The 143,227-nt window shown below is 50.0% G+C and overlaps 2 long non-coding RNA genes and 5 other non-coding genes across 10 annotated transcripts; 5 read left to right on the top strand and 2 right to left on the bottom strand.

The window, feature by feature from the left end:
* Positions 1-33,848: 33,848 nt before the first annotated feature.
* Positions 33,849-42,154, top strand: LOC115642841. The gene is made up of 3 exons (XR_003998250.1): positions 33,849-33,934; positions 38,957-41,453; positions 41,799-42,154. It is a non-coding gene; the product is annotated as an uncharacterized LOC115642841 (long non-coding RNA).
* A 3,935-nt stretch (positions 42,155-46,089) lies between these two features.
* On the top strand, positions 46,090-46,161 carry TRNAG-UCC. Its single transcript has one exon. It is a non-coding gene; the product is annotated as a tRNA-Gly (tRNA).
* A 1,281-nt stretch (positions 46,162-47,442) lies between these two features.
* On the bottom strand, positions 47,443-47,515 carry TRNAV-AAC. The gene has a single exon. It is a non-coding gene; the product is annotated as a tRNA-Val (tRNA).
* A 12,568-nt stretch (positions 47,516-60,083) lies between these two features.
* TRNAT-UGU lies at positions 60,084-60,157 on the top strand. The gene has a single exon. It is a non-coding gene; the product is annotated as a tRNA-Thr (tRNA).
* Positions 60,158-66,506: 6,349 nt separating this feature from the next.
* On the bottom strand, positions 66,507-117,354 carry LOC115642840. Of its 4 annotated transcripts, XR_003998247.1 has the most exons (6): positions 117,267-117,354; positions 115,876-116,020; positions 89,435-89,517; positions 77,041-77,157; positions 75,890-76,667; positions 66,507-66,545 (listed from the first exon to the last, which is right to left on the bottom strand). It is a non-coding gene; the product is annotated as an uncharacterized LOC115642840 (long non-coding RNA). The 4 variants fall into 4 exon arrangements; XR_003998246.1 differs by lacking the exon at positions 66,507-66,545 and having other exon boundaries at positions 74,261-76,667; XR_003998248.1 differs by lacking the exon at positions 66,507-66,545 and having other exon boundaries at positions 74,261-76,667; positions 77,041-77,154.
* On the top strand, positions 73,361-73,432 carry TRNAC-GCA. The gene has a single exon. It is a non-coding gene; the product is annotated as a tRNA-Cys (tRNA).
* A 17,127-nt stretch (positions 117,355-134,481) lies between the features above and the next one.
* Positions 134,482-134,563, top strand: TRNAS-GCU. The gene has a single exon. It is a non-coding gene; the product is annotated as a tRNA-Ser (tRNA).
* The last annotated feature ends 8,664 nt before the right edge of the window (positions 134,564-143,227 follow it).

The raw sequence follows: 143,227 nt of genomic DNA, 5'->3' as shown, positions 1-143,227 counted from the left end.
CCTGGGACCCCCAGTGACTCTCTGCCAGCCAGTAAAACAGAAGGTTTATTGGACAACAGGAACACAGGTTACAGCAGAGCTTGCAGGCACAGTCAGGACCCCTCCATTGAGTCCTTCTGGGCTTTCAGGGTGCTTGGATCCTAGCTAGGATACCCTGAATTCCGCCCACACAGCCCCAAGCCCAAACTCAAATTGCTTCCCTCCTGCCACTCCCTTCCTTTGTTCCCCTTCCTGGGCAAAGGTGTTGACCTTTCCCCTCCCTTACCTAGCTCAGGTTACAGGCTCCGGTATCGTCCATCCCCTAAAGTCCTCCCCTGCTTTCCCATTCCCCACACAGACAGCCCCTACTCCATCCACAGAGCAAGTTTTTGCTGTGACACTGGGCAGACTTTTAAAACATAGCAGGGTTTATTAGTCAACCGAAACACAGCATTGGAAAGTCCTTAGATTAGCACAGAGAAGACAATATAGTCCATACTGACCAATGCCCTTGAGCCAGGCTGCTGAAGAAAACGCTTTGGTTTCCTTTCACTGTGCCTGTCCATTTGTCTTCGCTCTGGTCAGAGCAGACTTTAGGATTTATGGTGCCCTAGGCGGGATTATTAATCTGGTGCCCCTGTGCCTGTCTTGCTCTTAGCAACACAAATATAAGCTTACACTATTGGAAAACTTGCTACAAGCATGTTATTAAAACCAGTTTAATGTTGTTAAGCACACTGTAATGCTGAGGAATCAGCACTAAAGAAGCAGCACTATAGAAAAAATTCTGATTTGACAGAATGATGCAAATAATATAATTTTTTTAATTTGTCAACATTTCATTGGAAATTTATATGAAGAGGTATTGAAACAAGGATTTGTTTCTAATTAAAAGCAATCTTTCTGGCTTTTTTGGCTGCAAAATCAGGAATAATGTCATCATATGACAAAGACAAAGTGATGTCTTATTCGATTGCAAGAATAGCAAGACTAGTCAAGTGTTCCTGACTTCTTGTAGAGCGGAGATAGTTTTTAATGAGTTTTAGTTTTGAGAAACTCCATTCTCCTGATGCTACTGTTATAGGAATTGTCAGTAGAATATGAGTGGCAATGTACACATTAGGATATATGTCAACAAGTTTGCTGGTATGAGTAAACTGTACAATGCCCATCATCGATTTTGCATGTGGCAACACTGATGACAGTGTACTCAATACTTCATACAGTTCAAGTCCATTTAAATCAAAACGATAACCGTGCTTCAGGAGGCTTTCTAGGTCAGGGGTCCCCAACGAGGTGCCCGTGGCTGCCATGGCGCCCGCAGGGGCTTCTCAGTGCACCTGCATACTGGCTGGCGGACAAACATCTGCTGAAATGCCAGCGAAATTCGGCGGCATTTCGGCGGCGATGCCTCTTGATGATGCCACTTGCTGCCGATAAGCAGCGTCATCCAGAGGCGTCGCCGCTGAAATGCCGCCAAATTTCGGTGGCATTTTGGCAGATGCTCATCCACTGCCACGGTCCTTTGTCTGGTGGGCGCCAGACGAAAAAGGTTGGGGATCACTGCTCTAGGTTCTTGCACTTTGCACTTTTTCCTATTTCGTTGAATTTAGTCCTGCTCAGCCCGCTACCAGCTGAGTGAATGGAACTCCAGGCTGACAGCGGGTTGAGTGGCTCGGCCAGGGTCTCAGCTGCCGGCCTTCTTGGCCCGCTTCCAGCTTGGGGTTCCTTGGGGGTCCCCAAGCCAGCAGTGGGTGCTGAGTGCCACCAGCAGCCAGGACCCCTGGTGGCAATGTGGCAGCCACCAGAACCCCAGAGCAGTGGTGGGCTAAGCCGCTCAGCCTGCCGCTGTATGCCATCAAAAATCAGCTCGCGTGCCACCTTTGGCACATGTGCTGTAGGTGGCCGACCCCTTCTCTATACATTAGTTAGGAGATGAGCATATTTACAGCTGCTGGAGGGCTCTATTTAGCAGTAACAGGGCTATAGGAAAGTCAGTCAACATTTTTTGTTCCTCTGATGAAAACTGGCCCACTCCCTTCCCCATGCCAAACTTGTTACAAATAATTGTCAACTTATTTTTCTGGTTTTGGCTAAGATATTGATTTTAAAAAAATATTGAAATTGAATTCAGGATTGTTAGCAAGCATTTTTGGGGACCAAATTTGTTAAATGACAATCTAAATGGAAACACAGTACTGCTTTCATGCTTGGCTCACCCCTCAGCCTGCTGGTCCAACAGCTGCAGTAGAGGAGGAGATAGCTGGAAAACTGCAGGACCCCAAAATCCACCTCTTGGGGTGCAGAGTGGCAACAGCAGCAGCAAACCCTCAGGTCCAATCACATGCCAATGGGCACCACCACCAGCTCAACTGACCATGGTGAAATTAGGACAGCATCTGATCTCAGGGACGGAGCACCTATGAAGCCACAGCAGCTCATCCTGCCCTGTGCAGCTCCCCCCGAATGAGATGGATCAGTGCCAGCTCGGGGGAGAGACATGCTTTCCAGCTAGGGTGTCCAGATCCAGATGTCCTGATTTTATAGGGCCAGTCCCAATATTTAGCTTGCCTGCATATATACACCTGCCCCTGGAAATTTCCACTACACGCATCTGAAGAAGTGGGTATTCACCCACGAAAGCTCATGCTCCAAAACGTCTGTTAGTCTATAAGGTGCCACAGGACTCTTTGCTGCTTTTACAGATCCAGACTAACACGGCTACCCCTCTGATACTTGACATCATCAACAATGTGCCCATTTGTGCCTGGGTAGTGGCCCTGCTGTGGGAGGGAGGATGCAGCAAGGACTCTGGATTGGTGGCCGGGGTGGCTGTGCATAGAGATGGGGAGATTATACAGGGAGGGCGTAATGAGTGGGAGAGGGAGGTCAAGAGTTAAAATAATAATATTTGGGGAAAACATGTATAGAAGTGAAACTGAACAGAAAGAAAACTGGAGTGTAGGCTCTAAAACAACAAGGCTTGGGTAGGGATTGGGGGTTAAAGGTCTGGGATCCCCCACTGCTCTAGGTCCCCAAACCTCTCCTCCCTCCCCCTGACCCACCCAGGCCACTTCCTGGGTGCCTTCCCCCACACTTCCCTCCCCTTCTTCCCTCTACTCTCAGCTGTTACCACCTCCTGGCGCCTTGAGAGCATCTTCTGTTCGTCCTCGTCTCTCACAATCTCATCCCTCCTTGCTCCATTTTACCTCTAATCCTGCACATACCCTCCCCATGTCCAGGCACTCCAGAATTATCTACTCCACCCACCCCTTCTCCTCGTCTCACATGGCTCTATTCTCCTTTCACCTTTGGGCTCCTGAATGACAACATTATCCTCTCTTCTGTCAAAAGAGGAGCTCATCTGACTGTCACACAAGCCATGCGTCAGTCACACACCTATTTACTCAGTTTAGAATTCTACAGGCAGCATATGCAGCATATTTTCCTCTTAAAATGAGAAAACAGCATGAAAGCTACAGTTATTAATGTAGCCAATAAGGATACATTAAAAGCAATTTCAAAATGACTGATGACAAATGTCTAAAAATGATTCTACTGAGTGGGAGATAAGGCAAAAAAGGGGGGCAAGAAACTTGGATGATGAATAAAGGAATAAAGTTATTACTGCTCAGGTTCTTCAGAGACCCCACAGCTTCTAATAACACAGGGAACAGGAATCCTTACCCAGCAAGGTCACTGTCTCATAGTTCTCCTGCATGACATCCCAGTAGAGGGCTCTCTGAGCGGGGTCCAGCAGAGCCCACTCTTCCCTGGTGAAATACACAGCCACCTCCTCGAAGGTCACCGGCCCCTGAAAGAGCAAGAGTCCAACACTCAGGACCTGCTGCCCCACTCACAGCCCCACACTCATGGGGGAGAGGAGCCAATCAAATGGAAGCTCTGGGTGGCTCACAGTCAAAGTCCCACCCCACCCCACTCAGAGCAGCCAGGAAACGTCAGGGTGAGGGGACAAAGCGAGAGCCCCTTGTCTCTCCCAGCAGATCCATCACCTCCCTACTAGCCACGGACGGATACAGGAGATGGAGGCCCTAGCAGGGTGCAGGGAGAGCTCGCTGGCAGGGAGCCCAAGTCTGTTCTCATTGTGAGGAACTGGACAGGGCCAGACTTAGTGGGGGGCAGACTATATGACGGTCCGGGGGGGCCTTGCTGAGGGGATTCCTCCAGCAGGGGTGTCCTGTCTCTTCTCTCCCCACTTCTCTTCAGCTGTCTGCCCCTGCAGCTCTTCCTGAAGCCCTGCCCCCTCCCCACACTTGGAGCTGCCCCTGCCAAGCTGCTCCCAGGAGCCTCCTGTGTGCTGTGCAGGGGAAGTTGCTGATGTCAGGGTGACCCCACCCTACTGCCTCTGTGCCCAGTGTCTGCTGAGCAGAGCTGGGGGGACAAGATTCTGTGCTGCTGCCTCTGGGTCAGGAGTGGGAGCTGCTGGCCCCTGCTGCTGTGTGAACGAGCCTTTGGACTAGTGAGTGCTGCTGTGCTGGAAATGACAGCGGGCTGAGTCTCACACTCCCCCAACACACACACACACACACACACCCCCCACAACAGACACTTCAATTACTGTTATTACTTCTTTTTACTTACTGTCAAAATGCGCAAAGTACATATAATCCCTGTAATTTTATTCTTTCCCATTCGGTCAGGATGACAGTGCTGTTATTTTAGCTTTTTAACTGGTCTGTGCATTTCATCATTTTATTTCTGTCTTATGCTTAAATTCAGTCCTTTGAGTAATGAGTTCTAAAATGCCTCACCTCTCCTGGCTGCAGTAATTATCATTATTACTGTTATTACAGTATTGTGCTTTGTCATTCATTATTTCAAATGGTACTAGCAAATAATAGAATGTACATTTTGCTTGTACTTACCTTAGCAAGGCTTGTTTGAAAAATTAACTAAACTCAAACTTCAGACACTGCGCAGATGAAGATCACTCATCATCAGATTGTATTTTTAGTCTGTGATGAAGCAGGGAGTGGGGAGGATTGACCTGGGGATGTTGCGAGGGAGTTTTACTGGGACAGTCTGCATTGGGGATGGGATATCAGGGTGTGACTTCACTTGAGGGACAATAGCTGAGCATGTAACCTGAGCCGAAGGGCGGGGATGAGGCCAGGTGACACCTTCTGCCCTGGAAACCGGACAAAGGCTGGAGGAGGAGCCGGGGAGTGTGGCTGGAGGAGATGGCTGGAGCGGGGTTCAGTTTGGGTCTGGCTGGGGAACCGGGTCTGGCTCCCTACCCCCGCAAGATGGACCTCACCAAGGGGTTCTATTATTTGTACCTACAAGCTCTGTTTTGGACTGTGTTCCTGTCATCTAATAAACCTTCTGTTTTACTGGCTGGCTGAGAGTCAGAGTGAATGGCAGGAAGTGGGGGAGGTGCAGGGCCCTGACTCCCCCAAACTTCATGGTACAGTTAAATCTGGAAAATAACTTAAAATTTATATGAAAATAAATGCAGTTCCAAGTACGATACTAATAGCAAAGATGGAGTCAAATGTTAGTGAGCCACATACATGATTGTGATCAGTAAACATAAATGCCAAAATAACTAGAAAATAAATTCGCTTTCTTAATAAAAGAGAAAAAAACCTTAATTACGTATGTAAATTAAGTAAATACGTTGTCAGTGAAGTGAAAAACAATTGACTAAAATAGAGGAGATGGTGGCAGTAACACAGAGCATGTCTGTTAAGTAAAATCTGCTTCCTTTCTCTATATTTATTTATCTCTGCTAAAGAGAGGGTGCAAAGTATCAAACTTGTGTTTCTGATACCTGCAGCAAAGCTCCAGAACTGATACCTCAAGGCTTGGGAATTGGGAATATCTTGCTGTGTTATCTCCTGATTGTTCTAAATTTACTTTTAAAATTTACTACGTGGCTGTAATTGGAGTCAGTATATATTTGTCTCTCTTTATATAACAATTAGATACACTGCTCATCAGTGAATTTCTAAGTTATTTTCTGCAAAAAGCCCTACAGTTTTCAGGGCGTCAGTAGCCCCTGGAGTCACAGTTAAAGTTGCCCCCCTCCCCAAAATCTGAAATGTCCCCTGGTGAGCCAGGGACAGCCACAGAGCTGCAGGGTATCTGGGGGTCTAGCAAGATGCAGCCCCCGTGTGAGAGCCCGTCTTGAGCTGCAGGCAGAGCGCTGGGCACCACAAGCCACAGCAGCAGTGTAGGAGTAAGGGTGGGAACGGCAGCCAGTGATTTTACTGTTCATTTACTCTGTGGTGTCAGTTGTCAGAGGGGTAGCCTTGTTAGTCTGGATCTGTAAAAGCAGCAAAGAATCCTGTGGCACCTTATAGACTAACAGACGTATTGGAGCATGAGCTTTCGTGGGTGAATACCCTCTTCGTCAGATGCATGTAGTGGAAATTTCCAGGGGCAGGTATATATATGCAGTCAAGCTAGAGATAATGAGTTTAGTTCAATCAGGAAGGATTTTATCCTCACACACAACTATTTCAAATTTGATGACAATATATATTTCCAGATCAGTAGCATTGCTATGAGCACCCGCATAGCCCCACAATATGCCAATATTTTTATGGCAGACCTGGAACAACGCTTCCTCAGCTCTCGTCCACTCACGCTCCTTCTCTACCTACGCTACATTGATGACATCTTCATCATCTGGACCCATGGGAAGGAGACTCTGGAAAAATTCCACCACGATTTCAACAGCTTCCACCCCACCATCAACCTCAGCCTGGACCAATCTACACGGGAGGTCCACTTCCTAGACACCACAGTGCAAATAAGTGATGGTGACATTACCACCACCCTATATCGAAAACCTACCGACCGCTATGCCTACCTTCATGCTTCCAGCTTCCATCCCGGGCACATCATACGATCCATTGTCTACAGCCAAGCACTGAGGTACAACCGCATCTGCTCTAACCCCTCAGACAGAGACCAACACCTACAAAATCTCCACCAAGCATTCTCAAAACTACAATACCCGCACGAGGAAATAAGGAAACAGATCAACAGAGCCAGACGTGTACCCAGAAGCCTCCTACTGCAAGACAAACCCAAGAAAGAAACCAACAGGACTCCACTGGCCATCACATACAGTCCCCAGCTAAAACCCCTCCAATGCATCATCCAGGATCTACAACCCACCCTGGACAACGATCCCACACTTTCACAGGCATATGTTTCAGGTTGGCAGGCCAGTCCTCGCCCACAGGCAACCTGCCAACCTGAAACATATTCTCACCAGTAACTGAACACCGCACCATAGTAACTCTAGCTCAGGAACCAATCCATGCAACAAACCTCGATGCCAACTCTGCCCACATATCTACACCAGCGACACCATCACAGGACCTAACCAGATCAGCCACACCATCACTGGTTCATTCACCTGCACATCCACCAATGTAATATACGCTATCATATGCCAGCAATGCCCTTCTGCTATGTACATCGGCCAAACTGGACAGTCGCTACGGAAAAGGATAAATGGACACAAATCAAATATTAGGAATGGCAATATACAAAAACCTGTAGGAGAACACTTCAACCTCCCTGGCCACACTATAGCAGACCTTAAGGTGACCATCCTGCAGCAAAAAAACTTCAAGACCAGACTTCAAAGAGAAAGTGCTGAGCTTCAGTTCATCTGCAAATTTGACATCATCAGCTCAGGATTAAACAAAGACTGTGAATGGCTTGCCAACTGCAAAACCAGTTTCTCCTCCCTTGGTTTTCACACCTCAACTGCTAGAACAGGGCCTCATCCTCCCTGATTGAACTAACCTCATTATCTCTAGCTTGTCTGCATATATATACCTGCCCCTGGAAATTTCCACTACATGCATCTGACGAAGTGGGTATTCACCACGAAAGCTCATGCTCCAAAACGTCTGTTAGTCTATAAGGTGCCACAGGATTCTTTGCTGCTTTTACTGTGTGGTGTTATAAATAACTAAGACGTTATGTCATATAGAATCACTGTATGCTAAATAGGGAATAGATTTATCAGTATGTATCGAGAATAATCATGTATTAGGTATCTAAGTAAATAGGGTTGAAATGCAAGGCCTGTAGGCTGAGACCTGCAAGATTTTAGCTTCGCTATTTTAGGGGCTTGGAGCTAAAAAACGCTGACAGAAGCAAATGGCCGAGGAGTAACCCGATGCCCTAAGATGATGGGAGGAGAGGTATACAGGGTGAAAATCAGCCAGAAGATTAATTTAAATAAAAAATATTCTGGAAGGCACTTCTGTTTCCAAATGTGCCTTAACCACAGGATACAGGTTGTGCATCAATGCTAATGAGGTATAATCAGAATCACATTATAAAAAGGGGGGGCCCAGAGCAGGAAAATTGAGCTTCCTACGGAACCATCCCTCCACTGGTGATCATTCCACGAGAGACTCATCAGACACCAACACTATTGTTCAGGTGTGAGTAGAACTAGAGTTGTAACTTTTGCACAAGTCTTTAGAGAATGTCTGTATGCCTGAGTCATCATAACCTTAACTGTAACTTCAATAAAACTTGTAAAACCAACCAGACCTTGTGCTGGTGAATGTCTGTGTGGTCACTACCCTTGCACTGTGTGTGCTCCTAGAGACTGTACATTTGAAGCAAGTAGCAGAGACGACTTTCACTCTGTTAAGCTTGACACTGTCACCACCAGAGCCGACCCCGCGGCGGTGTAATGCCGCATTACAAACTGCACTTTACATACAATAAAAGGCTCCACAATACACCACACACCAGGACACCCTCACTTCTGCGATGCTGCTGGCGGTGGCATTGCCTTCAGAGCTGGGCGCTCGGCCAGCAGCTGCTGCTGGGAGGTCGCCCTGCCAGTGCTGAATTTGTGCCAGGGCTGAGCTCTGGAGCCTCTTTCAATACAGATTAAGCACTAGAGAGAGGCATCGGGGTCTGGACATGATGGTGGGGAGCCTGTGAGGGCCAGGGGGGATGGGAGACACCAAAATACAAGTTCACCCAAGGCGCCATTTTCTCTAAGGCCAGCCCTGGAGCTGGGTATGGGGCAGGGGCACATCCCCTAAGGCCGTGGTTCTCAGCTGGGGTCCCTGGACTCCTGCAGGGCTGTGAGCAGGTTTCAGGGGGTCCTCCAAGCAGGCCCCGTGTTAGACTCACTTGGGCCCACGGCAGAAAGCCCAAAACTCACTGCCTGGGGCTGAAGCCTGGGGACATGAGCCCTGCCACCAGGGCTGAAGCCAAAGTTTGAGCAATTAGCTTTGCGGGGGGCCTGTCACATGGGGCCCCAGGCAATTGCCCTGGTTGCCACCACTAATGCCAGCCCTGGCTTTTATATGCAGAGAACCAGGCATACGCAGGGCCGTGGAGTTTTTATAGCACGCTGGGGGACGTAGAAAGAAAAAGGTTAAGAACTCCCCTCCCCCAAGCCTCACTGGTGGGTGCCCCCTCACATCTCACAGCAGCCGCTGGTTAATCAGGTCGGGCTTCAGCCCTGGGAGTCTGGTCTGTTTTCCTAGCCCCACCTAGGTGGGTTGTTTCCTGTCCCACAAATTAGAGCATTTCCACCTTCTAACCTCATGGGTCTGTTCCTAGAATGGAAACCGCATATTAAACCAGTCCCAAGAGGTTTGCTACACTCTGGCCTCCCCCCATTCTCCACCCTGGGAATTTTTTGGAAAACTCCAACCTCCAATCCAGACTGCCCAAGCCTCCCACCTCCTGTGTATTTGCTGTCCCTCCCCTCCAGCAGGAACCCACCAGCCCCCTCCACCGATAATCCCTACCTGAACTGGCTCCTCCGCAGCCGTTTCCCTTCCCTGTCCCATGGGAGGATGGGATGAGCTGGAACGAAATATGGACGACATCCTGCAGCCTGGCAGGCCGAGAAGGGCAGTTGTGGAGGTCTCAGAACAGGCTTTAGTTCATGTCACATCACGATTCCCCCAGGATCTTTCCCTGCACAGACACAGCCTAGATTCTGCCATGTTGGGAACATGCTCCATCTCTTTATTGCAGGGGAGACCTGCCCCTCCTGCCAGGCTAAGCCCACAGGGAGATTTTTCAGCCTCCCCAGTAAGAAAGTCTCTGAACAAAATGCTAGAAAGGAGAAGAACCAAAGGGGCTGGGCAGGCTCCATAGGGACACCGGCTCCTCCCTTCCCCTCCTGTGCGGCCATGTTCTGTTTCTGGCAGAGATCAGCCACACCATCTCCCCCCCAGAGGCAGCCGTGTCTGCGGGCTCCCACAACCAGCACTTACTAACCACCACCCACGCTGAGGGAATGACACAAGACAGCAAATTCCCACCTACCCAAGGACACATTGCTACAGATAAAACGGGCTGGGTTCACATCCCAAAGCTGAGGAGAATTTAAGAATTATGGAGAAAATAAGAGACTAGAGAGTCAATAATTGTAGGGAAAACGAGGGAATCTCCTTGGATTTTCTAGCCACATATAGGGAGGGGGAAGAAGGTGAAGAACTAGAGAGAATTGTTATTAGGTGTTGAGATGGAAAGAAATGGCACAAACAGGAAAAGGATGCAAGTAGCTCACCCCCGTGACCATAGGCGGGTGCAGCACATTTCATTAGGGTGGGCACCCAGGGAGCCCCACCCCATCCACTGGGTCTCCCTTCCTGCCCCCTGGCTGCCCCCCTCAGAACTGCCCCTGCTCCTTGTCCCCTGACTTCCCCCTCCTGAGACCCCCCCCACTGTAACCGCCTCCCTAGGACTCTGCCCCCTACCTGTCCCCCTGACCCTTATCCACACCCCCACCCCCAGACAGAGCCCCGAGAATCCCACTCCTATCCAACCGCTCCCTGCCCCATCCAACTCCCTCTGCTCCCTGCCTGACCCAACCCCACTCCACCCCCCGACAAGCATCTCTCATACCCTCAACCCATCCAACTCTCCTGCTCCTTGTCCCCTGACCGCCCCCTCCAGAGACCCCCCCGACCCACTAATCACCCCCCTCAACTATCCAACCTCACCCACCTCCTGGCAGCTCTGTCCAGTGGCTGCTCCCACCCGCACACTCAAAGTGGCAGAGGAGGCTCCCTCTCTTTTGGTGGGAAGGTTGCCTTGTGGTTAAGGCACAGGACTCAGGCTCAAGTGTTCTGGGTTTGAGTCTCTGCTCTGCCACAGACTCCCTGCTTAGCCTTGGGAAAGTCACTGCACCTCTTTGTGCCCTAGAGCCCACCTGCCAAATGGAGCCAATGCTGATCCTGCCTCCTGGGCTAAATCCATTCATGGCTGGGTGACGGTGGGGGAAATGGAGATACCAACATGAAGAGATTGGGGCTGAATTTCTCCACAGCCGGAGAGTGGGAGCCAGCTCCACAGGGGGGATGGGAGCGAGAGGGGATCAGGGCAGCTGCGAACAGAGTGGGGTCAGGGCTTCAGCCCTGCAACTTCTGCCACTAAGGTGGCTGTGGCTCCCGAGCCGGGGACTTCAGCCCCACATCTTCTGCCAGGGTCCAGGGCTTCTACTCCGTGCCCCAGGGTGGCTCCTCTCCCCCTTCACCCCCCCTCCAGTGCAGCTCCTGCTGGGGTCCGGGCTTCTCCCCCCCTCACCTCCCAACTCTGCGTGGCTTCTCCTCCCCTGCCCCAGCTTAGCGCTTCTCCCCCCCACTGCAGCTCCTGCAGGGGCCCGGGGCTTCTCCTCCCCCCCGCCCCCTCCCCAGCGTGTCTCCAGCCCAGTCCAGGGCTTCTCCTCCCCCACTCCAGCTCGGCTCCTCTCCCCCACCACCGGTATCTGGAGCTTCTCCTCCCCCTAACCTCCCACTGCCCCCAGCCCCAGCCTAGCCGGGCTCCCTGGGACACCCGATGCTGCTGTGGCTGGAGCCGAGCCTGGCGGGCAAGGAGCAGCGATTCACGTGGAGGCCATGGCAGAGCCATCAGCCCGAGAGGCGAGGGGCAGCCCCAGGAAGCGGGGCGGGCTCTGCTGCTGCTGGACCCGCACCCCCGCCCACCCTGACCCCTGAGGCTGTTTGGGGGGGGGGACTCACTCAGCCCCCGCAGAAGCAGGGAGAGGGGAGCAGTTGAGCGGAGCCTGCCCAGCAAACAGCTGATCGCAGCTGCGCGCAGGCTGCCCCCAGGGAAAAGCTCAGCTGGATGTAGATATCTGTGCCCCCATGAACCGCTAAGCTCTCCAGGGACCCCTCCAGCCTTGACATAGGTATCTGTGTCCCCCACAACCCCTTAAGCCCCCCAGGGACCTGTACAGCCTGGAAGTTGTCATCTGTGCACCCCATAAACCTCCTAATCCCCCCGGGACCAGTCTAGTCTGCATGGAGGTATCTGTGACCTCCAGAAACCCCCTAAGGCCCCCAAGATCCCTACAGCCTGGATGTAGGTATCTCTGACCCGCACGAACTCCCTGAGGACTCCTTCAACCGAGATGTAGGTATCTTTACCCCCACAGCCCCCTAAGCCCCCCAAGGGACCCCTACAGGCTGGACATATGTATCTGCGCCCCCCCCACCTCCTAGGCACCCCTGGGACTCCTATAGCCTGAAGTTAGGTATCTGTGCCCCCAATGATCCCCTAAGGCCCCCCGGGACCCCTACAGCCTGGATGTAGGTATCTGTGACCCCCACAAATGCACTAAACCCCCAGGGAGCCCTCCAGTTTGGACGTAGGTATCTCGGTCCCCCATAAATCCTAAGCCCTCCGGGACCCCTACAGTCTGCACGTAGGTATCTGTGACCCCCAGAAACCCCCTAACGCCCCAGGAACCCCTACAGCCTGGACGTAGGTATCTGTGACTCAAACGAACCTCCTAAACCACCCAGGACCCCTCCAGCTAGGACGTAGGCATCTGTTACCCCCTCAACCCCCAAACCCCTCAGGACCCCTAGACTCTGGACTTAGGTATCTGTGTCCGCCTTGATCCCCTAAGCACCATCATTACACCTTTAGCCTGGAGGTAGGTATCTGTGCTCCCACAACCCCCCTAAACGCCCCAGTGACCCCTTCAGCCTGGACGTAACTATCTGTGACCCCCACGAACCCCCTAAGCCCCCAGGGATCCCTACAGCCTGGACACAGGTGTCTGAGCACCCCACGAACCCCCTAAGCTCCTCGGGACACATCCAGCCTGGATGTATCTGAGCCCCCAGTGAACCGCCTAATCTCCCTGGGACACCGACAGCCTGGACCTAGGTATCTGTGCCCCCCACAAACCCCCTATACCCCCAGGACCCCTCCAGCCTAGATGTAGGTATCTGTACCCCCACAGCCCCCCTGGGACTCCTACAGCCTGGAGGTTCGTATCTGTGCCCCCTACGAAACCTCAACCCCCGCGGGACCCCTCCAGCCTGGACATAAGTATCTGTGCACCCCACGAACCCATAAGCACCTGTAGGGACGCCTACAGCATGGACTTAGGTATCTGGGGCCCCCCAAAACCCCCTAAGCCCACCAGGGACCCCTACAGCCTAGAGATAAGTATCTGTACCCTCCCGAACCCCATAAGACCCCCCTGGACCCCTCCAGCCTGGACTTAGGTATCTGTGCCCCCCACAAACCCACTAAGCCCCCAGGGACCCTCCAGCCTGGACGGAGGTATCTGTGCCCACCAGAAACCCCCTTAGCCCCCCAAGGACCCCTCCAGCCTGGATGCAGGTATCTGTGCCCCTCACAAACTGCCTATGCCCGCCCCCCGGTAACCCTCCAGCCTGGACCTAGGTATCTGTGCCCCCCCAACACACTAATTCCCCCTGGAAGCCCTATTGCCTGCACGTAGGTATCTCTGCCCCCCACAAACCCCCTAAGCCTCCCAGGGATCCCTACAGCCTAGACGTATGTATCTGTGCCCCCCAGAAAACCCATAAACCACCCCAGGAACCCCTACAGCATGGACCTAGGTATCTGTGCCCCCCAGGAACCCCCTAAACCCCACAGGAACGACTCCAACCTGGACATAGATATCTGTGCCTACCCAAAAAAACCCTAAGCCCCCCAGGGACCCCTAGAGCCTGGAGATAGGTATCTCTGCCATCTGCAAAACCCCCTAATCCTCCCCAGAACCTCTCCAGCCTGGACATACATAGCTGTGCCCCCCACAAACCCCCTAAGTCCCCCAGGACCCCTCCATCCTGGATGTAGATATCTGTGCCCCTCCAGTGCCCTAAGCCCCCCCAGAATCCCTATAGCCTGGACGTAGGTATCTGTGTCCCCTACAATACCACTAAGCCCCCCAGGGACCCCTCCAGGACATACATAGCTATCTGTGCCCTTCACCAAGTCCCTAAACCCCCAGGGACCACTGTGCTCACCACAACCTCCTAAGCCGTCCAGGGACCCCTCCAGCCCGGACATAGGTATTGGTGTCCTCCACGAATCCCCTAATCCCCACCAGGACCTCTACAGCCTGGACACAAGTACCTATGCCCCCCACAACCCCCCTAGCTCTCCCAGGGTCCCGACCATCCTGGACGTAGGTATCTGTGACCCTACGAACCCCCTTAAGCCCTCCGGAATGCCTCCAGCCTGGACGTAGCTATCTGTACCTCCCATGACCCCTAAGCCCCCCAGGGATCTCTACAGCCTCTACGTAGGTGTGATGCTCTGTGCATTACCCTGCGTGGCCACACGGTGTCACTGTTGCTCCATGCGGGAAATGCTCTGTGCATTACCCTGCGTGGCCACACGGTGTCACTGTTGCTCCATGCGGGAAATGCTCTGGGCATTACTGTGATGGAGTAGGGACTGTCTGTGTGGGGGATGGGAGAGCAGGGGGTGACTTTAGGTGAGGGACAGGACCTAAGCCTGTAACTCGAGCTAGGCAGGGGGAGGGGGTCAGCACCTTTGCCCGGGAAGCTGGACACAGGAAGGGGCTGGCTGGAGGGAGTTAGTTCAGTTTTGGTTTGGAGCTGGGTTGTTGGAATTCAGGGAATCCCAAACTGGGAACTAAGCTTCCTGAACCCCCAGAAGGACTCGACTGAGGGGTCCTGGTTGTGCCCAAAAGCTCTGCTGTATCCTTCATTCCTGTTGGCCAAAAAAACCTTCTGTTTTACTGGCTGGCTGAGTTACTGTGTGTCCCAGGAAGAGGGGTGCAGGGCCGGATTCCACCACACTCTGTGACACCCCCTAAGCCCCTTCCGGGACCCCTGCAGCCTGGATGTAGGTATCTGTGCCCCCACCAAACCCCTGACCCCTCCCAGGGACCCTTACAGCCTGGACCTAAATATCTGTGCCCCCCACGAACCCCCTAAGCCCCCCAGGGACCCCTACAGCCTGGACATAGGTGGAACCCTTCTGCCAGGCTGAATTGATAGCAGCAAGGACTGGGTTCAATACACAGGGATCCCTTCCCTACAACGTAATGCAAACCAGCTCGAGCCCTCACCCAGTGACATGGGAAAATTTTACATACGCACCCCTAAGTGCCTCAAAGAGGCAATACTTCCCCTCTCACAAGCACAGAGTCTGGGTGTAGCAGAAAATGTTTAATAACGTGAGATAAACAACATAGCATTAAATTGGGAAAACACTTCAACTAGGCCGTGTCCTTTTCCCTGGGCTCTTGAGTCTAGCAATCCCAAATCACCCCAGGACTCCAAAGTCCAATACCTCAAATGTTTCAAGAGTCCAGCAACCCCAAAATCACCCACAGTCCCGCAGCCCCAGAGTTCAAGAGTCTATCTGCAGGGCTTTTCCCCCTGCCAGCCTGGGTAGAAAGGGGCACCTTACGTAGTCCACTGCCCTGCCTCTCCGTGGGATTCTGCTTCCGCCTTCCCCATGAACTGCTCAGCTCAGTCCACCATCTGCTCTGCTCCACCAGCCGACCTGTGATCTGCTCCAGCTGTCTCCAAAAACTGCTAGGCTCACCTCACTCCATGGGCTACTCCAACCGTCCCACAAACTGCTCCTCTCCATCAGCTGCTCTGCTCCGCAATATAGCTTCAGAGTCCCCTACTGGCTAGCACAGCTCTTTAGTCATTTCAGCTCAGGAACCTAGAACTTCAATTGTTAAAAGAATCAAATTTCAGCTTTACTCTTCAACTGCTAAAAGAGAAGAAAGTGCAATTCATGTTTTTGGTTCACCCAAGGAGCTCACTCCCTTGTCTAGCGAGTGCCACTCAATTGATGGTGAGAATCCCTGTCTCAAAGCAGTTTCACAGTTCCTCATCCACACAATCAGGGTGACAACACTCCACATCTCATGCCCCAACAACAAATAAACCGGGGATACCACAGCTGCCAAAGCAGCCATCCCAGGCTGTCGTTGCCGTGTCAGGAGGGGTGGGTGTGCCTATGCAAACACGATCAGCCCCTGAAATTCTTTTCTACACTCTCCATAATTCACCACCAGATGTCAAGGTAGAGTTCATCCTGCTTCTGCTTACATAGGTATCTGTGCTCCCCACAACCCCCTAATCCCACCGGGACCCATCTAGCCTGGATAAAGGTATCTGTGCTCCCCACAAACCTCTAAGCCCCCCAGGGAACCCACAAGCCCAGATGTAGGCATCTGTATGCCCCCCACACCTCCTAAGACCTACAGGATCCCTCCAGCCTGTAGGTAGGTATCTGTGACCCCCAGAGCCCCACAAAGACCCTTGGGACCCCTACAGCATGGATGTTTGTATCTGTGACCCCCACAAACCGCCTAAGCTACCCAGGGCTCCCTACAATCAGGACACAGGTATCTGTTCCCCCCCAACACACCTAATCTCCCCCGGGACCCCTCCAGCCTAGACGTAGGAATCTCTGACCCCACGAACCCCCTAAGCCACGACAGGACCGCTTCAGCATGGACATAGGTATCTGTGCCCCCACAACTCTCCTAAGACCCCCAAAACCCCTTCAGCCTAGATGCAGGTATCTGTGCCCCCCACAAACCCTTTAGACCATGATGGGACCCCTCCAGCCTCGACATAGTTATCTGAGCTCCCCACAACCCCCCTAAGCCCCCCGGAACCCCTCCAGCCTAGACTCAGGTATGTGTGCCGAACACGAACCCCCTAAGGCCTCCAGGACCCATCTTGCCTGAATGAAAGTATCTGTGCCCCCTATAAATCCCTAAGCCTTCCTAGGTTCCCTATAGCCTGGACGTAGGTATCTGTGCACCCTCACGAACTCACAGATCCTCCCAGCGACCCCTACAGCATGGACATAGGTATCTGTACCCCAAAATGCCCCAAAGCAACCCCGGGACCCCTACAGCCTCGAAATAGGTATCTATGCCCCCCCACAACTCCCTAATATCGCCAGAACCCCTCCAGCCTGGATGTAGATATTTGTGACCTCCAGTAAACCCCTAAGCCCTCCCCAGGACCTCTCCAGCCTGGACATAGGTATCTCTGCCCCCCACAAACCCCCTAAGACCCATAGGGCCCCCACCAGCCTGGTTGTAGGTGTGTGTATGCCACACAACCTCCCTAAGCTCCCCAGGTCCCCTTCCAACCGGGACATAGGTATCTGCGCAACCACAACCCCTAAAATCCCCCAGGGACCACTCCAGACCATACATAGGTTTCTGTGCCCCTCACCAACTCCCTTAACCCCTAGGGACCACTACAGCCTGGACGTATGTGTCTGTGCTCACCACAACCCCCTAAGCCGTCCAAGGAGTTCTCCAGCCTGTATGTAGATATTTGTGTCCCCCATGAAGCCCCTAATGCCCACTGGAACCCTCCAGCCTGGATGTAGCTATCTGTGCCCCCCCATGACCCCTAAGCCCCCCAGGGATCTCTACAGCCTCTACATAGGCGTGATGCTCTGTGCATTACCCTTGTGGCCACACGGTGTCACTGTTGCTACATGCTGGAAATGCTCTGTGCATTACCCTGGGTGGCCACACGGTGTCACAGTTGCTCCATGCAGGAAATGCTCTGGGCATTACTGTGATGGAGTAGGGACTGTCTGTGTGGGGGATGGGAGAGCAGCGGGTGACTTTAGGACCGGACACGTGCTCAGCCTGTAACCTGAGCTAGGCAGGGGGGAGGGGGTCAGCACCTTTGCCCAGGAAGCTGGACACAGGAAGGGGCCGGCTGGAGGGAGTTGGGTTAGTTTAGTTTCCGTTTTGGGCTGGGTGGTTGGAATTCAGGGAATCCCAAACTGGGAACTAAGTTTCCTGAACCCCCAGAAGGACTCGATTGAGGGGTCCTGCTTGTGCCTCCAAGCTCTGCTGTATCCTTTGCTCCTGTTGTCCAATAAACCTTCTGTTTTACTGGCTGGCTGAGAGTCACTGTGAGTCCCAGGAAGAGGGGTGCAGGACCGGACTCCCCCACACTCCGTGACAGACCCTAAGCCCCTCCGGGACCCCTGCAGCCTGGACGTAGGTATCTGTGCCCCCCCATCAAACACCTAAGACCCCTGGAGACCCTCCAGCCTGAACTTAGGTATCTGTGCCCCCTACAAGCCCCCTAAGCCCCCCAGGGACCTATACAGCCAGGACATTGGTATCTGTGCCCCATATAGACTCCATAAGCCCCCCAGGACACTCCAGTGTGCACGTAGGTATATGTGCCCCTCAGAAACCCCCTAACTCCCCAGGAACTCCTGCAGCCTGGATGTAGGTACTTGTACCCCCACAACCCTCCTAACCACTCCAGGACATCTACAATCTGGACGTAGATATCTGTGCCCCTCACGAAACCTCTAACCCCCCCTGGGACCGATACAGCCTGGACATACGTATCTGTGCCCACTCTAACTCCTAAGACCCCCTGCTACCCCTACAGCCTGGACATAGGTATCTTGGGCCCCCACAAATCCCCTAAGACTCCCAGGATGCCTCCAGCCTGGGCATAGGTATTTATGCCCCCCACTAATCCCCTAAGCCCCACTGATACCATTACATCCTGGATGTAGGAATATGTGCCCCCCACGAACCCCCTAAGCCCCCCTGTGACCCCTAGAGCCTGGAGATTGGTATCTGTGTCTCCCCCAAACTCTCTAAGCCCCCCAGGGACCCCTACGGCCTGGACATAGGTATCTGTGCACCCCAAGGCCCCTAAGATCCCCCAGACCCCTACAGCCTGGATCTAGGTGTGACGGTGCTCCCCGTGGGAGCCAGCTGAAGTCACTCAATCAGGGTGAACTGCAAACAAAACAGGGCAGACAAATCCCAAATGCTGGTGGTTATTTCAATACTTAGATTTACCAAGCCAGCACAAAACAGCTTCTGTAGTACCTCACTGGTTACTTAGAAGTTTAAGCCACGCAGTTCCCTTAAAGTACCCAGCCTCAGGCCTCCGTCCAGACACACCTGTCAGATATGATGATGATTCCTGAAAATCTTACTTCATCATATAAAAGAAAAGATTCTTCCAATCCCAAAGGATCAGCCACATACCCAGATTCAATTATAACTTAGATCTTACCTAAAATACATGCTATAGCCAATTCTTATTAAGTAAGCTAAAATGTATTAGAAAAGAAAAGAGAGAGAGTGTTGGTTAAAAGATTAATAGACATATAGACTTGAATTCAATTCTTGAGGTTCAGATACATAGTAGAGGTGAGCTTGTAGTTGCCAAAAGTCCTTTTAGAAATAGTCCATAGGTTATAGTCCAATTTCCATATTCAGGGTGGCTCCAGTCAATGACTGGGGATCTCAATCCTTGTGGCTTAAGGTTCCCCCTCTTGAAACCCAAAGCAGATCTGAGATGAAGAAGGATCGTGTCCCAGGCTTCTTATACATTTCCAGCAGCCTTTCGGCCTGAGAAAACAATAGGCTTAACTCTCCTTCCAAACATCCTGGCAATTAGTACAGGGTAATTTATTCATCAAACAGTTCAAATACAGGTTACCACAACCTTCAAAGAGACACATAGACAATAATACTATTTCACTCAAGTATCATCATAAATGTTAATATTCCTTTTTTGCTCTTTGAATTAAAACTATAGCAACAGACAAGACTTGTTTGCTTACATCACAAGACCTGAGCAAACATCTCCCCTTCTACTTCTAACAATGCAGACTTGCATTTCAAAGCTCTGTTCATTTACATATCTTGCTAACCAGTTCTTAAGGTTCACCCACGGGTCAGGTCAGTCGGTGAGGTGAGTTAATTAACTCTTTCTGGCCCTGTCACCTTTCAATGAGATATTAGATTATACTTATAATGTCACAGTCGCGGTGAGTCGACTGCTGCAGCTCCCCGTAGACTCTGCCTGCATCTCTCACCGAGCTGGAGTACAGCAGTCGAGGGGAGAGCACTCGATGTGTTGCATCTACACTAGACGCGATATATCGACCCCGCTGGATCGATCGCTGCCCACCGATTCGGCAGGTGGTATAGACATACCCCGAGTATCTGGTGATCGGAGCTGGACCCCGGAGGGGGACACATTGAAGGAACTCAGGGGTTAAGGTGCCTCTATTGTCAACTGTCAGGGCTGCTGTGGCTCAGAGGAGGGTGCTTGACTGCCTGGCAGGCTTAGGTGCCGCAAGCCTGGGAGGCAGGAGAAGTGAAGCGGCCACGGTGTGCTCGGGGTGCTCGTGCTCGGAGCAGGGGTGAGCTGGGGCGAGGGGTGACACAGGGCAGAGCGGGGGAGTTGCCACAAGAGGGACGCCTCAGGGTCCAGGGGGGGAGTTGCCACGGGTGGGGCGCCTCAGGGTGGGGGCACGGGGGAGGAGGGCGCAAGGTGGAAGTTTCGCCTAGGGCATGAAACATCCTTGCACTGGCCCTGCCCCATGCCCTGCCTGCAGCCAGCCCTGCACCCCCTGCCCTGCCCTGCCCGCAGCCATCCTCTGTCTCCAGCCAGCCCTGCACCTTCTGCCCTGCCCGCACCAGCCGCATCCTCCCTGCCCTGCCTGCAGCCAGCCCTGCAGCCAGCCCCTGACACACCCCCTGCCCTGTCTCCAGCCAACTCCTGCTGCACCCCCCTTGTGGCCCTGCCCAAAGCCAGCCAGCCCCCACACACCCCCAGCCTGCACCAGCCCTGCACCCCCTGTCTGCAGCCAGCCCCGCACCCCCTGCCTGTCTCCAGCCAACCCCTGATGCACCCCCCTGCCTGAAGACAGCCAGCCAGCCCCGCACCCCTTGCCCTGCCTGCAGCCAGACCCTACCTCCAGCCAACTCCATGTCCACTGGTGCCCTGCAGTTCCCAGGGCAGTAACCATGCACATCTGCTTCAATGAGAGGGACAGGGAGCAGCTGGGACCCACACATGTGCACACCCTAGGGTGACCAGACAGCAAATATGAAAAATAGGGATGGGGGTGGGAGGTAATAGGATCCTAGATAAGAAAAAGACCCCAAAATTTGGACTGTCCCTATAAAATCGGAACATCTGGTCACCCTAGCACACCCCCAGGACTCCTGAGTTCCATTGCTGGGTTTCCTATTGGTTCCACTGCTGGTTGTTTTCCTTTTCCTGGGGGACTTTGGGCAAGTTGCTCCCCACTCTAGGGCTCTGTCCCCAGCAGTCAAATGGGGATTTCATACTTTCCCGCTATTGGAAAGTGCTGGGAGAATCTCCCAGCCAAAGCTGCTCTGACAGTGCTAAGCAGCATCTGACCATTCAAGGGAGGAGCTAACTGCCCAGGAGGAGTGTTTGGCTCTGGGGTTTCACTTCAGCCCAGTCTAGAGAGAGGGGCCCAGCCATGGAGTTTGGCTCAAGAAGACCAAGTCTCCAATTTGTTAAGGGCGTTTTGAATTCCAATCCTGTGCTCCTAAGTGCTTGATGTCAGCTACAAATTTTAGAAGCATGGTCTCCACTGCATTTTCCAAATCATTCATGAAAATATTGAATAGTACCGGACCGTGGACTGATCCCTGCCGGACCCACTAGGTAAACCCTCTCCGTTGGACAGCCAAATCTGGAGAAGGGCTCCTGGAGTCTGGGCTTTCAACCAGCTCTGCACCCACATTACACTGATTGCAGCTGGACTGCATTTCCCTCGTTCGCTTGTGAGAATGTCCTGCGGGACTGTGTGAAAAGCCTTAGTAACCCCAAGCTAGATCCCATCTACTGTTTACCCACCTCCACCAGGCCTGGAACCCTGCCAAAGAAGGAAAGAGGATTGGTTTGGAATGATTTGTTCTTGACAAATCCATGCTCACTAGTCCTAAGAACCAAATGATCCTGTAGGTGCTGCTGACAAACTGAGTGTTTAAGAATGTATTGCAGGATCTCTCCAGCTGTGGCAGTGAGGCTAGCTAGTCTGTAAGTCCCAGGGGTCTCTTAGTTCCCCTTTTAGAGAAAGGTCCTGTCTTGTTTATGGATGGGAAGATGTTCTTTTTCAGGGATCTCAGACGAGAACTGGGGCACAACACCTGGTTTGTTAAGGCCACAAAAATGGAGGCAGGAACCTCTTCTCTCCTACTGGCAAAGAACCCCAGGTACCTAAAAGACAGGGACTCACATCCCTGAATGGGCTTTAAAAAAGGCACTGGTTAAAGATTGGCCCTGACCATTTCTTGTTTCCACAGACTAGACATTTTAGCAAACTTTAGAATTCCTTGGTGCTAAACATTGTAAAACTCCCCTTTCTCCTTCACAGAGGGCTTTAACGCCCCTTCTCTCACTCAGGCTCACAACTGCCCAGAGTTCGAGAACTGTCCCTGTTCCCATTGGGAAGATGGGAGGAGCCTGAGGTCCAGAGAAGGGAAGTGACCTACCCAAGCGCCTACACAGCAAGGCTGGTGGCAGAGCCAGAAAGAGAAGCCACCAGTCCCTGACTCCTGTTCTAACAGACAGTAAACCACTCCCGAGGCAGGGATAGAGCCCAGGAATCGAGATGGTGGAGAAATTTCATTGAAACCATTTCTGTCAGAAAATCCCATTCAGGACTAATCCAGTTTGTTTCTCGAAGTCATAACAAGTGGGATGAAAGTTCTTTGCAAAAATATTGTGTTGCAAAACAAAAGCATCTCCTGTTTGTTACAGTGTGTTAAATTGTCTCCTCGCACACAATGAGGAGACACTTAGATCTCAAACATTAGATAAGATGCTTCAGTCTGAGCTAAGTCGTTGCTGCTCTTAACAATTTCAAAATAAAAAAATACAAATAAAATAGACTATTTCAGCTATTCTATTATGTGTTAATCTGCTCTGAGTAAACGTGATAGGACACCTCATATTATGCCCTACTCCTAGTGACACTCTCCAATAGATCCCCATCCTCCACCCACCGTGAGGTAGGTAAGAGCGGATCATTATTATCCCTACTTGAAAGAGGGAGAAGCTAAGGCTGAGAAAGGAGAATTGACTTGTCTTAGGTCACACAGCCAGTCAGTGGCAGAGTTGGGAATAGGACCCAAGAGCCCTGATTTTCAAACTAACCATCGGATCTTGAATTTCAGACATTGAATGACCTGAATAAAGTGCTCTCAGATGAGCTCCAGACCAACAACAGTGACAGTAATTATTCAGCAAGTATTTCAGGAGAACTGCAATGTTAGAGAGAATCATGAACTGCTCAGAGACCATTAATGCAGAGAAGCAGCAAAATTCATCAAACATAGAACTGGTTCTGACTTATTACCTTGGTCTTAAAAGAGAACAACAAGGACCTGAGTCTCCTTCCCTGTCAATAACCCCTGCTCAGCCAATCAGGGTAGAGACTGAGGCTGAAGGTTCTCATCAGAATCCCAAAGGATGGCCCATGTCACTGCTGGGGATCACTGCCTGAGCACTATTTCAGCCCCACATTTTTGGGTGGACCTCTCACAGTGGGAGCTGAAAAGCACTCGCCCGCAAGACACACACACACACCCACACCCATAAACACCCCTCCTTCCTGGTGTTGGGAGGGGAACAGGAGAAAGGACAAAAGAAACAAGAGACGAAGAGACAGGAGGGAGGGAGGGATGGAGGAAAAGGTGAAACCCGAATGTCCCCATGATTCTAAGGGACAAAATCCCAGGTGCGCAAAAAAATTCTGCCTCCTTAACACGTGTTTTCCATGCCTAGAATTCAACTGTCACCAGATGGATCAGACTGAACAGGTTTCAAACCTCCAGGAGGCTCTTACCTTCTAAACAGGGACGGCTGTTTTCTAGTAAAATCACTAAAAGGGAAGGAGAAAACTCAAAAGAGGTTCCTCCTGGCACTCACGTCCGTGAACCCGAATACTCTCTCATTCCTCAAAGAGAGACCTGGAGAAGGAGACTTGCTGAAGCAAAGCCACAGGGGTCTCTGAGGTTTCCCTGGCCCCTCACCCCTGTCCTGCCTGGCTGATGTCAGCATCTCTCTGTGAGGTCACCACCCTCCCACCACCTTGGACCAATAGTCTGAGGTCCTGCAAAAGGCCTTTGTGATGTCACTGCCAAACTCCTCCCTTGCTGTGCCAATGTCCTGCCCCTGGCCAGACACTTTGGAAGTTTGAGCTACTCCCTGTGGATTACCCTACTCAAGGAGCGTTCGTTCTAGGCAGCAAGCTGGCTAGACAGGAAAACATCAGACGCTGCTCCCAATGCTACACTCAGTTTTTCAGAAATTAGTCGACTTTATGGCCAGAAGAGACCATTAGAGCATCTGATTGGATCCCCTGCATATCACAGGCCTCCTGTATGACACAAGAGCTACTTTGGGGGCAAACACATTCCAGAAAGGCATCTAGTCTTCATTACATGACAGCAGCAGATGGCGAATCCAGCACTTCCCCTGGTAGCTTGTTCCTGTGGTGAATCATCCTCACTGTTGACTATTTGTGCCTTAGTTGTAATATGAATTTGTCTCTTTTCACTTTCCAGCCATTGGGTCTTTTTATGCCTTTCTCTGCTCGATTAAAGAGCCCTTTAATACTCAATTTTTCTCTCCATTAAGGCACTTCAACACTTCAATGAACTCACTCTTTCAATAGCTCACTAGAAGGCATTTTTCTCCAGCCATCAGAACATTTGGTGGCTCTTTGCTGCCCCAGCTCCAATTTCACAACATCTTTTTCAAATGAGGACACCAAAACTGGAGGCAGTATAAAGGTTGTATAAAGGTAAAATTAAATAGGTTGCAGAGGAGTTTTTTTTAAAATTAAGGCTTTTGTTGCTAAAAATTTTGTCACTCAGGTGAGAAAAAAACACTCCCCGAATGCCAAAATTTGAGCCATGCAAAGCAGCAGTGTGAACAGCGCTTCATTGTTGGAGCTGTGCTCCTGGTGACGACGCTCCTGCCCCTCGTTGTAGTGGTTTGGTTTTGTTGCCGGGGAAGCTCTCTCCCAATGATAAGGATGGCCACACAGCGCAGCATACAACAGCACGGTTAGAGTGGCACAGCTGCACCGTGGTAAGGTGCGCAGTGTAGACACAGCCTCAGAGCTGGGGGAAAGCCGACAGGCGCTGAGGAGCACAGGGTTCAGACAGAGACATCCGTTAGGAGAGGAACTATTCACAGGGATTCTCTATAGCCTAGTAAGGAGGAGAGGATGGAAGATGATAATGTACAGGTAGGTTCTGATGAGAAACAGTGAAATGAAAGAGTCTCTCTCAATTACATCACGTAATAGCAGACAGCTAAAATGGGACACATTTTATAAGTGCTTAAATACAAATGCTTGATGTCTAAGTACTAAGACGGGTGAATTTGAGTGCCTGGTATTAAGTGACGGTATTGATAGAACAGGCATCACAGAAAATCCTGCACTCTCTCCTGCACCCACGTGGGGACACTGATCTGTGTGCATGGAGCAGCTGGCATTGCTGCCCCCCGCTCCTCCCTGGAACGCTGCTCCTCTGGGCACCCCTAGGGGCTGTGGGGTGTGGGGGCAAGAAGCAACATCATCCGAGTTCCCTGCATCCAGGTCACTTTCCTCAGCCAGGCTGCATAAGGGGAGGGCAGAGAGCAGCAGCTTCCGATGCTCCCCTCACAGCACAGCCCAGGTGGGCCATGGAGGAGCATTGGGGGAGGGGAGAACAGTGAGCACCTTTGCACTGCCATATGGTGCTCTTTGACCCCATGGAGCCCTGGGCAGCTGCCGGGGGGCCCCACCCCTAAGGCCAGCCAGGTTCCCCAGCACGAAGAGCAGAGAACACAGAGAGACTGGCCACACACTGAGCAGCGGTAGCCTGGGAGGCTCGTAATGGAGGCTCGGGGGAGGGGGGACTCAGCCTCCCCAAACCTTGCCTTGCCAAGGGAACAGTGGGGCCCAGGTCCAGGGGCCCTGGCCAAATTAGGTCCCCCTGGAAAAGTCTCCCCCATGTCAGCCTCAGGGCTGGAGGAGCTCCCACTCCCTGCTATGGCCCGGGGGCTGCAGCAGGGGCACAGAGCTTCTCTGATCTTGGGGCCACAGCAGGGCAGAGGTAAAGGAGTGTCAGGGTGGGGGCTAGTGGGGGAAGGGGTGGAACAGAGGTGACAGTGGATGGGGCAGTGGGTGGAAGGTGTGGAAGGGGGCGGAGCCACAGACAGAAGGTGGGGGCCATGGTTCCAGTGCTGGGGCCCCCACACTTGTTCTCCCTTTCCCTGGGTTTGGCATCACTAGCCCCTGCTTAGCGAGTAGGGTTCAGTGGTCCCCATAATGTGGGGTGTGACTCCTAGGGAGACACAGAGGAAGATTGATGGGGGCACCTCAGGGCCTGAGCCAGCCCCCATGGAGGGCAGGGAGGGAGCACCACTCAGCACCACTCTGTTCCAGCTCTTCCCCAACCCCACGCTCAGCCTGGGCCTCTGGCTTCCAGCTGGCCTCGACCCCCTTACCCCTGTCTGCATCCCACTGCCCAGCAAGCAACAGCCCCACTCCCAGTCCCGGTTCTTGACCGTGGCTTCCGAGGGGCCACAGCCATGGCTAAGAGGGCACAGTGTGAAATGTTTGGGGATCACTGGTTTAGGGTGACGTCCTCAATCACTTCTCTGCAGTCCAATAAAAGCTATTCCTCACCCACTTACCCCTCCATCAGGATGGACTAGGTCTGTTCTGCTGCCCTTCACTCATACAGGAAGGAGAATAACATTTCATTCCACTCAATCCTAAAGTGATTTGTAACCCAAGACCATCCCAAACTGGTCATTTTGAGGAAGTGGCCCCATCATGCTGCATAGCTAGGCAGAGTAGGTGTGTCTATGCAAACACGGTCTGTTCCTGAAGTCTTTCCCCAGCTCCTCACTAGGTGAGAGAGGGGAGCTCATTCAGACCCTGCTTACGCTTAGTATTTAAAAACTCCTTCGTGTCCCTATCTCTGCCGGCCTTAGATTTCTCCTCCTGTGCCTTTTCTGACAGCTCAGGTGAGGTAGCCAAATGGTTAAGCTGATGGACTGTTACTCCATTGTGCTTTGCAGACATGGGTTCAATTCCCATCCTCCTTGGATGCATTTAGTCTTCACCCTCCTTTATAGACAACCCTTTCCCCCTTTGGTACAATAACAGATCAAACAATGTTGTTTCTGTTACCCAAAATTGGGTCAGTTAGTAAGCTTAGAGAGGACTAATAATGCCCCTCCCCCCCAGAGTTTGGCAGAAAGCAGCACATTTATTAGCTTGATAGCTAAGCTCAAAGAAGGGATGGGGGAGGGTGTCACACTCATACTCACGCTCCCAGGACAGGCCTGGCAGTGGAGATGTCAGGATCCTTTAAGGTAAGTGTCCCACAGCGCAGCGATGGACGGTGCGATGAAGATCAGTCTCCCTGAGGTGCAATAGAATGTAACACAGCGAACCACTGGCCAGATGGGCCGGGTGAAGGGCATTCACTGGAGGTACAAAGGAGAGTGGGAAAGCCACTTCACAGGCATTCAAAGAGGGAAAGGACACAAGCTGGGGGAGTTTAACAGACCTTTTGAGCATACAGGTTATACAGAGCATACAGATCACTGCTGCTCCTACAACATGATAAGTTCTCAAGCAGCATGTTTCTTACTTTGCCCATCTGTCAATTTTGATGATTATTGATGGAAATATTTTGCCATTGGGTTGTGTGTTTACACAGAAATTGACATTTACCAACAAATATGCAATTCTTCCAAGCCTGCCTAGTCTGCAGTTGATGGGTTTAGAGGGACACATTCACTCTTCCAGGTCCCCATGCCAGGCCTGTGCTCTCCAGGCTGTCAACTTCCCGCACTGCTGGGATCCTTCCCTCATCTCCCCCAGACCACTGCCCCACCCCCACTTCTGGGGTCCCCTCCCCACACTGTCTAACTCCACTGCTGGCAGGATCCCTTCCTGTTCCTTTCATTTCCTGCCTCCACTCTGGGCAAAAGCTCTGCACTCTTCCCACACCAGAAGTTGAACCCAGGCCACCTGGGTGAAAACCAGGAATCCTGACCACTAGCCCATATGGGACTATTGTTGCATCTGACGAAGTGGGTATTCACCCACGACAGCTCATGCTCCAATACGTCTGTTAGTCTATAAGGTGCCACCGGATTCTTGGCTGCTATTATTACTACAACTCAGGCCTTGGCTACACTGGAGAGTTACAGTGCAGGTGGTGGCTTTACAGCGCTGTAACTTACTCCCCGTCCACACTGGCAAGGCACATACAGCGCTGTATCTCCCTGGCTACAGTGCTGCATGTGCTCCACCTCGACGAGAGGAATAAAGAGAACAGAGCTGGTGCTGCAGCGCTGGGGTGCCAGTGTAAACAGTGATTAATCTTACTACGCTGTCACTGACCTCCGGAACCTTCCCATAATGCTTTTAAGTAGAGATAACGCTCTTTGTTTTGGTGTGATGCCTCTGTTTGTTTTGTTGTGAGCTCGGGGCTCCCGGAGCTGCTTATCTAAAAACCAAACACAGTTACTGTTTGCAGTGAATGAGCAGAGGCAGGGGGATCCCTTTGGAACGCCCACAGCTGGTGTTTGCTTGAGGAGAGAAGCAGCCGGGTGGGCACGAGGGGGGGCGGGGTCTGTTTTGGAGCAGCTGCTTATCTGGTCTGTGAGGAAAAAAACAAAGGCGGCTATTTGCATTTAGTGAATGAGAGAGGGGTGGGGAGGAGGCTTGAACTTGCCAGGCAGGGAGCTGACACAGTGTCAGCTCCAAAAATCCACTCGCTCTGTCTCCCCCACGCTCCGTGTCACACTCCACCCCATCCTCCTCTTTTGAAAAGCACATTGCAGCCACTTGAATGCTGGGATAGCTGCCCATAATGCACCACTCCCAACAGCGCTGCAAATGTGGCCATGACAGAGTGCTGGTAGCTGTCAGTGTGTCCACACTGCAGCGCTTTCCCTAAACAGCTGTAGGAAGACAGCTTTAACTCCCAGCGCTGGACAGCTGCAAGTGTAGCCAAACCCTCTCTAAGCCGACCCCTTATGAGAACAGCAGGGACTAGCATGACTAGATGTCCCGATTTTGGGGTCTTTTTCTTATATAGGTGCTTATTAGCCCCACCCCATCTGAGTTTTTCACATTTGCTGTCGGATCACCCTAGCAGGGGTTGCACACAGGGCTGCATTAACCTTCAGGTGCTGAGGTTTCCCTCTCTCCATTCCCAGAGCCTGTGATCAGGAAACAGACATCAGGGCTCCCAGGTGCTGCACAGACCATGACTGAGATCAGACCCCCATATTATGCAAGGTGCTGTACAAACCCTGGGCAACACTGAGACCCCAGGAGGTTCCCCTCAATTTCCCTGAGCCTCTGCTGCCCAACTTCTTCTGAATCCCTCTGGCTCACCCCCCCAAAAAAAACCACCTTTCCAAACGTCCTTCGTTCCTTGCCCACTGATTCTGGTTTCACACCCTGGGACCATGCTCCTCTCTTTGTCTCTCCCCCTCCAGGTGAAGCAGAGCTGCGGGCAACTTCAGCCACGGAGTCAGCCTCAGCGAGCCTTGCAGCCGGCCCCGCGGGCAGAGGGGGTGTTGTTGCAGACACAGGAAGGGAGCAGGGGGTGATGGAAAGCGGGCGGGCAGGAGAACAAAGCGCAGAGGACCCAACATGGGGAAAATTCCAGGGGGCGGGGCTCTTGACACATCCCAGGTGTCGGGCAGCTCCTGGGGGCTTGGGCTCTGGGCTCCGCCCGGGGGCGGGGCAGCTCCTGGGGGTGGGGCTCTGGCTCAGCTCGGGGGCGGGGCAGCTCCTGGGGGCGGAGCTCTGGCTCAGCTCGGGGGCGGGGCAGCTCCTGGGGGCGGGGCTCTGGCACAGCTCGGGGGAGGGGCAGCTCCTGGAGGCGGGGTTCTGGCACAGCCCGGGGGTGTGGCAGCTCCTGGGGGCGGGGCTCTGGCACAGCCCGGGGGTGGGGCAGCTCCTGGGGGCGGGGCTCTGGCACATTGTGATGCGCAGCCCGGGCTGAACAGCTGCTCCCTGGTTCTCCACGCGCTGTCAGCAGCGCTGGAGCCGCCCGAGCCGGAGCGGAGCCGCTGTTCTCAGCTGCAGCCAGGACCTGCCCCCGGCCCCGCTGGGATCCAGGCGGGGACAGAGACTGGGGCCTGGGGGTTCCTCTTGGTGTGGCTGGCGGGGGCGGGAGGGGAGGGGAGAAGCCAAAGCTGCAGGCGGGGGAAGGGCGGGGGGACATTGTGACTTGGAGCCCCCTAGTGAGTGAGAGACCCCTGGGGGGCGGGAAAATGACTCTGCCCCGGAGAGCCTGGGAGAAGCAGCGGAGCCGCCTCGGCCCCAGTGGAGCTGCAGCAGGATCCGCCCGGCCAGCTGGGATGGGGGGAGGGCAGAGACTGGGACCCGGCCGGCCGGGTGGAGCGGAGCCCGGGGCCCGGCAGGGGGGCTGAGGGGGAGCCTGGGGCCAGGCGGGGGGGGGCGGTGTTTTAAATCACTCCCCATAGCAATGTGCTACCCCCGGGGCACTGCGCATGCCCAGTAACAGCTGCTGAAGCTGCTGCCATTCCCCCCGGGGTAGAACTGTCTCTGTGCAGCCAGGACATTCCCGGGGTGGGGGGAGGAGGTGAGTTAACTGGATCCTGTCCCTGTTTTTGCCACTTCCTCCCTCACACACATTCTCTCAAGATTTCCCCTTTTCTCTCTCATTATCACACGGGGCTATAAAATCCAGGGAGATTCTCCTCCCCCCCAATGATCAGCTCTCTAATTGCCTCTGATTTTCCCTTTTCTCTCCATACTTCTCAAATGTCAATTTAAAATCTCTCCGATGAGGGGTCGATTTTCCCACCCATTTTATCTGCAGCAATTTGTCCTTGTTCGGGTGGGAAATGGTTGCCCTGAGTCATTCCCCAGAACATGGCTACCCCTGGAGGGGGGATGGGATGAGATGCCCGTTCTCTGCCAGGGCAGAGAAGGGAGGAGCACGTGTCCCCCATGGAGACTCCCCAGACCCCATTTCCCAATTCTCCTGCTGCCCGCTTCCTTTGTCCAGGAAGCCTTCCAGCTCCCCCCCCCCCGCCCTCTTAAAGCAGCTCCTCAAAGGTCTCTGAGCTGCTCATGTGAATGGTGGCCCTGGGGGTGGGGGACCATCACATTCTGTTTATGTATTGGACAGTCATATAAAATCCAGTCCAACAGTCCCCCTTTTCCACTAGTTATTTAATAGCAACATCAAATCCCCTCCGATCTTGGTGGTTTTCTCTCATGTTATCAAATGTCGTTTGTGACAGGTTCTCTCTGCATGTCTCAAAGATTGATATAAAATACTCCAAACATTTGCCCCACTTCTCTCTAGTTGTTTTATTTCTAATTGAATATGATGGGTTGTTTCCCAATGTGCTAAGATGCAGCCACCTCTGAGGTGGATCCATGGTGGCCATTATTTGCTAGTGACAGACCATGGACATTTCTTACCTATTTTGTCCCTCCAGGGCTTCCATTGTCCTGTTAAAGAGGCATCCCCCAGGGCTCCCTCTGCCTGTGTGACTGGCCAGCAGGGGGCGGTGATAACTTTCTATCCATTTATCACACTCTGTGAGGTAACACTGTTGCAGGGGCGGGGAAGGTGTCTGTGTGGGGAGATTGCAGCTGAAGGGGCATTGTGGTAGGGGGAGGCCTCTGGGTGGCTGGGCAGGGGGTACCCTAGTCAGGTTGGTGGGTTGTGGAGATTTGGGGTTTTGGGGTGTGGTGTTTGTGATGTGCCCATCCCTGAGGCTATGGGTCCTGGAGGTGGGTATCGCTGGGGGTCTGGTGGCTGCAGAACAGTGGGGGTGGGTGTCTCTTGGGGGGGGCGGGACAGGGGGTTAGAAGGAGCCTAGTTCTGTGCCAGGGGCTCCGTCTGAGCTTCCCCCGCTGGCTCCTGGGATCGTTGCAATGCCCAGTGCACAGAGCTCAGGGAGGGGATCCCTGGCACTAGGTCAGGGAATGCCAGGCAACCAGAGTGAGGGGTCCCCCTGTAAAACATCAGGGGGTCCCACTGGGCAGAGGAGGGGGTCCCAGGCAAATGTCAGGGCAGATCCTGCTGGAGGGTGGGGGAGTTCCTAAGCAGTCAGTGAGGGACTGAATTCCCAGTGGGGGGGGGTCATGTGGGGGGGTCGCTTGGGGAGGTCCCTGGCTGGTGGGGGCTCTTGGCGGTGGGAACCCTTTGGGATTCTCAACCTGGCATTCATGGTCTGTTGGGGGTTCTTTGGCCAGTGGGGCTTTGAGGGGTATCTGGGGTCCCTGGCCAGGGACTCTGGGGGCTGCATCCCAGGGAATATCTGATGGGATCCTGGCTGGGGGGTGTCTGGGGCCCCTGGCTGGGGAGTCTGGGCTCTGGGTACTAGGGGGTGTCTGGGGGCTGCTGCTAACCATGATCCTTCTCTCTGGTCAACTTGTACCAGAGTCCTGGCTCCTAGTCACCAGGTCACCAAGTCCATTCCCCAGTCACGTGCCCTGTCACTGTGATAACTTTCTGTCCACTTAGCAAACACTGTTAGTGTGAAATCACAGAATTTACTTTTCTCCTCTTTTGAAAACTGCAGGAACTTTCGGTTCCGTTTGGAAAATTTTTGCCCCCAGTCCTTGTCCTAGATCTGCGGGGGTGAGGGAGGTGGGAAGGGAGTCAGCACTGCCACACGATGGTCTTTTCCACAGCGTTCTGAACTCATTCTTTCTGAAATCCGGTGTCATTGAGACCGTTGTTAATCCAGAGTCACTGTATGGAAAGACAAGGAGTGATTCCAGATGGACAGTGGGTCAAATGAGATCAGCCATTCTCCCTGTGAGGAGGGGCTCCCATTAGCTGCTCTCCCCAGAGAGCTAAAGGAGGGAAGCTGCTCATACACTCTGTCCCTCTCTGCTCAGGATATTGGGGTTCAGCTTCCTGGGTCAGATGCTGCAGCCTCCATTGTGATCTGGGAGACCAGGCTTGGCAGCTGCTGCTCCCCCAGTGGGGCTCTGTGCTGGGAAGTGACCTTAATTAAAGCTTCTTCTCTGCCCGGCCCAGGGGATGACTTTCTGCAGCTGGTCCTAGCCCCCTAGGGCAGCCCTGGGCCCTGTTACTACTAAATTCTGAGCCAGAGTCTCCAGGTAACTGAAAGACCTCAGGGAATGTCCTAGGGTCTGGCAAGAAAGTGACTCTGCACAAACAACCCCACCTCATTTCTCCTCCCATTAGCGGTTGCCAGGAGGAAATCCAGCCATGGGAGAGCAAAGCCCCCAGAGGGGCAGGGAGAGAGGACAGGGGAAGGAGAGACTGAAAGGGGAAGTGGGAGAAATGAAGGGGGGGAGAGATTTCCAGCTCTCTAGTCCACCCAGACACATGTATTGCTGCATCTCTGGGCAGAACCACTTTCCAGTGAACAAAACAAGGATCAGAGAGAGGAAAAGCCAGTTCCTGACTCCATATTCCTCCTGCTGGGGTGTGGCTGCCATGGGGTCAGTGTCCGAGGGAATCCCCCACAGTGACTCCTTTGGTTCTGCTCTTTTCTAGACTTGTGTTCAGAGACTTTGTTAGGGGGTCAGGGGACGGAGAAGGGAGGTTAAAAATGTATCTGGGCTTAGCCTGGCAGGAGGGGCCAGGTCTACACTGTAATAAACAGATTGAGCATTTCCCAGCATGGCAGGATCTAGGGTGTCTGTCTGCAGGGAAAGGGCCTGGGGGAACTGTGATGTGAAATTAACTAAAACCGGTTCTGAAAAGCCCACAACTGCCCTTCTCCCCCAGACAGGCTGGAGAATGACGTCCATGTTTTGCTCCAGCTCATCCCAGCGTGGCGTGGGACAGGGAAGAGAAATGGCTGCAGTGGAGTCAGTCCAGGTAGGGATTATCGGGGGGTTGCTGGTGGGTTCCTGCTGGAGGAGAGGGAGAGCAAATACACCGGAGATGGGAAGATTTGCACAGTCTGGTTTGGAGGTTGGAGCAGGGCAGGAAATTCTCAGCGTGGGGAAAGGAGGAGGCCAGGGTGTGGCAAACTTGTTGGGAGTTATTTAATAAGTGGCCTAGATTCTAGGAACAGACCCAGGAGGTTTGGAGGTGGAAATGCCCTAATTTGTGAAGAAAGAAAATAGCCCATCTACATGGAGCACGTCAAACTGACCAGACTCCTAGTGCTGGAGCCTGACCTCACTAAACAGCAGCTGCTGTGAGATATGGAGGGGGCACCCATGAGTCAGGCTTATTGGAGCTGCCTCTCCCTTCATATCCCGCTCCTCACAATGAGGAGGGTGTTGGGCGTCCTACCAGCGAGCTCTCCCTGGACCCTGCTAGGGGCTCCATCTCCTGTATCAGTCGGTGGCTAGTAGGGGGGTGATGGATCTGCTGGGAGAGACAAGGGGCTCTCTCTTCATCCCCTCACCCTGGCATTTGCTGGATACTCTGAGCCAGGTCGAGGTGGGACTCTCCTGACTACGATCCACCCAGAGCTTCCATTTGATTCACTCCTCTCTGCCACAAATAGTGGGGCTGTGAGTGGGGCAGCAAGTTCTTAGTGTTACACTCTTGCTATTTCAGGGGCCGGTGACCTTCGAGGAGGTGGCTGTGTATTTCACCAGGGAAGAGTGGGCTCTGCTGGACCCCACTCAGAGAGCCCTCTACTGGGATGTCATGAAGGAGAACTATGAGACTGTGACCTCGCTGGGTAAGGGTTCCTGTCCCCTTGGTTCTTGGAAGGGGAAATGAAGAGATATGGTTCACGCCAGCCACACAAAACCACCTCTACTCTGTCCTGTTTCAGCATCACCCCAATAGGCCAGTGACACACATAATACCAGAGACCCTCCTCTGCTGCAGAACACTTTGGGAACAGAGCACAGGAGCAGCATCACACAATGTCAAATATCTCCTGTTTGCTCAAGTGAAACTGGGGGTTAGGTCTGGCATAACTGTCCCATACCCCTAATCATTTTTGTTGCCCTTTCCTGAACCTTTTCCAATTCCAATATATCTATTTTTGAGATGGAGTGAGAACATCTGCATGCAGTATTCAAGATGTGGGTGTATCATGGATTTATTTGCTGTTTTTACAAATATGATCTATGATATATTCTGTCATATCTATCCCTTTCTTAATTATTTCCTACATTGTTCACTTTTTTCACTGCTGCTGCACATTGAGTGGATGTTTTCAGAGAACTATCCACAGTGACTCCAAGATCCATCTCTTGAGTGGAAACAACTAATTTAGACCCCATCATTTTGTATGTATAGTTGGGATTGTGTTTTCCAATAGGCTGCACTATGTGCTATCCTGTCATCTAGTACTGCTGAGATCCTGCATTCAGTAATATCCCTGCCCTTCCTGTTCCCTTTCTCCACCGAACCCCGCCAGCCCATGCTTCCTGTTGCCAGCTTCCCCAGGACTCTCGCACTGTCTCTGAACCTCTCTGTCAGCAAGAAGCAGTGCCAGGGACACTTGCCCTCTGTCTGGAGTCTTCGATTTCTGGGACATGGATTTACTTTCTCTGTGTTGTAAGAGGCTCTGTCATAATGAGTGTCTGTGATGTTACCCAGAGTACAATCTGGACTGTTAAATAGCTGTCCCCTCAGTTCTCCAGCATGGGGTGCCTTTTCCACTGTTTTCCCGCGAGAACAGCCCCTCTTGGCCAATTAACACACAGTCTCCAGCATGTAACTCACTCCCAGCTACACAGTATTGAGTGCTGCTAGACAGCCACTCATGAATTACACCTCAGGAGAAAACCAGCAAATTCTCAAGTGCCCAACTTTCCCCCAGAAATGTGCATCTTGCACTGTCCAGCACGCTACTGAACGACCCAAGCTCATATGAAGTCTGTCATTTCATCAGCGGAAAATGACATGCACCAGCTTGTTATCCCAAACAGAGTTTCCAACACACTTCAATCCACACATACTGGTTAGATGAACAATAAACCAAGATTGTTAACTACCAAAAACTAAAACTAGGCCCAGTCCATGAAAGGGGCACTCCCAGGAGAGACTGTATAAAGGCTGGAACATGAAACACCTTTGTAAACCTGAGACAGCTGCCTTGGGGACAATGACAGGGAGAATCCCCCAGAGTGACTCCTTTGTTTCTGCTCTTCTCTGGCCTCTGAATGTTCCTTCCAAAGTGGAGTACTTTGCACTTGTCCCTACTGAATTTCATCCTATTTACTTCAGATCATTTCTCCAGTTTGTCCAGATCATTTTGAATTTTAATCCAATCCTCCAAAGCACTTACAACCCATCCCAGCTTGGTATCGCCCGCAAACGTGATACATGTAACAGGGAGACTGTTACTGGGAGGGTTTCACCATGTGTCAGAGGGTTACACCCTGGTGGGAGGGCGCTAGGCCTGTACTGGGATAAGGTCACTCTGTGCTTCACAGTGTGCCAGAACCTAGAATGTGCATTAGCAGGGGAAAAGCTGGCGGGAATCGGCTTGGGGAATGGACAAAAGCCTAGTTTGAATTCTCACACCTTGGCCCTTTCACCCCGACAGGTTACAGAATAACATCCATGTTTCGCTGCAGATCATCTCATCCTCCAGGGGCAAGGAAATGGCTGCAATGGAGCTGGCTCAGGTAAGAGATTATCAGGGAGGTGGTGGTGGGCTCTGCTTGGAGGTCGAGGAGCACTAAATGCATAGGAGGGTGGGAATTGCTAGAGGTGGTGGGAAGCAGGAAATATCTCGGGTGGAGAAAGGGAGGGGACAGGATGTGACAAACCTGCTGAGACTTGTGTAATGTAGGGTGTGATGGGTTGTCACCCCCAAGGGGCAGTTTGTGGAGCTTCTGGGATCTGCTGTGTCCTCTAACCCTCAAGATGGGCTGGCCCTTCTCACACTGCTTTGCTGGAGATTTCGCCAGCCTCTCCAGGCCCTGTTATCACCCAACATGACAGCAGGTGGCGCCATGCAGCCAACTAAGCTACCTGAGTGCGTTACCTAAGCCACTCAAGGACAGATAGAAGACAAGAGCCAATTTCCCACTCCCCAACCTTGCACACTTGCTGTAGTATAAATCCAGAATGATACCATCTTATAGTGCACAGGGATCTCTATAATGCAAGCTCATTAATGTAGTTCCCCTTCCCCTCGATATGGGACAGATGTGCACAACAAGCTTGTGCTAACCAAGCTCAGATTTGCCCCAGACGCTTCACTCAAAATACGCTGGTTAAGATAAAGCATCAAACAAGTTTATTAACTGCGGAAAGATAGATTAAGTGACTATAAGTGATAACAAACAGTCAAAGCAGATTATTTAGCAAATAACCAAAACTCAGACTAAGCCTAACATACTAGATGGATAGAATTTGAATTAGCAATTTCTCACCCTGACTGATGGTACAAGCAGTCCACCAAGTTTCCACACACAAGCTAGAAATCCCTTGATCCTGGGAGCAGCACTTCCCCCACTTCAGTTTTTGTTCCTCAAGTGTTTCCAGGAGTTCTCTTGTGTGGGGAATGAGGCCAAGAGATGATGTCACACCCCACTTTATGTAGCTTTTCCATATGGCAGGAACCTATTGTTCCAAACTCAGTTCCCAGTCCAGTTTGTGGAAAAATACAGGTACTAAAATGCAGTTCAGTATCATGTGGTCTGGCCACAGGCTCTGCTGAGTCATAGTAGCCATGACTCCTAGGCTGGCTGAAACATTCAGAGGAAGGCTAAGCTCTTCCACGGTCCATTGTCTTGATTGATGAGCCATCAGCACTGTCTGGCTTCTTCATTGTTGTACCTGAAAGGTTCATTGTGGGTGTTACCCAGAGTAAGCACATTTGAAATACAGATCCAGAGTCAATATCCATAACTTCAGATACGAACATGATATGTGCACACAAATAGGATAATCATATTCAGAAAATCAGAACTTTTCCAGTGACACCACACATGATGCATCTTGTACAAAATACATCATAGTTATGTCCTAATCATATTATAACCATACCACTATGATGAATATAGGGGTGTAGTGTCAGATAGGGCCTAATTTCAAGGCACAGGAGTTGGGAATGGAACTTCCCCTCTTTGTGGAACAGGAAATAACCCTCCAGCCAGGGCTGGGACAACTTCCCAGACTCCCAGTGATGGAGCCTGAATCTACTGGCACTTCATTAGTTACCACCAACCCCAATCTTTCTGGCAACTGCAAACTTTATCAGTGATGATTTTGTACTCTCTTCTAAGTCATGGATAAGAATGTTAAATAGCACAGGGCCAAGAACCAATCCCTGCAGGAACCTGCTAGAAAGAAATCCACTCGATCATGGTTCCCCATTTACTATCAGAGTTTTTAATCTATTTAATGTATGCCGTGTTTATTTTGTATCATTCTAGATTTTTTAGTAAAAATATTGTGCTGATCAAGTCATGTCCCTTACAGAAGTTTAGGTATATTACATCAATACTATTAGTTGCAACCAAACTTTTGATCTCATCCAATAAGGATATCCCGTTAGTTTGATAGGCTCTATTTTCTCTAAACCATTGTTAATGGGCACTACAATTCTGACCTTCTAACTTCTATTCTTTACTATTGCCTTCCCCTTTCTTCCATATATTTTATTTGGAGAGTGCTGGGATTCCTACCAGGGAGCCACTGGCAGGGTCCAGAGACAGCCCCATCTCCTATATTAAGCTCTGACTAGTAGCTATGTGAAAAATGTGAAGACTCTGCCTCTGTCTGTCAGCTGGGAGACACAAAGGTTCTCTCTTTCTACCCTCTGATGCTTCCTGGCTGCTCTAGGCACGGTGGGGTGGGACTCTGTTAACATGTGCCTCCCGGAGCTTCTGTTTCCCTGGTGCTGCTGTTCCATGAATAGTGGGGTTGTGAGTGGGTCAGCAGGTACTGAGTATTGGACTCCTGCTCTTTCAGGGGCCGGTGACCTTCAAGGAGGTGGCTGTGTATTTCACCAGGGAAGAGGGGACTCTGCTGGACCCCACTCAGAGAGCCCTCTACTAGGATGTCATGCAGCAGAACTACAAGAGTGTGACCTCGCTGGGTAAGGATTCCTGTCCCATCTCTTCTTGGAAGGGGAAATGAAGAGTGAAGGTTCATACCACCTCCAGTCTGTCCTGTTGCAGCATCACCCCAATATGCCAGTGACACACACACTACCAGAGACCCTCCTCTGCTGCAGAACACTTTGGGAACAGAGCACAGGAGCAGTATCACACAATGTCAAATATCTCCTCTTTACTCAAGTAAAACTGAGGGTTAGGTCCAGCATAAAGAATAGAAGCTTCCTACCCCTGGTCTTCTCTCAAACCCTGAGCCTTCTCTACCCAAACCAGAATGTGCTTGGGGTGTAACAAGCAGGCGGCTGGAGTCAGAGCTGCTGGTCCAGGGTTACTTATCATACAGACACTCGATGCGTCCTTGAATGCTGGCTGGGAGTATCCAGACAGGGGAGCTCCAACAGCAGAACACTGAATCTCATCCAGGATTACAGATGACACAACTCCTTGCTGATCTGGATTGCACCCCAGCATGTGAAAATGGCCTAGATTGGTAGTGACATTTCTTGAGACATAGAGAGTCTTGCTCCCATATCACCAGGTGTAATAGCAATAACAGGAAAGGCCAAATATGGAAAACTGATTGTTCAGCTTGCTTTTGACCTGCATATTTTGCAATATATTCCAAATAAGGTAATTAATGTGCAACTTATGTGTCATTGTTTGTGGTTTTAAGTTTTAAAAGGCTTATGTGATTTTTAGCTCAGGGGGACAGTATTCCAGTAGCTGTTGCCCCCTGTGCACTTTTAACCAAGAAAAAAGCCTCAGGCTGAGCTGATTCAAAATCAATCCTGTGGTCGTTTTCCACAACAGCTTCAAGAGGTCCCTGTGATGGAATGTAAATGTCTTCTTCACACCTTCCCCCTGCAGGAGAATGGCTTTTTGACCAGCTATTTGCCTTGCTGTCTCTGAGGAACTGGTCTCTGGGTGTTCCCCAGAACTGTAACTTTTTCAGTAATATCATACTGTAAAATCTTATAATTTTACATACAGTGTTACTACACATTTAACAGGAGGATAATATGCAGTAGACTAGACGTTTTCAAATGATACCTCACAAGCCATACTGTGTACAAAATTGATCATAATTTTTTAGAAGAGTGAACACAGGGGTATAGACTGACACAGTGTCTGTGTGTGTTTCCAGCAGATATGTGGGTATTTCAATCCCTCATAAGCACAATGTTTGGCATCTTCAAGGACCTGGGGAACTGGTCCTGGGAATTCACTAGTTTACCAAGTGTGAGACTGCATGAAATTGTGAGACACTTTGGTATTAATAATATAATATGATAAAATTGCCATGTAAGGTGTCAGTGAAAATGTTATGATTGGCCAAGTATGATGATTTTGTTTCTATGTTTGTATCACCTTTGTATTGTGAATTACAGATATGTAGGGTATATCTGGAATTCCAGACTTGTGCAGTGTTTCTGGGTGACACCCCCAGACATATTGGCATCAATACTGCCTAGCCTGTTTGATGGCCCATTGAGGGTCATCAGCTGTGCAATGAGCCCTTGGCCAAGGGGATACACCTATTGAGTCAGCAAGACCTGCCAGGGTATGCCTATGTACTGAGACCTCCAAAGCTTTTCCATGCCATTTGCTGTGAAGCTTGTGTTTGGGACACAGGAAGTACAAGCCACATGGCAAAAGGAATATAAAATGCAGCTGCATCATCTCCATTTTGTCTTCAATCCCCCTTCCTATCTCTGGAGCAACTTCTCTACAAACTGACTGCTTGCCCGTTTAACTTCTTTCATTAAAATGCTAAAGGATTGTCTGGAAGGATGGAATTTTGGGTAATATCCAAACCTATAGTGACATGGTACTGTGGCTGACCCTTTGGGGTCAGAAGAACTCTTTATTTATGTGAGCAGAGTTTTTAAACAACCTCTCACTGTACTAGACCTAGTTGCTGATTAGGAGCCAGAGAACTGGGGTGCAATAAAGGGGGCTGTGTGGTTTCTTTTTTCAGCTTCTCGATAACCCATGTGTGGGATTAGAAGCACAGTTTGTGAGTAGTCGGTGAGTTTAACTTCAGTGTTAACTACCAGTTTCAGGAGCATCTGCTCTCCCTTTTTCAGCCTGCCCTAACTTTGGCATTTTCAGTGAGAAATTGCCCCTGGCCCACCAGGTCACAGTAAGCACTGAAGTTAAAGTAATAGAATGTTGTTTTTTTATGACCAAGTCTTATGAAATCAACTGAACTCCTTTGTTTTCTTTCATCTGAGACGGGTTTCTCGTTTTCCAGCGTGATGTGATCTCCCAGCTGGAACAAGGGGAAGAGCCATGGGTCCCAGAGCTCCAGGGTTCAGAGGAAAGAGAGATCCTGAGAGCTCCCTGCACAGGTGAGGAAACATTAAACCAGCTCAGAATCTGTAAGTGCCTGAAGGAAACATCTGAGATGCCCAACAAAGTCCTTGGGGAGGTCTCTCAGTTCATTATTGTCCCTAGCAGGGGTCATATCCTCAGAGTAAATATAGATCCTAGCAGACACCAGCAGTAGCTTCCTCCCTTCCCCCTGCGTATTTGGATGGGATGTGAAGGCTGAATTCATCCCCCTCTTTTCTCCTATTTGGGGGAAGAGTTTGGGGGAGTTCAGCTCCTGATTTTTATTTGATCTGTCTTCAGCACTTGTTTTTGTTTGGTCTTCCCCTTTCCATCCCTGTTTGAGGTTTCTGTCTCTATCACAGCAGGGGATGCAATGGCATGTGAGAAAGAGGAGCAGAATTCTCAGCCTGAAAATGTTGAGCAAGTGGGTAAAAACAGAGCATAATCGCAAATATCGAAAAGGAATATGTCCAGGAGTCATGAGCATGGAAAATCCTAGGAGATTCAGCACAGACCAGAAACAGAGCAAGGAAACCAGCCAGGGGAGAAAGTGGATGAATTTATTTCCTCTTGGGGAACTCAGAAGGTCCTCATTGAAACCACAACACAGCAGGATATCCTCAGGCGAAAGAGAAAAAAATACATGCAGTGGGTGTGGAAAAACCTTCTCTTGCAGCTCAACCCTTTCTGTACATCAGAGAATCCACACAGGGGAGAGATCCTACAAATGCAGCGAGTGTGGGAAAACCTTCAATCGCAGTTCACACTTTATTAAGCAACAAACAATCCACAGAGGAGACAGGCCCTATGAATGCCGTGCGTGTGGGAAAAGCTTCACTCAAAGATCAGCCCTTTCTGTTCATCAGCGAATCCACAGAAGGGAGAGACCTTATGAATGCCATGAATGTGGGAAAAGCTTTATTACCAGCTCAGCCCTTTCTCAACATCAGAGAATCCACACAGGGGAGAGGTCCTATGAATGTCGTGAGTGTGGGAAAACTTTCTCTTGGCGCTCATCCCATGCTAGCCATCGGAGAATCTGCAAGGGAGAGCAACATTGTTAAAATCTTTAGGGCTGTCAAAACTTTCTCTTCTTTAATACTTTTCCTGATTCCCACATAGTAACTTTTAAAGCTCTTTGAACTGTGTGCAGCACCGTTATCCCTCAGCTTGTCCAGATGAGTGGCCCATTTTTGCCTTTTGCAGTTCGCCCTCTTTTGAGATGGACCTATTTGTCCTTTCTATTGTCCCACAAGTAATTTGAGTGTGCCCTTCCTATGAGGAACCAGGGAGCATCACATTAATACCATTCCTCTTATTGCAAAGTTATTGTTAGAGTCACCAGTGATACAGATTGTATCATTGCCAGTTGTTCTCACGTTGCTCTGGGTTGTGCTGAAGAGCAGTTATACTGGGAATTTTTCAAATTAGATGTAAATGAAGAGGAGCTGGGGCAGGAAAAAAGTGTCATTTCAGCTTACATGGCACTGGAAGGAGATGAGGTGACTCAAAGATTCCCTCCTTCCCCATCACGGCAGAACTGTTACCTCTTGTCTGAGCCATGCAGAGTTTATCTTCATCACATTCTATCCATCCACTTCTCAAAGTGTCATGTGATGAAGCATTCTCCATTATCTGTGCTTGGAGATGATGTTTTGACTTTTTAATCCTATATCAGAGTCGCTATGACTGGAGATGAAAGTGTCAAAGACCTGGAAGGGGAATTCAACCGGATTCCAAATACAGTGTGATCATTTAGAGTTTAAATCCCAGGTTCCATCTATTGGTAAAGCCACTTCTGGCAAGGGAGTGGTTTCCCCTTCATTAGGTAACAGTTGGTTTCCATCACTCACATTTGTTTGTTTAAATCTCTATCCATTGTTAAATAAATTTTTTGCTTGTTCAATAACTGTACTCAAGTGCTGTGTGAGATACAGTAGCAATGGTCCACGGTAAAACTAGTATCTTGGGATACTTCGGGAAGAGAGGATCTGGGATTTCACCGAGTATCTGGTGATCTGGGCTGGACCCCAGAGGAGGACACATTGAAGGAAGTCAGGGGTTAGAGTGGCTGCTGTAGCTCAGAGGAGGGTCTTTGAGTTCCAGCATGCTGGTGAGTTTGGTCACTAACATCCAGCTGCCAAATGCAAAAGTCCCTCTTCCTTGTGGCAGGTGGCAACAAAGAGACTCACAGTCCTCAGTACCCTGAGAAGGGTCACAATGTGTCTCTATGTTGATCCACCTGTCAAATTCACACAGGGAAAGCTCCCGATAGCACAAAAATCTGCCCTATGAAATCATGGAACGTGTGCACTTCGCTCTGTGAAAGCATGTAAAGAATCCAAGCGCTGGAAGACAGGATTTGGGTCCAGAGTGATCTAGACAAATTGGAGGATTGGGCCAAAAGAAATCTGAGGAGGTTCAACAAGGAGAAGTGCAGAGTCCTGCACTTAGAGCAGAAGAATCCTATGCACTGCCACAGACTGGGGACTGACTGAGTGAGGGGGGATTTGATAGCAGTCTTCAATTACTTGAAAGAGCAGCATTGTGAGCTTTCTCCTGGCCACTTTTGCTGGGCTGGGCAGGCATCCTGGAGGCCTTTCTAGAAGAGAATTGGGAACTGAGTTAGAAAAAACAATGTGAAAACCAGAACCTCAGGTTTAGACTCATTTATTTATAATATTAAATCTTCAATTCTAGTGTCACAGTCTATACAATTGCTTCAGCCTGATAGTTGCCTGAAGGGAATCTTAACTTCTCTGCAAAGGGAGTGTAGAGAAAATACTTTTCAGAATCCAAGAGAGGCAAGGCAGGTTAGGGTAAGAGCTTGTAGAGGACCAACCTCTGTTGGTGAAAGAGACAAGCTTTGGAGCTAACCCAGCACACTTCTTCAGTTCTGTGTAGCCTGAAAGGTCGTCTCTTTCATAAACAGGAGTTAGAACATAAGAACAACCAGGAGCTCTGTTTTCACCTTTGCCCCCTTTCAGTTACTCTGGGATCCTAACTCTGTTCCCAGCTGTCAGGCAGCTTCCAGCCCATCCACCCTGCTCACTAACTCTGTGGTCATGTGTCACCCCCTTTGGCAGCACACAGAGCCTACAGGAAAGCTCCTCCTGCTAGATGCATTGGTGGTATAGGGTGAGCATAGGTGCCTTCCAAGTGAAGAGCCCCCTTCCCCTCTCCCAGATCCCCAGAAATCTAGTGTCACCCCCATGGCACCAGCACAGGGAACCCAGTGAGATGGGGTTACAGAATACAAGGGGGGAGGCAGCAGGGAGAGAGGTGACAGGGAGTCTCTCTTTTTCCTTCTCTCATTACTTTCTGTTCTTCTCTTTCCTTCCAGGAACTGCAGTCACATCAGGAAGGGCTTTGTCTCATTGTAAGGGATTCATGTCTGTCATGGAGGTGGTGGAAGTGACAGATTCTGTGACTTCCTGCGACCTCCGTGACTTCTGCAGTGGCCACCATGGCAGACTCCAGGGCTACCCAATCAACTGGCTCTTGGGACTGCCCAAGCAGCAGCCAATGCGGCTGGGTCTGGGGACCGCTTGACCAATGGTTCCGAGGGCAGCAGGAGCAGCCACAGCTCAGTGGCCCCAGCAGCACTTCTGGGGTGGCCAGAGCAGCAGCTGGCCCTGTGGGGCTCCCCGCTGCCCCAGCAGCAGCTGGAGTGGCAGCGACTCTCAGGGCCTCTCCCCTGGTAGCTGGTGCTCATTAGCCATCAAATAAATCAAAACACTTCCACCTGCAAGTGGATTTAGCCCAGGACCCTCAGAGTCAGCAACTTTTACACCCCCCACTGAACTCTCTGGTCAGATGTCCTAGCACTGAAAGCCTGCTGTTTAGATGCTAAAACAGCGTTTTTGTACCGGGGGGCTTACATTTTGGACCAGACATTGTAGCTCCACCGTTATTTTATTGAATTGCTTCCAAACAGCAAGTGTAGAAAGTCTCCTAAGTGCCAGGCTCTCTGCCATGGAAACAGCTGTCCCTGCTCTGCAGGAGTCTGTGTGATCCACCCAGCAACGTACAAACCTGCTCCGAGCTGAAGGGGGGTCAGACAGTGACGGTAACACAAATCTTCAGACTATTAACCCAAGTCCCTTCCTTTCTTTAACCCAGGACGTGCCAGTCACCTGTTAGCCATGGCGTTATCTTCATCTTCAAATACCTCTCAGGACATCGAACAGAGGAAGTGAACCCCCCTCCCCCAAATGGCTCCCTGTTGAGGTGTTGTACCATACCTGCCCCTGGACACTGTCTGGTTTTATACTCCTAGAGCTTTTTCTCTTCAAACCCCTTATCTCAATCTCTGGGCCACCGCCGCATTTCAGAGTTTAGAATTTACTCTCATCACCCTCCTATGGCACTTTCCATGTGAATGAGACAAAGCAATGGGGGAAGCTCCGTGGCTAATGAAAACCGATGTGTTGGGTGAGGCCTGAACTCATAACCCCAGCAGTGTGCCTCCCTCACTAGTCAGTTGTACCCCTGTAGGTGCTGCTCAGACAAGCTTGGGAAGTAGGCAGTTACTGGTGACTGTGGTTAACAACGTTGGTGGCTAATTGAAAGGCTGATAGTTCAAACCCAGGTGAAGATAGAGGTGTTTGGTCTAGCCTGACTGGCCAAGTGTAAGTAGTACTTTTCCCAGTTGTGTTGGTGGTATAGTGGTGATCATAGTTGCCTTCCAAGCAATTTACCTGGGTTCAATTCCCAGCCACCACAATGAGGTGCTGTTTTCTCAGCTAGAAATTAGTTTAATTTCAGTCACATTGTATCAGTTTATCAATGGAATGAGAGATTCAAGGTTCTGCAGGTCATTAAACACCCAGTGGAGGAAGAAAGGGGCAGGACTATACTGTGAGCAGCTGGAGTCACCCTGGTATTACAATGTTTGGTTTATTTTATTTTCCTTTACTTCCCTCTCCCTTTTAGACTCAGAGCATTTAAGGTCAGAAGAGACAAGTGTGATCATCTAGTCCAACCTGCTGCACTTTGCAGGCCAAAAGACCCCACCCACCCACTCCTGGAATAGACCTGGGAGGGGAGGCAGCTCTGTGCACTGCCCCTACCTCAGATAGTGCATGGGGCTCTATGCTCCCCTCCCCCCATGGGTGTGCAGAGATGTGCCTGCAGCACTAAGGTGGCTCCCTGCCCACTCTGCCTCCATCCCTCCATGCCACTCCCAGAAGTGGCTGGCATGTCCCAGCATCCCCTGGGGCTGGGGGGAGTGTCTCCATGTGCTGCCTCTGTCCCGAGTACCAACTCTACAGCTCCCATTGGCCAGGAACTGCAGCCAATGGGAGCTCTGGGGGCCGGGCCTGCAGGCAGCGGCACACGGAGACTCACTGTCCCCGCTGACCTGAGAGCTGCTGTCACAGGGTTGTGTGTACCGGTCACTTTGGGAGCTGCAGTGCCCGGGGTAAGCACCACCCCCTCCTGCACCCCAACTCTCGAGTATAGAGCCCGCACCCTGCACCCAAATTTCCTCCCAGAGCTTTGCTTGTCTTCCTTTCACCCAGAACCATCCTTCCTCTTCTGGGTTGCAAGTAGCCATCCTTGGGAAGCCACGAGGCAGGCACAGGATTCTACCTCCCAGCAGCCAACCGCACCTCCCCAGACTTTGCAGAATGAATGGCGGCACTCTACTAACCCCACTTAGCAACACTGAGGGGCTTAGCTTCTGCCCTGCCTTCCTCAGCTCGACTTTCCTCTTTTGCCCCATTTCTGCCTCATTTCCTCCTTTGGCAAATCACGCAGAGGAGGCCAGCAGGAAGAGCTGGTCTCCACCAGCCAGCCTCCCAGGGCAGAGGAGACCAAGCCACAAGGCTCCAAAAGGTGACTGGCCCAGATCCTCTAGCTTTCCCCTGCTGATGTCAAGGCTTTTTCTCAGCTCATTTCATCACCCTCTGTCCTGCAGGGGTTGGGTTTATCACAGGTACATGCCAGTGGCAGCAGTAGGAGCTTTGCTAGACAGCCAGGGAAGCTGGGAAAAGTAAGCTATCTCGTTTCTGCCTGGTTTCAAACGAGGGACCTTTTGCGTGTTAGGCAAATGTGATAACCACTACACTACAGAAACTCTGTCAGAGGGCTCTCCCCCTCCCTTCATAAGAGTATAAGAATGGCTACACTGGGTCAGACCAAAGGTCCATCCAGCCCAGTGTCCTGTCTGCCAACAGTGGCCAATGCCAGGTGCCCCAGAGGGAGTGAAGCTAACAGGCAATGATCAAGTGATCTCTCTCCTGCCATCCATCTCCATCCTCTGACAAACAGAGGCTAGGGACACCATTCCTTACCCATCCTGGCTGATAGCCATTCATGGACTTGACATCCATTACTTTATCTAGTTCTCTTTTAAACCCTCTTATAGTCCTAGCCTTCGCAACCTCCTCAGGCAAGGAGTTCCACAAGTTGATTGTGCACTGTGTGAAGAACTTCCTTTTATTTGTTTAAAACCTGCTGTGCATTAATTTCTTTTGGTGGCCCCTAGTTCTTATATTATGGGAACAAGTAAATAATTTTTCCTTATTCACCTTCTCCACCTCATTCATGATTTTATATACCTTTATCGTATCCCCCTTTAGTCTCCTCTTTTCCAAAATGAAAAGCCCTAGTCTCTTTAATCTCGCCTCATATGGGACCCATTCCAAACCCTAATCATTTTAGCTGCCCTTCTCTGAACCTTTTCTAGTGCCAGTATATCTTTTTTGAAATGAGGAGACCACATCTATACGCGGTATTCAAGATGTGGGTGTACCATGGATTTATATAAGGGCAATAATATATTCTCTGTCTTATTCTCTATCCCTTTTTTAATGATTCCTAACATCCTGTTTGCTTTTTTGACTGCTGCTGAACACTGCATGGTCATCTTCAGAGAACTATCCACGACGACTCCAAGATATCTTTCCTGATTAACTGTAACTAAATTAGCCCCCATCATATTGTTTGTATAGTTGGGTTTATTTTTCCCAATGTGCATTACTTTACATTTATCCACATTACATCTCATTTGACATTTTTTTGCTCAATCACGTAGTTTTGTGAGGTCTCTTTGAAAATCTTTCACAGTCTGCGTTGGTCTTAACTATCTTGAGCAGTTTAGTATCATCTGCAAACTTTGCCACCTTTACTTTACCCCTTTCTCCAGATCATTTATGACTAAGTTGAATAGGATTGGTCCTAGGACTCACCATTGGGGAACACCACTAGTCACCCCTCTCCATTCTGAACACACCGATGGGCGAACCTGGAGAAAGTGATGGCAGCCCTTTGATAGGTCAGCGGGCAGAGCAACGGACTGGAGCTGGCACTCAGGAAGTAATCCTTATGTTGTCCTTCTGACTCCAGCTTGAAGGAGAGCTTCTTTTTCTTCCCCTTGCTGAGAAAGAGCAGGAGAAGAAAGAAAGATCAGGTGAGTCAATTCCTGCTTGGGAGCCACCCACTGAAAATGTAAAAACAAAAAAGTAAAGCCATAAAAGACTTCAAAGCCCACCAGGCCCAACCTAGCTTCTAATATGGCAGAAAAGCCACACGTCTCCTGTCTAGGTAGGGACATCCTATTGCCCCACAAGAAGTGGAAGGTCATCATGTTCAGCCTCAGCAGCACTCGTGGAGCAGGGGGAAATACATGGCTGAGGAAATTCCCTGTAGCCAAAAGATAGGTCTTGAGCATCACAGCTTTGTAGGTAATTACAAGGTCCGCTTACGCCACTGGCTGAGCCATTCCTCACAGGCCAGCAACTGCTTCTCCCAATTTGCATTCCTCATCATGTACCCAACCAAATGCTAGAAGGCCCAGCTCATCAACCTGCCCACTCTTGCAGCCCTCCTCTTCCACCCTGACTGATAGGGAGGAGTATTAAGCCTCCCTCCCTTAGGCCTTTCAGCATTCCTGGGGAGCACCAACACCGCCCAAGTGACTTTGGGCCAGTTGGTTAACCAATAGGGCTGCCTCCTAGGCCAGGCTGCAGCCCAGCTTCAGGACTCAGAGGAAATGAAGCTCCCATCCCTACCTACAGGACTCCAGGCACGGCCAGCCTTCTGGATCAAACATCCCCTCTTGTGCTCAAGTCACAACAGCTAGCAGGCAAAAGGCAGGCTTTCATATCATTTGAGAGAGAAAGACAGAGCCTTAGAAGACCCAGCAGGATTAGGTCGCACAGGAATTGCTCTCAGATCCCACTGAGACTTCAACTCAGATTGCAGGATTCAGAGTCCTGAGTGCTGCTCTTACACCATGGGACCAATAGGGAACCCCCAGATCTCTGCTGAGTTCTGGTGTGGATGACCCTCCGGGGACAAACCTGCAGGGACAGCCCTGCGTTTTGCTCACCAAGTTGGCATGTAACAGTGTGCTGCAACTCCCAGAGGCCTTTCTTAATCCAGACTGAGAGGCCAGTTGGCATGTGAGGAAGCTGCCCCTTCTGTCCTAGCCAGTACATGGCCCTTCCTAGGAAAGACCAAGTCCTGGAGGAAAAAAGATTGTTGTGAAATAACATCCTGAAGAGATGCCTTTTTCAGTTGTTGGAGAAGTACCATACAGGGAAATGTTCCCTTTTCACCAGACCAAGGACTTGACTCCTGTATCCTCAGGTTAAAAGTCTGATGTTCTACCAACTGAGCCAGCCAGACTCACAGGAAAAAGGGCAAGTTTGATGCAGAAGAGAAATTAGTCAAGAAAAAGAGGGCAGAAAATTTGCTACACTTGCTTCTTTAGCAGCCCTAGGCCCATCTTGCTTCTCCATGTGGGGCCCAGGGACATTCTTCTTTTTTTAGTTAAATATCAGATCTAGGAGAAAACACGGTTATACAAAGCAAAATAAAATTGACCTGTCTCATGCAGTGGTACATTGACCTCTATTCAGACAGAGCCTAAGGGAGGGCCTCGCTTCCAGATCAAACACGCCCTCTTGTGCTAGTCACAACAGCTAGCAGGCAAGAGACTGGTTACCATGTCACTGGAGAGAGCAAGATGAAGCTTTGGAAATCCCAGGATAATTAGCTGGCAATGAAAGGACCCCAAAGTTCTACTGCCGTTTGAACTTTGATTTCAGGATTCAAAGTGCTGAATACCAGCCCTTACACCATGGGACCAGCAGGGGACCTATTAAGTGTGCTTGACTTCTGGCATGAAGTACTCTGTGGGGACAATTTTTTCTGGCAGGGAGGACCCAGTGGGAACATGCCTCTCTGGCCAGCCCTGCATCTGCCCAAAAAGTCAGCACACACAGCACTTTGCTGCAGGGCCAGAGGCCTTTCTTCCTTCAGACTGCAAGGCCAATGGACAGGTAAGGAAGTAGCACCATCAGCCCCAGGCAGTAAAGGGCCCTTCCTAGGAAAGGTCAAGTTCTAAAAAGGAAAGACTGAAGTTAAGGACAGTTCTCAAAAGATGCCTTCTGAAGTTCTTGGGCATAGCACAGGAAGAACTGTCCTTCTACCTGACCAGGGACTTGAAACCTCAGATTAAAAGTCTGATGTTCTACCAACTGAGCTAGCCAGGCTCACATGTAGCATGGCCAAATTTCATGCAGAAGAGAAACTAGTCAGAAAATGAGGACAGGAAACAATACAGAAAACCTGCTACTCTTGCTCTCTTAGCAGTCCTAGCCCCAGGCTGCTCCTCCATCCAGCACCCTGAGGCCTTATTCATTTTTTAGTTAAATATCAAATCCAGGAGAAAACACAGTTATACAAAGCAAAACGAAATCACCAATGGAAATGTCATTGGACATACAAAAATAAAAAAGGAAAATGCAATCCCCATCACTTTGTCATGTCTGGGCCATTCCTGTATCAAGAGCATCCGCTAAGGGCCCTGAGTGCTTATGATAAACCTGGAGGAACTCATACCACAGCCTGAACATGAAACTCAACTGCTCCCAGGTGCCGCAGTACAACCCTTTCCCTGCTGTGATGTTGTGCTCCATAGGATTTTATGAAAATATGCTAATGAGTGTGAATATAAAGTGACTGGAATATGCTCCATGCAAAAAGTCTCTTGTAAGGTATCATTACAAAGTTTATAATCTACTGTGTGTGTTCATCCTATTTGTATGAACCGATCATTCCTGTATCTGAAACTAGAAATATGAACTATAACTCTGAGGTCCTGTTGTAATGATGCAAAGTGTGGGCCATTAATAATGGTTTGGACTCTTGATGGCTCCCATTAACCAGGACAGTTGACTGGAGATGGCTCTGTCCTGCACCATCTGTGAGTCAGGGCAGGAAGAATGAAGGCTTGGGGTCTCATAGGACATGTGACCCTGTCACCTGGTACAGGAATCCATCTTAAACGTGGGGCTTTTCCCAAGGAGAGAGACAAAAGATTCCTGCCTTGTACCAAAGCTGTATAAGGGGGTGGAACAGAAGAAAGGTGGCTGCAGTCATGAGAAATCCTCTAGCTATTACCTGAGCTGGAACAAGGACTATACCTGGTGAAAAGATTGGGCCCAGACAAGAAATAATTCTAGTCTGCGAAAGAAGCTTATGGGAAGATCTCTGTATTGAGTTTCATACTGTATTAGGTTTAGACTTGCATGTTTTTGTTTTATTTTGCTCTATGGAGAATAAAAACTCCATAGAGAAAGAAAAGTTAATGCCTGGAAAAAATCTGTGTGTGTGTGTGTTAGATGGGTGGGAGGGTGTCTAGAAACCACTCTCTTATAGTTTCTTTTCTCTGATTTCCTTTAGCAAATCTGAAGCAGGGAGCAAAAGCCATTGCCTTCTCTGAGGCTTGAGCTCAGAGATCTTCAGATTATGAGACTGATGTGCTGCTAACTGTACTAAGAAGGCTTGGGAAAGCTCTCGGCTCAGTGCCTATAGGACACTCCTACAGCAGTGACGGAAACAGGGGTGTGCTGGAAGAAGCAGGGAGCTCTGGTGCCCACAGACCTGTCCAGGCAGCTTTCTCAGCAGCAAAGAAATCAATTTGCCCTGCCAGTGAATAACCTACTGGAACTAATGGCAGCACAGGGGGATGTTTCCAAGCTGTGCACCCACCTCTACATTTTAGAACTTATTCTTCTTTCCAGGTGAATTAGGCAAAGCAAACTAGACAGGTAATATAAACAAGATGGGGAAGCTACATGGGGAACAGAAACCAGGGCTCCACATAAGACTTGAATTTATAACCCCAACAGATGGGCCCTCTGCACTAACCAATTGCCCCACTGAAGATGTTTTTGGACACACTCAGGAAGCAAGCAGTTATCAGTCTCTGTGGTTCACACCTTTGCTGGGTAATTGAAGGGCTGCTGGTTCAAACCTAACCACTGCAGAAGTCACAGAGGTTGTAGGAAATCACAGAACCCATGACACACATGGATCCCTAATAAAGGGCCAAATAGCTCCCTGCTGTGACTGCAGTTCCTGGAAAAGAACAGAAAGTGAAGAGAAAAGGAAAAAGAGAGACTCCCTGTCACCTTACACTCATAGACTTTAAGGTCAGAAGGGACCATTATGATCATCTAGTCCGACTTCCTGCACAAAGCAGGCCACAGAATCCTACCCATGCAATTCTATAACAACCCCCTAACCTATGTCTGAGTTACTGAAGTCCTCAAATTATGGTTTGAAGACTTCAAGCTGCAGAGAAGTGCAGTGGAAGTGACCCATGCCCCACACTGCAGAGGAAGGTGAAAACCCTCCAGGGCCTTCCTTCCTGACCCCAAATATGGCGATCAGCTAAACCCTGAGCATGTGGGCAAGACTCACCAGCCAGCACTCAGGAAAGAATTCTCTGCAGTAATTCAGATCCCATCCCATCACAGACCACTGGGCATACTTACCTGCTGTTAATCAAAGATCAGTTGCCAAAATTAGGCTATACCATCCCTTCCATAAACTTATCAAGCTTAGTCTTAAAGCCAGATATGTCTTTTGCCCCCACTACTCCCCTTGGAAGGCTGTTCCAGAACTTCACTCCTCTAAACCTTTGTCTAATTTCAAGTCTAAACTTCTTAGTGTCCAATTTATATTCATTTGTTCTTGTGTCCACATTTGGTACTAAGCTTAAATAATTCCTCTCCCTCCCTAATATTTATCCCTCTGATATATTTATAAAGAGCAAGCATATCCCCCCTCAGCCTTTTTTTGACTAGACTAAACAAGCCAAGCTCTTTGAGTCTCCTTTCATATGACAGGTTTTCCGTTCCTCGGATCATCCTAGTAGCCCGTCTCGGAACCTGTTCCAGTTTGAATTCATCCTTCTTAAACATGGGAGACCAGAACTGCACACAGTATTCCAGATGAGGTCTCACCAGCGCCTTATATAACGGTACTAACACCGCCTTATCTTTGCTGGAAATACTTCCCCTGATGCATCCTAAAACCGCATCAGCTTTTTTAACGGCCATATCACATTGGGGGCTCATAGTCATCCTGTGATCAACCAATACTCCAAGATCCTTCTCCTCCTCTGTTGCTTCCAACTGATGTGTCCCCAATTTATAACTAAAATTCTTATTAATAATCCCTAAATGCATGACCTTGCACTTTTCACCTCATTACTACTAGAGAAAGGTGCTAGGTCTGTGGGGAAGTGGTCCAGGGAAACAGATGGTGGGGTTGGAGGTTCATCACTTTTGCCTCAGTAGCCACTGACACAGGTGGCTACACCCTGGGCTGCAGCCAATCACTGAGGCAAGTGTCTGGGTAGAGGACATCCCGTCCCCAGAAGCAGGGAGAGAACTGAGTGGAGCACAGCCAGAGGGCTCTGTCCATAAGAGGACACCGAAGTCCTGAGAGCAACATAGGTCCTAATGATAGAACAGATTGTGGCCAGATGCCACTATATGAAGGTGCACCGGTGAACCAGAGCTAATTGCTAGGATGACCAGCAGGAGGTGCTGCAGTGAGGCATGCCCCGTGGCACCAAGACTTAGCTGCAAGGAAGGCTCTCTCTGTCTTGAACAAGCACTTAGAAGGATTCTGCTGACTGGTCTTTCCTTTTTCTGAGAAGAGATACAAAAAAGGAGCCAACAGACACACTAGGTTCAGCAAGGCAGAACTGGGAGGCCAAACCTTCCGGGGCACCCGCAGCTCTCCCTTCTCTTGTCCTCCGCCGGCCTGTCCCTTGCTCTGCTGCCCCTTTGCAGTTTGGACGGCCCTAGGCCGTGCCCCATCCAGGACGGTCTCCAGTTGCATAAGGGTGGCAGCTAAGTCTCAGACCCGCCCATCCGCTGCCATAACAACCGCAAGGAGCGAGGGCTTCAGCTCATCTGGGGCCAAGCGCAAGAGAGTGACTTTAATGGACTTTGTGACCGGCGTGTCATCTGGTCCATCTGTACCACCCGTCTCTATGGCCTAGGCCATCCCCAACTGCTGTAGTATCTGGACCCCTTCGGAGATAGTCTTCCAGGGGCCTGCTTGTGCCTCGAATTCTCCCACCAATGGGTAGGCCGTACCTACAGCCGCGGCCAACCAGCGGTACAGGGAGGGTGACTCATCATTCCCATAGGGCTGCGGGGGGTTGGACATTTGTGCACATACCTGTGAATCTTGTGACAGGACCCCAACCATTGCAGCTCATACCAGAGGAGCATGACCGTATTGCCTGCATTGTCCCAGGCTCTGACCAGCCAGCGCAGGACACCTTCCCCGGGCTCCTGGTGAAACGTCTTTACAATTTCCTACAATTCACTCGTTTTGAAGGTTCGAATGACTTCCGGTTGCAGCTCACCGCCCTTGACTCGTAGCTCTCTCACAGGACGGGCGTGCGCCACCACAGGCCTCGGCTCCTCCTCATCCTCAGAGGATGTTACCATCCCAGATGTTACCGTCCCAGGCCTCGGGGTCCCAGAAGGGGACGGTGGTCACCGCATGTACCTGGGCTGTGGTCACCGGCCGCCGCCCAAGTCTGAGATGCCGTTTATTTGCAACTCGGGCCATTAAGACTTCACAACGCCTCTTCAGCTCCTGGGCTGCAGCACGGGCCTCTGACTGGGCCATGCACTCCAGTGTCTTTTCTTCCAGGGCCCACTGTAAGTGGAGCACCTCCTCATCCTGGGCCTGGAGGGCGGTCAGGAGGAGCCAGCCTAGCTCCCCCATGGCTCGCCATTCTGTCCCAGAACGCCGGTTCGCCACAGCTGCTGTAAGCCCTCAGTCAGCTGTACGGGGGCAACTCCAGCTGCCTGCCAGAATTCCAGCCAATCGGCCGGGGCAGCCCACCCGGCCAGAACCCGCACTACCGGCCCCCAGCGCTCCATCTGGGGCCACCCGGGTATGCGCTGTAGGGACAGCGACAGCTTCCCTACTTCCCCTACCTTCAGCTAAAACGGCATCGTCTCCCAGAGCACCCTGCTCATTGCGCCAAATATAAGGTTCTTGGGAGGTTATGGGCCTACCCAGGATGCTCTGTAAGAACGAGGCCCACACACACTGTGAGTAATTTGGCTTTAATGAAGGTAAAGTGATACACCCGCAACGGGGATTCCTGGCATTGCTGTCACGGAGGCGAGGAACCCAGCGCACTGAAGCTCGGCCTGGTATGGAGTCCAAAGGTGGGACCGAAGCCCTGCAACTATATATACCAAATACAGAAACAGCTTATACATAAACAAGTAGGGGCTTCCCACAGGCGGTGTCCACCCCTTGGCCTACAGCCAGGGGCTTTCCACCAGCTGCGTCTGCCCCTTGGCTCAAAGCCCTACAAAGCAGTTCTTACCAGCTAGAAGCGGGTTATGCTGGCGTACTGTGTCCTACAATGACCGGCCGCTGAGAAAGTGGAAATACCCTAGCTAGGCCGTAACACAGTCTTCCGTGGTTCCCTACAGGGATCTCAGGGGAGGGGCAGAGAGGTGGGGGCGGTGGGCAGAGCAGGACTCAGGGGAGAGGCAGACATGTGTGGGTGGTGGGCAGAGCAGGTCAGGGGAGGGCAGAGAGGTGTGGGTGGTGGACAGAGCAGGTCTCACGGGAGGGGCAGAGAGGTGGGGGCGGTGGGCAGAGCAGGTCTCAGGGGAGGGGCAGAGAGGTGGGGGTGGTGGACAGAGCAGGTCTCACGGGAGGGGCAGAGAGGTGGGGGCGGTGGGCAGAGCAGGTCTCAGGGGAGGGGCAGAGAGGTGGGGGGGTGGGCAGAGCAGGTCTCATGGGAGGGGCAGAGAGGTGGGGGCAGTGGGCAGAGCAGGTCTCAGGGGAGGGGCAGAGAGGTGGGGGTGGTGGGCAGAGCAGGTCTCAGGGAAGGGGCAGAGAGGTGGGGGCGGTGGGCAGAGCAGGTCAGGGGAGGGGAAGAGAGGTGGGGGCGATGGGCAGAGCAGGTCTCAGGGGAGGGGCAGAGAGGTGTGGGCGGTGGGCAGAGCAGGTCTCAGGGGAATGGCAGAGAGGTGGAGGTGGGGGGCAGAGCAGATCTCAGGGGAGGGGCAGAGAGGTGGAGGTGGTGGGCAGAGGAGGTCTCAGAGAAGGGGCAGAGAGGTGGGGGCGGTGGGCAGAGCAGGTCTCAGGGGAGGGGCAGAGAGGTGTGGGCGGTGGGCAGAGCAGGTCTCAGGGGAGGGGCAGGGAGGTGGGGGCGATGGGTTGAGTAGGTCTCAGGGGAGGGGCAGAGAGGTGTGGGTGGGGGGCAGAGCAGGTCTCAGAGGAGGGCAGAGAGGTGTGTGTGATGGGCAGACCTTGGGGCAGAGGGTGTAGAGGCACGAGCATCAGGCAAGGCAGCCTCGGGGAGGAGAGGAGCGCGCAAGAGGTGGACTAGCTTCTAGGGATCTTCCAGAGCTCACCCCCAGCTTCCCCAATGCCAGAGTCACGGGCCACCTGTTCTCTTGGTCTTCACTAACCAAGCCCTTCCCCGAGCTATGCTGATGGGAGATGCCCTCCTGTTGGCACAGTGCTATCTGCACCGGGGTTAGGTGGCTCTAGCTGGCCATCTGCCACGCAAGCATAAAGCTGTGAGCGGAGCTTTTCCCCTGTCTGGGCTTCTGTATCACGTGCGTGTGTGTAGGGGGTGTTGCCAACACAAAGTGCCAGAGGCAAGCAACAGCGGTTCGTGGCCTGGTGTGCCTGGCTCGAATAAACACACCAGGGTGGAGAAGCAAAACACAAGTTTATTTGAACTCAAATAAGGTGCGATGGAGAAGATTCTCAAATCCTGCACACCGCACGCAGGCGGGGCACTAGTATTTATACCCCCCCTCCTGTATCTTTCTTTCTGTGCTATTCATTTTGTGGGCTACTTTCTCAGGCACATGTCCTTGGCCATAACATCTGCTTTTTGTCTATCGTATCTAGTATTAACCGGCCCTGCTAACTACGGCCTTATTGTTCAGCAGTCAGCTCATAACACAGGTGGTTACAGTCAGCACATTAGTACAAAAGGTTACAAAAGTTTGGTGAGGCTAACACAAAGGCTTCTAACATGGAGGTACTTTGGTTCACACAGGCCTTATTACACAGGCCTCAAGCAAGAAAATCTCTATGTAGTGGCACCAACAGGGGGAACCGGTCATGTGACTCCGGCTGGCGGTGGGCAGTGCTGAAGGCTTGAGGGGTGAGCAGGGCTGTGGGCATTAGGGAACCCTGTGCGCACCAGCAGGATGCAGAACATCATCAACATGTTGAAGGGGAAGGTGCTGGAGGTGGCCGAGTAACTCACTCCCATGCTCAAAGTACAGTCCGGTGGGGCCGCAGCAGCCTGACCCCGGGTGGAGGGGGTGGGCCAGGAGGTGCCTCTTCCCATCTGACCCTCCCACTCCCAGGGCGGTTCCCGTGGCGGCACAGCCTGCTAGTGTCTGGGGCAGGCTGGTGTCCCAGCGAGAGGCGCAAAATGGCTCCTTGGCAGCCTCTGCCCGTGTTGCCAGCGGGGCCCTGGGGGGTGCGGGGCTGTCGCAGCTCAGGGAGGGAGCCCGCTGTGCTCCAGGCCAAGAGATGGCGTCAGGTGCAGCCCTGGACATTGGGAGGGCCCTGGCTTGCCCCCAGAGCTCGGCTTCAAGTGGGCAGGGAGCCTTTAACGGTGACTTGCCCTAAGGTACTGACTCGTAGGCCTGGGTGATAACAGTTCTGGTGCCAGTGTTGTTGTGTTGGTTAGGGGCATGACTTCTATACTAGTGGTTGTGCTTGTCTAGGTGCAGTTTCTGGGTAGAAAGGTGCCTTTAGGGTGACCAGATGTCCTGATATTTTCAGGATCGTCCTGATACTAAGGGCTTTGTCTTTATACACAACTCTACCTTCCTCGTCTCTTCCCAAAAATTTGTCCTGATTTTTCACACTTGCTGTCTAGTCACCCTAGGTGCCTTAACCACAATAGCTTGTTCCCCATCCTTTATAGAAAAAACCTGTATAAGCTGGTATAAGCACCTGGGTATAACCGAGTCCACACCCAGGGGGCGGTGGGAGGATTGTACCATTCTTATTATACTAGTGTAGTTCAAGCAGTACAGCTTTTGCGTATAGGCAAGGCGTTTAAATAAGGCTGTGTCTGCACAGTAGCTAAACCAATGCAGCTGGCCTGTGCCTGCCATGAGTGTCTAGTTGCTGTGTTAGACCCAGCCTAATAGTTGCCAAACCCTTGTAACACGTGTAAATACTTCTACCTACTTCTGTACTTCATGGAGCTGTAACACATGCAGGTACTTCTGTCGCTTTAGTTCTTGGTTACATGGAGCCGTTCTACTGCACCGTATTCTTGCCTCTGTTACTATTAATCCCTTGTATTAAAACTGTTTTTTTTTTTAAAAAAAAATCCCCATTTTCTTCTCTTGCTGTCAGTTTAGTCTCTGGATTTTCCTCAGTCCAGGTAATGAAGACAGTAAAGACAGTTTTGCTTTCAGAACTTTAGAGCATGCTTTCAGAAAAGTTGTTTCTATTGGGACCCTTTTAATGGGAAAATCAAGAACACAATCCTCTGGATCAGTTCAGGCTTCTATAGTGTAACTCCCCTTACATTTTTTGTACTTTACGTAAGAGAGCCTTGTTTGTAGACTACTTTATAGAATTCATTCATGAACTGAATTTTCTTGCCCCTGTGAAGTAAGTTTTTGTAACATTGCCCATCACTGTGATTGTGATTATAGAGACAGAAACTGAGGCACAGGGAAGTGAAGTGACTTGTCTAAGTTTATTGAGTTGGTCACTTGCTGTGCTAGAAATAGAGCCTAGGAGTTCTAACTCCAGATTTCCCCTTCTAACCACTATAGCACATTGTTTTAAACCATCTAGACTGTTCTCAGTGGTACCAGATGACAGGACAAGGAGTAATGGTCTCAAGTTGCAGTGGGGAGGTTTAGATTGGATATTAGGAAAAACTTTTTCACTAGAAGGGTGGTGAAGCACTGGAATGGGTTCCCTAGGGAGGTGGTGGAATCTCCTTCCTTAGAGGGTTTTTAAGGTCAGGCTTGACAAAGCCCTGGCTGGGATGATTTAGTTGGGAATTGGTCCTGCTTTGAGCAGGGGGTTGGGGCCCCTTCCAACCCTGATATTCTAGGATTCTATATAACTGCATTGCTCGGGTGAGTAATTTTTTTGCAGCCCGAAGTAATGTAGTTACACTGAGCTAATTTTGTAGTGTAGACCTGTGCAAAGAGTCACACACACACCTTGGGAGTGAAATTTCACCTGCTCCTCTGCTTTACAGAAGCCAAACACAAGCAAAGCTTGTCAGAGCCCAGTGGGGGTTAGCAGAGAGTCAAGCGTGGGCAGACATGATGCTTTTGGTAAGGGCAGGCACCATGGCTTAGCTGGTTAAAGCACCTGTTTTGTAAACAGGGGATCCTGGGTTCAACTCATAGTGGTGCCTGGGGGAATGGCTTTTTGGGGCACCTGGTATTGGCTACTGTCAGAAGACAAGATTCAGAGCTAGATGGACCTTTAGTCTAGCCAAGTGTGGCTGTTTTTGTGGTTTAAATTACACTCATAGGCACTGCTAATAGAGTTACAGAAAGTTTGAGAGTTAAGAGCTGATAGGTCAGTGGTCCAGTCCCCTCACAGACGACCCCCTCCCTCTGGGAAAAGGGCAGGTCTGAGCTCTCACACCAAATGCTCATTGTGGCTGCCAGAATCTGTGGGCAGCTCGTTTAGTTTATGCCAAGGGTTGAGTCTGGCTTTGTGCACCGTGTGTGAGAATGAAAATCCTAAACCGACCTTTGAAATAACAAAAGCAGCAGGACGTGTTTCTGTCCCTGCCCCAAAGCAGACAGACCAATGGAGAAATGCCATGACTCCAGGGTAATACTCCACTGCGGTTTTACCATTTCCACTCGCTAAACTCCCTCCCAACCTTCTGGGCTCCTAGAGCAGGGGACTGAGTCTGAGCTGAGACACGGACACTGCAACTTTACAGCCCAAGTTGCATGACTCTGATTAATCCAAAACGGGCCAGTTGTGGGTGTTTCATTGCACTGGAGACGTAGGCTAATGTTATGTCTACACTGTGATTAAAACACCCAGGGCACCTGTCTCAAAGCCTGGCCAGCTGACTCAGGCTTATGGGGCTTGGGCTGCAAGACTATAAAATTACAGTGCAGACATAGGGGCTTGAGCCCAACCTTTGAAGCCCCAGGAGGAGTGAGGGTTTCTGAACCCAGGCTTCACCGTGAACACAAATATCTGCACCACAGTTTTTAGCCAAACCTGATGTGTTGTAATTGATTCAAAATCTAGATCCAAACAGTTACCACCTGCAGATGGAGAAATGTCAGGGAGCTGAGCGAAAGGCCATTGCAAGCTCAGCTAATTATGCAACGTGGCTTATGGCCCATCCAGCAAGCTCCTCAAACAATAGCTCCCAATTTTCATTCACATTGTTCTGTTTAGTGTTTTTCTCCAAAACACTTTCACTGATCATTTTGGTCAGCTTTGGAAAGTTAGCCCTTTCAGTGCACCAAATATAAATATTGCAGGTGGGGACTGCCCTCTGTTGGTCATAAGAACAGCCACACTGGATCAGACCAATGGTCCAGCCACCCCAGAATCCTATCCTCCCACAGTGGCCAATGCCAGGTGCCCGCAAGGGAATCATCAAGTGATCCATCCCCTGTTGCCCATTCCCACCTTCTGGCAAACAGAGGCTAGGGACACTTCAAGAGCATGGTTTTGTATCCCTGCCCATCCTGGCTAACAGCCAATGATGGACCTGTCCTCCACCAACTTATCTAGTTCTTTGGTGGACCCTGTTATAGTCTTGGCCCTCACAACATCCTCTGACAGAGTTTCCCCAGGTTGACTGTGTGTTGGGTAAAGAAATACTTCCTTTGGTTTGTTTTAAACCTGCTGTCTATTCATTTCATCGGGTGACCCCTAATTCCTGTGTTATGAGGAGTAAATAGCACTTCCTTACCGATCCAGATTAACACGGCTTCTCCTGATACTTCCTTATTTACTTTCTCCAAACCAGGGCCGGTGCAACCATTTAGGCAAACTAGGCAGCCGCCTAGGACGCCTAGTGGTTGGGGGCGCCTAAAAGCCCCCTCAGGCGAGGAGGTGGAGGTGAGCTGGGTGTGAGGGCGCATAGAGAGGGTTGCCCACAATAACGGGGGTGCGCACAGGGGAACAGCTCCCCGCCTCAGCTCACTTCTGCTCTGCCTCCTCCGCTGAGCACACAGCCCAGCTCTAAGTCTCCAATCAGCGCCGCAAGCCTGGGCGGGGAGGAGAATTAGAGCAGCGCCAACGTGCTCAGTGGAGGAGGCGCGCTGGGGGGGGGCGACTCAGGCTAGCTTCCACGGGGGGGAGGTCTCCCCAGGCAGGGTTAGCAGCTGGGGTGGGGGGGGCAAGTCTCCCCAGGCAGGGTTAGCTGTCAGGGGAGAGGGGGGAGGTCTCCCCAGGCAGGGTTAGCTTCCGCAGGAGGTCTCCCCAGGCAGGGTTAGCTGCTGGGGTGGGGGAGAGGAAGTCTCCCCAGGCAGGGTTAGCTGCCGGGGGAGGGGGGGGAAGTCTCCCCAGGCAGGGTTAGCTGCCGGGGGAGTGGGGGGAAGTCTCCCCAGGCAGGGTTAGTTGCCATGGGGTGGACGGGGGGGAGAGGGGTTAGCTGTCATGCTGGGGGGGGTAGGTGCTGCGGGGGGGCTCCCCGGGTGGGGGGCTGAGTTAGCTGCTGTGGGGGGGGGCGGGTTAGCTGGGGGGGTACAAGTTGGAAGTTTCACCTAGGGCGTGAAACTTCCTTGCACCGGCCCTGCTCCAAACCCATCATTTTATACACCTCTATCCTAGCCCCTCTCTTAGTCATCTCTTTTCCAAACTGAAAACTCCCCTCAGTCTTATTAATCTCACCTCACATGGAAGCTGTTCAAGACCCTTAATCATTTTGGTTGCCCTTTTCTATTCCTTTCCCAATTCTGATATATCTTTTTGAGATGGGGGGGACCAGCGCCAGTATTCAAGATGTGGGCATACCGCAGATTTATAGACAGGCAATATTTGTCTAGCTAGCCATCCCTTTCCTAATGACTTCCCAACATTTTGTTTGCTTTTTTGACTGCCGATACCCATTGAATAGATGTATCCACAGAGAAGTATCCAGAGTGACTCCAAGATCTCTTTCTTAAGTTGCAAAGAATCCTGTGGCACCTTATAGACTAACAGACGTTTTGGAGCATGAGCTTTCGTGGGTGAATACCCACTTCCTCAGATGCATGTGACATGCATGTGACATGCATCTGAGGAAGTGGGTATTCACCCACGAAAGCTCATGCTCCAAAACGTCTGTTAGTCTATAAGGTGCCACAGGATTCTTTGCTGCTTTTACAGATCCAGACTAACACGGCTACCCTCTGATACTTTCTTAAGTTGTAAGAGCTAATTTAGACCCCATCAGTTTAGATGTAGAATTGGGATCATGTTTTCCCATGTGCATCACTTTGCATTGATCCACACTGAATTTCATCTGCCTTTTTGCTGCCCAGTCACTCACTTTGGTGAGATCCCTTTGTTACACTTTGCACTCTCTTTTGGACGTAACTAACTTGAGTTGGTTTCTATCATCTGCAAATGTTGCCACCTCACTGTTTACCCCTTTTCCCAGCTCACTTAGGAGTATGTTGAACAGTGCTGGACCCTGTACAGACCCCAGGGGGACACCACTATTTACCTCTTTCCATTCTGAAATCAGACCCTTTCTTTCTTGCCTTTGAACCATACCTATCCCAGAGAGGACCTTCCATCTTATCCCATTTTCCTTCAGAGCCTTTGGGGAGAGACCTTGTCAAAGGTTTTCTGAAAATCTAAGTATACTATATCCACGGGATCACCTTTATCCACATGCTTGTTGACTCCCTCAAAGAATTAGAGTAGATTCGTGAGGCACAATTTTCCTTTACAAAAACCATGTTCATTCTTCCCCAATGTAAGCGGGGGCAGACTCACCTAGCGGCGCCTCCTGCTGGTCATCTTGGGAATTATCTCTCCAGCCATCAGAGCACCCTCTGCAGGCCGGTGATCTGCCTTACCGCAGCTGGCCCTCTGTCCCTCACAGGACCCCAGTGCCCCTTTTACCCTGGCAGTACCCCCTGGCAGTACCTCCACAGTTCTGGGTCTCCCCCTCCAGGGGGAACGCCCACCCACTCTCCCCACTTCACCTCAGTCTTGGCTACTGCCAAGTCTCCATCCAGCCCCCATTCCCTGGGGCAGACTGCAGTATGAGCCACTCATCACAGGCAAAGGGGTTTGGACCTGCCACCTCTGCTTCCCCATGGGCTGCCCCATTGCAACCATGCACCTATTCAACCTATAGTCAGGCCTGCAGCCTGGGGCTTTCCAGGCTAGAGCTCCCAGCTCCTCTGGTCCTTCCCCAGCCCTGCTCCCAATCTAGGTTTCTTGCTTAGGTCCCTGCAGCCAGGCCCTTCTCATGCTACAAGCAGAGGGAGACTGACTGGGCTTTTGGCTCACAGCCTCCTATAGGGGCCGGCTAGGCTGATTGGGGCATGGCCACAGCTGAGCCTACTTTCCCCAATCAGCCCAGGCTTCTTGCCCCAGCCACAGCCCTCTCCTGGGCTGTTTCAAGCCCCGCAGGCCAGGAGGAGGTAACCATCCCACTACACCCAACAAAGTACCAGGGTCGGAGACCTCCTGGACTACGACCGGGGAGACTGGATGGATCCCCCGACGCTTGCGCGGCGTATGGGGCTCTCCAGACCTTGCACTCCCCGGCGCGTACTCCAAGAGGTGGAGGCCGCTTTGCCGCCCGCTGCTCGGGCCTACCTCGACCGGGTCCTGCGGGAGGGCATGCCCCGCCCACCCCCCACCCCGAGCCCTCCGGACCTTTTCATCTGGCCCTTGCCCCATGGACCCGACCGACCCCCCCGTCCCTTCTCCGCAAGCCGGCTGCACGACCTGCAGCCGCTCTGTTTCCAAACCGCGCCGAGGAAACAGCTCTACGCGCTCGTGCTCCACACCCTTCACTTCCTCACCCTCGTGTCCCGCCCTGATACGAAGTGGCGGGACCTCCTGCCACCTCTGGAGGGTGAGGAGCCCCGGTGGGCCAGCCTCTACTCCACCCTGGTCCCAAGGCCCACTGGGGATATCAGTTGGCGGCTCCTCCATGGGGCCGTGAGCACGGGTGTGTACTTGGCGCGGTTTACCCCTGTCCCGGACACCTGCCCCTTCTGCGGCGTGAGGGAGACCCTGGCGCACGTGTACTTAGAGTGCGCCAGGTTGCAGCCCCTACACCGGCTCCTCACAGCCATCCTCTTACGTTTTTGCTTACACTTTTCCCCTCACCTCCTTTTGTATGCACTCCCTATCCGTGGCCCCACGAAGTCCCGGGACCTCCTGGTCAACCTCCTCCTCGCCCTGGCAAAAAAGGCCATCCACGCGACCAGGGAGGGGAGGTTGGCCGATGTAGACTCTGGTGACTGTGGGGCTTGCTTCCGCTCCATGGTCCGATCACGCATCCGGGCGGAGTTCCTCTGGGCGGAGTCCACTGGCTCCCTTGACACCTTCGAGGAGCAGTGGGCGCTCTCCGGGGTTCTCTGCTCGGTGTCCCCGTCAGGTTCCCTCCTTCTGACCCTTTGATCTCACTCCCGTCCCTGTTCTTTTATTAGTTGTCCCCCGAACTCAGTGGGTTCTGTGGCCCTGTGGTTCCTCCCCTTAGGCTGGGGGAGGATCCTTTAGCAGTGGGCGGGCTTTGCCCGCCTACTTCCCGGAAACCCAATAGATACACCCAACAAAGTACCTGGGTCGGAGACCTCCTGGACTATGACCGGGGAGACTGGATGGATCCCCCGACGCTTGCGCGGCGTATGGGGCTCTCCAGACCTTGTACTCCCCGGTACGTACTACAGGAGGTGGAGGCTGCTTTGCCGCCCACTGCTCGGGCCTACCTTGACCGGGTCCTGCGAGAGGGCACGCCCCACCCACCCCGAGCCCTCCGGACCTTTTCACCCGGCCCTTGCCCCATGGACCCGACTGGCCCCCCCTACTCGTTCTCCACAAGCCGGCTGCATTATCTGCAGCCGGTCTACTTCCAAACCGTGCCAAGGAAGCATCTCTACACGCTCGTGCTCCACACCCTTTACTTCCTCACCCTCGTGTCCCGCCCCGACACAAAGTGGCAGGACCTCCTGCCACCACTGGAGGGTGAGGACCCCGATGGGTCAGCCTCTACTCTACTCTGGTCCCAAGGCCTGCTGGGGATATCAGTTGGCGGCTCCTCCATGGCGCCGTAAGCACGGGCGTGTATTTGGCGTGGTTTACCCGTCCCAGACACCTGCCCCTTCTGCAGTGTGAGGGAGACCCTGGCGCACGTTTACTTAGAGTGCGCCAGGTTGCAGCCCCTATACCGGCTCCTCACCAATATCCTGTTGCGTTTCTGGCTGCACTTTTCCCCTCACCACCTTCTCTACGCACTCCCTATCCATGACCCCACAAAGTCGCGGGACCTCCTGGTCAACCTCCTCCTCGCCCTGGCTAAAATGGCCATCTACGCAACCAGGGAGAGGGGGTTGGCCGATGGGGACTCCGGTGACTGTGGGGCTTGTTTCTGATCCTTGGTCTATTCACGTATCTGGGCTGAGTTCCTCTGGGCGGCGTCCACTGGCTCCCTTGACGCCGTTGAGGAGCAGTGGGTGCTGTCCGGGGTTCTCTGCTCGGTGTCCCTGTCAGGCTCCCTTCTTACGACCCTTTGACACTGCACTCCTGTCCCTGTTCTTTTATTAGTTGTCCTCCAAAACAGTGGGGTTCTGAGGTCCTGTAGATCCTCCCTATCATAAACAGATAAGTAAGAGTTAATAGAACAGAAGCACTTCATCTCTCTTTTGCCTGTAAAGGGTTAACAAGATCAGTGAGCCTGGCTGTCACCTGACCAGGGGACCAATCAGGGGACAGGATACTTTCAAATCTTGAGGGAGGGAAGTTTGTGTGTGTGAGCTGTTAGTGTTTGGTTGTTGTTCACTCTGGGGGCTCAGAGGGACCAGAAGTGAAACCAGGTTTCTCTCCAATCTCTCCGATACAGGCTCTTATAAGTTCAGAATAGTGAGTACTAGGTGATAAGGCGAGTTAGGCTTATGGTTGTTTTCTTTATTTGCAAATGTGTATTTGGTTGGAAGGAGTTCAAATGTGTATTTGGCTGGAAGGAGTTCAAATTGGTATTTTGCTGAAAGGATTTTAATTTGTACTTGTATACTTAGGCTGGGAGGGTATTCCGAGTGTCTATAGCTGAAAGACCCTGTACCTATTCCATTTTTTAAATTTACAAAGATGATTTTTACTGTTCTTTCTTTCTTTAATTAAAAGCTTTTCTTGTTTAAGAACCTGATTGTTTTTTTATTCTGGTGAGACCCCAGGGGACTGGGTCTGGATCCACCAGGGAATTGGTGGGGAGAAAGGAGGGAAGGGGGAGAGAAAGGTTAATTTCTCTCTGTGTTAGGATAATTTTTCTCTCTCAGGGAGAGTCTGGGAGGGGAAAAGAGAAGGAGGGGGGGAAGGTGGATTTTCCTCTCTGCTTTAAGATTCAAAGGAGTTTGAATCACAGTGATCTTCCAGGGTAACCCAGGGAGGGGAAGCCTGGGAGAGGCAACGGTGAGGGAAAGGGTTTACTTTCCTTGTGTTAAGATCCAGAGGGACTGGGTCTTGGGGGTTCCCGGGCAAGGTTTTGGGGGGACCAGAGTGTACCACGCACTGGAATTCCTGGTCGGTGGCAGCGCTACAAGTACTAAGATGGTAATTGAGCTTAGAGGAATTCATGCTGGTACCCCATCTTTTGGACGCTAAGGTTCAGAGTGGGGAATTATACCATGATATGGTGTGCGGCATGTGGGATAGATAGAAAAGATAGAATCCAAAAGCCAGTGAGGTTTTTATTTCTCTCCCTGCTAGCTATCTGCAGGCAGACTGAGGTTTGGGTTTAGAAGCAAAAGTCAGTAGGATTTTTTCTTTCTCTTTCGCTGCTAGCTGTGTGTAAAGCAGGCTAGAGGAGATTATTTTAAAAGCAAAGATCTGCAAGTTTTTTTTGGTCTCTCCCTTCTGAGTACTCTGAAGGCAAAGGCCTTAGGGTTTAACAAGGATCTTTGTTAAACTAAGGGACTCCAGTTGTGAGTTACCATACACCAGCAAAACACATTTGCAAATGAATGTTTTTTTTCTTTATAACTTTGTCAGGAATAACTAGGTAGAAGGAGTTAAAAAAGACTGTGTTGCTAAGCAACCCTAAGGAGGCAAAAGTAAAGCAGCATTTCAGGCAGTAAACAGCAGAGGGCGCCCCAACACAAGAAAGCAGAAACCATGACTACCAAGGACACCCTGAAACAGGAACGGGCAAAACTGGCGGCAGAGGAACAAATCAAAGACGCAGACCACAAGCGAGACATGGAAAAGAAACTACAAGAACTAGAAATAAAACAAAAAGAGATGGAGCTAAGAGAAAGAGAGGCTGCCACAGGAGACAGCTGGAGATAAAAGAAAAAGAGAGGGAAAGAGAGAGGGAAGAAAGGGAAAAAGAAAGAAAGCATGAACTGGAATTAGCACAGGCTAGGCAGCATTCTTCAGCCAACCCTAACAACCCTTCGCCAGTTATTGTTCCACATCCCAAGAAATTTCCCACCTACAAGGCAGGTGATGATAGAGAGGCCTTCCTAGAAAATTTTGAAAGGACCTGCCATGGGTACAGCATCACTGAAGACCAGTACATGATAGAGCTGAGACCACTGCTCAGTGGACCCCTAGCAGAGGTGGCGGCTGAAATGCCTAAGGAACACATGAACGATTATAAACGTTTTCAAACCAAGGCCAGAATCAGAATAGGGCTAACACCTGAGCATGCCTGCCAGCGGTTCAGAGCCCTAAGGTGGAAACCAGATGTCATTCACCCGACACGCCTACCACATTGGAAAGAATTATAATGCCTGGATATCAGGAGCCAATGTTAAATCTCTGGATGACATGCACCTCCTAATACAATTGGAGCAGTTCTTAGCGGGTGTTCTGGAGGAAACAGAAAGGTACATCCTAGATGGGAAGCCCAAAATGGTAACTGAGGCGGGAGAGATTGGAGCCAGATGGGTGGAAGTGGCAGAAAAGAAAAAAGCTACTATCAAGGGGAGTGAATATCACCGGGGTCACACCAACAATAAACCCTATACCCGAAGGCAACCCAAGACCCCACCTGCAACCCCAGGAAAGCCGCTGACTCCCTATTCTCTCACCTCACCAATCTCCAGTAACCCACCTCGGCCCAGTGACCAGTCAGCTGGGCGATGCTTTAAGTGTAATGAACTGGGACATATAAAGGCCAACTGCCCCAAGAACCCCAACCGAGTGCAGTTCATTATATCTCCATCACTCCAAAGATCCCCAGGCCCAGATGCCTCTCAAATACCCTCAGAGTGAAGGGAAATTTTGAGAGTGGGTGGAAAGAAGGTTATTGCGTGGAGAGACACGGGGGCACAAGTGTCAGCTGTCCACCAATCCTTGGTGGACCCCAAATTCATCAACCCAAAGGCTCAAGTGACAATTTACCCCTTCATGTCACAAGCGGTAAACTTGCCTACAGCTAAACTGCCTGTTCTGTACAAAGGCTGGTCAGGAATGTGGACATTTGCAGTTTATGACAATTATCAAATCCCTAAGCTAATGGGGTAAGACTTGGCCAACCAGGTAAAGTGGGCCAAGAGGATGGGAATGGTTACATGCAGCCAAGCCAGGCAATCTTCCAGACCCATCCCTGTTCCGGAGCCGTCCACAGGGGCCCCGTCTATGTTACCAGAGACCCAGACAGAGGTAGTGGACCCGGATCCCCTGCCAACGACTGCAACAGCCACAGTACTTCCAGTCCCAGACCCGGACCTGGAAACGCAACCAGCACCAAAACCATTGCCAGCACTGATGCCAGCGCTTGCAAATGCATCTTCAACCCCAACGCCAGAGAGCACCAGCGAGCCTGAACTGGCAGAAGCAGCAGACAACCATACCCAAGAGGCTCAGCCAGAGCCTGAAAAACCACCTGATGCACCAGCGGAGAGCGGTTCACCAGCCACGAAAACAACCCCATCACCTACATCGCTTCCCGAGGGATCAAGCCCAAGTCCACAGTCTAAGGGAGAACTGGTGTCTCCAGCCTAAAGGAAACAGTTCCAGACTGAGCAGGAAGCAGATGACAGCCTTCAGAAAGCTTGGGCAGTGGCATGAAGCACCCCACTGCCTCTCAGCTCTTCTAATCAATCCTGGTTTGTTATAGAACAAGGGCTTTTATATAAGGAGACTCTTTCTGGTGGACACCAGGAAGACTGGCATCCACAAAAACAGTTGGTGGGTACAACTAAATACTGGGGGAAGCTCTTAAGCTTAGCCCATGATCATCCCAGTGGCCATGCTGAGGTGAACAGAACCAAGGACCGGTTGGGGAAGTCCTTCCACTGAGAGGGGATGGGCAAGGGTGTTGCCAAGTATGTCCGGTCTTGTGAAGCATGCCAAAGAGTGGGAAAGCCCCAAGACCAGGTCAAGGCCCCTCTCCAGCCACTCCCCATAATTGAGGTCCCATTTCAGCGAGTAGCTGTGGATATTCTGGGTCATTTCCCAAAAAAAGACCCCCAGAGTCAAGCAGTAAATACTGACTTTCGTGGACTTTGGTACCCGATGGCAAGAAGCAGTAGCTCTAGGCAACACTAGGGCTAAAACTGTGTGCCAGGCCCTAACAGACATTTTTGCCAGAGTAGGTTGGCCCTCCGATATTCTTACAGATTCAGGGACAAATTTCCTGGCCGGGACCATGAAAGAACTGTGGGAGACCCATGGGGTGAATCACTTGGTTGCCACCCCTTACCACCATCAAACCAATGGCCTGGTGGAGAGGCTTAATGAAACTTTGGGGGCCATGATATGTAAATTCGTAAATGAACACTCCAATGACTGGGACCTAGTGTTGCAGCAGTTGCTCTTTGCCTACAGGGCTGTACCGCATCCCAGTTTAGGGTTTTCACCGTTTGAGCTTGTGTATGGCCACGAGGTTAAAGGGCCATTACAGTTGGTGAAGCAGCAATGGGAGGAGTTTACACCCTCTCCAGGAACTAACATTCTGGACTTTCTAAAGAACCTACAAAGCACCCTCCAACACTCTTTAGCCCTTGCTAAAGAAAACCTAAAGGATGCTCAAAAAGAGCAAAAGGCCTGGTATGACAGACATACCAGGGAGCGTTCCTTCAAGGTAGGAGACCAGGTTATGGTCTTGAAGGCGCAATAGGCCCATAAAATGGAAGCATCATGGGAAGGGCCATTCACGGTCAAAGAGCACCTGGGAGCTGTTAACTACCTCATAGCATTTCCCAATACCCCCCTAAAGCCCAGAGTGTACCACGTTAATTCTCTCAAGCCCTTTTCTTCCAGAGACTTACAGGTTTGTCAGTTTACAGCCCAGGGAGGAGATGACACTGATGGTCTGACAGTGTCTACTGCAAAGGGAAAAGTAACCGTGGTGTGAAAGAGATGAACCTCTCCACAACCCGGGAACGTCTGCAGTGGCAACAAATCAAGAAGTTGATGCAGTCTCCTGTGAAAGTTTCCCAAAATCAACTGGTTAAAAATTGTCCTTACAATGTGAAGAATCTTGTAGTTGTACACAATTAGTAGCATATGTAAGGGTGCATGTGTTTATTGATCTGTTTATTCTAGAGTTCTAGGGAGAAATCACTTCCAGTGTGGTTCCACACTGTCAGCGATTTGGGGTGTGTGTCATAAACAGATAAGTAAGAGTTAATAGAACAGAAGTACTTCATCTCTCTTGCCTGTAAAGGGTTAACAAGATCAGTGAGCCTGGCTGCCACCTGACCAGAGGACCAATCAGGGGACAGGATACTTTCAAATCTTGAGGGAGGGAAGTTTGTGCGTGTGCTGTTAGTGTTTGGTTGTTGTTCACTCTGGGGGCTCAGAGAGATCAGACATGCAACCAGGTTTCTCTCCAATCTCTCCGATACAGGCTCTTATAAGTTCAGAATACTGAGTACTAAGTAGATAAAGCAAGTTAGACTTATGGTTGTTTTCTTTATTTGCAAATGTGTATTTGGTTGGAAGGAGTTCAAATGTGTATTTGGCTGAAACGAGTTCAAATTGGTATTTTGCAGAAAAGATGTGAATTTGTACTTGTATACTTAGGCTGGGAGGGTATTCCGAGTGTCTATAGCTGAAAGACCCTGCACCTATTCCATTTTTTTAAATTTACAAAGATAATTTTTACTGTTTTTTCTTTCTTTAATTAAAAGCTTTTCTTGTTTAAGAACCTGATTGTTTTTTTATTCTGGTGAGACCCCAGGGGACTGGGTTTGGATCCATCAGGGAATTGGTGGGGAGAAAGGCGGGAAGGGGGAGAGAAAGGTTAATTTTCTCTCTGTGTTAGGATTGCTTTCTCTCTCAGGAAGAGTCTGGGAGGGGAAAAGAGAAGGGGGGGGAGGTGGACTCTCCTCTTTGTTTTAAGATTCAAAGGAGTTTGAATCAGTGATCTTCCAGGGTAACCCAGCGAGGGGAAGCCTGGGAGAAGCAACGGTGAGGGATCCTTGTGTTAAGATCCAGGATTCCTTGTGTTAAGATCTAGAGGGTCTGGGTCTTGGGGGTCCCCAGGCAAGGTTATGGGGGGACTAGAGTGTAGCAGGCACTGGAATTCCTGGTTGGTGGCAGCGCTACAAGTACTAAGCTGGTAATTGAGCTTAGAGGAATTCATGCTGGTACCCCATCTTTTGGACGCTAAGGTTCAGAGTGGGGATTTATACCATGACACTCCTCTTAGGCTGGGGGGGGGATCCTTTAGCAGCCTGCCCAGTTCCCAGAAACTCAATAGATACACCCAACAAAGTCTGTTTACCTATGTGTCTAATAATTGGGCTTTACAATTTCACCCAATTTGCCTGATACTGAAGTTAGCCTTAGTGGCTTGTAATTGCCAGCTGCGTCGCTGGAGCTTTTTATACACTGCTCCAGCCAGAGACTAAAGGCAGCGCCAGACTTTCCCTTTCTCCCTTCTGGGAAATCAAGTTCAAGTTCTACAAGGAGCGAAAGAAGCCTCAGCTCTGCATCTAAATTAATGTCACATATCCCACTACCCGACACAAACAAATGTCATTTCAATCCCAGGTAAGTCCACTTCAGTCATTCCTCAGCCCCATTCCTTCACCCTCCTGCCTTAGCTTAGGGCATTGCACCATCATGTGGGCATTTCCTGTTCCTCCTCAGTTTCACATAGAGAAACAATTTCCTTTGCCGTTCAATGAACAGCAAAATCTTTCTGTGTCTCTAGTCTGAGCCAGGGCATTCAATTCCATTGAAATCTTCTCTCCTGCAATGGCAACGGTCAGACAGAGGAGACATGGCCATCTTCAGCCCTGAGAGTGAGATATTCACTCTCCTCTTTCTTCAAGCTGCTGTTGTTAGTCCATAAAACATGTACCATGGAATAAAAAGCTGAGTTTACTCCAGGGTGAGGAAAGAAAGGAGCCACCAACTCCCCGAAAAATCTCTGTGCCCCAGAGAGAACCTGCCCCTGCTATTGGAATCACTGATGTGCTTCAGCTACAATGGGGAAAGTATCTGCTCTCATGGGGGTATAGCTCAGTGGTAGAGTGTTTGACTGCAGATCAAGGGGTCCTTGCTTCAAATCCAAGTGCCCTCTAATATGCCTCTTATTTTTTTATTTTTATTTTTGAAAAAAGGGAAAACATTTTCATTTCCATTCTCCATTATGTTCAGGAGCTCCACTATATGGGGATGCTTGAAATGAATGTAAACACTTAACATTTCACTGTCTAAATGCATAAAAACCAAGCAAACCTGTCCATCAGCTGAAATCAGTTCCAGTCCTCTAAGTGAAGAGTTTATGTTTTCATCCACTAAACAAAGGGGTCATATGAATGTACATTTGAAGATCCCTCTTCTCCAGGGCTGTGCTGTGCAGAAGAACAAGAATCACATCCAGTTGGGGTTCAGGAGTCTGACGAGCAAAGGCAACTTGGTGCGGGCTTAAGTCCCCAGCACTTTGGCTCCTTCACATTCAACCAGCAGCTGGGCCCCCAGGACAAGGCATGAGAAGAAGACAGTGGCTGTGAGCAGGAAAATAGCCCCCCAAAAGCTGGCTAAAGCTGTCAAGATCCTCAGGAAGGTCACCATGCTCATGTCTAGAATGTGCTGACTGCAGCGGGGACCAAAGGCAGAGAAAAGCCCTCAAAAGTTCTAAGCTGCCAAGCCGCAGAAGGTGATCAAAATCCTACCTACAATCAAGACAGGATAAGGCTAAGGTCATCTCCAAAGGCAGGGCTAAGAAGGTAACACTGAGAAAGAAGTGAAGAGATTTCCATTGGGATGACTCCTGCTCCCCTAATGGCTCTTTTATGCATCACCATGGACCACCCAAAGAGATCAAAGTCCTGCAGGACAAACAGCCCCATGGACGGTATAATGAAGTGGTGGCAGCGGGGAGAAGTGTTTCTCTTCCAGAGAGGAAGTGCTGTGTTTTGTGTAACACCTGCCAGGTGAGTGATGCACTGACAGGGCAGCTGCCCATAGCTCCCATATGAGCTCATTCTCTTCGATCTGCTTCTGCTGTTATTTCAGAGCCAGCACTAGGGGGAGTGTGTCCCTGTCACTTCACCAGCTGTAGAACAGGCTCTGTCTGCACCCCAGCTCTGATTAATCCCACTTTTTAATGTATTCCTACTGTGTGATACTTTCCCAGTTCTCTGCCTCATTCTAACATTCCCGTCAGAGACTGACTATGGGGAGGAACAGACTAATTTGCGTGACATTCGGTAAGTTGCCATAGTATGTGACTGAAACCTCTGCTGGAGGTGGGCAGGAGCCTGTTACACACATAAAATAGCTAAGTTTTACTAAACTACCTGCTATACTTTCAAATCTTCCTGTACACACACAATAGAAATTGGGGCTCTGAGAAATGGCAACTTTCCATTAACACAGATCATTGTTTTCTGTACTTCCAGAGGCATTGAAATAGAAGCACATTACCTTTCAACAGCTGCTATTTCATGATCAGAAGCAGAGCCTCTGTAAATTTACCATCCATAGAGCTGATTGTTTCTAACTGCAGGGTTAGCCAGACCACTCAGTAACATTATCGCTCTGTTTACAAAGCCTTTGGTTAGTGATGAATCATGAGACTTATCCCTTCCTGCTGTAATTCCACTGACTCCAGTGTTCTCTTTCCCCAGTTCTGGTTCCAAGAAAAGAAACAAATTAAAACAACCTTCAGAACTAACACGCTGTGGGAAAGTGGAAATGCTGATAGCTCAAATAATTCAGTTTCTTCTGTGTCTTGTGTGTGTCTGTCTGCTTTGTGTGTGTGACCGGTGGGGCTTTTTGTTTGCTCCTGGCAGGTTCAACCATGTCAGAATTGTCTATGGGGAGGGGCCAGAGAAAACAGACACCCTGGCCTTCCAGGTTGGGGTTAGGCAAAGAAATAACAACCCTGTCCCATAAAAAACAAAAAATGTTACAGAAACAGTGGTAGGAACAGTGCTAGAGAAACTGGTAAATAATCACAATGCCCAGGCTTGAAGTAATCGGAAATACAGAATTCAAAAAGCAAAGCTCAGGGGAGATTTGGGGTTTATTCTCTGAGCTTAGCCATGTGCTATAGCACAGGGAGCACTTTTGGAAGTCTCCCATCCCACAACTGGGGAAAGGAAAAGGATTCTTAGGTTCTAGCATGGATTGAAGGAGGAGAGTGATGGGGAATAAGGGAATCCCTCTGACTTACCCTTACTACGTCTGTTGTTACAATGGGTGAAATGACATTTTTCCCTATCCCTGCCCTGTTCCAGCTCTTTGTTATAGTTCAATATATTTTAAGTGCAGAAAATAATAAAAATATCTGCTATCCAGCCCAACCTGAAGCAACGTCAGAGCAACTGGGAATGAAACAATTTGTTCCCCAAGGGAGAACTCGATGACTAACAATTGCTTTGAAATGGGGGAACAGGATAACCGTGATGCTCAGGGTTAGTTTAGACTAGGAAAAGTGATGGAGTTTAGGTCAGGCCAAGGGGGAAGCTAATGCCAACCACTGCACCTGGGCTGCATCTGCACTACAACTTTTTACATTAAGATCACTAACCTGAGCAGTTAACGCCATGTACAGTCCTAGTGGATGGAAGGCACAGGTAGTTTTTGCCTCAGTGTAGCTTGTTGGGATCAAACCTCTCTCCCCCGCACCCGGAGCTGATGAACATTCCTGGCAGGAGGGACACACACTCCTATGACTCAAAAGGAAAGGAGATGATAGAAAAGATCACAGGACTGACCCCAAAGAAGGATGAGCTGCAAAAGGCAGAAGGCGGCAACTTATCTGGTGGAGCTGAGAGACCACGGTGAAGATGATGCAAAAATCACTTTGTGGGAATTAGTAAATGTGATTTTTTTTTTTTACTTTTTTGGCCAACCCTAGTCAAGGGATTTATTACAATTCTCTCTCATGTGGATTTCCTGATGTCTAATGAGGCTTGAGCAATGACTGAACCTTTTCCCGCACTCAGAGCATGTGTAGGGCTTCTCCCCTGTGTGGCTTCTCCGATGTCTGATAAGGTGTGAGTGCCAACTAAAGCTTTTCCCGCACTCAGGGCACGTGTAGCGTCTCTCTTCCAAGTTGATTCTGTTGCTTGTTACAAGGTCGGAGAGGCTACTAAAGTTTCCCTCTGGCCTGTGCAGAGTCAAACAGGCTTTTGTTTTTTCTGAGAGTGCACAACTCCCGGAAACATTCCCTTTGGATCTTCCTGATAAAGTTCCATGTGGTTCTCCTTGCTCAGCATCTTCCTGATGGGGTTTCTCCTCCTCATTCTGACTCACCATCTCATCTCCTGATGGGAGACAGAGAGAATCCAGACATAGATCACTCCCTGCACCAGAAAGAAAGAAAGAAAATCTCAGAGAGAGGAATGGAAAAAGGGATGAACAATCCAAAATAGGTCTGATCTCTCCCACACATATCAGGAGCTGATTTTCCCCATACCATTCCCCAGAGGAGAGAGGAAGGGATCAGTTTTGGTCTACATCTCAGCAGAACACTCAGGAGAAAGTGAGATCGGGGAGCGACTTGCTGCCACTTGTCAGTCAGAATAGGAGGGAAGCCATGAGTCACATCTGCCATAATCATTCCACATCTTCAGGGAACAATCCCGAACTTGCACAGCTCACAGGGTCTTTGCAGGGCATCCCAAATGTTTCCTGCATTCCCACACAGTTGTTGAGTTGGTTTAAGCAAGTCCTCACCTGTGCAGGCAGCTCTTGGAAGCACTTCTTTCTAAGAGCCCTGGAGGTCTGGGACCCACAGCTCTTCCCCTCTTTCCACCTGGGAGATCACATCAGGTTTGGAAACTGGAAACCCTACTGCAGGCAAAGAAAACGAGGGAGGTCAGTGGAATTTGTGGGATACTTGTCACAAAGAACAGTCCATGGTTTTAACCCCCAGCTCATTGTTAAGCAGTAACATTCCAAGGCCAGCTTCCTTGGCTTAAAGTGGCAGGAGAGTTATTATGATTATAAATCATATTCATTACCTTAGTGCCTAAGGACCAACTAACAGTGGGTCCCCATTGTGCTAGGACAAGTACAAACACAGAATAGTAGATGGTCCATTCCCTGAAGAATTTACAATCTAAATACACAAGACAGACACAGAATGGGGGAAGGGTTAGCACCCACTGTTAGAACAGAGATATTCAGGCCTGCCTGTAAAGCCTATGTCAAACAGATAGTTAAGAGTTAATGGAACAGAAGTGCTTCATGTCTCTTTTGCCTGTAAAAGGTTAATAAGATCAGTGAGCCTGGCTGTCACCTGACCAGAGGACCAATCAGGGGACAGGATACTTTCAAATCTTGAGGGAGGGAAGTTTTTGTGTGTGCTGTTAGTGTTTGGTTGTTGTTCTCTCTGGGGCTCAGAGTGACCAGACGTGCAACCAGGTTTCTCTCCAATCTCTCTGATATAGGCTCTTATGTGCTCAGAATAGTAAGTACTAGGTAGATAAGGCGAGTTAGGCTTATGTTTGTTTTCCTTATTTGCAAATGTGTATTTGGCTGGAAGGAGTTCAAATTTGTATTTTCCTGAAAGGATTTTAATTTGTACTTGTATACTTAGGCTGGGAGGGTATTCCCAGTGTCTATAGCTGAAAGACCCTGTAACACATTTCATCTTCAATTTACAAAGATAATATTTACTTTTTTTCTTTCTTTAATTAAAAGCTTTTCTTGTTTAAGAACCTGATTGTTTTTTATTCTGGTGAGACCCCAGGGGATGGGGTCTGGATTCACCAGGGAATTGGTGGGGAGAAAGGAAGGGAGGGGGAGAGAGAGAATAATTTCTCTCTGTGTTAGGATTACTCTCTCTCTCAGGGAGAGTCTGGGAGGGGGAGAGAGAAGGAGGGGGGAAGGTGAATTTTCCTCTCTGTTTAAAGATTCAAGGAGTTAGAATCACAGTGATCTTCCAGGGTAACCCAGGGAGGGGAAGCCTGGGAGAGGCAACGGTGAGGGAAAGGGTTTACTATCCTTGTGTTAAGATCCAGAGGGTCTGGGTTTTGGGGGTCCCCTGGGCAAGGTTTTGGGGGGACCAGAGTGTACCAGGCACTGGAATTCCTGATTGGTGGCAGCACTACAGGTTCTAAGCTGGTAATTGAGCTTAGAGGAATTCATGCTGGTACCCCATCTTTTGGACGCTAAGGTTCAGAGTGGGGATTTATACCATGACAGCCTACAGTTTAAGAACTTACGTGTATTTTTATCACTTAGCTACTAACAGGAGTATGAAAACAAAGAATCAAAATCACTGTTTGTATTTGTAATGGCCTTCTCTTACTGTGACAGTCTGAGCCCTTGTTCTTACGCTAAGGTCTTTGGTTAAGCAGCAGGGGCAGCCATAAGCTGAGAAGCGAAGGATCACATCCTCACATCCCAAACAAGTCACACTGAAATAAGGTGCTATTGGGCTGTCAGGAAGATGATCCTGTCCTGATAGTGCTCATCACCACCAGATAAAGAAACAAATCTTAAGATGGTTAAAGAAAACGTAGTTTGAAAGCAGTCTGTTTGGCAAGAAATCACTTCTCAATGCTTGTGGTTGTGAAACTCTCATTTTTGTATTTTTTTATCTTTATGGCCACCACTTCTACGTTAATCAGTCTGGTTCTCTAATTGTTTTTGTCTGCTGTATAATTAATTTTGCTAGGTTTAAGTTAATTAGGGTAGTGGGATACAATTGGTTAGAGAATTATGTTTCAATGTGTTAGGATTGGTTAATTAAATTTCAGTACAATGATTGGTTAAGCAAAGGTACAGCTGAGAATATCACTATATAAACTGAGTCAAACAGGAGGGGGAACAGGAACAGGGAACGAGGACACAGGGTAAATGCTCTGCGGTGTCAGAGCGGGTAAGGGGGACACGCTGCCGAAGACCCCAGGCCCCCTGAATCCTCTGGGCAGCCCTGGGTGACAGTCATTCTCCTGTCTCTGTCGGGTATTCCATTGATGTAGGTTACTCCCAGCCAGTCCTTAATGACCCATTCATATCACCCCATGACAGCTACGTGACAAAACACCTCACGTCTCCTGCTCTTTACAATCATAGCAATACCAATCACAGCAGGAAGCTGAGGTGTGTATTGGCATCATACAAGTATCACCCAAAGTCCCACCTCTGTCACATACACACTGCTCACAGCCCCTGGAGAGAAAGCAAAGCACAGGAACTGGACGTTAGTCCAGCAAACACAGTGGAGGACAAGCTGCAATCCTCACACACTGGTCAAAAAAGAGACATGTGGGTCCCTATCCATAGAGAGGGGCTGGCTAGAGGCCTGATACCTGAGAGGCCACTCCTTGAGCAGACCATGGAGGCAGGTCAAAGACTTAGCTACCCCTGAACTGTGACATCGCAAAAGCACATTTTGGGGCATGAGGAAATCTAGTGACTCAGGTGTAATGGGAGGGAGAATTAAACTCTCCCAGTGTGAGGAGAAGGCTGGGGAATTAAACGCTAAAATTCAGGAGCAACAGCCTCTAGTTCTTCCGGAAAAGGAGAATGTAAGACACAAGAACTGGGCTATGCAACCTCAGGAGGGACAGGCTCAAAGATCCAAGGAGCCTGGAGGGAAGACAGCTTGTGGCTGCTTCAGATGGGGAGAGAGGGGACAAGACTCTCTCCAAACTCTCACTCTTCTTGACTCCACCCTGATTTTATGATCTATGACCTAGTCTCACGTCTTGTGGGCAATTTTATACTTGCTAGAGGTAAGATGTCATGATCAGAGTATTGCTTATTAGCTTGAAACATGCATGGAGGGGCAAGGTGAACATAAAGAAATGGGTTCTTAAGGGCAGGTCGACACAACAGCCGGGATTGACGCTCTGAGATCGATCTAGCCGTGGTCGATTTAGTGATACGATTTAGTAAACGTAGCCTAAGCTTGCTACAGTTCAGGGCCTTATATTAAGTTGAGGCTTTGTGAGAGTGGTTATGCTGAAGTCAGGGATTTACCTGAGGTTTGGGTAGGGATCCAGGGTTAAAGGTCTGGGATCCCCCACTGCTCAAGATCCCCAAACCGCTCCTCCCTCCCACTGACCACCCAGCCCACTTCCTGGGTGCCCTTCCTCCACACTCCCCTCTGCTTCTTCCCATTACTCGCAGCCGGCACCACCTCCCGGCGCCTTGGGAGCTTCTTGTGTTCCCTCCTCGTCTCTCATTACCTCCTCCCTCCCTGCTGCCTGCTAGTGTATGGGAGATAAGGAAAAGAAGGGGGACAAAGAAACTTGTCAAAACTTGGGTGATGAATAAAGGTATAAAGTTATTACTGCTCAGGTTGTTTAGAGACTCCACAGCTTCTAATAACCCAGGGGACAGGACTCCTTACCCAGCAAGGTCACCGTCTCATAGTTCTCCTGCATCATATCCCTGTACAGAGCTCTCTGAACAGGGTCCAGCAGAGCCCATTCCTCCCTAGTGAAATACACAGCCACCTCCTCGAAAGTCACCGGCCCCTGAAGGAGCAAGAGTCCAACACTCAGTACCTGCTCCCCACTCACAACCCCACGAATCACAGAACAGCAGCACCAGGTAAATGGAAGCTCCGGGAGGCACATGTTAACAGAGTCCCACCCCACCTTGCCTAGAGCAGCCAGGAGGAAGAGAGAACCTTTGTGTCTCCCAGCTGACAGACGGAAGCAGGGTCATCACATTTATCACATAGCTACTAGCCAGAGGTTAATATAGGAGATGGGGCTGTCTCTAGACCCTGCTGGTGGCTCCCTGGTAGGAATTCCAACACTTTCCAAATAAAATATATGGAAGAAAGGGGAACTCAATAGTAAAGAATCTAAGTTAGAAGGTCATAATTGTAGAAAGTTGGCAAGGGAAGCCATCAGAAATCAATGATCAACCAATGAAAATAAGAAGGAAGTTTTTAAAAGGACAAAATTAATCCTAACAATGGTAGTGGTAAATTACTAGATGGAAAGGGCAGAATTATCAACAATCATGCAGAAGAGGTGAAAGTGTTCAATAAATATTTCTCTCCTGGATCTGGAGACAAACAGATGATGTCACGCATATCATAAGATGTTGACGCTGACAGTCTTTCCATTCCAAAAGTAACTCATGAGAACGTTAAACAGCAGCTATTAAAGTTAGATATGTTTAAATCAGTGGGTCCAGATAATTAGAGTTTTGAAAGACCTCCTCCAGCAGTTATCTGGTGGACTGTTAATGTTGATTTTAATTAGGACTTGGAACACTTGGGAAATTCCAGAAGACTGGAATAAAGCTAATGCTGTGCCAATATTTAAAAAGTATAAAAGAGATGATGCAGCTAATTACAAGCATGTCAGTCTGAAATCGATACTGGGCAAGAGAATGGAGCAGCCAATACTGGATTTCATTAATAAAGAAAGGAGGGTAATATAATTAGTACCCATTAAAAAGGTTTAGACACAATAGAGCCTATCAAACTAACTGGATATGCTTATTGAATGAGATCAAAAGTTTGGTTGCAGCAAATAATACTGGTGTAATATACGTAGGCATGAGAGTTGGTTCAGCACAATATTTTGACTAGAAATATACAAAATACACATGGCATACATTAAATAGATTAAAAACTGGGATTTTAAATAGGGAACCATGGTCAAGTGGATTTCTTTCTAGCGGGTTCCCACAAGGATTGGATCTTGGCCCTGTGCTATTTAACATTCATATCAATGATCTGGAAGAGTATATAAAATCATCACTGATAACGTTTGCAGTTGCCACCAAGACTGGGGGTAGGGGTAACTAACGAAGTGTCAGTAGGTTCAGGTTTCAGCACTAGGAGTCTGGGAAGTTGTCCCAGCCCTGGCTGGAGGGTTATTTCCTGTTCCACAAAGAGCGGAAGTTCCATTCCCAACACCTGTGCCTTGAAATTAGGACCTATTTGACACTATAGCCCATATTCAGCATAGTGGCAGGATTATAATATGATTAGGACATGAGGCATTTTGTACAAGATGAGTCATGTGCGATGTCACTGGAAAAGTTATGATTTGCTGAATATGATTATCCTACCTGTGTGGATGGATCATGTTTGTATCTGAAGTTATGGATATTGACTCTGTATCTGTCTTTCAAATGTGCTTACTCTGGGTAACAGCCACAACGAGCCTTTCAGGTACAACAACAAAGAAGCCAGACAGTGCTGATGGCTCATCAACAAATACATGTGACCAGACCACATGACAAAGAACTTCATTTTGGTACCTGCATTCTTCCACAAACTGGACTGGGAATTGAGTTTTGAACAAAGGGTTCCTGCCATATGGAAAAGTTACATAAGGTGGGGTGTGACATCATCTCTTGCCTCATTCCCCACACAAGAGAACTCCTGGAAGCAGCTGAGGAACAAAAACTGAACTGGGGAAGTGCTGGTCCCAGGGTAAAGGGATTTCTAGCTTGTGTATGAAACTTGGTGGACTGCTTGTATCATCAGTCAGGGTGAGAAATTGCTAATTCAAATACTATCCAGATAGTATGTTAGGCTTGGTTTGAGTTTTTCGTTATTTGCTTAGTAATCTGCTTTGATATGTTTGCTAACACTTATCGCTGGGGAAGACAATAAGAACATAAGACAGGCCGTACCGAGTAAGACCAAAGGTCCATCTAGCCCAGTATCTGTCTACCGACAGTGGCCACTGCCAGGTGCCCCAGAGGGAGTGAAGCTAACAGGCAATGATCAAGTGATCTCTCTCCTGCCATCCATCTCCATCCTCTGACAAACAGAGGCTAGGGACACCATTCTTTACCCTTCCAGGCTAATAGCCATTTATGGACTTAGCCGCCATGAATTTATCCAGTTCCCTTTTACACATTGTTATAGTCCCAGCCTTCACAACCTCCTCAGGCAAGGAGTTCCACAAGTTGACTGTGCGCTGTGTGAAGAACTTCCTTTTATTTGTTTTAAACCTGCTACCTATTAATTTCATTTGGTGACCCCTAGTTCTTCTATTATGGGAATAAATAAATAACTTTTCCTTATCCACTTTCTCCACATCACTCATGATTTTATATACCTCTATCATATCCCCACTTAGTCTCCTCTTTTCCAAGCTGAAGAGGCCTAGCCTCTTTAATCTTTCCTCGTATGGGACCCTCTCCAAACCCCTAATCATTTTAGTTGCCCTTTTCTGAACCTTTTCTAGTGCTAGAATATCTTTTTTGAGGTGAGGAGACCACATCTGTACACAGTATTCGAGATGAGGGCGTACCATGGATTTATATAAGGGCAATAATATATTCTCAGTCTTATTCTCTATCCCCTTTTTAATGATTCCTAACATCCTGTTTGCTTTTTTGACCGCTTCTGCGCACTGCGTGGACATCTTCAGAGAACTATCCACGATGACGCCAAGATCTTTTTCCTGACTCGTTGTAGCTAAATTAGCCCCCATCATATTGTATGTATAGCTGGGGTTATTTTTTTCCAATGTGCATTATTTTACGTTTATCCACAGTACATTTCATTTGCCATTTTGTTGCCTAATCACTTAGTTTTATGAGATCTTTTTGAAGTTCTTCACAATCTGCTTTGGTCTTAACTATCTTGAGTAGTTTAGTATCATCTGCAAACTTGGCCACTTTACTGTTTACCCCTTTCTCCAGATCATTTATGAATAAATTGAATAGGATTGATCCTAGGACTGACCCTTGGGGAACACCACTAGTTACCCCTCTCTATTCTGATAATTTACCATTAATTCCTACCCTGTCTTTGTTCCCTGTCTTTTAACCAGTTCTCATTCCATGAAAGGACCTTCCCTTTTATCCCATGACAGCTTAATTTACATAAGAGCCTTTGGTGAGGGACCTTATCAAAGGCTTTCTGGAAATCTAAGTACACTATGTCCACTGGATTCCTCTTGTCCACATGTTTGTTGACCCCTTCAAAGAACTCTAATAAATTAGTAAGACACGATTTCCCTTTACAGAAATCATGCTGACTATTGCGCAACAGTTTATGTTTTTCTAAGTGTCTGACAATTTTATTCTTAACTATCGTTTCGACTAATTTGCCCGGTACCGACGTTAGACTTACTGGTCTGTAATTGCCGGGATCACCTCTAGAGCCCTTTTTAAATATTGGCGTTACATTAGCTAACTTCCAGTCATTGGGTACCGAAACCGATTTAAAGGACAAGTTACAAACCTTAGTTAACAGTTCCGCAACTTCACATTTGAGTTCTTTCAGAACTCTTGGATGAATGCCATCTGGTCCCGGTGACTTGTTAATGTTGAGTTCATCAGTTAATTCCAAAACCTCCTCTAGTGACACTTCAGTCCGTGACAGTTCCTCAGATTTGTCACTTACAAAAGCCGGCTCAGGTTTGGGAATCTCCCTAACATCCTCAGCCGTGAAGACTGAAGCAAAGAATCCATTTAGTTTCTCCGCAATGACTTGATCATCTTTAAGTGCTCCTTTTGTATTATGATCGTCAAGGGGCCACACTGGTTGTTTAGCAGGCTTCCTGCTTCTGATGTACTTAAAAAACATTTTGTTATTACCTTTGGAGTTTTTGGCTAGCTGTTCTTCAAACTCCTCTTTGGCTTTTCTTATTACACTCTTGCACTTAAGCTGGCACTGTTTGTGCTCCTTTCTATTTGCCTCACTAGGATTTGACTTCCACTTTTTAAAGGAAGACTTTTTATCTCTCATTGCTTCTTTTACATGGTTGTTGAGCCACAGTAGCTCTTTTTTAGTTCTTTTACTGTGTTTCTTAATTTGGGGTATACATTGAAGTTGGGCCTCTATTATGGTGTCTTTAAAAAGCACCCATGCAGTTTGCAGAGATTTCACTTTAGTCACTGTACCTTTTAACTTTTGTTTAACTAACCCCCTCATTTTTGTATAGTTCCCTCTTTTGAAATTAAATGCCACAGTGTTGGGCTGTTGAGGTGTTCTTCCCCGCACAGGGATGTTGAATGCTATTGTATTATGGTCACTATTTCCAAGCGGTCCAACTATAGTTAGCTCTTGGACCAGCTCTTGCGCTCCACTCAGGATTAATTCTAGCATTGCCTCTTCCCTTGTGGTTTCCCATACCAGCTGCTCCATGAAGCAGTCATTTAAAGTATCGAGAAATTTTATCTCTGCATTTCGTCCTGAAGTGAAATGTTCCCAGTCAATATGGGGATAATTGAAATCCCCCACTATTGTTGGGTTCTTAATTTTGATAGCCTCTCTAATTTCCCTTAGCATTTCATCTTCACTATTACTGTCCTGGTCAGGCAGTCGATAATAGATCCCTAATGTTAGATTTTTATTAGAGCATGAAATTTCTATCCATAGAGATTCTATGGAACATGTGGATTCGCTCTGTGAACAGGGGCTGCTAACAGGGAGTTTCACAAGGGAGTTCTCCAGGTGAAGGAGGAGCAAATACAGCATCTGTGAAGACCGTGTGCTGTGGCTGGCAGTTGGAGGCTGTGAGCTTCAAACGGAAGTTTGAAAGCTCGAAGCCTCTGGTAATTGGCTGAGCCTAAATCAGTGGGCGGGACATTAACTCAGGCCAGGGCTTTATAAAGCCGCATACAAGCGACCAGGGAGCTTTGCAAACAGGGGCTGCTAACAGGGAGTTTCGCAAGGGAGTTTGGAAAGGGAGTGGGAAGGGGGGGGTCCCTTGTCGGTCCTACCTGTTCGCCTATAATCCCCTTAAAACCTGTACTCCAAACCATATTCCAAAACCCCTTTCTTTAAACCACCCTTTCACTAACTAGGAGACAATGCAGGCAGAAGCCCAGCAGCAGAGTGAGGGTGTGACGAACTGGGAATGTTCTTAATGTTTTCTCTGAATACTGTGTTGGTGCCTCAGTGTCCCCATGGCAGTGCTTAAGTATCTGGCAGAGCAAAGGGCCAGTGCACCTAAATGCCTGGCACTCTGTCTCCTAGCAATGGATGGCCTGGGCCCCTCCTCTGCAAAGGTGCCAGCTGAAGGTGTTGGAGACAAAGGGATAAGGTGACCTCCTGGCCCGGGAAAGGAGCTGAGCAGAGAGGAGGGGCTGGGAGGGGTTGTTAGTCTGGAGCTGGCGGGGGTCGAGGAGTGACGTGCAGACGTGGGGGGTCTGGTTCACTGCCCCCAGAATGGACCCGGCCGAGGGGTCCGGTTCGCTCTATCTACAAGCTCTGTTTTAGACCCTGTTCCTGTCATCGAATAAAACTCTGTTTTACTGGCTGGCTAAGAATCATGTCTGACTGCGAAGTGGGGGTGCAGGACCCTGTGGCTTCCCCAGGACCCCACTGAGGCGGGCTCGCTGGGGGAAGCGCACGGAGGGGCAGAGGACGCTGAATGCTCCAAGGAGAGACCCAGGAGGTGAAGACGTGTGAGCTTCTTGCCCTGAACAAGTCTTCTCCAAGGGAGAGGAGGCTCCCCAAAGTCCTGCCTGGCTTGGTGGGGAGCAGTTCCAGAGCATCGCCCGGTGACTCCATGACAGAGGGCTATCCAGTTTATTGTGTTGAGTGTAGCATGTATGATTTCCTGCCTGGTGGTCGGGTGGCGTATGTGTGCAGTCGGTGCAAGGAGCTCCTGGCCCTCAGAGACCGCGTATGGGGTTTGGAGGCCAGGGTGGCGGAACTGGAGAAGCTAAGAGAGGCAGAGAGGTATATTGATGAGGCTTTCCAGGACACTGTCGAATTGTCCCACCTCCGCTCAGACAGCCTCTGTGCTGTAGAGGAGGAAGAAGTGCCCAGGGAAGCAGAGCAGTCAATGGGAGCAGAGGGAAACCTTCCCAGTGTTGGGACCCTCCTTCCAGATGGTGCTGGGGTTGCCTCTCACACTGAGGTTACCTCTTCTGGGGAGGGAACTCCAGTTGCTAGGAAAAGGCAGGTGTTAATAATGGGAGATTCGATCATTAGAAACATAGATAGCTGGGTTTGTAATGACCGGGAGAACCGTATGGTGACTTGCTTGCCTGGTGCGAAGGTTGCGGATCTCTTGAGGCATCTAGACAGACTTATGTGCAGTGCTGGGGAGGAGCCGGTGGTCGTGGTACATGTAGGTACCAATGACATAGGGAAGGGTAGGAGAGATGTCCTGGAAGCAAAATATAGGCTACTAGGGAAGAGACTGAAATCCAAGACCTCTATGGTGGCATTCTCAGAAATGCTCCCAGTTCCACACGCAGGGCCAGGTAGGCAGCCAGAGCTTCAGAGTCTCAATGCGTGGATGAGACAATGGTATAGAGAGGAGGGGTTTACATTCATTAGGAACTGGGGAAACTTTTGGGATAGGGGGAGCCTATACAGGACAGATGGGCTCCACCTAAACCAAAGTGGAACCAGACTACTGGTGCTAAACATTAAAAAGGTTGTAGAGCAATTTTTAAACTAGGAGATGGGGGAGAGACGACTGCTGCAGAGAAGCATGTGGATCGGACACAGACTTCTCTTAGGGGAGAGTCTGATGATAGGGAATCTCCAGGTTATAGTCCGGAACAGAGGACGGAAGACGATAATGTAAGGGCTGGATCAGATGATAAACAGTCATGTAAAAAAGAATCTGGCACATCCGAAAAGAGCAGACAAATAAACAGGGACAAGTTTTTAAAGTGCTTGTACACAAATGTTAGAAGTCTAAATAATAAGATGGGTGAACTAGAGTGCCTTGTGATAAAGGAGGATATTGATATAATAGGCATTGCAGAAACCTGGTGGACTGACGACAATCAATGGGACACAATCATTCTGGGATACAAAATATATCAGAAGGACAGAACAGGTCGTGCAGGGGGAGGAGTGGCACCATACGTGAAACTGGCTGTTGTCTTCTCTCTCTCCTTGAGTGGCTTAGGTAAAGCACTCAGGTAGCTTAGCTGGATGCATGGCGTCACCTGCTGTAGTGCTGGGTGATAACAAGCCCTGGAGAGGCTGGTTGAATCTCCAGCAAAGTAGCGTGAGAAGGGCCAGCCCAGCTTGAGGGTTAGAGGGCACAGTGGTTCCCAGAAGCCCCCCAGACTGCACCCCAGAGTGACAACCCATCACACTCTACATTACACAAGTCTCAGCAGGTTTGTCACAACCTGTCCCCTCCCTTTCTCCACCCAAGTTATTTCCTGCCTCCCACCACCTCTAGCAGCTCCCACCAGTGGCGAGCTCCAGTCAGTTCCATGAACCGGTTGTTAAATTTAAAAGCTTTTTTAGAACCAGTTGTTCCAGGATAACCAGTTCTAAAAAAGCTTTTAAATTTAACAAAGGCTCGGGGAGCTGTCCACCCGGCCCCCGGCCCCAGCTCACCTCCCCCTCTCCTGTGAACGCTCTGCCCTCCTTCTTCTCCCCCTTCCCTCCCTCCCGCAAATCAAATGTTTGCGGGAAGCCTGAAACAAGCAGCAGGCAGGTAAGCCGGGCCGGGAGGGGGCGGGGGGAATGGTGTGCCTAGCTCAGTCCAGCTCCACCTGAGCGGCTCCCCCTGGCCCCAGCCGAGCGCCCCAGCTGGGTCCCGTCTAAGCACCCCTGGCTCGGGCTGGTCCCGGCCAAGCGGCTCCGACCCGGCCCAGCACGGGCCCCGCAGCAGTGGTCCTGGCTGAGCAGCTCCAGCCTGGCTCGGAAAAGTCGGGTCCTACGGCACCAGTCGCGGTCCCGGCAGAGCTGACCCAGTCCTGGCCCCAGGCAGTGTGGTAAGGGGGCAAGGAGCAGGGAGGGGGTGTTCGGTGGGTTGTGGGGGGGTGGATAGGGGTTAGGGCGGTCAGAGGGCAGGGAACAAGGGGGTTGATTGGGGGCAAGAGTCCCGAGCAGTCAGGAAGGAGAAGGGGTTGGATGAGGTGGTGGAGGCAGTCAGGGACAGAGAGAAGGGGTGGTTGGATGGGGCAGGGGTCCAGGGGGGCATCAAGAATGAGAGGAGGGGTTTGATGGGGCAGCAGGGGGCAGTCAGGGGACAGGGAAGGGGGGGATGGGTCAGGGGTCCCCGGAGGGGGTGTCAAGGAGCATGGGGGGTTGGATAGGGGATGACCCCCAGGGGGGCATAACCCCCTCATGAAGTGAGGAGGAGGGAACCTGTGGTTAATATTCTGGCAGCTCATCACAGGCTCCCACCCTCCTACACATTTACTGCTTCTCTCCCTCCACACAGAACCCACAACCAGCTCCCTGAGAATCCCTTACCTGAGCCAGCTCCACTGCAGCCATTGCCTTCCCCCTGGGAGGATGGGAGGATCTGGAGCAAAACGTGGACGTTATTCTGTAGCCTGCCAGGGGGAGAAGGGCAATGTGAGAGAATTCAGACAGGGTTTCTCTCCTTTCCACATGTTGATTCCCCCCAGGATTTTCTCCTGCTAATGGATATTCGAGGTTCTGCCACACTGGGAAGCACAGAGTGACCTTATCCCAGTACAGATTTAGCCCCCTCCTACCAGGGTGTAACCCTCTGACACATGGTGAATCCCTCCCTTCAGCAGAGTCTCTCTGTTACTTTTATCAAGTTTGCGGGCGATACCAAGCTGGGAGGGGTTGCAAGTACTTTGGAGAATACAACTGAAATTCAAAATCATCTGGACAAACTGGAGAAATGGTCTGAAGTAAATAGGATGAAATTCAATAAGGACAAATGCAAAGTACACCGCTTAGGAAGGATCAATCAGTTGCAAAATGGGAAATAACTGCCTAGGAAGGAGTGCTGTGGACAGGGATCTGGGGGTCATAATGGATCACAAGCTAAACAGGAGTCAACAGTATTGCAAAAAAGCAAGTATCATTTTGGGATGTATTAGCAGGAGTATTGTATGCAAGATACAACAAGAAATTCTTCTGCTCTACTCCATGCTGATTAGGTCTCAACTGGACTAGTGTGTCCAGTTCTGGGGGCCACATTTCAAGAAAGATGTGGACAAATTAGAGAAAGTTCAGAGAAGAACGACAAAAATGATTAAAGGTCTAGAAAACATGACCTATGAGGGAAGATTGAAAAAAACTGGGGAAGACTCAGAGGGGACACAATCACAGTTTTCAAGTACAAAGAAGGTTGTTACAAAGATCCCAGAGAAAAATTCTTCTTCTTAACCTCTGAGGATAGGACAAGAAGCAATGGACTTAAATTACAGCAAGGGCGGTTTAGGATGGAGATTAGGAAAAAAACTTCCTAACTGTCAGGGTGGTTAAGCACTGGAATAAATTCCCTAGGGAGGTTGTGGAATCTCCATCACTGGGGATATTTAAGAGCAGGCTGGACAAACACCTGTCAGGGATTGTCTAGATAATATTGAGTCCTGCCTTGAGTGCAGGGTGTAGTAAGTGAAGGTCCTGATAAAGGCCCGGCCTGAGGCCTGAGCTAAAGTAATGGTCAAGACTTTGCTATCTTAAAGCAAAGTTAGGCGGTGAGCAAGAGGCAGGCCCTGCTCACAGAAGCTGGCAAGAAAAAGGCTGATGTTGCATAAACATATATCCACCTAGTGTATTAAAGTATAAACACGGTACCAGAACACCCTATGCTGGAACGTTTCACAGACAACAAGGAACAGGCTGACCCATCCCAATGACAAGGCCAAAAGGGTAATATGATGGATAGAGTTGTTCTGTTCGAACCAACATGTACAAGGTGAGACGCGGCACCTTACTACGTAGAAGGGTTGTACCTTGCTATGTAGAGGGGTTGCACCTCATACGTCAGGAGTGATGTGTAACTTGTTTATACCTGTGTATAAGAATGTATCCCTGGGGCGATGTCTTGGTCTGGCCGAGGGGGCAGTGGAAAGTCCCACCACTGACTGAGCCAAGTCCATTGACCGGGGGCACATACTCGTAGTATGTCCTGTAGAGTAAAAATCTAGAGGGAACTATTATTGTGTCCAATACGGCAATAAACCTGGCCGAAGTGCCTTTGTACCTTACTAGACTCTGTGGTCATTGGGGGTTCTCTTCGGGTCTGCTGTGTCAACTATCTTCGAAGAGCTGGGACAGCACACAGAGGGAACACACGCACACAGCCGAGAGATATCAACATTGAACAGAGAGGGCACCACACTGGTAGGCATCTGACAACACTTGTGACTCCGACAGCTGATCTGGTGAGTAAGCGAGCTGTCCGCTGTAGGAATCGCAATCTAACATGGCAGAAAACCTCAAACCCCTTGTCCCCTCCTTATGATCTCCATGGAGTTTGAGAACTCTTGGACCCGCTGGATTGCCAGTAAAGGGGGTCCATATGAATTTAAAAAAGAGAGTGGGGAGACTTGCACTGGCATATGTACAGCGATGGTAGAAACCGAGGCTCTGAAAAATAGTAATAAAAGTAAAAAAGAAAGAATTTTGCAACTTATGTCTATGGCACTAAGATGGCTTAGACAGCATGCTAGCCAAACAAGGAACAGAAAAAACAGGGGAAGTAGAAGAGGCAACCCGGGCAGTCGAGCACTAGAAAGCCCAAGCTCATTTAGCAGGGCAACAGGCAGTCCAGACTCATGATATGCTCGAGCAAGTAAAGCAGGAAAATAAAAAATTGGAGACAGCTGTAGAAAACCTGCAGAAGCAAAAAGTGCCACCCCTGGTGCTCAAAGTACCTCAAGTGCTGTTACGGTGCCTGAGGAATGGGGACAGAAATGGAAACAAGTGGCTCTTGCCAAATTAAAAGCTGGAACATGGGACAGTTGGGATGGGCATTGCAATGGGGACATGTGGAATGACCCTGTTGACCCATCCTTTCTTGACCTATGGGCAGGGGCTACCACACCGCAACTGCCACCTTATGATGTGAGCCAGGTTCTGGGCAAGCCCTCCCCAAAACCTAGATCAATTCTAGTAAAAACAGGAGAAACGGGTGAAAATGGGACAGTAAGCCCCACTGAAAATCCTATTCCCCACTTTACCCTTGATGCTACCCCACATACAGATAGTCCCCCTGCCTTAAAGTTATGGAATGAGGTGGGAACTACAACAAAAAAATTAACTGATCATTTAAGGGAGCCATGGCCCTGCTGTAACTATGCAGAAAGGGAAAGGAATCAGGAACATAAAATTACATATACCCCTCATCCACCACGTGTGAGTGGCTTAACAGCCAGGCTCGACGCTTTAAAGATTAATGAACTAACTGCATTAGCCGGAGCTGCTGGACCTCCCTCCTCTAAAAATTTCAATGAGTTTATGGCATGGCTCCATAAAGGCTCACAGTTACTCAAAGCAGTAGGAATTGACATGTTACAGGAACCAATTCTGGTGCAAACCCTTCTGGGACCCCTCAACTGTCGTACCCTCGGTTTTGATGATGATGTTGCGCAGATGCTTAAACACGTGGCTCAGAAGCACTTTAAGTTATCCAGTGAGTTGGCAGCCCTTAAAGGAATCGCAAGATTGCCAGGGGAAGCTCCGGCCAAGCTGGCTGACAGGATTCAAACTTATACTAGATTAACAGCAGGGTTTGCTATCTTGGAAGATTTGAAGCAGCTTGTTCTGGAGGCCCTGCCTCCCGGTGTGTTAGACTGGATGAATGCTTGGTGTGAGAATGGCGGTAAAGAGGTACCTTGGGACGAATGGATTGCAAAGGTAGAGATGGCAGTGAAGCAGCAGGAAGGAATTCTTGTTAATGAGCTGCGTACTCAGTTAGGACAGCGGAAAACAAAGGGTCCTGGATACTCCCCCCGTGGTCGTGGCCGGGGTTGGAGAGGTCGTGGACTAAACAGAGGTGGAGGTAATAGAGACAGTGTGTGGGTACCTTCTGGAGTTCTAAAACAGGAAAATTTGAACCTGAAAGGGGAGATTGAGAGGCTGCAGGCACAGCTGCAGGCGTGTATGATTGGCAAGGAGTCTCAACAGGAAAAAGATAAGATAGTGACGAAGGTAGCTAGGGCGATGGTCCTGACATCAGTAGCGATTGGGTCGTTTAATCCTGATACAGTGGCATAGGACAGCCCTATCCAAGACTCGGAATGCATTTTTCAGCAACCCATGACAATAGATGTCTGGGGACGCCCCCATTTAAGCATTCGAGTCGGGGAGGGGCTAGTAGATTTTTTATTGGATACGGGGGCTGGAATTCCTATAGTAAAAGATGACTTTAATGCATATCCAGTTGGAGAGTCGGTGCAAATACAGGGAATATCTGGAACTAACCCAACGTATAATGTTAAAACCTTTCCCCTCCAGTTTGGGATGCATACCGTTCACGAGAAGTGCGCTATTGCAAGGAGAGAGAATCTAACTGGGGCAGAAACTATTAAACGACTGGGATTAATCTTGGATTTTCCAAACGTGTATTAGACAAACTCTCACTGTAACGCAAGGCACAAATGATACTAATCTGATCTCTACAGGATTGGCTACACAGACGGTAAAAGCAATAAAGCCTAAACAACCACCTCCTGCACCAAAAGGCTGGGAGAGCTGGTGGACTGAAATTCAAACCGTCGGGGCAGCGGACTCCCTAGACACGGGCAAAATGCAGACCTCTGTTACATTAGAGGGAGACATACCTCCATTCATAAAACAATACCCAATACCCCAGGAAGCAAAAGAATCACTAAGACAAATGATAACAGAATTGGAAAAACGAAACTTAATCAGAAGGAGTTCAGCGCCTAATGTGGCACCAATTTGGCCAGTTAAAAAACCTGATGGAACATGGAGGCTAACTATTGACTATCAGGGGCTAAATAAAACTGCCAAGCAGAGGGCATCGGTAGTGGCAGCTTATCCTGAACTGTTGGAGGTGGTAACCCCTGACATGAAGTGGTTCTCAGTCCTTGATGTGGAAAATGACTTTTGGAGTTTACCCTTAGACCCAGAGTCTCAATATCGAACATCTTTTGTATTCCAAGCTATGCAATATTGCTGGAATGTTTTGCCAATGGGGTACTGTGACGCATCAACAATCTTCCATACTGTAGTGAGAAATATGCTGGAGAAAGAGGGGCTACTACAAACGGGAAGAATTGTTCAGTATGCAGATGACATTTTAATAGTCAGTAAAACAGAGCAGGAACATGAAGAGTTAATGCGGCAGCTGCTAACTAGCTGCCAAGCTTATGGCTTAAAACTTAACCCCTCTAAGTCTCAGATTAAACAGAGAGAAGTGAAGTGCAGTATCTGGGAATTCGGCTCAGTTTGGAGGGAAGGTCTGTGGATAAGGAAAGAGTAAAATGCATTGTTAACCTGCCTATGCCGGTAGACATCAAATCTGTGCCGTCCTTTTTGGGACTCACTAACTTTTGCAGAGAATTTATGGTTGGATACGCAGAAAAGGCAGGTCCCCTGTATGAGGTACTAAAAAGACCACAGCGGACCTGGACAGAGGAGGCAACTAATGCATGGGAAAGTCTAAAACAGGGATTAATGGAGGCACCTACCTTGGCCGCCCCTAACAATGATTTCCCCTTTATACTGTATCCTAGTGTTAAGAATTTCTGTATCGTTAGCATGCTTATCCAGGATACGGGTGCTGGGGAAAGACCCATTGCGTATTATAGCAGGGCTCTAACTAGTCCAGAGAGTAAACTGGGGGTTTGTGAGCAAACTGTCCTTGCTGCTTACTGGACGCTACAAAAATCCCAGGCAATTGTTGGAGCAAGCAAGGTGATTGTAAAAAGTCACCATGCACTGGGGAAGTTACTCAGTCAGGAAAATCTGTCAAAAGGACACGTGAGAGTTGATGGAGCCATTCAATGGGTCTTTGCTCTCATGTCAGAGAACGTTCAGTTAGTTCCACTAAAAGAACCAGAGACATCTGTATGGGGATTGACTGTAAATGGTCAGGAACACGTATGTGAGCCTCAAAGGGAAGCGAAGGCGCATCCTGTGTTTAAGGCAGCCCCAACTGACCAAGTGATTGGGAAAACCATTTGGTTTGTGGACGGTAGCTTGTACTATGAGGAAGGAGAACGAGTCACTGGCTTTGCAGGGATTTGTTTAAATGGGAAGGAACCAAGTGGCGAGTCCTTCCAGTATAAATTGGCTAAAGGAGGAACAAAGGCTGCAGAGGTATCAGCGGTTTTTGACGTTTTGAATAGAATGAAGGGCAAGCAATTTGAGCTCGTAATAGGAACTGACTCTGATTATGTGTATAAGGGCACCACTATTTACCTCCCATGGTGGCAAAGTATAGGGTTTACAGGAACCGATGGTTCGGAAATTAAGCACAAAACCCTATGGCAGCAAATAGAAACATTAATAAGACATTATACAAAAATCCGAATGGTTAAAATAAAAGCCCATAGGAAAAAAGGGCACTTGCAGTGGGGAAATGAACAAGCAGATACACTGGCTAAGGAGGCAGCCCTTACTGTCACACTGTGAGAACCAATGCCTGTGGCGGTAACCACTAGAGCACAGGCAAAATTAAAACAGGAAAATGAAGCAAACCACCAGAAGGAGGTACAGGGTTTACAAGAACTTCAGGCAAAAGATGATTCAATCCAGCAATGGATAATTGAATGCCCCTCACAGTTGCGGGGTGTCCCCTTAAAGAAAGAGGGAGAGCTTATCTTGGCTAAACAGGAGCAGGAGCGAACAGGAGCTGCTAACAGGGAGTTTTGCAAGGGAGTTCTCCAGGTGAAGGAGGAGCACAGACGGCATCTGTGGGGTAAGTGACTGTCTGCAGTGTTTGGGTTTGTGTGTGTGTTTGGGGGTTACTTGCTGTGTGCTGAGCTTGTGTTTGTCAGTCTGTTTGGTTTGTTTGTTTGAAGGACCGTGTGCTGTAGCTGGCAGTTGGAGGTGGAGCTACTAGGAAGGTTTGAAAGCTAGAAGCCTCTGGTAATTGGCTGAACCTTAACCAGTGGGCGGGGCATTCACTCAGGCCAGGGCTTTATAAAGCTGCGCACAAGCGACCAGGGAGCTTAGCGAACAGGAGCTGCTAACAGGGAGTTTTGCAAGGGGAGTAGGAAGGGGGGGGGGTCCCTTGTCGGTCTCATCTGTGACCCATTGGTCCCCTGAACGCATAACCTGAGCCACATCAAAAATCTTTCTGTTTACAGCAGAGAGGAGCAGACAGGGAACTGTAGACGGGAATTTTCGAGAGTTTGACAGAGGGAAGCTTACAATGGTGAGGAGGACCCGCAACACCTGTGCCAGCACTGCTTCTGTCTCCTCCACCTGCGCCTGTAGCCAGACAGAGCACCAAAGCATGGATGCTTTTACCCAGATTCTGGTGTGGGCTTGCAAAGACTGTAATTTGCAATTTCCACTTACTGATATCCAGGCTGGGGGTGGCATCCAATGTGAAAGGTGCCTGCTGGTGGAATCTCACAGGCAGCAGGTGGGAGAGCTACAGGAGGAGGTGGCCAGGCTGAGGAACATCTATGTCCATGAGCAATTCCTGGACAGTATTCATGTGGAGACAGCTGATGGTGCTGTCCCAGTTGACAGGACTACCGACACACCAGTGGAGGAGGAGATGCCTCAGGGTGTATCTGACACACCAGTGGAGGAGGAGGCTCAGGGTGGACACAGCCAGCTGGTTACTTCTAGCAGCAGGCAGTGCTCCACCGCTGCTGCGAACCCTCGTGTTGTGGTAAAAGATAACTGTTGTGCTCTTCTTGATACAGGAGAGAAGAAATCACCCCCAACAGTGAAGGGGGTGAAGCCTCGTACCCCTAAGGCTGGGAGGTCTGCTGCCACCACTGATAAGAAACGTAGGGTAGTGGTGGTTGGAGACTCTCTGCTGAGGGGGACGGAGACACCCATCTGTCGCCCTGACCGTTCATCCCGGGAGGTATGCTGCCTGCCAGGGGCCCGTATCCGAGATGTTACAGAGGCTTTGTCGAGGATTATCCGGCCTTCTGACTACTATCCCATGCTACTCATCCATGTGGGCACAAATGATACTGCGAGGTGTGACGCTGAGCAGATCAAGAGTGACTACAGGGCTCTGGGAGTACGGGTTAAGGAGTTTGGAGCGCAGGTGGTATTCTCTTCGATTCTTCCTGTTGAAGGTAGGGGTCCGGGCAGAAACAGATGCATCGTGGAGGTGAATGCCTGGCTGCGAAGATGGTGTCGCCAGGAGGGCTTTGGCTTCCTCGACCACGGGATGCTATTTGAGGAAGGACTGCTAGGAACAGATGGCGTTCACCTTTCGAAGCGGGGAAAGGCCTTATTTGCGCACAGACTGGCTAACCTAGTAAGGAGGGCTTTAAACTAGGTTCGACGGGGACAGGTGAGCAAAGCCCACAGGTAAGTGGGGAACAAGACCTGGGAGATGGGTTGGAAACAGGAGGGAGCACGGGCTATAATGGCAGAGAGAAAGGAGGGTCAGGGTGAAGCTGGGAGGCAAGATCAAACCAGTATCTTAGATGCCTTTATACAAATGCAAGAAGTATGGGTAATAAGCAGGAAGAACTGGAAGTGCTAATAAATAAATACAACTATGACATTATTGGCATTACTGAAACTTGGTGGGATAATACACACAACTGGAATGTTGGTGTGGATGGGTATAGTTTGCTCAGGAAGGATAGACAGGGGAAAAAGGGAGGAGGTGTTGCCTTATATATTAAAAATGTACACACTTGGACTGAGGTGGAGATGGACATAGGAGACGGAAGGGTGGAGAGTCTCTGGGTTAGGCTAAAAGGGGTAAAAAACACAGGTGATGTCGTGCTGGGAGTCTACTACAGGCCACCTAATCAGGCGGAAGAGGTGGATGAGGCTTTTTTCAAACAACTAACAAAATCATCCAAAGCCCAAGATTTGGTGGTGATGGGGGACTTCAACTATCCAGATATATGTTGGGAAAATAACACCGCGGGGCACAGACTATCCAATAAGTTCCTGGACTGCATTGCAGACAACTTTTTATTTCAGAAAATTGATAAAGCTACTAGGGGGGAAGCTGTTCTAGACTTGATTTTAACCAACAGGGAGGAACTTGTTGAGAATTTAAAAGTAGAAGGAAGCTTGGGTGAAAGTGATCATGAAATCATAGAATTTGCAATTCTAAGGAAGGGTAGAAAGGAGTACAGCAGAATAGAGACAATGGATTTCAGGAAGGCGGATTTTGGTAAGCTCAGAGAGCTGATAGGCAAGGTCCCATGGGAATTAAAACTGAGGGGAAAAACAACTGAGGAAAGTTGGCAGTTTTTCAAAGGGACGCTATTAAGGGCCCAGAAGCAAGTTATTCCGATGGTTAGGAAAGATAGAAAATGTGGCAAAAGACCACCTTGGCTTACTCTTGAGATCTTGCGTGACCTACAAAATAAAAAGGCGGCATATAAAAAATGGAAACTAGGTCAGATCACGAAGGATGAATATAGGCAAATAACACAGGAATGCAGAGGCAAGATTAGAAAAGCAAAGGCACAAAATGAACTCAAACTAGCTATGGGAATAAAGGGAAACAAGAAGACTTTTTATCAATACATTAGAAGCAAGAGGAAGACTAAGGACAGGGTAGGCCCACTGCTCAATGAGGAGGGGGTAACAGTAACGGGAGACTCGGAAATGGCAGAGATGCTTAATGACTTCTTTGTTTCGGTCTTCACTGAGAAGTCTGAAGGAATGTCTAGTATAGTGAATGCTTACGGGAAGAGGGTAGGTTTAGAAGAGAAAATAAGGAAAGAGCAAGTAAAAAAGCACTTAGAAAAGTTAGATGCCTGCAAGTCACCAGGGCCTGATGAAATGCATCCTAGAATACTCAAGGAGTTAATAGAGGAGGTATCTGAGCCTCTAGCTATTATCTTTGGGAAATCATGGGAGACGGGGGAGATTCCAGAAGACTGGAAGGGGGCAAATATAGTGCCCATCTATAAAAAGGGAAACAAAAACAACCCAGGAAACTACAGACCAGTTAGTTTAACTTCTGTGCCAGGGAAGATAATGGAGCAGGTAATCAAAGAAATCATCTGCAAACACTTGGAAGGTGGTAAGGTGATAGGGAATAGCCAGCATGGATTTGTAAAGAACAAATCGTGTCAAACTAATCTGATAACGTTCTTTGATAGGATAACGAGCCTTGTGGATAAGGGAGAAGCGGTGGATGTGATATACCTAGACTTTAGTAAGGCATTTGATACAGTTTCGCATGATATTCTTATAGATAAGCTAGGAAAGTACAATTTAGATGGGGCTACTATAAGGTGGGTGCATAACTGGCTGGATAACCGTACTCAGAGAGTAGTTGTTAATGGCTCCCAATCCTGCTGGAAAGGTATAACAAGTGGGGTTCCGCAGGGGTCTGTTTTGGGACCGGTTCTGTTCAATATCTTCATCAACGATTTAGATGTTGGCATAGAAAGTACGCTTATTAAGTTTGCGAACGATACCAAACTGGGAGGGATTGCAACTGCTCTGGAGGACAGGGTCAAAATTCAAAATGATCTGGACAAATTGGAGAAATAGTCTGAGGTAAACAGGATGAAGTTCAATAAAGATAAATGCAAAGTGCTCCACTTAGGAAGGAACAATCAGTTTCACACATACAGAATGGGAAGAGACTGTCTAGGAAGGAGTATGGCAGAAAGAGATCTAGGGGTCATAGTGGACCACAAGCTTAATATGAGTGAACAGTGTGATACTGTTGCAAAAAAAGCAAACATGATTCTGGGATGCATTAACAGGTGTGTTGTAAACAAGACACGAGAAGTCATTCTTCCGCTTTACTCTGCGCTGGTTAGGCCTCAACTGGAGTATTGTGTCCAGTTCTGGGCACCGCATTTCAAGAAAGATGTGGAGAAATTGGAGAGGGTCCAGAGAAGAGCAACAAGAATTATTAAAGGTCTTGAGAACATGACCTATGAAGGAAGGCTGAAGGAATTGGGTTTGTTTAGTTTGGAAAAGAGAAGACTGAGAGGGGACCTGATATCAGTTTTCAGGTATCTAAAAGGGTGTCATCAGGAGGAGGGAGAAAACTTGTTCACCTTAGCCTCCAATGATAGAACAAGAAGCAATGGGCTTAAACTGCAGCAAGGGAGATTTAGGTTGGACATTAGGAAAAAGTTCCTAACTGTCAGGGTAGTTAAACACTGGAATAGATTGCCTAGGGAAGTTGTGGAATCTCCATCGCTGGAGATATTTAAGAGTAGGTTAGATAAATGTCTATCAGGGATGGTCTAGACAGTATTTGGTCCTGCCATGAGGGCAGGGGACTGGACTCGATGACCTCTCGAGGTCCCTTCCAGTCCTAGAGTCTATGAGTCTATAAACCAGACAATGACTGGGTTCTGGTAATCCCACAACAAAGAAAGTACCTTCTGTTAAGATGGGTACATGGGTCACTTGTGGGAGGTCACGCGTGTGAGGTCACTCAAAACTCGAGGAGGCACTGGAAAGGCTTAAAAAACTGGGATGGTGGCCGGAAATGAGAGAGGATTTGAAGTTGTATATTCATGGCTGTTTAACATGTGCTAAGCAGGATCCAGCCAGACGGAAAAGACGAGTAGAATTAAAGCATCAAGCCTTAAAGGGACCCCTGCAATGATTACAGGTGGATTTTGTGGGGTCCCTATCTATCACCCCCACAAAACATAGATTTTTGTTCATAATTGTAGATAGCTTCAGTAAGTGGGTAGAAGCATTTCCTACCAAACAGGAGGCTACTTAGACTGCAGCAAAAGTATTAGTAACTGAGATTTTTCCACAGTGGGGGCTGCCACATAGCATTGATTCTGATAATGGCCCTGCTTTTATAGGACAGGTGTATCGTGACATGGGTACCTGGGCTGGTATTCCCCTACCGCTACACATTCCCTACCACCCACAAGCAGGGGGACAGGTGGAAAGGATGGATAATCTCCAAAGTTGAACTGTCTAAGGAATGTAATGACTTAGGAACAAACTGGGACGTGGTATTCCCATGGGTCCTTATGAGGATCTGTAGTTGGCAAAACCGCATGACAGGGTTTAGCCCATATGAAATTCTTTTTGGAAGACCAATGCCAGGTTAGGAAAATTGATTGTATCCCCCAGAATGGGAAACCCTTACAGCATTGGCCACCACAACTTGGATGAATAGCTTTAAGTATTGGTTGGGTACTGTCCAGGGAGCGGCTGCAGCACAGCAAGCAATGGAACAGCAAACAATGAATCAGGCATTTGATGGACATAGTGACATCAGACAATGGAAAATCGGAGATCAGCTGATGGCCAAAGTAGAACCGCCTCCCAGGAAAAAGTTTCCCAAGAAAGTATCAGAGGGTTAGCCGTGTTAGTCTGGATCTGTAAAAGCAGCAAAGAATCCTGTGGCATCTGACGAAGTAAGTATTCACCTACGAAAGCTCATGCTCCAAAACCTCTGTTAGTCTATAAGGTGCCACAGTATTCTTTGCTGCTTTTCCTAAGAAAGAATGGTCTGGGCCGTGGCCCATTTTAGATAAATTGGGGCCCTGCCTGTACTTGGTCGACATAGACGAACAGCCACGATGGAAGCATGCCATGCAATTAAAGGAATATAAGGGTTAAATATGCATGTTACATGTCTGTGCTTGCTTTACAGAAAAATACACAGGATAAGCGAAAAAGGTAAGTACCATGGAAACCTTCCAGTTAAATAATGGAAGTTTTACAAGCTTTAATCTTAGAGCTCCATCTGCACCCCGCTTATTGTTGTATGTTGCTTGGGGACAATTGAAACGCTTTGAATTGTCCAGACCTTATCCGGTCAGACAATTAAGTGCAAGAGGACAGTTTACTTGGGTTATTGGTAATATGATCGTCATCTGGTAGAACAACAAGGACACTTCCGTGTGAATACTGGACCAAGTAGGAAAACAGCCGTTGTGGATGTTAGGGCTAGGCATCTCATGGATTAATAATGTGCCCACTGCCCCTTTAGGAACAAGGTTCCTGTTCTTAAATCCACTAAGTGATCAGATCATACTGGCTTTGTTAGCTAGGGATTATACCCAGGAGGAGCCAGTGGAAAAGAAACAGAAGCGGCTGATATAAATGGTCCTATATTAGATACTATGGCTATGAAGTATTGTTGCTATTAAAAAAAAAACAAAAAACAAAAAAACTAACACTACCTTTCGTGTACCCATAAGAAAGAGGCGAGTGTTGCTTTGTATTTTTACAGGTTAAGATGCCAACATGGATATGGACCCTGGCAGGTGTTTTGGTGATAGCCCAAGACTCAAAGGGACTGGTCGATGTCATCAGGCTCAAACAAACACATTCGGTTACCAGGACCTTCTGGATCGAAACAGCAAATAACTCTGATGGATGGGAGATACCAAGTCAGCAGCACCCTATGAGGACTGTGTTAAAGTTGGTGAGTGAAACTGAGGGAAAGTGACAAATGGAAAACATCGTTAGGGTGCTGCCCTTTGCAATTCTGATGGTGTGGGGATGGACAGTTAAGAACGGTAGCCAAACTCAATGTGTTCCCGTCCCAGAGCCTGAGAAAGCGCGAAGACGAATTGAAAAGGAACTGACCTTAAGTAAAGAGACACAGGGGGAGTATGCATGCTGTTGGAAGGTTGATGTTGTTGTTAATTGTAAACCCATTGATATTACTGCCCTTCCTAACCCAACTTCCGACAATGTTTTTCCCGGTATTGCACCACAACACGATGAACATAATATAAACAAGGAAAGGAAGCGAGCAACTCCGGATATGGAGCACGCTCTAGTGGCACCAAAGCAAATTGTGGAGGGATATCTTACAGGAATGGTGGGGGAGGATCTTACTCTAACATGCATTATACAGCCACACCTGCTTGAGACCAATGCAGTCTATTTGGATTGGTTTCAAGCAATAAACCCAGTAATCAGTTACATTGAAGGACAGGTAAAAACATATGGGGACTGGCTAAGTAGGGTGGAATTTACAAATGTGCAAAATAAGTGGAGTGTATCAATCTGTATTCGCAATATACAACTAAGAGATGCAGGTACATACACAGGGACTTGGTCTATAACCCCGAGTACCAGTAAATGCATTTACCATGTGCAGGTCTGTAAGGATGCCTGTCCCACAACAGCCCCCATGCCACCTCCTTCCATTCCTCCACACATTGATACTACCCCGAAGAAAGGATGCCCAATTACACAACCATGGCCTATATCGGGGATCTTCCTACACCCTACTGCGGAATATATGGTGGAGAACGTAGGATGGCTTTACATGCCAATAAAACCGGATTTTGCAGGTATGGCCATGCCAGAGCAATTGGTTTAGCTCTGAAATGCAGATGCAGTTACAACTCTGGAAGGGCTTTCAAATTGTCCCACAACAGAATAGAGACAGAAGAGATACTTTGGGAACAGCCCTGGGAGGTTCTAGCCTTGGCATGTCCCTATGGAAGTCGGCAGATATTGAAAATCTTAATTTGAAAATCAACACCATGGTGGATGGAATAGGCAAGGCAGTTAAAACAGGGGGAGGTATTAGTAGTCTATTACTGGACCAGCATGCAATCACTATTGATAATATGCATTTAATTGCGCAAGGGTTTAAACACCTAAATGCTACCATTTTGTCTCTTATCAACAGTATACAAAACAATGATGTTTCACTGGCAGTGGCCTGTATGGCCTATGGCAATAGGGTAATAGAGATAGTACAGCAAAGTTTTCCGCAGTTGCAGCTTCAAAATTGGCTATGTATCTTAGACCATGCAGCCATCACAAAACAAATACAACAACAGGGCATAACCCATACGGTGCCTTTCTTTCTACAATTTGCTAAATTTGATAAGATTCCAAGACGGGATCAGGAGGAGGGTAAAAGCATACACCTCATGATGGCAGTGCCTAGATGGGTACAAGAGGCAGTTAAGGTATACTAAGCAAACAGTGTGGAGACGCTGGTAAATAAGACGTATGTGCAACACTACTCCACTGTGCACCTGGTAGCTGAAACTGGCTCAGAAATCAATCAAGCGTGTTGCACAAAACATCATGGATGGTGGCTGTGTGAGTGCTATGCCAAAATTGACATTAATGCCAATAGGAAAGGCTGGGCACAACTAGTACAAAAGGAATTGGTTACTGAGGTAGTGCGAATTCAGGACATGGCCTCTGTCATAGGTTATCACAATTTCTCCATAGATGGCAATGTCTGCCCCACAAGTGAGGCAGGATTCTGTCTGCCTGTGACAAGCATTATTCAAATAGGAGCCCATGCCTTTTGGCCAACAAGAAAGGGTAATGCTGTCACTGAAACGGTCATCCTACATGAACACCTACAAAACTTATTAATTGATCTGTTCCCCCCCGTGAAATTTTTACAACTAGGTATACATGAATTAGTAGCAAAAACTAAGTAATCCCTAATACCTATAACTCAATTGATCCAACAGCAAATAAGTGAAATTGATACGGTGCAAAGAGAGGTGGAAACACCTTGGTGGGAAATCCCAGAGGATGTGACTTTACATCCAGTGGTCCGCACTCTGAACGTACTCCTAATGGGGATCCAGGCCCTAACTGTTATGGTTTTAATAGGAATGTGCTGCTATATGATCTGTCAAACAAAGAAAGCTAAGCTACAAGGTTGAGTAAATAAGGGAATGGAAATGGCAATCAACACTGCTGTGGTACACCCGAACAATCATTTCATAGAGTGAGGAGTTAAGGCACACTAACAAATATGTTATGACAAAATACATACATACCTACATTACAAATATATAGAACATATATTCCATAAGTTACATTTATATCCTTGGTATAGTTTCTATATCCCTACGAAGCCCTCAGTAAGACAACAGATAGACTACTGATCCCCGCGTACGTATGGTCCCAGGCCTAACATTCCCAGGCCCACCATAAGGGACTAAAAAATAATTGGATAATAAAATCTGTCTATCAGTCGCACGAAGGAATGTGCAGACTAGAAAGACAGATGGGGCATTAGCGTATGGATGGTAAAATAAGGTAGCCACATAACAGTGTTTAGCCCACTGGCTTATCCTTAGTCCATGCATTATGCTTTTCCGGGATGATGGGTAAACATCCTCCCCATAAAAAGACAAAAAGTGGGGGAATATAGTAAGTGAAGGCCCTGATAAAGGCCCAGCATGAGGTCTGAGCTAAAGTAATGGTCAAGACTTTGCTATCATAAAGCAAAGTTAGGCGGTGAGCAAGAGGCAGGCCCTGCTCACAGAAGCAGGCAAAAAAGGGCTGATGTTGCATAAACATATATCCACCTAGTGTATTGAAGTGTAAACACGGTACCAGAACACCCTACGCTGGAACATGGCACAGATAATAAGGAACAGACTGACCCATCCCAATGACAAGGCCAAAAGGGTAATATGATGGATAGAGTTGTTCTGTTCGAACCAACATGTACAAGGTGAGACGCGGCACCTTACTACGTAGAAGGGTTGTACCTTGCTATGTAGAGGGGTTGCACCTCATACGTCAGGAGTGATGTGTAACTTGTTTATACCTGTGTATAAGAATGTATCCCTGGGGCGATGTCTTGGTCTGGCCGAGGGGGCAGTGGAAAGTCCCACCACTGACTGAGCCAAGTCCATTGACCGGGGGCACATACTCGTAGTATGTCCTGTAGAGTAAAAATCTAGAGGGAACTATTATTGTGTCCAATACGGCAATAAACCTGGCCGAAGTGCCTTTGTACCTTACTAGACTCTGTGGTCATTGGGGGTTCTCTTCGGGTCTACTGTGTCAGCTATCTTCGAAGACCTGGGACAACACACAGAGGGAACACACGCACGCAGCTGAGAGATATCAACATTGAACAGAGCAGAGCACCACACCGGTAGGCATCTGACAACACAAGGGACTGGCCTAGATGACCTGTCGAGGTCCCTTCCAGTTGTAGAATTCTATGAACCAAAGGCCAGAGAAGAACAAAATCCAAGGAGTCACTATGGGGGATTCTCCCTGTCACTGTTCCCAAGAGAGCTCTCTCAGGTTTACAAAGTGGTTTGATGCTCCAGCCCTTATACAGTCTCTCCTAGGAGTGCCCCTTTCATGGGCTGGGCCTAGTTTTAGCCTTTGGGAAGTGTGACCCCGGGGGCTCTGAGACTGGGCCTTCTTGCCTCAGCACATCTTGTTTCTTTCTGTGGCTGCCCAGTGAGTCCAAATGAGTAGATACTCCTGACAGAGACTGTGAACATAAGAGCTGCCCACTGCATCAGACCAATGGTCCATCTAACTCAGTGACCAATGCCAAGTGCTTCAGAGGGAATGAACAGAACAGGTAATCATCAAATGATCCACTCCGTCACCCATTCCCAGCTTCTGGCAAACAGAAGCTAGAGACACCATCCCTGCCCATCCTGCCTGACACTGGCAGATGAGGTGTTAGCTCTTGCAAAAGTCCCCATGTCTTCATTGAACAGGGACAAATGCATAGCTGGAATCAGTCTGACTCACCTGTGTTAGTATTAGGGACTAGGATTATAAGAATGCGTTTACACTTTATTGAATGCTTTATTGAGTTGCTGCCTGGGTTAATATCTGACTAGTTGCATTGTGAGCCTCTGTGGCTCTGTAAATCACCAGACAGGAGAGAGACTTTACCTAGGCGAAGTGCTGACCGGCAACAGAATGTATTACACCCTGCCTGGCAGGAAAGGTTCATCAACATCAGAGAGACTATTATGGGATGTTCAAGATGACAAAAGACTGTTGTTGTGCTCTTGACTTCTCATTAGCTGAGTTTGCAGCTCAGAGCACGTGGCAGGAAGGGGATAAAAAAACCCATACAGAAGGAACTGATTATCTGTATGCTGCTTGGACCCGGAGGTGGGGGGGGGGCAAAGTTTCTAGGCATAAGCAAGGCATCCCCAGCTGACTAGCCTGCGTTAGTCCTAAGGAAGATATAGGGCTTACTTATAATAGAAGCTTCTATTACCTTTTTAAATTTAAGACTGTAACTTGTCTGCATCTATAGGATTACCTGCTTTAACTTCGTAAACAACTCTCCTTTCCTTTTAAATAAGTCTTAATACAGGTTATTACAGGACTGGTTACAAGTATTGTCTTTGTTGTGAGATCTAAAATTCAACTGACCTCAGTAAGTGACTGGTTTTTTGGAACAAAGTCAGGCTTGACAAAGCCCTGGCTGGGATGATTTAGTTGAGGATTGGTCCTGCTTTGAGCAGGGGGTTGGACTAGATGACCTCCCGAGGTTCCTTCCAACCCTCATATTCTATGATTCTATTACTGGCAGTAACCTGAACATTGCTGTGATTCGTGGGCTCAGGCAGTGGTTCTCAACTAGGGGACCTGAGCCCTCTGGGGGCCACTAGCAGGTTTCAGGGCAGACGCCAAGCAAGGCCAGCATTAGACACACTGAGGCCCAGGCAGAAAGCTTAAGTCCCAGCGCATGGGGCTGAAGTCCAGGGCCCTGAGCTTCACCACCTGGGGCTGAAGCCAAAGTCTAAGCAATGCAGATTTGTGGGGCCCCTGTGGCATGGTACCCCGAGAGGGGAAGAAAGTGCCAGGAAGACTCAGCCAGAGGGTTGAGCCCTGACATACTACTGGCTTAGAGGGTCTCTGCCAGTCAGGAAGGGCTAGCAGCGAGGGAAGACTGGAACTGATGGTTGGAGAGGTGAAGAGCTTTGGGGTATGGTGGGGGAAGAAGCATCTGGGACTAGATAACCCGGGGCTGGGCAGTCTCCATAGCGGACACTTGCTCCTCCTGTGCCCTTTCCACGCCCTCTTGCGAGCAGAGAATGACCAACCTGTTCCCACCCCCAGAGGTAGCCGTGTCTCAGGACTCTCCCCAGTTCCACCCACTAACTCTCTCCCCATTTGGGGTAGAGCTCGGGGTAACAAATTATCACCAAGATGAACCCAGCTGAATGCTGCCTGTTCTGGTGCCACAGGGGCTCTAGTGGGAGAAAGGCAGAACTGTAGCACTTCTCAGGCAGAATGTATCTTCTTCAAGCCAAAAAAAGAAATTCTGCACCAGACATGAATTCTGTGCATAGGCAGCGCTGCAGAATTCCCACATGAGTAACTCACACCTGGCACAAACAGAACCAGCTCACTCCCATCTCTTCTCCCTATGTGTCGAGTCCCAGAGCTGCTGCTGTCATTAATGCACACAGGCTTTCACTCCCGTTAGTGCTGGCAAGACCCAATCCAGTGACAGGACTGAACCCTTATTTTCCTATCACATGGGACAGTCTCCGCTGAGGGGGAGGTGAGATGGGGAGGGGGTACAAAGGGGAAAGTTGTTGTACCCATGTTGGTCCCAGGATAGCAAATAGGTATTTTTAATAGGTTCTAAAAAAATTACCTCACCCACCTTGTCTCTCCAAGAGATCTGAAAGTGGCAGAAGGAGACAAACAGGAAGACAGAGCTCAGGACTCTAAGCCAAACATTTCAAACCCCTGGAAGAAACTACATTTCCCTTCTGCCCCTGGGTATGTTTGGATCCTATATGAGGGATCACTCCATTCCCCTCACAGCAGCAAAGGGAGACTGCAGCCAGCCCCAGATGGTCCTTCCCAGTCCTGCGATGTTTGTTGTGACAAAGTTTGTGTGCGATGGGTGCACGGGCTGGGTACAGCTGGACCAATCTGCAGATTGGAAAGTCAGGGCAACTCCAGCACAGCTTGGGGGCTGTGGGAAGGGGGAGCAGTTCTGGAGCTGGGCCTCTGTCCTCTCTAGATCCCATGGCAGATGGCTCTGGCAGCATCAAGTGGGTCCATCACTGCAGGGGAAGATTGGGGTAGTGTCTGAGATCAGGGTGAGAATTGGAAGGGGGTCCATGCTCAAGAATGGGGGATGGAATTCACCTCCCCACCCCTCTGCAGAGCTCAGCAACTAGGGCCTTATCCAGTGAAGTGAATTTCACTCTGGGTGACTTTGAGTCAGCCACGGAAAGATCCTTGGGCCTTCAGGTTCCACACTGGCCACAGGAGTTGACTAGTTCTCCCTCCCCAGACGGCCGGGGGCAGCCAGAGGTAACTAGTGGGGTATGGGAATTAAAAGATGAAAATTCACTAAGAACAATGATATTTGTGCGTTTATTATTAAATCCCCAGACACCCACCAATCCCGTCCTCCTTCCAATGAGCTATAAATATCTAAGGGACTCAGCTACTGATCCTGCAGGCAGTTCCTGACCTTCTCCACTTTCTACAGCAGCACTTTTAACACCAGGGCAGGGAAACATGTAAATACTTTGAACGAAATTCCAGAAGCTGCTGAGCATGGAGAAGTTAAAATGAAACCAAGGTTCCATCTCTCCAAGGACCTGGCCCCTAGTGCAAAATAACAGACATTGTCTAGAAATCTGAAATGGCCACTTCATAACTGATAAAATGTTATTAATCTGTTCATTTCTGGGAATTACTCATAAGAGAAACAACCCAGTGATGGTGATATCCTGAGGAAAAGATCTCATGTGTCTTTAGATCATACCGATTTGTAACCTGGAACATTATACACTAAAATGCCTAATTCGTAGCCCTACGGTGATTGCCTAGTGTCACTACAGGGCAGAATTAAGGTTGGTGCCTTAGTTGTGAATTTCCATCCCCTAACATATTGCAACTGCGGTTAAGTGGGTTTGACAAAATTCATTTTGTCTATTTCTTTCTTCTAATTTCGATAGATTGCAATATTTATTTTTAAGCCCTTCTTTCAATGTTTACAATTTAAATGTTTAGAGCTGTGGGAAGTTATAGGAGTCCTCAGACAACAATTATTTAATTATAGTAACTGCTGAGATTCCAAAAGCCAAATCATATAATTGTTCAAAGAGAAATTGTCAATGTCACACGCAAAATATACAGTGTAAATATCCTTAAATCAAACTTCACTTTCTCCAGCAGCATTTCTGTATATTACCTATATAAATATTTTTTCATCTGTTTCTGTGTACAGTGAAATCAACATTTACTGCAATTTATTCATAAAAATCCAATCCTTTCAAGCATAATTTTAAGTAATGAAGTACTTGAATTCTTTCACTTCCTAGACTGGAACGTTTCATTTCAGGATAATTACACCCTCCCTGTGATGTCTTTTTCTCTCAGTACCATAACCCTCTTGTGATGTAGCTCTTGTCTCGGTGCTCTCCTGAGGCCAGTGGCATTATGATCAGAAGGTGACTCACTGACACATGAGCAGAGACACGTAGGGGAGGGTGGAGGACGAGGTAACAGAAGCCTACCAGGGTTGAACATGGCCCTAAGAACAAACGCCCTCTCAGTCTCTCCTCTCTCCCACCTCCCAGCGTCAGTAACTCGGATAAATCGTTCCTTGAAATCTAAATAGCCCCAGTTCAAGAGACTGTGATTAATGCAGGTACCTTAGGGGCTGCTGCACCAACCCCCTCCCTGGATGACGAGGATGAAGAATTTCAGTAAAAATGGGTTAGGCTGGGAGAAGGCACAGCTGATGTGAGACTGGGAGCCAAGTTGACCAGGAGGCCAGAACTCATGGAGTGTTTAGGAGAAGTCAACAGGACTGGGTAGAGGCATTTCAGAGTATTTTCCCCATTAACCATTCTGCCATGTATTTAACTTAGAAACTTTTCATTCCCATCTAAACACGTTGGAGCTAAGCTGAGTTGATGCATTTCCACTTACAGTGGTACAGTTTTTATTAGGTGTTTAATCAGATGCTCATGCAACACAAAGCTGTCAATGATGGGTGTGCTTTCATTCATTAAGTTGACTGTGCTGTTCATTGCTTTTAAAAAAAGATGGTGTGAGGGAGTGTCAATATTTTAGGCATTAAGAAATGGTAAGCAGGTGTCAGTTCCTTTCTTATGCGTTTCTCTCCTAATTTTAATGTCAGTTTTGAATGAGTACTAATACCATGTTGTTTTAATAGCAACAGGGTCCATTTGTATAATTGTTTGCAAGATTTCATTGGATATTGTGAACCAGCCGACTTCTTTTATTTTGAGATTCCTAAATACAACCCAGTGCACCACTCCTGAATGACTGCAAGCCCTGGCTGGTGACATGTTCCTTGGAGAGCTAACACCTGACGAGCCCTTTCGCCCTAAAAGCACGCCCCACCAGAAAACACAATAGGGAACCCGGTCATTACAGCCGACTATCACAAGGTACAGTTCTACCGGCTATGGGCCAACATTCAAATGGTTCTGTCTGTTTATCTTTCATTCAGCTTTGCAATTCTTAGATCCCATTTATAAACTGGAAGTGAAATAACAAAAGCAAGTTAAGAAGAGAGCGGCATCGGGCATAGGTGGGAGTAAAACAATAAATGGAAAGAACTGACTATGCAAAAAGGAACATCGCAAACTATCAGAGCCCCAGACCCCAGTCCAACTGAACCCACTCCAGCCAGGCATATCAAGCTGGGTCCCTGAAAAATAGCCCAGCCCGTCTGGTAGTGAACGCTGCATGTTCCAGGCAGAGCTACGGTGTGTGCGTCTGCTCTGCTGACATGCTGCTTTGGTACGGAATGCACCACGGAAACAGGGAGCAGAGACATGGACTCCTACAAAACACAATCCCAGATATACCTCCAATGTCGCATCCCCCCCCCACCTCCCCACTGTCTGCCATCCCCTCCCCCACCTTCACATGGCCATTCTCAGCCTATTGCTAACACTTCCTCCCAGCCTTCAGCACTATAAATACATAAAACGTGGTGTTACAAAAGGTAGATTGTGCCACAGAAACCTGATCTGGATGTCAGTGAGGTTTTTGATAACAGTTCCACATGGGAAACTATTCGTTAAATTGGAGAAGATGGGGATTAATATGAGAACCGAAAGGTCAATAAAGAATTGGTTAAAGGGGAGTCTACAGGGGGGTCATATTGAACGGTGAGTTGTCAGGCTGGAGGGAGTTACTAGTGGAGTTCCTCAGATCAGTCTTGGGACCGATCTTACTCACTTTTATTAGTGATCTTGGCACAAGAAATGGGAGTGGGACACAAAGCCGGGAGGGATTGCCAATATGGAGGAGGACAGGAAAATCATGCAAGAAAATCTGCATGGCCTTGAAAGTTGGAGTAGTAGAAATGGGATGAAAATGAACAGTGAACAAATTCTAGTTGTTAGTCCCCAAGTGCATAATTTTGCAATAAGCTGGGGATTTTTGTCAATTGGAAGTGACAGAGGAGGAGAAAGACCTGGGTGTATTGGTTGATAAAAGGATAATTATGAGCTGCCAATGTGATGCAGTCATGAAATAGGTTAATGCAGTCCTAGGATGCATCAGGCAAGGTATTTCCAGCAGACACATGAAAGAGTTAGTACTGTTATACAAGGAACTGATGAGAACTCATCTGAAATACATCTCTACCTTCTGCCCTTAAAGTCTCTGAGTCTATAAACTGTGCCTTGTGTTGCACAGACACTGATGGAGATCAGGGCCCCATGGTGCAGCACATGGCAGAGAACCTGACTGAGATCAGCACCCCCATTCTGCTGGGCACAGACAGAGAAGGACAATCCTTGCCCCAAGGAGATCACAATCCAAGGAGACAATGGGTAGGAGGAAAACAGAGAGGGGCTGTGACTTCCCCAAGGTCACCAAGCAGGACAGGGACAGAGCCAGGAACATACCCCGTTAACGCCAGAGCCACATCACCCACAGCCTGGAAAGGTCCCCACACCCCATTGTATTAAGCTGCAGGAAGAGGTGGTTTGTCCATGGATGCACAGGCTGTCTTGGCAGGGCAGCTCAGCTGCAGTCCCTGCACACAGCTGGGTGTGTGTGTCATGAGTCAGGAGAAGTCAGTGTCTGGTCCTGTGGGGCTGTGCTCCTGGCTCATACCTCCAGCACTCACTGCTGCCCCTCCCTTACCAGCTGCACTGGTCAGCCAGCCCCAGGCCTCTGTGAGGTCACTGCCCCTCCCATCCCACCACTTCAAACCTTCAAACAGGGACATGGTGCACCAGTGCCAGAGTGCACTAGTGTAAATTCTGTCTGTACTAAGGGTTTGCACCAGTGCCTAAAACACCAGGGTGGCAGAGACCTTCAGTGCCCAAACAGCAGTACGGTGGCACTAGAACTGGGATTTAGTTCTAGCTCTATCACAGACCTTGCGCACATCAATGTTTCTCCTCCCAACTTTAGTCTCTTTACCCAGCTGCCCACTCACTGGGGACTCCTCTCTCCACAGCTGCTCACCACTAAAGTCTGTGTGGGTGTCACCAGAGCTGAGCTAGTTCAGCTCTGGAAAGTCTTACAAGGGGGGCTGTGGTGTCTCTTTTCCTGGAAGTTTTTAAGAACAGGTAGGAGAAACCTCTGTCACAGATAATCAACATATACTTGGTCCTGCCTCGGCAGAGAGAGCTGGACTTGATGACATCTTGAGATCCTATCCAGCCCTACATTTCAAGGAGGCTATGCGATATATATATATATAAAACAATAGACAGAGAAAAACCGCACAACAACATGATGTCAGGCCATTCAAAAAAACAACAAAACAAAAAACTACATTGTACAGCATAAAATGACACAAAACTAAGGAGAAGAAAGCAACAGAATGCAAACTGATACACCTTAGGACAAAAGTACAGAATGCAAAATAGCTCAACTCAAACCAATATAACACAGACAACAAACAAGCTGAGGCAAAACAGTGCACCATAAAACTATGCAACACAACATGGTGCATCATAGTTCCAAAAGGCACCATGCAAAACAGCTCAGGGTAGAACAGGGCTGTCATGGCTTAAACCCCCACTCTGAACCTTAGCGTCCAAAAGATGGGGTACCAGCATGAATTCCTCTAAGCTCAGTTACCAGCTTAGAACCTGTAGCGTTGCCACCAACCAGGAATTCCAGCGCCTGGTACACTCTGGTCCCCCCAAAACCTTGCCCGGGGACCCCCAAGACCCAGTCCCTCTGGATCTTCACAAAAGGAAAGTAAACCCTTTCCCTTACTGTTGCCTCTCCCAGGCATCCCCTCCCTGGTTTACCCTGGAAGATCACTGTGATTCAAACTCCTTGAAGCTTAAAACAGAGAGGAAAATTCACCTTCCCCCCTCCTTCTCTCTCCCCCTCCCAGACTCTCCCTGAGAAAGTAATCCTAACACAGAGAGAAATTAACCTCTCTCTCCCCCTTCCCTCCTTTCTCCCCACCAATTCCCTGGTGAATCCAAACCCAGTCCCCTGGGGTCTCACACCAGAATAAAATAACAATCAGGCTCTTAAACAAGAAAAGCTTTTAATTACAGAAAGAAAAAAAGTAAATATTATCTTTGCAATCTTAAAATGGAATATATTACAGGGTCTTTCAGCTATAGACACTGGGAATACCCTCCTAGCCTAAGTATACAAGTACAAATTAAAATCCTTTCAGTAAAACACAAGTTTGAACTCCTTCCAGCCAAATACACATTTGCAAATAAAGAAAACAAACATAAGCCTAACTCGCCTCATCTACCTAGTACTTACTATTCTGAGCACATAAGAGCCCGTATCAGAGAGATTGGAGAGAAACCTGGCTGCACGTCTGGTCACTCTCAGAACCCAGAAACAACACCAACCAAACACTAACAGCACACACAAACACTTCCCTCCCTCAAGATTTGAAAGTATCCTGTCCCCTGATTGGTCCTCTGGTCAGGTGACAGCCAGGCTCACTGAACTTGTTAACCCTTTACAGACAAAAGAGACATGAAGTACTTCTGTTCTATTAACCCTTAACTATCTGTTTATGACAAGGACACAGCACAAAAGAGAATTATTTCAATGTAGGCCTAGAAGGGATCTTGAGAGGTTGTCTACTCCAGCCCTCTGTGCTGAGGCAGAACCTAGTATCCCTAGACATTCCCAGATCGGTGGATTTCTAACCTGGTGTTAAAAACTTTCAGTGAAGGAAATTTCACAGCCTCCATTGGAAGCCAACGCAAGGCAAACATAGACCAAAACAACACTGTACACACACACGGTGGGCTTGTGGATAAGGTGAGAGGCAAGAATTCAAACAATCTGGGTTCAGTTCCCAGTTTTGCCCCCAATTCTCCATGCAAACTTGAGCAAATTACTTCAGCTCTCTGAGCTTCAGTTTCCCCATCTGTAAAATGGAGAGTCGCCTCCCACCATTGGCCTATTTAGCCTTTGAGCTTTTTGTGGCAAGGCCTCTCTGTCCCTGTGGGCAGGTCGACACTGCAGTCAGACACCGGCGGCTGGCCTGTGCCCGCTGACGTGGGCTCACATGGCTCAGGCTGTGGGGCTGTTTAACTGTGGTGTCCATGTTCCGGCTGGGGCTGCAGCCCAAGGCCTGGCACCCTCCCACCTCGCAGGGTCCGACAGCCTGGCTCCAGCCTGAGCCCAGACATCTACACTGCAATTAAACAGCCCCTTCGGCTGATCCTGTGAGCCTGAGTCAGCTGGCATGGACCAGCTGGGGATTTTTGACAGCAGGGTAGAGATACCCTTGGTGTCTTTTCCGCATCTGTCACAATGGGGACTCTGATCTTGGTCAGTGTCTGTGTAGAGCCCTGCACAACAGGACGCCTGATCTCAGTTGGGGACTCTGCAGCTCCCAGCATTACAGGATCCCTGATTTTGTTTAGGGCCCCTGCAGCAACTGGCAAAATGTGGGGGCAGGATCTCCATCAGGGTCTGTGCAGTGCATAGCACAGTGGTGGGGTGTGATCTTTGTTAGGGTCAGTGCAATGCCAGACCCAACGGGGACACAGATCTCAGTCGAGGTCTCTGAAGTGCCCAGAACAATGGAGGCAGTGGTTTGGGTCGCAGTCGTGCGCTGCCTGGCACAAGGGGGGCCATGATCTCAGTGCAGGTCTCAGTTTTACCTGGCACAACAGTGGGGTCTGATCTCACCTGGGGTCTCTTCAGTGCCTGGCAGAACAGGGCCCAGGTCTCAGTTGGGGTCTCTTCAGCAGGTGTCACAACAGAGCCACGATCAGTACGATAGGAGCCCTGATCTCAGTCACACACCTGGAGAGAAAAGCGGGAAGATTTTCAAGAATTTGCTATCAGTATTTCAGAATTGAGGAGAAAATGGGGCACAAACTAAATATTTGCCAATATAAGGGACAAGCATCAACATGTGAGGAGATTTTATGTCACCATTCAACAGTTCAAGAGAAAAAAGGGGAAATTGGAGGGGATTATACAGCGATATTGAATCAACAACAGGATGGGACGGATTCATCTTGCCTCACACTCACAGGGCCAGGAGGGAGCCCTGGGTGATGTCTTTTCACAGGGGAAAGGAGCGGGGCTGGAGGCAGAAGGTCCCTGGCAGCAGGGAGGGGCTGGCAATGGGGTCTGGGAATGTGACTAGCAGGTAGTGGGGGGGTGGAGGAGGAGTAGCTGGACTGGGAAACCTGGGGCTGGGCCATCTCCATGGGGGACACTTGCTCCTCCCTCCCCTTCCTGGCCCTTCCCACGCCCTGTTGCCAGCAGAGAGGGGCCCCCCCCAGCCCAGCCCAGCGGTGTCCCTGTCTCAGGGCCCCCCCAGTCTCTGCCCAGTTCAGAAATCACTTGGGGGAACCATTTCCCACCCACACAAGGACAAATCCCTGCAGGTGAAAATGGGGGAAACACCCCAAACCTGAGATCTGAACTGGCCATTGGCGAAGGGCAGAGAAAATGGGGCACAATGGGGGGAGGGGAACAGGGAACTTGCTCAGGGGTTTGGGGGAGGGGGGGTCACCCTGGGTGCTGCTCGTTGCTCTCTAGGGAGAAATGGGGCAGGGCGGGAGAGGAGGGGGGTCCCCACGGGGGGGGCAGCGGTAAATCCGAGGGGATCTCAGCCCCCCCCTTTCTCTCCCCGCTCCTCGGGGGTCACCTGCTCTTCTCCCCCCCCCATGTCCGGGCTGCACAGACATTTCCCACCCCCGCCCGCCCCTTTCCCACGCAGGGACCCCAGTGGGGCCGGGCCCCTCCCCCGCGGGGCCCCAGGGCAGAGCCTGGCCGGGCCGGGGGGCGCTGGGCTCCTGCGGGGACAGCAGCTCCGAGCCCCCCGCGGGCGCTGCCCCCCCCCCCGGGAGCAGATCCCGGCGCTGCGAGATGCCGGGTCCCCCCCGGACACTGGGGCAGAGTCACCGCCCGCCCCCCGGGGCTCGCTCCGGGACCTGGAGCTGCAGCTCCGCAGCGGGGCAGGGCCCGGGCGCGGGGGGGTTAATGAAGGGCTCTCCCGCCGCGATCTGCGCATGCCCAGAGCCCCCATGGCACAAACCCTTCTCCGGCCCCGGGAGAGGCGCCAACGGCCCCGCGCGAGCCAGGCAGAGCCGGAGCGACCAACTCTCCTTCGCAGCTCGGCCCCGCCTCCCGCCGACGTCACTTCCGCTCCGGTAGACGTCAGGAACTACATCTCCCAGCCTGCCCCGGGGCCGCTTCCGCTCTCTCCGGCCCAGCTAAGGGAGGCGCCAGGGATCCATCCTGGACCCTCCCCCCCGGTCATCCTTTCCCCCGGCCCCACCTCCTCTCCCGGCCTTTCTGTCGTTACACCGGCAGCGGGGCCATGGCCGGGGCCGGGAGCGCAGCGCGGGGCGGGCAGGGCCCGGGGCGCTGGGACACGCGGGGGGCAGACACGCTCCTGCCGGAGGGGGCTCAGGGCTGGGGTGTGGGGGGGCGGTTATTACGTGGGAGTCACAAGCCCGCCCAGCTCTGCCGCTCCCCGGAAAAAGGCGGGGGGGGGTGACAGGCAGCGGCTGGAAGAGAGAGCGGGGCCGGGGGAAAGGATGGTCCCTGGCGCCTCCCTTAGCTGGGCTGGAGAGAGCGGACGCGCCCCCGGGGCAGGCTGGGAGATGTAGTTCCTGACGCTCTCCGGAGCGGAAGTGACGTCGGCGGGGAGGCGGGGCCGGCTGCGAAGGAGAGTTGGTCGCTCCGGCTCTGCCTGGCTCGCGCGGGGCCGTTGGCGCCTCTCCCGGGGCCGGAGAAGGGTTTGTGCCGTGGGGGCTCTGGGCATGCGCAGATCGCGGCGGGAGAGCCCTTCATTAACCCCCCCGCGCCCGGCCCGGGCCCTGCCCCCCCCCCGCTGCGGAGCTGCAGCTCCAGGTCCCGGAGCGAGCCCCGGGGGGGGCCGGGCGGTGACTCCGCCCCAGTGTCCGGGGGGGACCCGGCATCCCGCAGCGCCGGGATCTGCTCCCAGGGGGGGCAGCGCCCGCGGGGGGCTTGGAGCTGCTGTCCCCGCTGGAGCCCAGCGCCCCCCGGCCCGGCCAGGCTCTGCCCTGGGGCCCCGCGGGGGAGGGGCCCGGCCCCACTGGGGTCCCTGCGTGGGGAAGGGGCGGGCGGGGGTGGGAAATGTCTGTGCAGCCCGGACATGGGGGGGGGGAGAAGAGCAGGTGACCCCCGAGGAGCGGGGGGAGAAGGGGGGGCTGAGATCCCCTCGGATTTACCGCTGCCCCCCCCGTGGGGACCCCCCTCCTCTCCCATCCTGCCCCCTTTCTCCCTAGAGAGCAGCGAGCAGCACCCAGAGTGACCCCCCCTCCCCCAAACCCCTGACAAGTTCCCTGTTCCCCTCCCCCCATTGTGCCCCATTTTCTCTCCCCTTCGCCAATGGCCAGTTCAGATCTCAGGTTTGGGGTGTTTCCCCCATTTTCACCTGCAGTGATTTGTCCTTGTGTGGGTGGGAAATGGTTCCCCCGAGTGATTTCTGAACTGGGCAGAGACTGGGGGGCCCCTGAGACAGGGACACCTCTGGGCTGCGCTGGGGGGCCACTCTCTGCTGGCAACAGGGCGTGGGAAGGCCCAGGAAAGGGAGGGAGGAGCAAGTGTCCCCCATGGCCACATTTCCAGTGTGCTCTGCATTTTAATTTGATTTTAAATGAAGTTTCTTAAACATTTTAAAAACTTTATTTACTTTACATACAACAGTAAGTTAGTTCTAGTTACAGACTTACAGAAAGAGACTGACTAAAAACATTAAAATGCATTACTGGCACGCAAAACCTTAACTCAGAGTGACTAAATGAAGACTCGGCACAGCACTTCTGAAAGGTTGCTGACCCCTTTACTAGTCACATTCCCAGACCCCGCTGCCTGCCCCTCCCTCACTCCAGCCCCACTCCTCTCCCTTGTGAAGGCCACATCACCCAGAGCTCCCTGCTGTCCATGTGAATGTGAGGCAAGAAGAATCCATCCCATTCTGTTGTTGATTCAATATCCTTATATAATCCTCTCCAATTTCCCCTCTTTTCTCTTGAGTGGTTGAATGGTGACATAAAATCTCCCCACATGATACTTCTCCCTTATATTGGCAAATATTTAGTTTGTGCCCCATTTTCTCCTCAGTTCTGAAATACTGATATTGAATTCTCAACATTTTTTTCTTTTCTCTGAAGGTGTGTGACTGAGATCAGGGCTTCTATCGTACTGAGCATGGCTCTGTTCACCGGGCGCTGCAGAGACCCCAACTGAGATCTGGGCCCTGTTCTGCCAGGCGCTGAAGAGACCCCAGGTGAGATCAGACCCAGAGCTGGTGCTTGCATTTAGGCGGCCGAGGCAATTGCTTAGGGCGCCAGAACTATTGGTTGGCAGCATTTTGCTGGAGGGGGCTGCAGGCGGCTCCGGTGGACCTGCCGCAGTAGGACCTGCAGACTGTTGGCTGCTCACACGGCTCCGGTGGACCGCCCGCAGGCACTACTGCGGCAGCTACACCGGAGCCGCAGGACCAGCGTGCGGAGCGGCGAAATTGCCGTGTGCTTAGGGCACTCAAACCTCTAGCACCGGTCCTGATCAGACCCCACATTGTGCCAGGTAAAACTGAGACCTGCACTGAGATCACGGACCCCCTTGTGCCAGGCAGCGCACGACTGTGACCCAAACTGATGCGTCTATTGTGCTGGGCACTTCAGAGACCTTGACTGAGATCTGTGTCCCCGTTGGGTCTGGCACTGCACTGACCCTGACCGAGATCACGCCCCACCACTGTACTGGGCACAGCACAGACCCTGACAGAGATCCTGCCCCCACATTTTCCAGATGCTGCAGGGATCCCAAACAAAATCATGGCTCCTGTAATGCCGGGAGTTGCAGAATCCCCGACTGAGGTCAGGCGAAGGGGCTGTTTAATTGCAGTGTAAGTGTCTGGGCTCAGGCTGGAGCCAGGCTGTCGGACCCTGCGAGGTGGGAGGGTGCCAGACCTTGGGCTGCAGCCCCAGCCGGAACATGGACCCACAATTAAACAGCCCCACAGCCTGAGGCATGTGAGCCCACGTCAGCGGGCACAGGCCAGCTGCTGGTGTCTGACTGCAGTGTCGACATGCTCATAGGTACAGGCCTTGCCCCAAAAAGCTCAGAGGCTAAACAGGCCAGTGGTGGGAGGCGACTCTCCATTTTACAGATGGGGAAACTGAAGCTCAGAAAGCTGAAGTAATTTGCTCAAGTTTGCATGGAGAATCTGGGGCAAAACTGGGAACCGAACTCAGATTGTTTGAATTCTTGCCTCTCCCCTTAATCTCAGGCCCAGCGTGTAGCGTTGTTTTGGTAGGTGTTTGCCTTGCATTGGCTTCCAAAGGAGGCTGTGGAATTTCCTTCACTGGAGGTTTTTCAGACCAGGTTAGAGATACACCAGTCTGGGAATGTCTAGGGATACTTGGTCCTGCCTCAGCACAAAGGGCTGGAGTAGACGACCTCTCAAGATCCCTTCCAGGTCTACATTGAAATAATTCTCTTTTGTGCTGTGCCCTGTTCTACGCTGAGCTGTTTTGCATGGACCATTTGGAACTGTGATTGCACCATCTTGTGTTGCATAGTTTTATGATGCATTGTTTTGCTTCAGCTTGTCTAGTGCCTGTGTTGTGCTGTGTTGGTTTGAGCTGAGCTCTTTTCCATCGTGTACTTGGCCCTAGGCTGTGTTAGTTTGCATTGGGTTGCTTTCTTTTCCTTTATATTGTCATTTTATGCTGTGGAGTGTATTTTTTTGTTGTTGTTTTTTCTGAATTGGCTGGCATTATTTAGTGGTGTTCTCGTTTTTTTTTCTGTATGGTTTGGTTTTATATGTATATATTTCATGGCATCCTAGAAATGTACAGCTGGACAGGACCTTAAGCTGTCATCAAGTCCAGCTCTCCCTACTGAGGCAGAGCCAAGTATATGGAGATTGTCCCTGACAGAGGTTTGTCCTACCTGTTCTTAAAAACTTCTAGGGAAAGACTCCACAGCCCCCCTTGTAAGACTATTCCGGGACTGAACTACCTTCAGCTCTGGTGACACCCACACAGACTTTAGTGGTGAGCAGCTCTGGAGAGAGAGTAGACCCCAGTGAGTGGGCAGCTGGGTAAAGAGACTAAAGTTGGGAGGAAAAACACTGATGTGTCCAAGCTCACCCAGGCTGTCCATGATGGAGCTAGAAATTGATCCCAGTTCTAGTGCCACCGTACTGCTGTTTTGGGCACTGAAGGTCTCTGCCACCCTGGTGTTTTAGGCACTGGTGCACACCCTTAGTATGGACAGAATTTACACTAGTGCCCTCTGATTGGTACCGGTGCACCATGTCCCGGTATGAAGCTTTGAGGTCGGGGGGGGGGGGGGGGGGAACAATAACCTTACTGAGGCCTGGTGGTGGCTGACCAGTGCAGCTGGTAAGGGAGGGGCAGCAGTGAGTGCTGTAGGTATAAGCCAGGAGCACAGCCCCACAGGGCTGGACACTGACTTCTTCTGACCCAGGGGACACACCCCAGCTGTGTGCAGGGACTGCAGCTGAGCTGCCCTGCCAAGACAGCCTGTGCATCCATGGACAAACTGCCTTTTCCTGCAGCCTAATACAATGAGGTCTGGGGACCTTTCCAAGCTGCAGGAGATGGGGCACTGGAGTTACTGGGGTCGGTTCCTGGATCTGTCTCTGACCTGCTTGGTGGCCTTGGGGAATGCACAGCCCCTCTCTGTTTTTCTCTTACAGATTGTGTATTTTAGGATTGTGATCTCTCTGGGACAAGGATGGTCCCACTCTATCTGTGCAGTGCCCAGCAGAATGGGGGTGCTGATCTCAGTCAGGTTCTCTGCCATGAGCTGCACTATGCTGCCCTGATCTCCATCAGTGTCTGTGCAGCACAAAGCACAGTTTGTAGACTCAGAGACTTTAAGGGAAGAAGGTAGAGGTGTATTTCAGATGAGGTCTCATCAGTGCCTTTTATAACAGTGCTAACCCTTTCATGTGTCTGCTGGAAATACATCGCCTGATGCATCCTAGGACTGCATTAACCTATTTCACAGCTGCATTATATTGGCAGCTCATAATTATCCTGTGATCAACCAATACACTCATGGTCTTTCTCCTCCTCTCGTCACTTCCAATTGATAAATCCCCAGCTTATTGCAAAATAATGCACTTGGGGACTAACAGCTAGAATTTGTGCACTATTCATTTTCATGCCCATTTCTATTACTCCAGCTTTCAAGGACATGAAGATTTTCTTGTATGATTTTCCTGTCCTCCTCCATACTGGCAATTCCTCCCGGCTTTGTGTCCCACTCCCACTTCTTGTGCCAAGATCACTAATAAAAGTGTTGAGTAAGATTGGTCCGAAGACTGATCTGAGGAACTCCACTAGTAACTCCCTCCAGCCTGACAACTCACCGTTCAATATGACCCCTTGTAGACTGCCCTTTAACCAATTCTTTATTGACCTTTCAGTTCTCATATTAATCCCCATCGTCTCCAATTTAACGAATAGTTTCCCATGTGGAACTGTTATCAAAAACCTTCACTGACATCCAGATCAGGTTTCTGTGGCACAATCTACCTTTTGTAACACCACAGTTTTATTTATTTATAGTGCTGAAGGCTGGGAGGAAGTGTTAGCAATAGGCTGAGAATGGCCATGTGGAGGTAGGGGAGGGAATGGCAGACGGTAGGGGGGATGCGGCATTGGAGGTGTATCTGGGATTGTTGTTTGTAAGAGTCCATGTCTCTGCTCCCTGTGGCTGTGGTGCCCTCCGTACCAAAGCAGCATGTCAGCAGAGCAGACGCACACACCGTAGCTCTGCCTGGAACATGCAGCGTTCACTGCCAGACGGGCTGGGCGAGTTTTCAAGGACCCAGCTAGATATGCCTGGCTGGGGTGGGTTCAGTTGGACGGGGTCTGAGTCTCTGGCAGTTTGTGATGTTCCTTTTCGCATAGTCAGTTCTTTCCATTTATTGTTTTACTCCTACCTATGCCCGATGCCGCTCTCTTCTTGACTTGCTTCAGTTATTTCACTTCCTGTTTTTAAATGGGATCTAAGAATTGCAAAGCTGAATGAAAGATAAACAGACAGAGCCATTTGAATGTTGGCCCATAGCTGGTAGAACTATACCTAGTGAAGGTTGGCTGTAATTTCCTGGTTACCTCTAGCATTTTCTGGTGGAGCGGGTAAAGCAATGTCAAAGAGCCAAATACGTGTTTTTAGGGCGAAAGGGCTCGTCAGGTGTTTGCTATCTAAGGAACATGTCACTGGCCAGGGTTTGCAGTCTTTCAGGAGAAGTGTGCTGGGTTGTATTTAGGAATCTCAAAATAAAAGGTGAAGACGGCTGGTTCACAATATCCAATGAAATCTCGCAAACAATTATACAAATGGACCCTACTGCTATTAAAACAACATGGTATTAATACTGATTCAAAATTGACATTAAAATTAGGAGAGAAACACATGAGAAATGAACTGATACCTGCTTAACATTTCTTAATGCCTAAAATTTTGACACTTCCTCACACCATCTTTTTTTAAAAGCGATGAACAGCACACAGTCATGTTAATGAATGAAAGCACACCCATTATTGACTGCTTTGTGTTGCATGAGCATCTGATTAAACACCTAATTAAAACTGTACCACTGTAAGTGGAAATGCATCAGTCAAGCTTAGCTCCAAGGTGTTTAAATGGGAATGAAAAGTTTCTAAATTAAATACATGGCAGAATGGTTAATGGGGGAAATACACTGAAGTGCCTCTACCCAGTCCTGTTGACTTCTCCTAAACCCTCCATGAGTTCTGGCCTCCTGGTCAACTTGGCTCCCAGTCTCACATCAGCTGTGCCCTCTCCCAGCCTAACGCATTTTTACTGCAATTGTTCACCCTCCTCATCCAGGCAGGGGGTTGGCGCTGCAGCCCCTAAGGTACCTGCGTTAATCACAGTCTCTTGAACTGGGGCTATTTGGATTTCAGGGAATGATTTATCCGAGTAACTTGACACTAGGAGGTGGGAGAGAGGAGAGGCTGAGAGGGCATTTCCTCTTAGGGCCATGTTCAACCCTGGTAGGCTCCATGTTACCTCATCCTCCACCCTCTCCCATGTGTCTCTGCTCATGTGTCGGTGTGTCACCTTCTGATCATAATGCCACTGGCTTCAGCAGAGCTCCTAAACAGGAGCTACATCACAGGAGGGTTACGGTACTGAGAGTGAAATACATCACAGGGAGGGAGTAATTATCCTGAAATGAAACATTCCAGTCTAGGAAGTGAAAGAATTCAAGTACTTCATTACTTAACATTATGCTTGAAATTATTAGATTTTTATGAATAAATTGCAGTAAGTGTTGATTTCACTGTACACAGACACAGATCAAAAAATATTTATATAGGTAATATACAGAAATGCTTCTGCAGAAAGTGGAGTTTGATCTAAGGATATTTATACTCTATATTTTGCATGTGACATTGACAATTTCTCTTTGAACACTTATATGATTTGGCTTTTGGAATCTCAGCAGTTACTGTAATTAAATAATTGTTGTCTGATGACCCCCATAACTTCCCACAGCTCTGAACATTGAAATTGTAAACATTGAAAAAAGGGCTTAAAAATAAATATCGCTATCTATTGAAATTAAAAGAGAGAAATAGACAGAATGAATTTTGTCAAACCCACTTAACAGCAATTGCAATATGTTAGAGGATGGAAATTCACAACTAATACACTCAACCTTAATTCTGCCCTGTAGTGACACTAGGCAATCACCGTAGGGCTACGAATTAGGCATTTTAGTGTATAAAGTTCCAGGTTACAAATCAATATGATATAAAGACACATGAGATCTTTTCCTCAGGCTATCACCATCGCTGGGTTGTTTCTCTTATTGGTAATTCCCAGAAATGAACAGATTATTAACATTTTATCAGTTATGAAGTGGCCATTTCAGATTTCTAGAGAGTGTCTGTTATTTTGCACTAGGGGCCAGTTCCTTGGAGAGACGGAACCTTGGTTTCATTTTAACTTCTCCATGCTCAGCAGCTTCTGGAATTTGGTTCAAAGTATTTACATGTTGTGAGGAACTGGGAATGTTCTTAATGTTTTCTCTGAAGACTGTGTTGGTGCCTCAGTGTCCCCATGGCAGTTCTTAAGTATCTGGCAAAGCAATGGCCAGTGCACCTAAATGCCTGACACTCTGTCTCCTAGCAAATGATGGCCTGGGCCCCTCCCCTGCAAAGGTGCCAGCTGAAGGTGTTGGAGACAAAGGGATCAGGTGACCTCCTGGCCCAGGAAAGGGGCTGAGCAGAGAGGAGGGGCTGAGGGAGCGGTTGTTAGTCTGGAGCTGGCTGGGGTCAAGGGTGGAGGGCAGACATGGGGGTCTGGCTCACTGCCCCCCAGAACGGACCCAGCCGAGGGGTCTGGTTCGCTGTATCTACAAGCTCTGTTTTAGACCCTGTTCCTGTCATCGAATAAACCTCTGTGTTACTGGCTGGCTGAGAGTCACGTCTGACTGCAAAGTGGGGGTGCAGAAACCGGTGGCTTCCCCAGGACCCCGCTGGGGTGGACTCGCTGTGGGAAGCGCACGGAGGGGCAGAGGATGCTGAATGCTCCAAGGAGAGACCCAGGAGGTGAAGCTGTGTGAGCTTCTTGTCCTGAACAAGTCTGCTCCAAGGGAGAGGAGGTTCCCCAAAGTCCTGACTGGCTTGGTGGGGAGCAGTTCCAGAGCATCGCCCGGTGACTCCGTGACACATGTTTCCCTGCCCTGTTGTTAAAAGTGCTGCTGTAGAAAGTGGAGAAGGTCAGGAACTGCCTGCAGGATCAGTAGCTGAGTCCCTTAGATATTTATAGCTCATCGGAAGGAGGACGGGGATTGGTGGGTGTCTGGGGATTTAATAATAAACGCACAAATATCATTGTTCTTAGTGAATTTTCATCTTCTAATTCCCATACCCCACTAGTTACCTCTGGCTGCCCCCGGCCGTCTGGGGAGGGAGAACTAGTCAACTCCTGTGGCCAGTGTGGAACTGAAGGCCCAAGGATCTTTCCGTGGCTGACTCAAAGTCACCCAGAGTGAAATTCACTTCACTGGATAAATCCCTAGTTGCTGAGCTCTGCAGAGGGGTGGGGAGGTGAATTCCATCCCCCATTCTTGAGCATGGACCCCCCTCCAGTTCTCACCCTGATCTCAGACACTACCCCAGCCTTCCTCCTGCAGTGATGGACCCACTTGATGCTGCCAGAGCCATCTGCCATGGGAGCTAGAGAGGACAGAGGCCCAGCTCCAGAACTGCTCCCCCTGCCCACAGCCCCCAAGCTGTGCTAGAGTTGCCCTGACTTTCCAATCTGCAGATCGGTCCAGCTGTACCCAGGCCGTGCACCCACCGCACACAAACTTTGTCACAAACAAACATACCAGGATTGGGAAAGATCATTTGGGGCTGGCTGCAGTCTCCCTTTGCTGCTGTGAGGGGAATGGGGTGGTCCCTTATATAGGATCCAAACATACCCAGGGGCAGAAGGGAAAGGTTTTTTATTCCAGGAGTTTGAAGTGTTTGGTTTAGAGTCCTGAGCTCTGTCTTCCTGTTTGTCTCCTGCCACTTTCAGATCTCTTGGAGAGACAAGGTGGGTGAGGTAATATTTTTAGAACTAATTAAAAATACCTATTTGCTATCCTGGGACCAACATGGGTGCAACAACTTTCCCCTTTGTACCCCCTCCCCATCTCACCTCCCCCTCAGCGGAGACTGTCCCATGTGATAGGAAAATAAGGGTTCAGTCCTGTCACTGGATTGGGTCTTGCCAGCACTAATGGGAGTGAAAGCCTGTGTGCATTAATGACAGCAGCAGCTCTGGGACTCGACCCATAGGGAGAAGAGATGGGAGTGAGCAGGTTATGTTTGTGCCAGGTGTGAGTTACTCATGTGGGAATTCTGCAGCGCTGTGTATGCACAGAATTCACATCCAGCGCAGAATTTCTTTTTTTGGTTTGAAGAAGATACATTCTGCCTGAGAAGTTCTACAATTCTGCCTTTTATCCACCCTGTGGCACCAGAACAGGCAGCATTCAGCTGGGTTCATCTTGGTGGTAATTTGTTGGCCCGAGCTATACCCCAAATGGGGAGAGAGTTAGTGGGTGCAACTTGGGAGAGTCCTGAGACACGGCTGCCTCGGGGGGTGGGGACAGGTTGGTCATTCTCTGCTCGCAAGAGGGGGTGGAAAGGGCACAGGAGGAGCAAGTGTCCCCTATGGAGACTGCCCAGCCCCAGGTTATCTAGTCCCAGATGCTTCTTCCGCCACCATACCCCAAACCTCTTCAGCCCTCCAACCATCAGTTGCCAGTCTTCCCTCGCTGCTAGCCCTTCCTGACTGGCAGAGACCCTCTAAGCCAGTAGTGTGTCAGGGCTCAACCCTCTGGCTGAGTCCTCGGGGCACTTTCTTCCTCTTTCGGGGCTTCACAAATCTACATTCATGCCACAGGGGCCTCACAAATCTACATTGCTTAGGCTTTGGCTTCAGCCCCAGGTGGTGAAGCTCAGGGCCCTGGACTTCAGCCCCATGCTCTGGGACTTAAGCTTTCTGCCCTGGGCCTCAGTGTGTCTAATGCTGGCCTTGCTTGGCGTCTGCCCTGAAACCTGCTAGTGGCCCCCAGAGGGCTCAGGTCTCCTAGTTGAGAACCACTGCCTGAGCCCACGAATCACAGCAATGTTCAGGTTACTGCCAGTCATAGAATCATAGAATATGAGGGTTGGAAGGAACCTCTGGAGGTCATCTAGTCCAACCCCCTGCTCAAAGCAGGACCAATCCTCAACTAAATCATTCCAGCCAGGGCTTTGTCAAGCCTGACTTTGTCCCAAAGAACCAGTCACTTACTGAGGTCAATTGAATCTTAGATCTCAAAACAAAGACAATACCTGTAGCCAGTCCTGTAATAACCTGTATTAAGACTTATTTAAAAGGAAAGGAGAGTTGTTTATGAAGTTAAAGCAGGTAATCCTATAGATGCAGACAAGTTACAGTCTTAAATTTCAAAAGGTAATAGAAGCTTCTATTATAAGCAAGCCCTATATCTTCCTTAGAACTAACCCAGGCTAATCAGCTGGGGATCTCATGTTTATGTCTAGAAGCTTTGCCTCCCTCATAGTCCAAGCAGCATACAGATAATCAGTTCCGTCTGTATGGGGTTTTTCATCCCTTTTCTGCCATGTGCTCTGAGCTGCAAACTCAGCTAATGGGAAGTCAAGAGCACAACAACAGTCTTTTGTCATCTTTAATATAGCATAATAGTCTATCTGGTGTTGGTGGACCTTTCCTGCCAGGCAGGGTGTAATGTATTTGGTTGCCATTCAGCACTTCACCTAGGTAAAGTCTCTCTCCTGTCTGGTAATTTACAGAGCCACAGAGGCTCACAGTGCAACTAGTCAGATATTAACCCAAGCAGCAACTCACAAGCATTCAATAAAGTGTAAACACATTCTTATAAACCTAATACCTGTTTTAACAATACTAACACAGGTGAGTCAGACTGATTCCACTGTGTGTTTGTCCCTGTTCAGTGAAGACATGGGGGCTTTTGCAAGAGCTAACACCTCATCTGCCAGTGTCACGGGCAGGAGGGCAGGAATGGTGTCTATAGCGTCTGTTTGCCAAAAGCTGGGAATGGTTGATGGAGTGGATCATTTGATGGTTACCTGTTCTGTTCATTCCCTCTGTCGGAGAAAAACGCAGTTCTCTCTTTTTCTTTGGGTGCAGCAAAATCAAATACTTTATTATTTCTCAAGCAATTGCAATAGAGGGAGTGAGTGCCCTAGGACACAGGATTGCCGCAGTCCTGGACAGGTCTCTCAACAGGTAAACAATTACAGCAAGCACTTCTACCTTTGTTACAGACAATAACAAGCAATAATACAGACAATAATGAGCAACAGCTGCATTTTGTTTATACATAGGCTATCCTGCTATCTTATTTTCCTCACTTCTAAGCGCCAGTCTACGTATCTGATTATCAGTGCAAGGTCGTGATAACTTCTCATGCAGTTCTTTCCTACTCGCCTCACACTATCCTCGCTTCTACAAATCTCACGTCATTAGGGTTACAGCTGGCCTAACTCTTGCTAACAGACTGACATGCATGAAGATCCCCTACAAATCCTTGTCAGTTCTTTCCCTTCTTCCACAGGGCTCTGCCCCTCCCTTCATAAGAACATAAAAATGGCCATACTGAGTCAGACCAAAGGTCCATCCAACCCCACATCCTATCTGCCAACAGTGGCCAATGCCAGGTGCCCCAGAGGGAGTGAACCTAACAGGTAATGATCAAGTGATCTCTCTTCTGCCCTTCATCTCCACCCTCTTGACAAATAGAAGCTGGGGATACCATTCCTTACCCATCCTGGCTAATAGCCATTCATGAACTTAACCTCCATTAATTTATCCTCAAAAGGAACGAGGAGTACTTGTGGCACCCTAGAGATTAACAAATTTATTTGAGCATAAGCTTTCGTGGGCTAAAACCCACTTCATTGGATGCATACAGTGGAAAATAGAGTAGGAAGATATATATACCCACAGAGAACATGAAAAAATGAGTGTTGCTATACACACTATAACGAGAGTAATCAGTTAAGGTGAGCTATTAGCAGGAGAAAAAAACCTTTTGTAGTGATAATCAGGATGGCCCGTTTCCAACAATTGACAGGAAGGCGTGAGTAGCAGCGGGGAGACAAATAAACGTGAAGAAATAGTTTTACTTTGTGTAATGACCCATCCACTCCTACTCTTTATTCAAACCTAATTTCATGGTGTCCAGTTTGCACATTAATTCCAATTCAGCAGTCTCTCGTGGGAACCTGTTTTTGAAGGTTTTTTGTTGTAATAATGTGACTTTTAAGTCTGTAAAATGAGTGAGCAGGGAGATTGAAGTGTTCTCGAACTCATTTTTGAATGTTACAATTCTTGATGTCTGATTTGTGTCCATTTATTCTTTTACATAGAGACTGTCCAGTTTGGCCAATGTACATGGCAGAGGGGCATTGCTGGCACACGATGGCGTATATCACATTGGTAGATGTGCAGGTGAACAAACCTCTCGCAACGTGGCTGATGTGATTAGGTCCTATGATGATGTCCCTTGAATAGATATGTGGACAGTGTTGGCAACGGGCTTTGTTGCAAGGATAGGTTCCTGGCTTAGTGTTTTTGTTGTGTGGTTGCTGGTAAGTATTTGCTTCAGGTTGGGGGGCTGTCTGTAAGCAAGGACTGTCCTGTCTCCCAAGATCTGTGAGAATGAGAGATCGTCCTTCAGAATAGGTTGTAGATCCTTGATGATGCGCTGGAGAGGATTTAGTCGGGGGCTGAGAGTGATGGTTAGTGGCTTTCTGTAACTTTCTTTGTTGGGCCTGTCCTGTAGTAGGTGACTTCTGGGTACTCTTCTGGCTCTGTTAATCTGTTTCTTCACTTCAGCAGGTGGATATTGTAGCTGTAAGAATGCTTGATAGAAATCTTGTAGATGTTTGTTTCTGTCTGAGGGGTTGGAGCAAATGCTGTATCTTAGAGCTTGGCTGTTGACAATGGATTGTGTGGTGTGGTCTGGGTGAAAACTGGAGGCATGTAGGTAAGTGTAGTGGTCAGTAGGTTTCCGGTATAGGATGGTGTTTATATGACCATCACTTACTAGCACTGTAGTGTCCAGGAAGTGGATCTCTTGTGTGGACTGGTCCAGGCTGAGGTTGATGGTGGGATGGAAATTGTAGCGCAAGTTGAGCAGGGACATTAGGGGACGAGAGCTGAGGAAGCGTTGTTTTAAGTCAGCCATAAAAATATTGGCATCCTGTGGGGCCATGAGCGTACCCATAACAGTGCCGCTGACTTGAAGGTTTACATTTTCCCCAAATGTGAAATAGTTGTGGGTGAGGACAGAGTCACAAAGTTCAGCTCCAGGTTTGCCATGACATTATGGGGGATACTGTTCCTGAAGGTTTGTAGTCCATCTTTGTGTGCAATGTTGGTGTAGAGGGCTTCTACCTCCATAGTGGCCAGGATGGTGTTTTCTGCAGGATCACCAATGGATTGTAGTTTCCTCAGAAAGTCAGTGGCATCTCAAAGATAGCTAGGAGTGCTGGTAGCATAGGGCCTTATTGCCAAGGGACGGAGAAACTCGGCCAGCAGCAGGGGGTGCAGAATACCACCATAGTGTGGGGGTAACAGCGCCTCCGGGATCCTGACATCCCAGCACTTTACACACCTTCCTGGAGCCTCCCAACCCCCCGGGCTGTTGGGACTGCGCCCCCAACCCTACTGCTGAGAAACAGGCCTAGATGTGAGGAAGCTACTGGCTCAGGGTCACACCAAGTATCAGAAGTATGGATGGGACCCAGCAGTCCTTCTTTCCAGGCCCCTTCGCTAACCACTGCTGCACACCCCCTCCCACAGCTGTCAATTTCAAGCAGGCCCTCATGGCTGTTGCCCCGCCTTTGAGAGGGAGTGTGGCAGTGGCATCACAAAGGCCTTTTGCAGGACCTCAGACTATTGGTCCAAGGTGGTGGGGAGGTGGTGACCTCACAGAGAGATGCTGACATCATCCAGGCAGGACAGGGGTGGGGGCCAAGGAAACCTCAGAGACCCCTGTGGCTTTGCTTCAGCAAGTCTCCTTCTCCAGGTCTCTCTTTGAGGACTGAGAGAGTATTCGGGTTCACGGATGTGAGCGCCAGGAGGAACCTCTTTCGCGTTTTCTCCTTCCCTTTTAGTGATTTTACTAGAGACCAGCCATCCCTGTTTAGAAGGTAAGAGCCTCCTGGAGGTTTGAAACCTGTTCAGTCTGATCCATCTGGTGAGAGTTGAATTCTAGGCATGGAAAACACGAGCTTAAGGAGGCAGAATATTATTCCACACCTGGGATTTTGTCCCTTAGAATCACTGGGGGCATTAGGATTTGTCCTTTTTGTTTCACCTTTTACTCCATCCATCCCTCCCTCCTTTCTCTTCTTCTCTTGCTTTTGTCCTTTCTCCTGTTCCTCTCCCAACACTAGGAGGTGTGTGTGTGCGTGTGTTTTGCAGGGCAGTGCTCTGCAGCTCCCACTGTGGGAGGTCCACCCAAAAATGTTGGGCTGAACTAGTGCTTGGGCAGCGATCCTCACCAGTGACCTGGACCATCCTTCGGGCTCTCTGGTGAGAACCCTCAGCCTCCCATCCTCAGTCTCTACCCTGATTGGCTGAGCAGGGAGTTATTGACAGGGAGGAGACTCAGGAACTTGTTCTCTTTATAAGTCAGAACCAGTTCTATGTTTGTTTGATGAATTTTACTGCTTCTCTGCATTAATTGTCTCTGAGCAGTTCAGGATTCTCTCTAACATTGCAGTTCTCCTCAAATACTTGCTGAATAATTACTGTCACTGTTGTTGGTCTGGAGCTCATCTGAGAGCACTTTATTCAGGTCACTCAATGTCTGAAATTCAAGATCCAATGATTAGTTTGAAAATCAGGGCTCTTGGGTCCTATTCCCAACTCTGCCTCTGACTGGCTGTGTGACCTAAGAAAAGTCAATTCTCCTTTCTCAGACATAGCTTCTCCCTCTTTCAAGTAGGGACAATAATGATCTGCTCCTACCTACCTCAACACACTCACTCTGCCCCAACACACAGTGTCTCTCCCCACACACAAACAGTCTCCACACTGCAGTTGAAAAGCAGCTGGGAATCTAGTAGGAGGCCCCTGGAACAATGGGATAGAGAAACCTGCATCACTGAAAGTACAGCCATAAAGACAGCACACAGCAGCCTTCCCTAGCAGGGGCGGGTGGGGGCAGGAAGCGAGATCATCCGAGCTCCCTGCATCCAGGTCACTTTCCTCAGCTGGGCTGCATAAGGGGAGGGCAGAGAGCAGCAGCTTCTGATGCTCCCCTCATAGCACAGCCCATGTGGGGAAAGTGACCAGGACGCATGGAGCACATAGTGTTGCTCCTCACTCCCCCCAACCCTCTATGGCCCCATGGAGGAGCATTGGGGCAGGGGAGAGCAGTGAGCACCTTTGCACTGCCACACGGTGCCCTTTGACCCCCTGGAGCCCTGGTGACTACCGGGGGGCCCCACCCCTAGTGCCGACCAGGCTCCCCAGCACAAGCAGCAGAAAACAGAGAGAGACTAGCCACCCACTGAGCAGTGGTAGCCTGGACAGCACATAATGGAGGTTCAGGGGGGCTCAGCCTCCCCAAACCTTGCGTTGCCAAGGGGACAGTGGGGCCCATGACTAGGGTCCCTAGCCAAACTGGGTCCCCCTGGAAAAGTCTCCCCCACGGTGGCCCCAGGGCTGGAGGAGCTCCCACTCCTTGCTTGGCCCAGGGGCTGCAGCAGGGGCACAGAGCTTCTCTGGTCTCAGGGCCGCAGCGGGGCAGGGGTGAAGGAGTGATAGGTGGGGCCAGTGGGGGAAGGGGTGGAATAGAGGTGACAGTGGATGGGGCCATGGGTGGAAGGTGTGGAAGGGGGCGGAGCCACAGACAGAAGTGGGGGCATGGTTCTGGTGCTGGGTCCCCTGCACTTATGCTCCCTTTCCCTGGGCTTTGGCATCACTAGCCCCTGCTTAGTGAGTAGGGTTCAGTGGTCCCCATAAGGTGGGGTGTGACTCCTAGGGGGACACAGAGGAAGATTGATGGGGGCACCTCAGGGCCTGAGCCAGCCCCCATGGAGGGCAGGGAGGAACCAACACTCAGCCCCACTGTGTCCCAGCTCTTCCCCAACCCCACCCTCAGCCTGAGACTCTGGCTCCCAGCCCGGCGTCGACCCCTTTACCCCTGTCCGCACCCCTCTTCCCAGCCCCGGTTCTTGACCGTGGCTTCCGAGAGGCCACAGCCATGGCTAAGAGGGCACAATGTGAAATGTCTGGGGACCACTGTTTTAGGGTGACATCCTCATTCACTTCTATGCAGTCCAATAAAAGCTATTCTTCACCCACCATCCCTCCATCAGGAGAGACTAGGTATGTTCTGCTGCCCTTCACTCATACAGGAAGGAGAATAACATTTTATTCCACTCAATCCTCAAGTGATTTGTAACCTGCCACCATCCCAAACTGGTCATTTTGGGGAAGCGGCCCCATTATGCTGCATAGCTAGGCAGAGTAGGTGTGTCTATGCAAACACGGTCTGTTCCTGAAGTCTTTCCCCAGCTCCTCACTAGATCTGAGGGGGGAGCTCATTCAGACCCTGCTTACGCTTAGTATTTAAAAACTCCTTAGTGTCCCTATCTGTGCCGGCCTTAGATTTCTCCTCCTGTCCGTTTTTTGACAGCTCAGATGAGGTGGCCCAGTGGTTAAGGTGATGGACTGCTAATCCATTGTGCTCTGTACACATGGGTTCAAATCCCATCCTCATCAGAGGCATTTAGTCTTCGCCCTCTTTTAAAGACAACAATCTCCCCCTTTGGTACAATAACAGCTCTAGCAATGTTGCTTCCTGCAAACAAAAACCTTCTGAGAAACTCAGACCCGCCCCCTTGCTTTAAATAAAATGTCTAAATCCCACATTTCTAAAATGTTTTTCTCTAGTCCTGTATTTCTTCGCTTTTCTCTCACAAGGGAACATCCTCATAATCTCCCCCAAACACCCTGGGACCTCCCCAAATTATTAAAATACCCCCATCCTGAGCAAGGCCACAACAGTGAACCAGAGCTAGTGTCTAGGCCAAGCTGTTCTGAAGGAGGCAACTCAAACATTTTCTCCCTGCTTCCCTTGGCAAAGTCTGACTGGGAAAAGAAAATTCCCCAAACTGAAAATTTTCTGCTGAAAAACCAATAGTAGTCTGTTTGGGGACTTTGATTTGAATGTATTATTATTATTCTCTTCTGATTTCTGAATCAGTTTTGTCATCCAGGTGTGTTTCCAGCTGTTGAGGAGGAGGCCAAGTCATGATGTCTCTACCCTTCTTTCATAGTTTCTTCCAACCTTCTAGAAAGCTTCTTTGCTATGATGTGACTCAAGCACTGTCCATTGTCTCTGTGCTATCTCGGAGAAGTCTGCATTGTACATGGTTCCTGGGATAGTCCTTGGGAGTGTGGATCCCTTTAATGGGCCAGCAGCGAGTCTGGCTCCTCCATTGTCACACCTGAAAGGCTCGTGGGGGGCATTTCCCAACCTCATAACATAGAGCAAACTTCATAACTTCCCAACCAATGCTACACACACAATCCAACATAATATTAATGTTCAACAGATCAAGACTTTTGAAATGATACCTCACCAGGCAGACTTTGTACAAACCGTATGATCATTATATGAGAGTGGTGAACATGGGGCTTCCAGGTGCTGCTCTGAGCACAGCGTGCCACATCTGGGCTGACATTGCAATGGAGACGTACCCTTAGAGTCCATCTCTCCTGGGATAAAGATGGCAGCAGGGCTGGCCTGGGTCATCTGACTTGGGATCCTGGATGTAAAGCTATGGGGCTAAAAACTGTGGTGCAGATATTTGTGTTCACACTGAAGCCTGGGCTCAGAAACCCTCACCCCTCGTGGGGTCTCAGAGGTTGGGCTCAAGCCCCTCTGTCTGCACTGTAATTTTATAGTCTTGCAGCCCAAGCCCCATAAGCCTGAGTCACCTGACCCAGGCTTTGAGACAAGTGCCCTGGGTGTTTTAATCACAGTGTAGACATAACATTTGGATATGTCTCCAGTGCAGTGAAACACCACGGCTGGCCCGGGTCAGATTAATCCAGGACAGCGGCTTGGGCTGTAAAGTTGCAATCTACGTATCTTGGCTCAGGCTCTGTACCCTGCTCTAGAAGCCCAGAAGGTTGGGAGGGAGTTTAGTGAAAGGAAATGATAAAACCGCAGTGCAGGATTACCCTGAACTCATGGTATTTCTCCATCGGTCTGTCTCCTTTGGGGCAGGGACAAAAACACGTCCTGCTGCATTCGTTATTTCAAAGGGTGGTTTAGGATTTTCATTCTCAAACACAGTGCGCAAAGTAGGACTCAATCCTCAGTGTAAATAAACAAGCTACCAACACATCAGGGATTCCAATAACGGGCAGGTTTTCTCTGGGCACTGAGATTTTTCAAGGAGTTGGTGGCTCCTTTCTTTCCTTACCCTGGAGTAAACTCAGCTCCTTATTCCATTCTTGATTCATGAAATAACAGCAGCAGCCTGAAGAAAGAGGAGAGGGAATATCTCGTTGCCAGGGGTGAAGGTGGCCACGTCCCCTCTGTTTGACCATTGCCATTGCAGGAGAGAAGGTTTCAGTGGAATTGAGTGCCCTTGCTCAGACAAGTGACACTGGAAGATTTTACTGTTCATGGATCCATGCAGAGGAAATTGTGTCTCTGTGTGAAAATGGGGAGGGAAATGAAACACCCACATGGTGGCATCTAAGGCAGAAGGGACCCCTATAGGATTAGAACAGAATAAATTCTCAAGCAACATGTTTCTTACTTTGCCCAGCTGTCAGTTTTGATTATTATCAATGGAAATATTTTGCCATTGGGTTGTGTGTTTACACAGAAATTGACATTTACTAACAAATACATAATTCTTCCAAGCCTGCTGGTGAGGAGTTTGGAAGGACAGAGTCACTCTTCCCTGTCCCCATGCCAGGCCTGGGCTCTCCATGCTGCCTACTTCCCACAAAGCTGGGATCCACCCCTGATCTCCCCTCAGACCTCTGCCCCCTACCCCCACTTCTGGGATCCCCTCCCCACTCTGTCCAAATGCCCTGCTTCTAGGATCCCTCCCCCTTGCCCTTCCAAGCAAAAGCTCTGCACTATTCCTACACTGGGAATTGAACCCTAGGCCACCTGGGTGAAGACCAGGAATCCAGATCACTAGACCACATGCAATTGGGATTGTGCTGCTTGTCTACTAAGCCAACCCCTCATGAGAGCAGCAGCGCCACCCAGCAGGGATTGCACACAGGGCTGCATTAACCCTTCAGGTGCCGAGATTTTCTCTCTGTCTTTTCCCAGCGCCTATGATCAGGAGAGAGACATCAGGGCTCCCAGGTGCTGCACAGACTAAGACTGAGATAGGGGCCCCATATTGCTCTAGGTGCTGTACAATCTGTGGCCAACACGGGGACACTCAGGGGGTTCCCCTCAATTTCCCTGAGCCTCTGCTGCCCAACTTCTTCTGACTCTATCTGGATCACACACACCCCCACAAATAACCCACCTTTCCAAACAGTCCTCCTTTTCCTGCCCACTAATTTTGCTTGCACACCCTGGGACCATCTCCTGTCTTCCTCCCTCCCCTCCCCCTGAGCTGAACAGAGATGGAGGGAACTTCAGCCACTGGAGACAACCCCAGTGAGCACTGCAGCCCACCCTGGGGGGGGGTGTGCAAACACAGGAAGGGACCAGCTGGGAGTAGGGAGTGCTGGGAAGAAGGAGGCAGGAGAGCAGAGCCAAGAGCCCGGGTGTGGGGCAGCTCCTGGGGGCGGGGCTCTGGCACAGCTCAGGGGTGGGGCTTTGGCTCAGCTCAGGGGTGGGGCAGCTCCTGGGGGTGGGGCTCTGGCACAGCCTGGGGTGGGGCAGCTCCTGGGGGCGGGGCTCTGGCTCAGCTCAGGGGCGGGGCAGCTCCTGGAGGGCGGGGCTCTGGCACAGCTCAGGGGAGGGGCAGCTCCTGGGGGTGGGGCTCTGGCACAGCCCGGGGGCGGGGCAGCTCCTGGGGGCGGGGCTCTGGCTCAGCTCGGGGGCGGGGCAGCTCCTGGGGGCGGGGCTCTGGCACATTGTGACACGGAGCCCGAGCTGAGCAGCTGCTCCCTGATTGGTTCTCCAAGTGCTACCAGCAGCGCTGGAGCCGCCCAAGCCGGAGCGGAGCCGCTGTTCTCCGCTGCAGCCAGGACCTGCCCCCGGCCCCGCTGGGATCCAGGCGGGGACAGAGACTGGGGCCTGGGGATTCCCCTTGGTGTGGCTGGCGGGGGCCGGAGGGGAGGGGAGAAGCCAGAGCTGCAGGCGGGGGGACAGGCAGGGGGTTGGATGGTCTCTGGGCATCCAGGAAAGTCCAGGAGGAGAGTGTGTGTGTGAGTGTCCCGGGCACAGGCGTGCACATGGGTGAGCCCCGGCACCCCAATGCCCGGAGCTCCAGCTGGGGAGGCTGCTCCTCCCCCTCCCGGGGAGGCTCTGGGGGGAGAGGAGGAGGCTGCAGCGGCTGCAGGCGGGTGCTCAGCCCCCCCCCCCGGGAATGACCCGCTGTCGGCAGCTTGTGGTGCCTCCTCTGCTGAGCTTTTCCCTGGGGGCAGCCTGCGCACAGTTGTGATCAGCTGTTTGCTGGGCAGGCTCCGCTCAATTGCTCCCCTCTCCCTCCTCCCGCGGGGGCTGAATGAGTCCCCTCCCCAACAGCCTCAGGGGTCGGGGTGGGTGGGGGTGCGTGTCCAGCAGCAGCACAGCCTGCCCCTCTCCCTGGGGCTGCCCCGCACCTCTCGGGTTGATGGCTCTCCCATGGCCTCCACGTGAATCGCTGCTCCCTGCCCACCAGGCTCGGCTCCAGCCACAGCAGCATCGGGTGTCCCAGGGAGCCCGGCTAGGCTGGGGCTGGGGGCAGTGGGAGGTTGGGGGGAGGAGAAGCTCCAGATACCGGTGGGGTGGGGGAGAGGAGCTGAGCTGGAGTGGGGGAGGAGAAGCCCCGGACTGGGTTGGAGCCACGCTGGGGGCTGGGGGGAGGAGAAGCCCCGGGCCCCTGCAGGAGCTGCAATGGGAGGGAGAGAGAGGGAGAAGCAACAAGCTGGTGCAGGCAGGGAAAAGCCACGGAGGGTTGGGAGGTGGGGGTCAGAAGCCCAGACCCCAGCAGGAGCTGCACTGTGGGGGAATGGAAGGGGAGAGGAGCCACCCCGGGGCAGGGAGGAGAAGCCCTGGACCCTGGCAGAAGATGTGGGGCTGAAGTCCCTGGCTCGGGAGCCCCAGTCACCTTAGTGGCAGAAGTTGCAGGGCTGAAGCCCTGACCCCACTCTGTGTGCAGCTGCCCTAAACCCCTCTCGCTCCCATCCCCCCTGTGGAGCTGGCTCCCGTTCTCCGGCTGTGGAGAAATTCAGCCCCAATCTCCCCATGTTGGGATCTCCATTTCCCCCACTGTCACCCAGCCATGAATGGATTTAGCCCAGGAGGCAGGATCAGCATTGGCCCCATTTGCCACGTGGGCTCTAGGGCACAAAGAGGTGCAGTGACTTTCCCAAGGCTAAGCAGGGAGTCTGTGGCAGAGTCTGTGTCTGCCCTGCCACAAACTCCAACCCATGACACCTGAGCCTGAGTCCTGTGCCTTAACCACTAGGCAACCTTCCCACTGAAGGAGAGGGAACCTCCTCTGCCACTTTGAGTGTGTGGGTGGGAGCAGCCACTAGACAGAGCTGCCAGGAGGTGGGCGGGGTTGGATAGTTGGCGGGGTGATTAGTGGGTCGGGGGGTCTCTGGAGTGGGTGGTCATGGGACAAGGAGCCGGGGGGTTGGATGGGTTGAGGGCTCGGGGGGTGCCTGGTGGGAGGTGGAGCAGGGTTGGGTCAGGCAGGGAGCAGAGGGAGTTGGATGGGTCGGGAGTCCTGGGGGTCCTGTCAGGGGGCAGGGAGTGGTTGGATGGGGTGTGGGAGTCCCAGTGCTCTGTCTGGGGGTGGGGGTGTGGATAAGGGCCAGGGGGACAGGTAGGGGGTAGGATCCTAGGGAGGCAGTTACAGTGGGGGGGTGTCTCAGGAGGGGGAAGTCAGGGGACAAGGAGCCGAGAGGCTTAGATAGGGGGATGGGTCCTGGATGGCAGTTAGGGGCAGGTTCCCAGGAGGGGGCAGTCAGAGGACAAGGAGCAGGGGCAGTTCTGAGGGGGGCAGCCAGGGGGCAGGAAGTGGGAGCCAGTGGATGGGGTGGGGCTCCCTCGGTGCACACCCTTATGAAATGTGCTGCACCCGCCTATGGTCATGGGGGTGAGCTACTTGCATCCTTTTCCTGTTTGTGCCATTTCTTTCCATCTCAAAACCTGATAACAATTCTCTCTAGTTCTTCCCCTTCTCTCCCCTCCACGCATGTGGCTAGAAAATCCAAGGAGATTCCCTCATTTTCCCTACAATTATTGACTCTCTAGTCTCTTATTTTGCCCTATTTTCTCTGTAATTGTCCAATTGCCATTTCAGTTCTGCTCAGCTTTGGGATGTGAATCCAGCCCGTTTTATCTGCAGCAATTTGTCCTTGGGTAGGTGGGAATTTGCTGTCCTGTGTCATTCCCCCAACGTGGGTGGTGGTTAGTAGGTGCTGGTTGGGGGAGCCTGCAGACATGGCTGCCTCTGGGGGGAGATGAGGTGGCCGATCTCTGCCAGAAACAGAACATGGCCGAACAGGAGGGGAAGGGAGGAGCCAGTGTCCCTATGGAGCCTGCCCAGCCCCTTTGCTTCTGCTCCTTTCTAGCATTTTGTTCAGAGACTTTCTTACTGGGGAGGCTGAAAAATCTCCCTGTGGGCTTAGTCTGGCAGGAGGGGCAGGTCTCCCCTGCAATAAAGAGATGGAGCATGTTCCCAACATGGCAGAATCTAGGCTGTGTCTGTGCAGGGAAAGATCCTGGGGGAATCGTGATGTGACATGAACTAAAGCCTCTTCTGAGACCTCCACAACTGCCCTTCTGGCCCTGCCAGGCTGCAGGATGTTGTCCATGGTTCGCTCCAGCTCATCCCATCCTCCCATGGGACAGGGAAGGGAAACGGCTGCGGAGGAGCCAGTTCAGGTAGGGATTATCTGTGGAGGGGGCTGGTGGGTTCCTGCTGGAGGGGAGGGACAGCAAATACACAGGAGGTGGGAGGCTTGGGCAGTCTGGTTTGGAGGTTGGAGTTTGCCAAAAATTTCCCAGGGTGGAGAATGGGGGGAGGCCAGGGTGTGGCAAACCTCCTGGGACTGGTTTAATATGCGGCTTCCATTCTAGGAACAGACCCATGAGGTTAGAGGGTGGAAATGCTCTAATTTGTGGGACAGGAAACACCCCCCCACCTCCAGATGGGGCTAGGAAAATGGACCAGACTCCCAGGGTGGAGCTTGACCTGATTAACCAGCGGCTGCTGTGAGATGTGAGGGGGCACCCACCAGTGAGGCTTGGGGGGGGGTTCTTAACCTTTTTCTTTCTAAGGCCCCCAACGTGCTATAAAAACTCCATGGCCCTGCATATGCCTGCTTCTCTGCATATAAAAGCCAGGGCTGGCGTTAGGGTGTGGCAACCAGGGCAATTGCCTGGGGCCCCATGTGACAGGCCCCCCGCAAAGCTAATTGCTCAAGCTTTGGCTTCAGCCCTGGTGGCAGGGCTCATGGCCCCATGCTTCAGCCCCAGGCAGTGAGGTTTCGGCTTTCTGCCTTGGGCCCAAGCGAGTCTAACACGGGCCCTGCTTGGAGGACCCCCTGAAACCTGCTTGCAGCCCTGCAGAGGTCCAGGGACCCCTAGTTGAGAACCACGGCCTTAGGGGATGTGCCTCTCCCCCATACCCAGCTCCAGGGCTGGCCTTAGAGAAAATGGCGCCTTGGGTGAACTTGTATTTTGGTGCCCCCCATCCCCCCCGGCCCTCACAGGCTCCCCACCATCACGTCCAGACCCCGATGCCTCTCTCTAGTGCTTAATCTGTATTGAAAGAGGCGCCAGAGCTCAGCCCTGGCACAAATTCAGCACTGGCAGAGCGGCCTCACCGCGGCGGCTGCTGACCGAGCGCCCAGCTCTGAAGGCAATGCCACCGCCAGCAGCATCGCAGAAGTGAGGGTGGCCTGGTGTGTGGTGTATTGTGCAGCCTTTTATTGTATGTAAAGTGCAGTTTGTAATGCGGCATTACAGCACCGCGGGGTCGGCTCTGGTGGTGACAGTGTCAAGCTTAACAGAGTGAAAGTCGCCTCTGCTACTTGCTTCAAATGTTCAGTCTCTAGGAGCACACACAGAGCAAGGGTAGTGACCACACAGACATTCACAAGCACAAGGTCTGGTCGGTTTTACAAGTTTTATTAAAGTTACAGTTAAGGTTAGGAATACCCAAGCGTATAGACCAGGGGTCGGCAACCTTTCAGAAACAGCGTGCTGAGTCTTCATTTATTCACTCTCATTTAAGGTTTCGCGTGCCGATAATACATTTTAACATTTTTTAGAAGGTTTCTCTCTATAAGTCTATATATTATATAACTAAACTGGTGTTGTATTGTAAAATAAACAGGGTTTTCAAAATGTTTAAGAAGCTTTATTTAAAATGAAATTAAAATGTTGATCTTACGCTGTCAGCCCACTCAGCCCGCTGCTGGTCTGGGGTTCTGTTCACCTAGGCCGGCAGCAGGCTGAGCGGGGCCTGCAGCCGGCACCCTGTCTGGCAAGGGTCCGTCAGCCAGAACCCCAGACTGGCAGCGGGCTGTGCGGGGCTGGCGGCCAGGACCCAGTGGGTTGGGGGCAGAGGGCTGGAGTCAGGGCTGGGGGTTGGGTATGTGAGGAGGTGTAGGTGTCAGGACAGAGGGGGCGCTGGGTATGGGTGGGGGTGCCAGAGTCAGGGCTAGGCTTGCGGGTTGAGGGGGTCAGGGGATGAAGGAGTCAAGCAGAGGGCTGGGTTTGTATGAGGAAGGTACAGGCCTCAGGGCAGGGGCCTGGGGAGGGTGCGGGGCTCAGGGCAGAGGGCGTGGTGTATGCGGGGGGGGCAGGGCTCAGGGGAGAGTGCTGCGTGACTGCCCCCCTAACAACTCTCAACCCCGCTGCTCCTTGTCCCCTGAGTACCCCCTCCTGGGACCCCATCCCCATCTAAGCCTCCCTGTTCCTTGTCCCCAGACTGGACTCTACCTCCTACCTGTCCCCTGACTGCCCCAACTCTTATCCACAGCCCTGTCCCCAGCCCAGACCCCTGGGACTCCCATGCCTATCCAACCACTCCCTGCCCCCTGACAGGACCCCCAGAACTTCCAATCCATCCAGCCCCCCAACTCCCTGCCTGCCCTAACCCCTTTCCACTCCCCTGCCTCCTGACAGGACCCCCAGAACTCCCAACTCATACAACTCCCCCACTCCTGGTGCCCCTGACCACCCTCTTCAGAGACCCCCCCACCCTAACTTCCCCCCCCAGGACCCTCCTG

The sequence above is a fragment of the Gopherus evgoodei genome, unplaced genomic scaffold (genome assembly GCF_007399415.2).
Source record: "Gopherus evgoodei ecotype Sinaloan lineage unplaced genomic scaffold, rGopEvg1_v1.p scaffold_46_arrow_ctg1, whole genome shotgun sequence".
NCBI lineage: Eukaryota > Metazoa > Chordata > Testudines > Testudinidae > Gopherus > Gopherus evgoodei.
Note: the sequence above shows the minus strand (reverse complement) of the source record. Positions and strands in the feature narration are given on the sequence as shown.